Raw genomic sequence first — 125623 nt, 5'->3', positions numbered from 1 at the left:
TGGTGTCCTGTTAGGTCCCGGTCAGTTCCCTGTGTCCCTTGCCCTGTTGTGTTATGTTTTGGTCAGATATTGGCTCTGTTCGTCAGTTTTCGTTCCTGCCTCTATTGCTGTGCTTTGGTTTGGTTCTTCTGCCTCAGTTGGAGTTTTTGGATTACCGGAGTTTGGATTTTGTTTGTTTTCCCTAGTGTGGCTGTAGGTCTGTTTTATTGTTACCGTTTATTAAACAACCCTATTTCCCTTACCCGCCCTTGGGTCCTGCTGCGTTAAGCCATGACAACTTTAATATGACCCTTTAACAAACTATCCCATTATAATCACTTCCAAATAAGGAAATCCAATGTACTATGCTAAGCCTCATTCAATGTCATAGATGTTTCCCTCCCAACTTGCCCTGCTCTTTGTAAGGTGTCAGGGTTATCTCTCATCTTCTAGGTCATTTGGTCAGGGGGTTTGGGGGTCCTCCCTTAAGAAGATATGGTGTTCTTTGACATTGACTTTGGCATTTTCACAACATTTTGCACTATCATCATTACAATAGTTCTTTAAAGAAAAGAGCAGGTTGTTGATGTATTTCCCAGTACACTCACACAGAAGAAAAGCGAATGCTTGCCGAGAGTGTGCGCAATGTCCTGAAGTAATCATCGACATCTTTGTGGGTGTTCATAATGCGCACAGGAGACAATAGCGTTGGTGAAACAAGGCTTATAGTGAATGGATCTAAACTGCAATTATCTCAAAACCCCGCATAGCCATCTAACGATGTATCTGTGTTTGGTTGCTCACCAGAGATTTTGTCCAGTCCACCGTCTGAGGGCAGGTGCAACTGACAACTGACTGAGTCACCACAGCGAGTCGACTCCTCTCTCACTTTCATTCCTCCCGCATAATCATCTGACTATTAACTTTTTTTTCCGGCCTAAAGTCTTTCTGGGCTCAACATCTGTGACAGCCGTAATTCTTGGCTGTCTGACGGATTTTCTCCCCGTTCGTTTTTGCGGCTAAGACGTCGGGAGACGCTAAGAACTCGTTTTCACTCATCATTCATTTATTTCCTCCGTGGCAGCAGAACGTATTAAGAGCAGCCTTCAGAATCCCAAACACTCTGAGGGCTGACCAACTCACGATAGACCTACTTGAAAACGATTGGCAGTCCAGCAACTTAAAGGACACAGGTGACCCATAATGCAACACTCTGTAAAGGACCAGTTACACTTGTACTCTCTTCATTCAAAAAGAATATCTAAATTAAAGGGGCAGTAAGGGATTTTTTAAGCAATACACGTTTTGTAAAAATCTGCGAAAATTTCCTCACCGTCTGTTAGCTGGCGCTTTTGTGTGTGCACCAACATTTCTTTTGAGTTTTTGGCTCAGCCCTGGCTCTGTAATTTTGAAAAAGGATAAATGGTGCGGACCGCACCACACAACAATTCGAGTGCAGTTTGTATACTCTGCAACTCTACGGTTTTGGCCTAGCGGTTAGTGCGTCGGACCAATACCAGAGGTCGCGGGTTCGCAGCCCGGCTAGAGCATCAAAGAGACTACAAACTCTCTCCAAATTCGCTAACTGCCCCTTTAATGAACATATAATTATCTCATCCTTAAATATAACATGACCCCCACTTTTCAAACCTAGTTTCCAGAAGAAGAAAAAAAATATTCAGGTCTTATGAATATAAGACTTGAATTGTCTCGTCTGCTTTCATTGTTCATTTGTCTCATAGGCGCTGCACCAATAGGGGAAACCCTGACTTTGAAATAAAAGTCCTGTGAGGCCCTACAAATTTAAGTAGCATGAGCTGCAAAATTAATTCAGTCTCATCTGGAACCATGTTTCACTGCATGGCAACAAAAATAACAGTAACTATAAGTTCAGCAAACACACACACACACACTGTCTCAGACTTTTCAGTGCTACACCACTTGCTTTCTGCGGGGCTCCTTGAAGCCCCCCTGTGCTAACATACTGTATGTTGCTGAGAGGACTGAAGATTAGCATATGACATGACAGATTACATTAAATCACCGTCTGCGCCCGTACTTTATGACATTAGCCTCTTAGCCCAGGCATATAGATGCATGCAAATGCTCCCGCAAACCCTCTTATTTAAATCTGCTGCATGACACGGCACCTTTGATATGATTATTAGTCATCTAAGCGACTTGACTTCACCCTCATCAGATGGGAGATGTCAGCGAAGGTGAGAAATGATGGCCACTTTGAACACGGACCTTGACAAGCTCGCGGTGAAACACGGGAAAAAAGCCTGCGTCTGACTGAAAATGTAATTCAACAAAGGGTGTCCACGTGGAGGCAGGTCAATCTTGATGATGTCCTCTTGAAACGTCCAGGAGGTTGGACCAGAAAGTGTCCCTGTCTCCTCAAATATCGTATAAGAGGAGAGTTATGCTGCGACTGCGGTTGTTCTTTTCACGCTGTCCGTCTCATAACCAATCGAAGTCGGCCTGTGTCTGTCATCACTGCCGCCCAGATGGCTCCCCAATCTGCCCCGTGTAAGGAGTGAATCATCACAACGCACATTATCCGCTGGTTTAGCACATGGCGTTTGGCTTCAATTTTAAAAAAAAATCATACACTACAGAAACACATAAATCGAGTTCTTACTTTTTTTGGATCCTAAAAGTGACACTGGGTTTGTGAGTTACCTCGCAGTCTCAAAATAATTCACCGTTTCTTCTCATTCAAACCAGATTCCTTTGTCAGTCACTGCCCAGCGTTTGCATATTGTGATACCCGGTCTCCTACTCTTTGGGGAGGTAGGGACCGCAGACACTTCGCTCCAATTATTCCCAGTGTCATCGGAGAAGCCCCCAACACCACTCGAGTGTCTTGTCTCTGCTCTGTGGTCTTTAATCTTAATTATAAAGCTATCATTACATCATGAACCCTGGGCTGCCAGCAGTGGAGCCCTGGGCTCATCTGCTCCGAATCAATCAAAGCTCTGCACTGGAGGACTTTTTCCCTTTTTTTTTTTTTCCAGTCGGGTCATTTTGATTCTCCCTTATCTCATTTTCATAATTATGCTTGTCCCTTCTCTAATGGAGTGAAAATGCTCTACCTCCAGACGCTTTCACGTGGTCGAGTCTGAATATTTTCACCTGCGTTGCAACCTTGAACACCTGGCCTCGCCTTCGAACCTTTGTGGACGTCGAATAATCCCCAAAATGATCCGAAATTTGTTGCCCTGCGTGCACCGACTGTTAACAAAGGCTTGTTAATAAGGGAGGACGAGACGGGAACACAATAACTCCCGCAGTTTATTGTTTATGAGATGGTGTTGGATACGGAGTTATTAGTCTGCGAAAACGCCCTCATTCGCGCTCAAATTGTCAGCTTCTGCTGTAAATCAAAGCAGTGAAATTGGATGACAGAGAGAAAGTTGGCAGCAGTCAATGACAAATTCCTCTCAAACGCAGCTGACATCTTAAAGCTGCGATGAAGTGGAATGATCAAAGGCGTTCAGTACTCCATTGAGAGGTTGGCTGCAGTAGGTCTTTGTGGTGGCCGATATGAGCTGGGAGGCTTACATGAAGTCAGAAATTAGAATGATTTGATTAAAAAGAATCAGGCTGTGTACCCTATGTGCTTGTTCGTGTTGTACGAGAGAGAGAGAGAGAGTGATAATGATCTTGTGCCAGTGTTCATATACAGTGAAGATGCTGCGGTAAAAATGCACCATGGAAATCGACTGTGTCCCCTAGAAATGCCGGCTCTAACATGTCATTGTCAGCTGCTGCCAAGAGAAACGTCCACCGAGAGGCCGGGGGCTTAAGGTGCGTTCCAAACGGACGCGATGCAAATTTTCGGCGCGGTTAGATTATATACAGGCATAAAAATTCGCGGGGCGTCCATCGCTCGAGTTGAAATCATATAACTCGAGTGAAATATTCGTGTGACGAGTTTACACGATAGCCAATGAGCGTTGGGATCGTCCCTCCGTCACTGTCGTCAGACGTCCTGTCGTTGAATCAGGAATGGAGATTCACTGCTGTCGCTGTGTGTCGGCGACCTGACCGGGTTGCTATTTGCATCGTGACCGAGTGAAGAAGGAGCGAGAAAGTGAACGAGGAAGTTGGACAACCATCGGCATTCCCGTCTGCCTGCCTTTTTTTTCCTTCAACAGTTCATGTTCACGTGTGTGTCTGTTCGGATGAGGGGTTTGTCGGAGAAAGTAAAGAAGAAAGAACGGGCAAATACTCACGCGATGACGCAAATATTCACAAATGTTTGCTTGCAACCGAACTCACGCGAGCAAAGCAACGCTCAAATCTGCATCGCGACCGGTGTTAACCCACCGCTAGACACAGTTTCCTGAAGCATGTCCAGAAACGCACTTTTCTTCTTTAGAAAAGTGAAAATATCTTGAAAATGGCTTCAGTAGCCTTATGTTTCCCATTTCCTTTCACAGAAAGTGAGTACGGTCAAAGTTTCTGTGAAACTAAGGAGATATAAAAAATGGTCTGTTCGGTTTCGAAAGCATCCTTGAATCTAAGGCATGATTGGACGAAGTCATCAAAAGTGGTTAAGTTGTTGGTTTTCAAAATATAGTATGCATAATTCCCTATCAGCAGCACCAATCATCCTCGGCATTCTAAGTCGTAATTCATGAAAGATTCAATAGCCATCTACCGGGTTCCAGTTTAACAGATAGTCCGTGAACTTGTGAACCCGTGAGTCGACGGTGGAGAAGCTCGAATGAAATCCTGCACAAAGGAAAAACCTGTAAGTCACATCATTCATCATTAAAGACGATGGATCAGATCAAAGAGCAGATGAACAGCTTTCCAACTTTTGAACAGGCGCTGCAGGTACAGTATTGTTTCCCTCTGTCCATGCCATGAGTACAAAGGGAAAGAGCCTGACAAGTGAGCATATGACAGAAGATTATGTCGGGTTCATAGGTCAGATTTTCGCTAATGCACAAAACCTTTGAAATACCTTTTATTGCTGTCTGGGAGAAAGCGAATGCCTCGGTTTTAATGCCATAGAACGGAGGTGCTCGTTTGGCTTTAAAATATGCAAAGAAGCACATGCTAACATTAACCGCCGCCTACATTATTTATCCTCCTGAAAAGTGTTTTATCAGCAATAGGCCCGCTTAACTTTGCTTTTGAATATTCAAATTAGAGCGAAACTGAAATGTCTACCGTGCAAAAAGGTTCTTTTTACATTTCAAAATGAACCATCGGAATAAAAAAAAATTGGTTAAAGAAGATTCGGTTTATTCCAAATTCTACAGAGTTGCACTTTTGAAAGGAATTGCCGAAGGCTCAAGCTACTGTATCCACGATAATCAATATGTTCTCTATGTAACTCGCATTTAATCAGGGGGTGATGAGTGTTGCATTTATGCTCACAATGGATCCTGTGACAACCGAAGAAAAGCTTCAAACCCTTAACCCTAACTTCTCCTTTGAGCACCATTATCTCAAAACATGTGATACACTGTGATACAATGCGGTGAATTCCAAGGTTCCGATGTGACGCAAGGTGCACTTCACTGTATTTCATAAATTTTGTTCCACTTCAAGCAATAACTTCAGGATGTTTTGAGAGTGAACTTTAGTACCAAGTGTACCAAAGCGGTGAATCTTAATCTTTAAAAAGAAAAGAAAAAAAAAGCTTTTCACAGGAGCAACACGAGGTCATAAACTAACAGATGAATCTTTCAAGTTACTCCGTGTCCACTTATTAGTTTTTGCTGGTTGATTTTATTTTTCCCCCTGATGTGGACGTTATTTACATGGCAGGAGGTTTTAGAGCGAGAGGGAAAAGCTTTTACTGTGGTTTACATTGGCCATGTATCATTGGCCTTACTAAAATCTTGAGAGCTGTTCCTTGCACTCACTTCCCCCCCTCGCTCTTTATTTCCTAACACCCTTCACAAATTTGGTCTGGTATGTGACTGCTAATTTATCCTTTCAATGTATGATATCCTGTCATCTCCTCATTTGTCCCTGAGTGTTTCTAATCTGAGATAATCCCAGTCAAATCCTTTGATTGTGTGTTTGGACCTGATCCATCTACGAAAAAGCAATTTAATGGGCTTCATGGCACTTGGTGTAAAGTCATTTATCTCGTGGATTGGATGTGAACGCTTGTTTTAATAAGTGCTCTTCATGAATAGTAGGAGACATGCCATTTAATTAGGTGGAGTAGACCTATTCCATCACCACAACTTCTCCAAGGTTTTTATATATATATATATTTGGAGTTGAGTTGAGTGCTTTGATTAAAAAGAACATAGGGTATGGGACTCTTCCGATTTAGCTCCGTGAAGAAAAATAGATTTTGTGGTTTTTAAAGAACTGAACAAAAGCATCTAAACTTGGTGAAAGGAACATTGACTAGCAAAAAGAAACCTTCGATACATTGCACGTGTTAACGTCAACAGCCTATAGTGTCACAGACGCAAGGCCATTTTCGGGAGTTTTATTGAAGGAGATAGTCCACTTCCAAAAACTAAACACTGCAGACTCAGTTAATCAGTGATGATTTAAAATTCACCGACATTTTTGAATGTTCGATTTCACCCGGAATTGGATAAAGGAGGCTTCTCAATTCCAGCCCATGGACGTCAGATGTATTTGGGTGAATGAGACGGGCGTCACGGGCAGATCTGATCAGCTGCACCACACCTAACATAAACAAAACTTTGATTTTCTAATGTGCCATAACAGCATAGAAATCCAGTACAGGATTTATTGAGATTCGTTCTGACAAGATTTATGACCTGTTTATTCATTTGAACCAAGTGATCTAGGATTTGCCATTGTTCAAACGATTCTTGGTCATTTTTGCCTCTTGGCCCGGCCCCAGTTGCGAGACCAAACAGAGACATAGACTGAGATAAAAAAATTGCAACAGCTCTGACTTACATGGAGAAAGATGTGTGGGGAAATTCCCAAATCTGTTAGTCATTTCTCGGCAGTGACTGTAGATGATGGTGTGTTGCAACAGAGTTGTTTTGAGGAAAGTGTTCTTTTCCATCACATGACGCGCCTTGCCAACTTTATTCCATTTTCCCCTTAAACAAAGCCGTAAATGTGGCTGGAAATAATAACAATCTGTACCTCTGTAGTGTGTTGCATTAATCACTTTCTCACCCACAACACCAAAATTTGACTTAGAAAACACGAAGCCCAGTTGCAAAGCCCCCCCCCCCCCCCATCCTCTGGTTTCCTGTTCTGACGTGCCCCAGTGTGCCGCTGTGATTGGCTGCTCCGGTTCACAACTTCCTCAAAAACAGAAAAACAGAGTTGATCAGCTGACGGGTGGTGCAGGAGCACAAAGTTTACGCATGAAGTTGTAAATTTGAGTTTTGACACGTCCATTTGTCTCCAATTGTTTGCGTAAGCCCGACGAGAAAAAAACAGAGGAATGTGAGGAGGAAGTGGAGGAAAGTGCCGGTATCTGGAAGCACTCAGAGTGGGTGGTAGGAGTCGTCTCTCGGCCACAACAAAGAGGGAAAATGGGCAGTGACTACCAAACATTGTCTCCAGCAGAGTCATGCAGAAGTGTATTCATGGGTAAGTATCTTGTGCTAAAGTTTTTTTTTCGCTCTTTCATCAGCAACATGGTCCTAGTCATACTTTGGAATTGATGTGTCCATAGCCATAATGGTAGAAATATGTTTTCTTATCTGGACATGCTTACATTCTCTGCCGCCCCGATGTTACCGCACTGAGGGCCTGTGGTCAACATCCAACATCCTTGCCTTCAAAGTGACTAGGACTAAAATCTCTCCCACCTCAGAGTAGAACCTGAGTGCTGTTTGTTTGAAAAACCCTGCTCTGCCTCTTGTCGGACAAGGTTTTCCCCCTGGGGAGTGAGAGCGACATTGATGTTTCACCAAAAAGTTCTTAGCATCAATCCAGAAATTCAGATAATGTAGCGTATGTTTTTGCCAGTTGTGGTTTAAATTGTTAGTGTTCAAGTTACTGTTGTCTTAAAACATACGCCCGATAAACTGGGCATATGCGAATGTTTGGTTCAGGTGACGTATTTTGAAAGTGAAAGTGAAAAGAAGGAAAAACAAAATTCAAAATGAGCCTTTCTGCAAATATTCTCAGCCTCCGCTGCTTTGATTTTAATCATGCTTTTGCCCAGTCTGCCTCTCTCAAGTCTTCTGACTGAAATGGAAGTAGAACACTAAACTTATGGAGTGCCACTTTAACTTATAGTTGAAGAATAGTATTCATGGCGTCTGTACTGTCACCAAGCCATGAGCGATGCACTGTAAAAACATGGACATGTCTCTAAAAATATTGAAGAGAGAGATTATAATAAATGAATACATAATAAATGACACAAGCTGCATGTGTGTAAATGAATGAATCTGTGCATTATTATGACGCCATCAGCGTTTTATACATTTCTGATTTAGTAGTGGTCGTAACAAACCCACATCATGCAGCAAAGTGTATTTTCCCTGTCACCTGTACGTGACCCTCCGTTTTTGTTGGAGAGCATGTGTTCTCTGCATCTACATGAATGTGAGACGCTTGATAACCATAAAGCCAGACACATGAGGTGACTTTACTTTAAAAAAAATTTTTTTTTAAAAATCAGTTAGTTATTTATTTTTTTTAACTTTCATTTAAATTCAAAGATCAAGAAAAAAGGTTGTGGATGATGTAGAAGCTTGAGAGCCGGACTGTTTTGCACCTCAGCACCGGGGACATGTGTCTTATATTCAGTGCTATCGCTCCTCTTCATCTCCGTAATCTCATTTAGTGACTTGGACCATGTTATGAACAGAAAGACAGAGAGAGAGAGACAGAGAGAGAGAGAGAGAAAAAGGTGACTTCTCATTGGTCAGCAGAACACTAATCCCCGCTTCCATCTAGAGGTGCTCTAGCCCTGTGCTTGGAAGTCGGCTGTGGTGTTAGTTTACCAGTCTCCCAACCCCCACCCAATCACCAACCCCCCACCCCCCATTTGTAGCCAGATGGCTGTCACGCAGGCGGTTCCTCGCTCAGGCCATGCTGATTTCCCATCATTCTTTTGTTAATGAGGTCGTTAGCAATGCAACAGACAATTAAATTATCCCAATCTGGCATTTTCCCTCATTGTTCCATTGTACGGTGTACTTCTCGAAGGGGTTTCAAGCTGATCCCCTAACGCTGCTCGGTTTGACCACTGCTGTTGTGAAGGTGGCCCTCTGTGCTTCGCCATTTTGTTCCCTTATTATTCATCTAAGTGGTACCGTGCAGTGGTGAAAGTGAAAGTGAAAGTGAAAGCCGGTTCCACAAAGTCGAGTGGCATGAACAGAGTTCCTGACAGAGGCGGTGTTGGTGTTTTCCTCTGTGATCAGTGGCGTCTCCAGCTGACAAACTTCGTTTTAAGTACACGTGGAAACAACACAGCCCGCGACAGAGGAAGTTTTGTTAGCTGTTAAAAACGCGCGCGGGGGGGCGACTTCAGCCCGTTAGTCGAGCGCTCACCTTCATGTGAAGCGCCGCCGAGCGCTGACACGCCGCTGACAGTTAATTACGGGACTCGCAGACTTGTCAGCTCGGCTGCGATTGACATGCCACGTGTTTACATCTCTGTTGTAATGTTGCGCGCTAGTTATTTTCCACAGCGGCGGGTGCATCCGCGGTTTTAGCTCCAGAAGTGCCTTGGGGGCTTGCCATAATGACCGTAAAAAGCGGCACCGATTTCGGAGGAGTGAAATGTTTAAAAATGACTCGTGGGTATAATTGGTGAGCCCGCCATCACGGGAGCTTTGGAAGAATTTCCGGTCAGGCTGTTGAAAGATGCAAGACAGCCTGTTAGCCAGACCGTCATACTCTATAGGTATGTCTCTGCATGACTTCATTATTTTTCCTCAAACTCCTCCAAACACACACACACACACACACACACACACATACACAGTTATTGTGACAATGAGTGAAAACTGACTAAATCTGATATATTATTCGACAGGCAGACTAAAGGGAAGCAAACATATAACATATTTTGACATGCACTTGTATTTGGAGAGTGCCAGGTGGTTGGTGTCAGTAACAGGGTGGGGAAAAAAAAAGAAAAGTCTGTCAGCCAGATTCCACACATTTACTTAAAAATGGCATATTTTTTAACAACCAGGATGCATATAGAAAAAAAAAAGTTAATCTGGCTACACTGTTTTACAGCTTGTATCTGAGATATTAATGCAAGCAGAGATATATGCCTGGTCAGTAACAAAATCTGCTTACACAGATTTCTGATGGGTTACATTGAAAAACCCGCCCTCTGATTAAAAGGTTTTTCAACTGAAGATAGATTTTTCACCTGAAGCGATCCGGCGCACGGGAAAAAAGCCCCCAAAGAGACAGGCGCTTCTGAGGCAGCACTTTATCCCCCGTTCATGCGAGCGCACACATGACAGCTAGCCCTCGCCGCTGAGTCTCGCCGCTGTTGTGGGATGAATCCGGCAAATCTGGCTCCAAGCTACTGTCCAAAATTTAGCGTCAAACCTCCGCATCGCTGACGAGCTGTCGCTGTCAGATCAGAGATGCTGTTTGCAGCGTAAGGGAGGATAAAACAATGGATGCATCTCATGGCTAGCCCAAGCCGTGAGCCGGGGCGACATGCCCGGCAGCTAGCGTATGATGTATTCCACTTTTTTTTTAATGTTTTACGTCCACTCCTAATTGAAGCGGGATGGATCATCGACTAGCTCGAGTTTGAAGCAGCTATTTGAAGCGGTGGTGGTGGCAAACGATGTGTTGTCATCAACTCCCGATCCTTATCCCTGCCCCCATTGGCCAAACACACTCTCACATTAGGAGAGGCTTCACATTTTATAAAATCCTCTCGAGAATTCATCAGCTGATAGGAGAAAAAATGTCTTCAACAACGAATTGGTGGAAAATCTTGAAATAGTCATGAGGGTGTGTGGTTTTGCCAACTGAATGCTAATATTGCTGGTTGTGGAAGCAGGCAAGTTTTTGGTCTGAAATTTAGCCTAACACACTTTTATGGTGAAAATCTGTCAATGTTGCACTTTCAGTTAATTGCTTTGCCCTAAAATATGTAAAAACAAAACAAACAAAAACTACTATTGCAGCTTTGAATATTTGCACTTTGACTGATTCTGGGTATGGCTCTCAGCACCTCTGTGGTCGTCTTCGCATTGTTGTTCTGCATATCAGATATTATAGCTTGAGGATTCTTGAATAATACATGCTTTTTTTCTGTTTCATTCATGTGGTTGCAGGTCTGTGCCATCAGATCACTGGAAATTGTTTGTTTGCACGTCTGTCGGATGTGGAGCTGCCCAATGAAACTCGCAGTCCAGTCATGTACTGTACAAGCAGGAACACCGTCTTGTACCTTTAAGCTGCTCCAACTGATTAACAAAGCATTGTTGTGTCAGCAGGGCAAACCTAGTGAACCCGCACTGAGGAAAATCAAACTTTCAGCACAGTCCACTCTGTACAAATGCTGAATTAAATGACTAAGTCAGATGCTTTCCACTAAAAAAGCCAAAGCAATTCAGATTGTAAGGGGTCATAAAACAGGCCCATTTACGATTGCTGTATGGATGATACAAGAGGACGGCATTTACTTTATTGTGTCATCTCTTCGAGTCAGATTAGATGTATTTCCTATATTGCCTGGAGCTTATCAAGAACAATTCGCGAGTCCAATGTAAGCCATGCAGGCCTGTCAAATGTAATCTTCAAACAGTTCCCAAACGCAGAAGAAAATGTAAAAAATGAAGATCTGCAGTCTTATGCACTGGTATCTGGACAGTGACATCCAGTCTTATAACCTTATCTGAACATTTTGGCAACCATACTGTAAAAAAAGGCCATGTAAAGTTTACCCCCGTTTGGTTTGAAGGTCGTTTCTACATTAAACAGTATTTTGGGAAGCGCTGATTATTTTTTTTGCCATGACTGCTGGTAGAATAAAAGACATCGTTTCATCATCATGACACTGGACAGGAATGGCAGTAATGAAAACATTAACACAACATTAAAAAACAAGAATCAAATAGAGTGCTGAATTTATTTCTAAAAATCAGTCTCACATTAACAGTGTTGTGTTTATTGTCAGGAATATCATCATGTTGCAATTATTATTATTGTTTTGCTTTACTTTTAAAGCCACACTGCCACTGAGAACAAAATAATCATCTAATACTCAAGGGAGCTTTGCCATGTACAGTATGTTGAATGCTGTGATAGGACATAAGTTGCAGTGTAAATGGGAATATTTGCAGTATTTTGTTCTCTAAAGTGAGTACAGTGACCCTGACCAAATCAGTTAACAAAGTCCTCCCGCGGAAAAAATCCTGATGTAAATCAGGGGTTAGCCTTGATTTGATTTAATGTGAAATCAGTGCTAAACCATTCATAACCTCACTTTCTCCCCCTCCTTTTCAGAGATACCAGAATGCTTCATATGCCGGGACGCTGAACTTCAAGCCAGCGACCCGCTGAGCAACTTCTGCGACTGCAAAAACTTACTTGTCCATCACGCGTGTCTGTCCACATGGATCCAGAAGGTAAGAAAGACTTCCCCCTTTTGGGAACCTTGATATGTGGAGTTTCTAGTTTCTAGCTTCTTTTTTTTTTTTTACCCCATCAGCCATTTGTCAAAACGTAAACGGGGGGTAAATATCCGTCTGTCTGCCATGTAAGCATTCCTTATTGAGACAAAACACTGCTGTTTGCCTCAAGGTAATGAGCTTCCTCTCAAGTAGCAATACCAATTAGTTTTAATGAGGGTTGCTCGGGCTGATAACGCGTCACCGGCATACAGTTGGAAGAACGCGGACGCTGAAAGAGTGAGGAGTGCCTCGTAATGGACTGGCGGGAATCCAGAGAGCCGTGCCGCACCTGACACCTGTCACCCACTGCAAAACAACTCGTTCACGTCTGTAGTACCCCTTGAACCAGCAGTTGCACAGATGCAGCGGTCAATGCTGTCATGTTTATTTTTTATTTTTATTTTCACAATGCACCTCCCGAAACATTCTCTGACACACTTCTCTCAGTTAATGACACGTACATTTCTTTTTCCGTGCACTCATGGTGCTATTTACTCCTCTACCATCCATTTCCAGCTGTTGATGCCAGGATAGGGGGGAAAAAGAGGTATAATTCCCGCTGTATACCAAAGTATTTTCCCAGAAAAAAAAAATGCAAAAGTAAGATAAGAGGTGTGTTGATGTGGAAATATAAAATAACTTTCCCATTTTAAGTCCTCGGCAACAGTTTTTGTCATATTTTTCTGGATGTGAACAGATGACATATTAATGCACTGTTCATTTTAGCATTGTAGAAAACAATATGCCACAAGTTAATGTGAACAGTGAATCAAATGACTGTAGTGCTGTCACCTCACTTTGCTGTTTCCCTCAGCTCTACTTAGGGTTTTTTTCTTTCTTTTAGCTTTATTCACATTCACACCTTTACAGATTTTCATTTGAGCTACATTTTAACCACAGAAAGGAGATGTTTTGGGCAAAATTAACTCTTTGAGACCAAATGCCAGCTGGGACATAGTAAAAGGGCAAGACATTTCCCTCAGGAGTCAGCGGAGACCAAAACAAAGCTAAAAGGAAAGTTAATATTTCACTTAGATTTGTCAGGCAGTCAGTAACATGACTCCAAATTAATGCTAAATGTGGCTTCATGTCTTTTTAGTTTGGGGTTCAGTTGCTTTTATTAAATGGTTGACCTGTTAAAAGCTAAATAATAAATAGCTTGGTTTACTTGCCATGGGAAGTTCTAGCCTGCCTGAGAAAACCGTTGCATAATATATTTTTTTGGCCACGGACAATATTTTTTCAAGGAAAAAGAGATCATACTCACCCAATGACGTCATCGGGGCATTTACCAGACAGGGAGGGTCTAATAACAAAGCGACATTCGGGGTTGCATTATGGGAAATGGAGGCTGTAGTGTTTTGGGAAGCTTCATCCATTCTGTAGAGTTTAAGTCGGGATTTTGACCATTAATTTTAAATCTCTATCGTATAAATCCACAAGCTTTGTGGACGTGCAATACTAAATTGCTTGATACCACTTTGACTAGAGAGGCCGATAAGCATTTTGCACTTTCGGACTATGCGACATCTGCACGTGTGGTTTTTCAGTACGCAACTCTTAATAACGACATCTACGCCTAATCCCGTGTCAGAAGATACGGCGTCTGTGCGTTCGCTGTAGTGATTGTAGTACACAAAATGAGTGGGTGGGCTATTATCACGTGCAATTATAATCAAAGATAATGTGTCTGCTGTCGAATCGCTCGCTGTAGTGCCGTCCACTCCTGCGAGCTCGCGGTCCCTTCGGATACTCCACAAGTGGTAGACAACATGCTACAGCAGACCTCTCATCTGCACCACCCGGCTGTCAGAGTGAAGAGCCACTTCCATTAAGTGTGTGCCTTCCCACTATACAATTATATACAGACACACACACACACACACTCAGGCTCACGACGCAGGCTCGCGCGCACACACACATGTTCAAGCGCGCTGTCTGCTGTGAGTGTGCGCTGTTGCTGCAAGACTACTTTAGTGTTTGTGTGCGAGCGAGCGGGGGAGAGCCAGTGTGCGACCTTTCAGAGTGCTCAGGGTGGGGAGCCCCTTTCCCTTTTACGGAACAGAAATCAGCAATTGACCTGTCACTTTTGCTCTGATAGCCATCTCGGCAAAGCAGGTCATGCACATATGACTAAAGTGCCTCTTAACCGCATTTTATGAAGCCAGAAAATGTAATCCAATAATGATTTGACTTGCGAGGGAGGGAGGGAGAGAGAGAGAGAGAGAGAGAGAGAGAGAGAGAGAGAGAGCCAGCTGGGAGTGATAGCATGCACTGTTACCACTCCAAAAAGCAGCTTGAACGAAAAAAGAAAAAAAAAAAAGGGGGCAAATTCCAAGTCCTTATTTAATTTCACCCGCAACAGTATGACACAGATGTTGTCACTAAACAGGGGGCTCAAACACGGCATAAAGATCGGCGGGATTCATCTCCACAACAGTCGATGCGTACTGCACAGGGTGTGCAGCTGAGCACTCTCCGAATGGTCGTCATCCGCACCGAGGCGAACCATACGCTATCTGGTTTTGCCCCCGACTGCCTCGTCTGTGCCCCCCCCCCCCCCCATCCTTCCCCGTTCACGTTTCCCAAAGACAAATAGCGCTGGCGCAAAAAAACTAATTAGTAACCGGGAACTAGTTAGGAGATGCCCTTTTGAAAAACATGTCCTGAGGCGAGATTTAAATATAGGGACAGAGTCAGTGACTGAGTGTGCCTCGGAGATCCCGGCCTCCAGGCACGGCAGCACTGTGACCCCTGACCCTCATTATAGGGAGTGCATTCCTGGAGGGGTGAAACCCCTCGCAGCGCAGAGTACAAGGGCACGGGAGGACCGCGTGGCTCGTACCACACCAGCCGAGCGCAGCCTGGTGTGTCTCACTGGCCGAGCCCGACAACAGGCTCGAGATTATGGGGAAAATTACTGTACACATTCACTCTACCGACCGATAAATACGTTATTCATTTTCTATACATCTGGTTTCGCTCCGTTGAAGGAAATGGGAATGGCATTCTGCCGCCCCGAAAAAATGCTCGTCAGGATTTGTAGTGCCATCCATCCGAAATAGAATATATATAGTAGTTAGAGGGGCACAAAAAGAACTTGGAGCATTGATTCAGGACAGAGCGAGGCATCGATCAAGGTGTGAAGACGTGAAAAAAGGATAATGAGAGGATGCGTCTACACGCCGACGAGCATTACACGTGTTTGCCTTGCGTGATGTAGTATGTGTGTGTGTGTGTGTGTTTGAATGTGTGCTTATGTCAACAAGCGTACCCTTGACTGTGTCCATGCCTATATTTCCCCTTTAATTACACACACATGCACACACACTTACCCAGTCTCTCTCTCTCTCTCTCTCATGGGTTGTTGTTGCAGACAGACTTGGTTTACATTCATTAGTTCAACACTCACAGCAATCGGGCCACAGTGCCCGGGGGGGGGGGGGGGGGGGGGGGGGGGGGGGGGGGGGCGGTCCTCTATAAAATCACGTTGCCTAATAGCGGTGTTCTATAATTATATGCCATTAACATCTATCAAAATGTGCTCCTACGTGCCTCGCGTATTAGCAGTGGATCTGGCACTAAGTGTTTGTACAAATGCCCGTCTTGTTATTTACATCTTCAGTTAGTTAGCAGCAGCAGCAGTGTGAAGATTATTGCCAGCGTGTTATTGTTGTTTCATGTGCCGTTCTGTCACGTTTGGTGTATGCATCAATCAGAACATCTAGTTGTGTACGCTGAACTATTAATTGTTATACAGTACTTGTAGTACCCTCAAATAGAAAACACAACACTGAGATGTTACATTTTCTGTTTGGTTGTTGTTGTTGTTGTTGTTGTTGTTGTGTTCTTCAATATGTATGAATTTTTTTGTCCGACGTTGTTGTGATTCGCACCTCAGGGCCGCCATATTTATACAGGTTTGTAGCGCCGTTGATTAAATTAGCATTGTTACGCGTAATGCTCCTTTGTGTTTAAAAGATGAAAATTATGTTTCCCAAACAAACATAATTAGTTGATTGATCAAAACTCAGAAAACAGATGACTTGTCTTCGTGCACTAAGTGCAGCTTTGGATCTGTTGTGTTGTTGATGTTTTTGGTTTTTTTTCGCTTTCACTAAATTACTTAAAAATATTGTTTCCTTACAGGGATACGGCAGTGATGACAGGCTGCGATGTATCATCTGCAAAGCCAAGGTACGTGTGTGTGCGTGTGTGTGTGTGCGTGAGTGAGAGGGGAGTATTGTAAAAATTCAATGATAGATTTGATGATGTCTCATTCTGTTAATTTCACTGTGAAATGTAGGTGGCGGGCATTTGAACGAACACCATTTAAGTCATTAAACAATGGCTGCATCGCACATATCAGATTTAAACAGAGCAGATCCATAATACTAATGAGCAATCAGGTCTTTGTTTTGCTCCGCGATCTCACTGATTTACCGGCGGTCGTGTTGCTCATGAGCTGTAAGCTGTCTTTTATTCCTTATTATTGCGGCAGAACACTCGCCGTGGATAAGGAGGAGAGAAACATTACAATATTTGGCAAAGGATACGAGCCATGTAATGACGAAATCTGTATTCGTTCCATGAGCACAAATTAATCACGCCTCCCTTTGGTACGTTCCTAATGCAAATTTTCCATCAACACATTTTGTCCTGTATTTGCGAGTTTATTTGTCTGAAATGGCGGAGCTGATGTGTCACCACAGATGGGGCCGCATGCTGGACAAGGTGGCCACATTACTAACCATCTCAGATTAGGAAGTGTGCTGTTGATGTGTTGTATGTATTCATGCCCGTGCCGTGGGTCAAAGCATCACAAGCTGTCCACCTAGTGTTTTATTCCTTGTTTGCTCTCGACGGCGACGGGCTGAAAATGTGATCTTTGCCGTCTGCTCTGGTGCGTATGCATGGGAGAGACGCGCCGCGGAAGAAAATGTCACAGTAACTCTTGACGACAACCTTTTCAGGATTTTAAGATATTTTAAACATGAAATTGTGTGCGCGCACACACACACACACACACACACACACACACACACACATAGAGACTCGCCCACTGTTGAAAGTTCACCGGATCATTTAGTCCGCGGGAAGTCACTGATTGTTTTTGTTCATCGAGGAACTTGTGGTTGTATCCGTTAATGGTCAAAGAACAATTTGTCCTGAGTTATGATTGTTTTCTTTTGAGCATGTCGCAGTTACACACACCTGGAGATTGTTACCAACTGGGTGATGATGATGATGATGATGATGATGATGATGTTTTTATAGTCCAGGTGTCTAACTGACTTCAGTTTTGGGGAAATATAAACTAAAATGAAACAGTTTTTTGGAAATATTTGTAGAGACGACATTTACGATTAAAGCCTTGGGCTGGCGGTTTTCCTGCGGCCGTGGCTAACTGACATTTGAGAGCCGGCGTTGCTAGGAGACGTGCTCTCATGCTGTGCAGTGACGCTACCCATCAATTTCCCACCATGCTGTTAAGTTTGTGCTCCGCTCATCTACTTAGCCCGGCTCATTTGCTTGCTAGCTTCCACTTTCCAACTATTAAACCTGACGTTGACTTGTCAGCTATAGGCTAGTTAGCTTTCCCTTTGAAAGTGCACATCAGATAGCCTCAGTACCCAACATTTACACCAAGTGCACATGTTATGACGGAACAATCGGTAAAACTACTTCCCGACTTCAGAGTTTTCCGAGCTATGGTGGCGGCCGTGTTGGAGAGCCACAACACTATAAGAGATCGCAACGTGATTGGTTGTGCAGTGGATTTGTTTGTTTTTTTACGTTTTCTTCTTTTCATCTTCTTCTTCTTTGTTTTCAACGGTGATTGACAACCAGCATAAGAGGTGCATGTTTGGCAACTTCTGCTCCGGAGTTAAATGGTGGCAATTCAGTTTGAGCGTGTCATAAATTAGTTAGGAAAGGCATTCATTAAAGGGTAACCTTGATATGAGTCAGGTAAACAATATCTTATTAGACACAATTATCATGTATTGTTTAATTGCTCTGAGCAATAAAATACAATGCTAAATCTCTTATTATAGCGTCCGTGTTATATCCATATTTTGAATTAAAAGTTCCTGAACACACTGACGTGGGAAGAACAACTTCCAAACTCGGGAAATTGGATCATCTCAGCCCTGTTCATTCCAAAAAGACATCATTTTCTATTATTATTATATTATAGCCCCTGCTGAGTCATTGGCCTACATTCAGTGATATATATATATATAATTATAACACATTATAGCCAGGAAGTGTGCCCATCTTAACTATCAGCTGTGTCTTTTTCAAGGGTCCAGATGGCGATGATTAAAGATCAGACTGTCAAAACTTACGGCAACGTAATTTCAGCCTATATGTTCCAAATTATGACATGGCGTAAGGTTTTGAGTTCCTGTTGGGATTTAGGCAATATCATGAACTGACTTAGAGGCCGAACACAGTTGTTGCACTAATTAAACATTTCAGAGTTTTTCGTTATTACAATTTTGATCCAAAAGCAGAAACTAATACTGTGGATATACTTCTGTTCTGTTTTCTTAGGAAAGATTTATTTTATGTGCAGCTCCACACTAAGTTCTAAACATCCCGTACTGAGTCTGTGCTGTAGTTTACTGATAGTCAGTACAAGGTGGGGTCCTCGTGATGTAGCAAGAGATGCTGTGGAAACACTACCAGAAGCTGTCATGCCTACATGCAGACTTGTCCCCTCACCGCAGTAATGTAAGTCAGTGTTGTTTAATTTGAGGCCATTTCCAGTTTCCCTGCCAGTATTTTGGCTGCAGGCAAACACATTTGTTAGGTGTTACAAAGGTCTCTAGCTCCCCTTTTACCTATGAGGGGACATTTCTTGCACTTTTCGCTGCATCTCCAACTGACCATTTGCACTTGTCTCCGTCCATTATACCAATGACACCCCCATCCATTATTAATGGCGAGCAGTGGATGTCTGAGAGACATCCCACTGAGAGACCAAACAGCCCCGAACAGGGGTTAGTGGCAGGACCGGTGATCGCTGCGAGTGGCAGCTGTGCCATTTAGAGAATGATCGTTGGGAAGCTTCTACTGTATATTGATATGAACTCTGCGACAGTAAGTTAATGCATCAGTATAATAACATTTTAATGTCTGGAGTGGCACGGCCATTTAATATTTGTCCACAGAGAAATGTATATGTAGATCCGCAACGACTGTAATGATGATAGTGATAATCATTTGGTCCTGAGCTGCTATCTCTCTGTAATGCATTACTGCAATCACCCTTGGTTAACATTAAGAGGCTTTAGCCATTAAGACTTTGAGCAACCAGCACTCATCGTACGGTCTCAGGTTCAATGTGCTAGCCATTTCATTTTTCTACCCTTTTTTTTCTGTTGTTGTTGATGGTACTTTTTCTTGCATGTTGTTCTCCCTTTTTTTTGCAACAGGGACTCAAATGTGGGCCGTTTGTATGAGTTATGCTAATTTGTTGGGGCAATGAATGCATTAATTTCATTAGCACATGGCCTCAAAGCAATAATTACCAGAGTAGGTGTGTCACAAGCAATCATGTTAAAATTTGCCAGTTAATTATTAAGATTTTCTTCGGAGGTCCCCTGGATTTGACATGAGTCGCCGAGGGGGGGGGGGGGAGTTAATGCATTCCACTGGCCGGGGCTAGGTGCCTTTATTTGAACTCAGTGGGGGTGGCCGTGGCATTGTGGGCCTACTGGCACGATTTTTGCATGTTGACAGCTCACATTCTGGACTAATTACCACAAATAGCAAAGGGCTAGCTGGTGCTCGGTCAATCCAGGAGGGTGTAATTGTAAAGAAAATGAGGTCCAGAGCCGCCTAATGGCCTCTGCTCCCTTTGATTGGACTCCGGTGGAGAAGGGGTCGGTGAAGAATCGTGAAGGAGGGAGAGATCCTTGGCCCCCTTCTTTGGCCCTGATTAGCCCTTGTCCGACGCAGAGCCGGGGTCAGGAGGACAGACCACGTGTCTAATGATGCATGCTTAATAAAAAAATTGTATAGTATTTTTTGTCACCAGGAGTGGTTTCTCACCTCATAACTGTAGGAACTATATTGGTATGATGGGAAAACGTAATGCCATTTATGTCCTGCCAGTGTCGTGGTGCCTCAAATCTACAGTTTTTGTCTGGTAGTAAATTTTGGTTTAAATGACACATGGCTTTATAACAATAAATAATGTTGCAAATTTTGTTTGATTAGTGAGAGTGAAAACAATATTTTCTAGCACAAGGACAGGACATGTTCTTCTAATTTATCACTTAAATCTGTAATAGCGGCTAAGAAGTTTTTTTATGAATTTCCATTGCTTTGATTATGACAGGAAATATACTGCCATTCATCATGGCAAAAGAAGAGCCCACTAATCTTATCTATCCAAAATTATAGTGTATCAGAAATTTCAAGCCACAAAAAACCTTCTTCCTGAGAAGAACACTGAAAATGAGCTTGAAAAATAAACTGTAACAGATTTTTTTCCTACAATTGAGTCAATGAACTCTCTTTGAAAACACACAGATGTACAGTACTCTATTTCAAAGTATTAATAAAAAAATGAAATGCAATTTGAGATACTCCACTGCAGAAAAAAAAGCATGATGAAATCGTTTCTGCTCCCTGTTCATGCAACTGCAAATCTCCTGACACCATTTCCAGACTTTTCCCACCCCACGTCTCTCAAGTGTCTCCTTAAAGGTGCCAGCATTTACGCTCCCATCCCCCTCTTTGAAAAAACAAAAATGTTAATCATCACTTGATTTTATATGGAAAGCAGATTATCCGTTGATTTTGATGAATGCAGCAGCTGCCAGACTCTTCATTTGACTAAAAGCAGGACATTCAGCCGAGGCCTCTCGTATGTCACTAAGCCTGTCAGGACAGTGCTGTGACAGGAGATGACACATGAAAGGAATTCCTCCTCCTTGCCCAGGACAATGAAACATGGCCTTGAGGTGGTGTGTGTGTGTGTGCGCGCGTGTGTGTGTATGTGTGTTTGCGCGCACTTCAGTTCAACCATGGACAGCAGAACGTTTTTTGTCTGCATCTCACTTCAAATGGTTTTTTTTGATTTTTTGATTATTGTTACAGCGTTTTAATTAATTTCTTAGAATATCGGCTTCTCAAAATGAATCTGGTGAAAACATCTTGTTTGAGAAACTGTAAACTGTATTGAAACAGCAGCCATTGTAAGTAAGTTTCTCATTGTTTACAGGAGGGTAAACTGTAAAGGCCGTCAACCCTCTGTGAGTGCTTCCAATGGTAATGGTCGACTGACGGGGTTGCTAGGAGACGTGTTTTCATTGTGTGGCACTGACATTGTCATAATCATGTCGATCCTACGACCACTGATACAAGCCCACATATCGCAACAGTCAACGATTCAAGACGTCTGTCCCTTTACGGTATTCAGTTTGTTCCACTCAGGGAGTGAAAGCGGAATCGTTGGCCAAGTAGCTTACATGCTACAACAGAGACAGAAACTCAAAAAAAAGTCTCTTGACAGCAATTAAATCTTTCTGCAATAAAACAAATTAGTTAATTAACATGTCCTTCAGGGTGCTCCCTTCTGGCTGTATGCGTGTCAGGTCACAGTCGGGGTGAACATGTCAACGCTGACAAGCATCACGGCGAGTGTAGACGCGCAATGTTGCGCTCTCCAACAGAGGCGGATAAACCGTTATTAGTGATATAATAAATGACAAGCCACTGTGGTTAGCTTTCAGGAATGTGGATGCAGTGATTAAAAAATGGCCTCCAGCATCATTACAACTGAAAACATGCAGCTAAACTTGATGAGTTGCGAGGACATATACTATTGGATGTGGTAAATGGCGAGAGTCTGTGTGCCCGAGAAGCAGCTTTCACGAGATCAAATTCGGACAAGACTATGAAGACAATGTCATGCATGCAAGTTTTGTGGTGAGTTAGCAAATAGCTAAGAGGCTGAAACCTCTTTCAGAAGGAGAATTTTTGAAGGAGCCTTGTCGTCGCTGCAGCCCTGCTTTTTCATGTTATAATTGGCGTTGTTGAATATTGCATCTGTATTTGGTACGAGTTCTACTGACTGTTGACTGAAGAGACAAAAGGTTTAGCAAACGCTCAAGCAAGATTTAATTTGCATTATAGCAGGATCAGTCAGTTACCATTGTTCCCAGCAAAAAAATTCATGGCCAATCCCAATTCCCCACTTTGAGTTCCCTTGACTGGTTAGTGGCCCTACAAAGGTGTTTGCATCTGAAAATGCTCCATTCAAAGGGCCATTTAGACCAATACCCCTGAATTCTCAAAAGAAAGGGTATACCCTACTGTACATGGCAGCGCACAAAACAGAAGTGTAGGCCCAAGGTGTGGAATTGGGATTTGGCCTATTTTATTTCAACCTTTTTATTTAATCTCCATGCTCCTCTTTCCTTTGTTGCCTCTCATCCCCAAGCACAATTCATTTGGGTTCTTGATCGGGAGGGTCCTGAGGCTGATTCAATTAGGCTCTCCTTTAATTAGCTTTCAGCCATCCAAACTTAAACTGATGGAGAATTAATAACAGCTTCAGTTTGTCTCTGCGCTGTTTGCAACCTAGGAAACATCCCAAAAAATGGAGGTAAAGTCATTCCCATTTTTCCATGTATCTGTTTTGGTAGCCCGATAATACAGCTGCGAGGAAAGTGTGGCCATGCTTGCTGTGTGGTCCACACTGGTATGCAATTCATCTCTCTGTCAACACCCTGAGACGTTTGGTGCAAAGTTTGCACCCACAAAAACACAGAATAGGCCAAACACAGCTCTGCATGAGTTTATCTCACTAAATTTTTACTTTTGCTGTACGAAGCCTACAGATTCAAGCATTTGCTGCTCGCCAAACCCATCAAATCAATCAATTAGCGATGAGAGATTAAAACAGTATGTGCATTCCTGTTACAGTATGGTCTCTTTTATTTGTTCTCCATCAAAGCACATGTTGTGCAAATCAAACATGAGCCTAAAAAAAGAGCTGTTTTTCTGTCTGACAAGCAGATCTCCGTGAGTATGGCTCACTCTGTCCACAGTGGGAGAAATCATTAGCAGATGGCATTACTATTTAGGAAGCTAACAAAAGACGAGTTGTGAAATGGCAGGAAATGATGGCTGCTGAAATTAAGGTTTGAAGTTCACATATCATTAACAGCCATGAAATCAACTTTTCCTCTGACTATACTTTCCCCTCCACAGCCTGCCTTTGTCTTCAAACAGCTCCAAAGCAATCATTACGCTCAGACATAATGCACCATAATGATGGTAATTTCAGTATCAAATTTTCAAATGTTAGGCCTTAATTCATTGTGGTTAAGTAGCTTAGTTGTAATTCACATTTTCTACCCTTCTTAGCAGAGTGCTCCAGGAACGAGACGTCTAAAGAAGGATGTCCAAGCATGGCAAGCAGGAACATTTGAAAGCCTGTCTTCGTTTTTTCTCAACTTAATTCGCCGTCTCAAATGCACGTGGTCTCAGTTACATGCAGGGTTAATAAGCTGTGAAACAAAGGGAAAAAAATTCTATCATGTTTTTGTTGACATCTTTCATGTATTCATATATACAGTCGGTTAACACGAGGCAAGAATCCACTTCATAAGTCCTTAGGTCAATGATAATTTAAATACCGTAATATGACCATCAAAATAGACGGTTTTGACTTCACAATAGATGCCATTTCGAAGCACACATAGGATTACTATTATTAAAGGATTATTTGTATAATACTTTTGATATTTTTGCAAATTTTCCTCAAACAAAAGAGTTTTTGTTTTGTTTCCTGCTTACAGTTGGACAGTATGAAACAAAGTGGTATTGGCCTCATTATATTGATTTGTTGGCATTAAAAAAAAAAAGGTTGGAACATCTCCTGATAACTAACCCAGGTTGGCCCAAAGCCTTTATAATGCCAGACATAACTACAGTGTCTTAGCAACTACAGCGATTTGAAACAATGTAAGAAAGAACTGAGAGTGCAGTAAATGACCGACATTTCAGAGTCATGTTCCTGCTGCTTCTGACCATCGCTAACCTTTCACACATGTAGCTGTTGATTAATCAACATTTTCCTCAGAGCAGAGCTGGCTAGTGAGGATCAGTATTTTCATTATAAGGGCCCCCACAGCCATTATGCGCAGAATCTTTGAGTTCCAAACTGAGCTGTAAATTTTGAGAGAATCTGACACCCCTGCCCGAGGGTTACAGCAGAATGCTAACGAGGCCACAGCGACATTTCCATCACCATACAGTCGGCCGCACCATACATCAGCTCCGCGCTGAGCATCTCCCAGCGATGCACGAAGCCGGGTGACAATTTCATACGTGGCACTTTATTAGCATCCCTCCCATCTCTTCCGAGTAATGAATGAAGCCATTTAAACAGGATTTACGATATCCTTAAAACTTGATTGCTCCGAATTTCAGAATTATTCATAAGACCAAAGCGTCATTTGTCATACGTTGAACGCTGTTTTGTTGGGAACAAATGGTTTTGTTGTAGTTTTTCAAATGAACTCCTTTCCATCCACTCTTCAAACACGTCATTTGTATGCATATCTGTCCACGCGGAGGCTGTAATTAAAGGGAATGTGGCTCGGGTGACAACTCACAATCAAGTTTTCTTCATAATGCATTGTGCCACTGCCGAGCTGAAGTACCAGCTATGGATGCAAATGGTTGAGAATTCATACACGCATTGCATCACACTGCACCTTTTGCTGAAACAAAGAGATCTCTGTTCATAAACTGACTTGACTGTCGCTGTGAGGTGTTAGATTTCTTTAAGGTGACCTCTGGTGTTTTTTTTTTCTTTCTTTCTATTGAACAATACACTTAAGGAATTATATTATCTCCCCTTGAGTTACATTTTTTTCTTACTTCCACCATGAGAGAGAGAAAAAGACGCATCCTCTCCTTGTTACAAAGATTACTGTGCTCACTTCCTGAGGCAGTGTGACCAGGCTTTGTGTGCGATGCCCGGATCATCTCTCAATTACACAAGGATCCCGAGGCAGAGGGTGGGGACCCAAGTGAAGGACCAGTTATGTCCACACAAATACATTGCACACACACACGCACACACACACACACACATACACACACACACACACACACACATGCTGCTATAGCTTGGAGGCATGGCTTACCACCGCCACAGCCGAGAATGAGGCCTCTCAGTATAGATTTACACACAAAAACCATTCTTATCTTGGCCCACATGTGAAGGAGAACTGATTACACGGTCTACATTTCAATGCTCAGATTAAATGTCAATTTCCAATGGCCTATTTAAACCAATTTCTACCTGCAAACACAGTGAAACCAGATCTGATGTCACTGCACTGAGACCTCAAATGAGTTCGACTCTCTACCGAGGAACTGTTCAGAGGCAGCTCTGAAGGTTGACAATGTGCAGAGGTGTCTTTAATGTTTCGACATTAGCACCGGTAGGCAATATTCCACTTGTCAAACTGTAAGCCAAAATGAAATATGTTTGATGACTTTTTAGTTTCTGAAATAATGACTGCCCCTGAAATGCATTTAGATGAGATCCAGTGCTTTTCTTTATTCGCTAATTACCTTAACTCCAGACACTGCATAATACTTTTCCACTTTCCCTCCATCATTTTTATCACTTCGTTATTCGGAGTGCACAGACATCAAGTATTAAAAGGCTGAAAGTATTTACATTTAAATACATGCATTTAACTGCCACTCTTTTCCGGAGAGACTTATGGTGTGAGAAGCTATTTTGGATTAAAGCTGCAGCTAAAGATTATTTTCACTATCCATTCACTTCTCATTATTTTCACGATCAATCAGTTAAGGTTCGGACCATTTCCTATAACATCTTCCAGTCAAATTTGGTTGGTTAACCTTAGGTCTTTACATTGCTTGTTTGGTCTGACCAAAAAAAGAATTGATGCACTTCACTCGTAAACACAGGTAAACATTAAATATTCACATTTGAAAGACTAGAACCAAGATATTTATGTCAATTTTGCAAACACTTGCTGATTAATCAATGTCCATAAATCCCCCAATTGTTTCAGCTTTAGTAAAAGGAAAGAAAAACAGGATATGGATGACACCATTTTTGTTTAACTGTAAAGTGAGACTTGACTTTAGCTTTCGCTCAACAGCTGTAGAAATTTCAATTCCACTTAAAGGGGCAGTAAGTGATTTTGAAGAAAATTTTTTTTTGACTGAACTGGTCGGGGCTTGAATCCGCAGCCTCGGGTATGAGAGACCAACGCGCCAACCACGAGGCCAAAAGAGCTGTAGCGTCTATCGCTAGCACGTGCTAAACACTTAGTTTTGAGTGGTGGCACATTCTTCTTTATTTAAATTAATGTAATTGTTGATGAATTGCACAACTGTAGTGGGCAACATCATAATAATACTGGCAAACGATTGCCTCTTCAAATAGCCTGTGTTGTTGTTTGTTTAGTTTACTTTGTGTATCTTTTTTTTTTTTTTTAAAGATATATTTTGAAATCAAAAATCATTGGTTCTCTCCTGAACACAACTCACCCCCTGATCATCACAAGGTTTGTGCGATTGTTAGGAAAATAATGACATAACCTTCAGAGAGGGATTGTAGCCATTTAACTATCTCTGTCTTTCTCTCTGTCCTTTGATTTTTTGTCCAACAACCGTCCATCTGATTGACTTAGAACTTCGCAACCTGAAGAATTTCTTATTTTCTAATATGTATCAAATAATTGGGTTTGATTTATTTAGTTTGAAATATGTTTTAATCCATAGAAAGCTATTTTATGTTTAAAATAAAGCCCTTTGACCTTTAATTCACTGAATTGTAAAAAAGTTATCCCAAAAGAAAAACTCTTTATTATCCATTAAGTCTCTTTCAAGTAAGTCCGTGTGTGTGTGCGCGTGTGTGTTAGCGATGCATGGATGCCCGCACATGCGTGGGTGTGTTTTTAAAATCCCACGCAGCCATATTGCAATGCCTCAGCAAAGCTCTTGATTAGTTGTGGTTTTATGTTTGGATGGTCCATTTAATTAGGTTATGTACGAGATAAAGGCCAGCTAAAAGTAATCACAAGGCTTATTTACTCTTGTTAATTGAGGTTCCATCTTAACACCGCAACTAAAGGTTAATGTTCTCTCGGTATATTATTTACTGTCCACACTCCAGAGGCTGGCCCACAACACACACACACAAACACACAGTGGATGAGGAAAATGAGACTCCACAGGTACAGTCGGAAATGGAAAGTGATTTGAAGTATGATAATGACAGGTGGTGAACTTTGGATATTTAACAGCCCAGGCATAAGCTGTCAGAAATACCGTACAACCTTCATTTCAATAATCTTACTTGCTGGCTCAGGTGGGATGCTCAGGTTTCCAGGAGCTTTAGGTGGGTGCAGCCCATCACCACTCCTGATCTCTCCTTTAACCGACCACAGATGATTCTCCATGCACATGTAAATCTCAGAGCGAGCTTGAAAGTGAATTGAAAGATAGATTTGAAGTGACATTGTGTGATTAATTCTGCCGCTCTCCAAATGACCCAAAGTCCCGTCTTCATAGGAAAGCTGTTTTAATAGTCTTTCAATGGTGATTAAAATTACAGAAATGTGAACCTGTAGGTTAATAAAAATGGTAATTTAACTAGTATCTGATTTAATTGACTCTGAAGAAGTACTTAAACGTGTTTGCACTCTGGAAAATTGACATGGCTCAGCGGCAAAGAAATTGGAATATCCAACTGTCAAGATAATAAATTTGACTATTTCATCACTATAATCTTCATACAGTCTCCCTTTGTGCTTTTTTTTTCAACTGCTCACTGCCAAAGTAATACATTATCTACATATCTGGAATTGTTTCATGTGTTTTAAAGTAATTGTAATAAACTCAACAGAGCCCAGAGTGTGTAGATCTGCCAGTGTTCTTCCCCTTTGTAGATTTAAGATTTGGAAAGTTCAACTCACCCATCCACCTATATCAAACTTCTGCCATGTTACCATAATATAGGCATTTTGTTCTGTCAGTGCATTGTGGGTTGCAATTTTCTGCAAAATACATGTTTTACTATTATAATAATGTAAGATTAATTAATGTCAAATTATATTATTTATATTTCACATTTAGATAAGATGAAACTATATGTGGTATCTATTCATGTCCAAATAATGTTTTTTTCACATCCCATGTGTATATTAATGTTAGTATAATTTGAAAAGAGCCCTAGTCATAATTTAGATATAAGTTTTATAGTCTTTTACATTCTCTCTCTTTTTTAAATCAAAATAATTCACGATTGGATCCAATTATACTCATGAAACAGAGGGAATTCGAAATAAAATTCAAATAAGCCTTTAACTACTCCAGGACATACAGCATATACTTTTTATTTGTATATATAGTACACATAGGTTAGAAATACCGTACAACCTATCATGAATTTCTAATCATAAAATACTTGGTTTTACACCACATAGTCACAGTTGTAAATAAATGCACTAATAAACATGTATACAAAATGCCAGGTTACAGTTAAGTGCTTATTCAGTGTTACATTTATTAATTGTTTACATGCTATGCATAGTTGTTAAATAAAAAATAAATCATAATTAACCAATTCTAATCAAAGCGAAACGTTACAGTACCAACATGGTACGGTATCACTTGCCTATGATTTGGGCTTGCACAACAGATAATTTAGTCAGGAGTATAATTTTCATTTCTTATTTATATGGTGCCAAAAATATGCTCCCAGGGCTATCATTTTTCTGAGGCCGTTTGTAAACCCGGAGCGTTAAGAGGATTTATCTTGTTGACCCATGACACAAAGACAATGCGCAGCAGAACAGTGGTGTCCAGCTGGGAGGACTGGGAGTAGGCACACCCATCCTCAGGCCTCCTCCTAAAGACAGAATCATGTTACAGGTGGAGAGACACATTACTCTTGTCCGTATCAACTCTCACTGCCTAAAAGGCCAGTGCATGTGTGTGTGGAGGCAGGGATTACTGTATGTCAGTGTTATATCTCTGGCTTGTTTTGACCAGCCTGGGCTTCAGCTTTCCGACAGTAGACAGCACTATATGTCTGCAATGGCAGTGGCATGTAGTTTGTCCCTCCCTTCTCCAGTAAATACCAACACAGTATCAGCCTTTGTGTGGTGACTTTAGTAATAAAATGGTGTTGCAGAACTCTTCACTTTTTAGGAGCCATTTGCCCCAGGCAAAGGGCTAATGGTTTACTCACTCCCCGACAGGCCCTCGGGCTCCAGGTAGTCTCACATTGTCAGGCTGCACTCATTAACTCCCATAACTCCTGGAGAGATAAGCGTCAGACAGTCACATACTGGAGCTCTTACAAGTGAAAGTGCAATAGACTGACAAACACGTTTACGGGCTACACTCTCAAATTATATGGGTTATTTTCTGTGTATATGATTGTTTGAGATTGGAGACAGCTTTTTACGGATAAATTACTATTCACACAGACATGTAGTGCTTACTTGATCTATATATTAAACAGTTATTGAGTATTATTTATTTTGTGTATGCTGTAAATCTGTTTTATATATGTAGTGAGGGAAACAATATAACAGTAATTGTACAGAATGTCACTTTTTATAAATATATTATTTAACTAGTATTGATGCATTGTAGTTGCTGTATGTTAGCTTGATATAACTGTTTTAATTGGTTGGGTAGTATCTATAATATTGCGCAATATTTTATGAACAGATCATATTTTTTAAGTGTGAAATCTTCACAATGACTTGGAAACTATAGTGTACAATAAGTGTGCAGCGCAAAAACTTTCACTTGAAATTATATTATTATATATATTCAAATTATTCTGAAGTACAGTACATAAGTTAACATTTGTGGTTGCATTCTATTGCTGCACACATTGCTCATGTTTCCATTAAAATACTGTTTAAGTGACTTTATGAAAATTCTGTCAATATAGTACAAATGATTGTAATTAACAATGTATCTGACAAATACTGTGGAGAACATAACAAAATTACATAAATAAACACTGTAGTCACTGGTGCAGCAGCAATTTTTAAAGTGTGGTGTAGGAGAGAGATATGAGCCTCCGGCCCCAGTTCCAGTTTCAACAACATGACAAATCCAAATGACTTTTCTCACCACCATATTGAAATAATAACATATAATATTTTATATATTTAGCTGTAATAGTGCTGCAAAAGCAGGAATAGTGATGAAATGGGGGGAAAGTAAATCTTTATTTAGTTTTTATTTAATAAAATAGCTTTAAGTTTAGCAAATGAACATCTACATAGAATCAATGGAAGAACAAATTTAATGTACTACTTTAAAATTGAATGATTGCAATCATAGATGCAAGTTAACCTTCAAAGCCCACAATCCATCTACAATCTTGGTTGTATATGACGGCACTTACAAGGCTCCATGATTTGAAGAAGAAGTCACCCTTAAGTTCTGTTTGTGCATGTCTTCATATCAATTTGTAACAAAAGAATGGATTATCAATAATGCTGGCACATACAGGTGATATCAAGCTAGCCAACATTGTTCTGCTAAAGACCACTAGCCGGCTGAGGCTGCAAGAGCTGTCCCAAAAACAGGAAGGTATTCCAACTCTAACATTATTATCTAGCTCTGACAATGATGGCAGCGATCATTAGCTTATGTTTAGTTTGTTTTCCAACTGGCCTGAGGTGGCTAGCTAAGTTGCTAGCACAACTACAAGGATAGCGTTCCATAGAGCAACAGGAAGGTATTCGGAAGTGAAAATCCCATTGATTTTCTCTATTAACATTTTGATTATTAGCCATGATGTCGTAACCACCCAAGGTAGACTTACCACCAGATTGTGAAACGATGGTATATGGACCTTTAGAAAATCTGTATGTAATCAGCCTGGTTTGAAGAAAAACATGTTTAATTCTGTTTAAATGTAACATCAATGTCTCCGACTGGTGGAGCTCGCTGTTACCAAGGAAATGTTTACTACACGAACTTCATGTTAGCTAGTGATGCTGTGTTCCATTTTACCTCGGAGCGCGGATGTCTGGGTTTACGTTCCATTATACCTAGAAACTCGAAATTACAGACCTCGGAGGTTGCAACTGGAACGTGTGCTAAACTGTCAGATGGAAGTAGTTGGAAAGGAATTGACAATGGTCTATTGGATGAGATAATTATGTAAACAGCCTTGTACCTTTGCCATTTTTTCCGTATTCCAATTTATTTATTTTTTAACCATTCATCTCATAGTTTTTTGGCTTGGTTCCAGGCCTAAAACTCTTCTCTATATAAGGAATTTATTAAATGAATGGCAAATTCACTTCCGTAACTGGAGCCGTTCAAAAAGTGGGCGGTCACTGTCGAGCTTAATTTTCTGTTCAATACCAAACAAGAAACATACAAGACAAAGTTACAAAAGAAAATTCTACATTACTAACTACTACTAAATATCAACGTATTTTCTGTACTTCAACTGTTTACTTTTCCCTGTGCTGGTGGTTTGGTCAAATAGCGATTTGCTATTGGCTTGTTGGCCATTTAGTCAATCTAACTTTACATTTTTATATGTTGGGAACAACGTTTTGTTTCACCAATGACTTCCTCAGTAAAAAATATCGGGGTAGAACCATGTTTCTGTTTTTGAAAGTGGGAAACTTAATACCCACAATTGCAACATATAAATGTGTGTAGTGTTTTTATAGGCCATGCTAGAAAAGGAGGTGACAGAAGCATATTATGTTATGTAGACTCCGAAGAACTCTGCTCATGTGTATTTTCTTAACTTCTTGGGTTTTCTGGTGGATCAGAGGCCTGAAAAGGTGAGTGACAACTCAGCATGAATGCTGTGTCTACAGTAGTAGCCTAATTAGAAAGCAGTGGCAGATACCTTAGCAACCCGTGTTGCATTTTGTCTTAATTAATCTGCTAACTTTCCACCCCAGCCGAGCATAAAGACCTTTCTCACACTTATTTTCACATGTACGACAGCCTGAATTAGGTCTGGTATATGTTGCTGACAAACTGTATTTTCAACCTCCATTCAGCTACATACAGCTCACTGATCTCATTGATGTCTGCGTAGAAGCTTACTTATAAGACTAAATTAATAATTGTCAACTAAAGACTATAGACCCTCCGTTTCAACATAACACAGTCATTTAGCATCTGAGTTTGACCTGAAAATATCCTGGGTACTCTCAGTCACCTGTTCCACCCTTTCTCCTTTAATCTAGATTAAATATGGCAATCTTTCTATTTGACAGTGTTTGAGTTGCTGGACCATCACTCAAAAGAAATATGCAACCCGGGCCTACAGGACTGAAGAGTAAATTACAGACTGCTAAGCCAACATTTGTTCATAAGACACAGTCTCAGATAGAAGGAGTCACTTTGTTAATCTTCTCATCTATTTATAAACCTTACAGCTGACTCGCATTAAAATCTTATGTTCTGATCTGGAAACTGGTGAGTGCAGACATAGCTGTGCAATTGGAATCACAGATAAAGATGACAAACCAAAGGGGCAGACAGGAGATGAACACAATAAACACAACTCTTGTACAATCAAAAAGGAATTCAGTAAAAACTCTAATTTTTTAATAAAAAGAACCATGTCTAAGATTTGTAGAGACGATCAAAGATGGGTTGATTGAAATGTATTGTGGGTTAAAGTTTGTCATGCTGTGTTATTCGTTTGAAATTAGGACAATGAGATCCTCAGTTATTTTTTGTAAATAAGTTGGTTTTACAAAAAGAAACATTGCATGTGCATTGTGGACAAGGTTTTGAAAAAGAATTTACAGCATATGAAATAAATGTCTTGTTTTTGGTATTCTGAGAATCGTATGTGTGTGTTGGTGGGTCATGACCTCAGTTTGTTTGTGTTTATTTCTTTGTTTTTTATTTGTGTAGTAGGTCACACTTATTTATTTATTTTTTTAAAGTAAGGGTTTTCCAAAAAGCTACATAGGAGCATAATAGGTAAATGTATTCATTAGCCTATATTCAGATTTCAGTTATTATGAGGGTTGGTATTAGGTCAATGCTGGCAACTGCAGCACCAGCAACTATATAAGTCTCTACTTTTAATTTAAAAAAACAATACACTACTTCATTATTGTTAATGTTAGCCCTACATGTTAAGTAGGGATTATGGAAGCCCCTGTCACATGCATTCACACACTGAGAATATGGAATACTTTGCAGACATGGGTCAATTATTAAGTTTCATTTTGTGATAGAATTAAGTTCATTCATTCATCGTCTACAGCTTTATCCATTTAAGGGTCGCGGGGGGGGCTGGAGCCAATCCTAGCTGACATTGGGCAAGAGGCGGGGTTCACCCTGGACAGGTCGCCAGCCTATCACAGGGCCACATACAGAGACAAACAACCATTCACTCTCACATTCACAACTACGGTCAATTTAGTGTCTCCAATGAACCTAACCCCATTCTGCATGTCTTTGGACTGTGGGAGGAAGCCGGTGAGATACACTGGGAGAACATGCAAAGTCCACGGTTGGTTTTCGAACCCAAAACCTTCTTGTTGTGAGGCGAAAGTGCTAACCACTACGCCACCGTGCCGCTAGAATTAAGTTGTATATATTAAAATATGTTACTTTTTGCTTGCCTCTGACTCCACTGAAGGTGCCTTGAAATGTAATTCCCATTTCTGAGTGATTCATTTAGTGTTTTATTCAAGATAACAGCAAATACTAAATAGTGTGCTAATAAGTGCTCGGCAAGATCAATTAAAAACTTTCCGATCCAGGATATGAAATATCCATAATTCCTTTTTTAAATGACTTGGAAATAAAAGAAAAAATAATTTTGCTGTTATAATGCAGCTGCTAAAATGAAGCCCTAAACCTCCATTTTGTCCATAAACACCACACAGATGTGTCGTTGTCCTGGAATTTCTCAATAATAAACCCTCTCACCACTGACAACAAGTCTGTTAAATTTTTTTGTTTCTTTTCTCGAAATAACAGTGTGTAAAAACAGCATTTAAAGAAAAGTAAAATGTCGCACCCATGCCACACATTTTTCTCTCTTCTCCTTTTCCCCTTTGCCCCGTACTTGTGCTTGTTGAGGTTGAAAAGATTAGGGGAAAATAGTGCATCATAAACTGGCTGCAGGCCTCGGGGCAACAGTGTCTGCTCTAAAGCTGGATAATCTCATATCAGTGTGGCATGTTCATTTAGCTTAAAAGATAGGACCGTTTTAGAAGCACCTCCTTAGGTTATTATGAAGCTTTTCATTCTCAAGATGATAAACTCATTCTGGCACCTGTGTAATTTACTAATGACATATGATTTTAGCCTGCACTGACTGTGAGCCGGTGAGGAATTACAGTGCACTGCAGAGCCTCTGCAAATATGCCACTGCCACTGACACTGAGGCGGAACCTGAACGGGTTGTGCTGTAACTTCTTTAATTAGGTGTGTTTACTCTGGGTTTTTTTATTTGCAGAGATCATGGTAGAGCCTAGGGAAAGGTAGATTTAATTAAGGGACACTGATGAAAGCACACGGTTCTCACAATCTCGGATGCGTTTCCTCTGATGTTGCTGCAAAATATCCTGATGACAGGTGGTGCTGGGGAGGAGTTGACACGCTGCGAAATAGAATGATTTGGATTCATTCTCACCATGTGTAGGTGGGAACTTGTTAAAGGTCTTCTGTTATATATCGCTGAACCCCATTTAACTGCTAAATATATTCAATTCAACTACACAATCTGACTTATGCCGGAGAGTCAGATTTTAGGAGTGGAAAACATAAAGAAAATGTGATTGCACATAAAGGAATCATGATGGTCGGTGAGATAGTGGAAATGTTCGAGCAGCTTTGCAATTAGCAAGTGCAGGCCTGACACATTGTCGAATGCCCTCACGCTCTGTCTCTGCGATAATTGTCACAGCCCCTCTCTTTTATTACAATCTGTCATAGAGTCGACCACATTTATTATGAATACTTATCTGCTTGTGCTTTAACATTTACCAGATGGCACGTTGGTATCAAAAGCTAATAATGATGTACTAAGGATATTAAGACATTATCAAAAACTACTTAATGCCGGAAAAAAAGGAAAATCAAAAATGCACTGACGCATCAGTGGATCCTTGATGATCCCATCTGTGAGCGTGTAAAAGGTGAATCATCCAATCTTATAGTTACGGAATATGCAAATGAATGTAGAGAGCAAAGCTGAATTCAGATTCGGTTTAGCTCAGCTAATCTCCTTTGGTCGAAATGTGTTTGACATGGAAAGAAATCACATTTTATTCTGAGATCTGATCTGGTTCTTTAATCTAGAGCTCCGAATCCACTGGTAGGAAACGTTAAGGCCTTAATGTGTAGAGCAAGATGTTATGACATGTACAGCTACACAAAGACAGGGTTTTAAATCTATGAGACATGTTATACACTTAGCCATTTCCCAACAAAGGGATTTACCTTTGCCACAAGCTGCAGGTGCACCAGTATAATTAATACATGCACAGAATATCTTACACTCCTAAAACGGAGCACAACAGAAAAAGGCTTTATATTATTCAGCGCATGAAACCATGTAATTGTAAAGGCAGCAGAAGGGTTGGACAGGGTAAGAAGAAAGAGAAATTGATTTATTGGACTAAAGTGTTTGTTAGGAATTGAGATGCCTGTTGTGGTTTTCAGCTTGTCTTTAAATAACATAGTGAATCCAGATGATTTGGGCACATGAGAGCTTTTTATGTCATTAAATGAAAGGAATGTGGGATAATCTGTGCTGTCCAATATCTAATGGGGGAAGGCATGTGTGGATCAGTGCACCTACATTTTTGACCCCAGAACTCCAGGGAGTTTGAGGGACGTGATATTTATCGGGATGCAATTCTAACATCAAAATTTGTCCTCGTGTAATCGAAAAAAGGGTCGGCTGTGGTCAACACAAACAAATAAAAGCTGGTAAGATAACAGCACACATGTTAAATGAACTAAAAATAAAAAGAAGCAAAATCATTATCATTTACTCGAGAGGGTAGATCGTTTAATTCAGAGTACAGGGCCGGCTAGCTCTAGGCTTAGATTGCTAACTGTCATTTGGAGAGCATGTGAAATGGGTCACTAACTTCAGGACAACTTCAACTTCAACTGTTTATTCAAAAGACATATTTGTCATTGACTCTAGTCTCACTGGCTCATTCCTCTTTAGATGAACAGTTTACACTCCAGGAAAGACGTTAAATGAAATGGTTGGTGCCATTAGCTACAACGCTAGAATAGCATTGTCAAATTTTTTGAAGCTCCAGTTTCCTCATTGGTTAAGCAGGTGTCAAAAGGTGTGTAACTGCTTTTGGCTTGCAAGCTCTCCACTAAAGGTGCTAGCCAGAAGGCTGGTTATTTGTGCAAGCTAGCTTACTGACAAGACATATTGGTTACATCAGGCTACATTCATAACTCATAACTGTGTAAAAGTTAATAACTTAACAGAGGAGGTTAAATACAAGTTGTGGGTTCCAGAAGTGAAAATACATTTAGATTATTAGTCATAATGTCGTAACCATCCAAGGTAGAGTTACCAATAGATTGTGAATCGATGGTATATGCACCGTTAGAAGCCACAGGTGCCTACGATATCAACCTTGTTTTAAGAAAAACACGTATTCTTTGCTTTATTATTGACAAATACTACACTACCCACAATCCTAAAGTGTAACCTCGACGTCTCTGATTGGTGGAGCTCGCTGTTACCGTGAAAAGGTTTACTACACCCCACAAACTCCATCTCGGCTAGTGATGCTCCGTTCCATTATACCTCGGAACTCGGAATTACAGACCTCTGAGTCAGTAGTTGCAACTGGAATTCCGATTCGGAAGGTCTGCTCTATGAAGAGATTGAAGTAATCAGGTAATTTAGGGTAAGTTTTGAGCTTCTATCGAGAACAAACACCATAAGTAGCAAATAAATATGGGAGCAGTCATTGCAGACAAACATTGAGATTTTGTGTGAATATATGATAAAATAGGGGGGATTTGAAATAATGGCCTCTCCTATACGAATCTGCTGCGAGGCTTTAGTACTAACTGTGATGGTACCATTAATCATATCTCAAATACAAGTAAATCCTGTTGTTTACATGTCAAAAAGTAGGCCCAGGACGCACAGAGAATTTCAGCAATGCACAATAAATAGCTAACAAGAGCAATGGGCCTAGATTTTTTTCCTCCCTTAGTGGCATCTTGAATAGTTCAGGAGTTATGTGCAAAAGTTGTGGAAGATAATGTCTGGTGACACGGACTTGTCACATTTTTCATCCGCTACTATCCAGTCGCATTGCATTCCGATCACACCTCTTCAGGCAGATAACTATTTCCCCAGGATTAATGTCCCAATTTCTGCATCCTCCAACACATCGCAGTTAATGACCTTGATTTAAATCACAAGAAGGTATGTAGGAACTCATATTACTTCCAAACAAGAAAATAGATCAGCCTTTAGGTGTTGTTTTTTGTCTGGCCCTGTGCTATGCAACTCTTGCCCTGCAGCTATCAGTGAGATAGGCAATCGCCTCCACTCTAGCTTTGATTGATTCAGTGCTGGTTTACCACGCTGGGACACCTCGCTCATGCATATGCTGTTAGTTATTTTTTCTTTCTTTTTTTGTTTTTGTTTACTTTCAAAGTCAAATACTTTTTGGGTTTGCTGTTTGATTGCAGAAGCTTAAACAGTTTGACGGCATGAATAATCACGTACGGTTACGTGGCTTCACGAAAGTGAGAGGTATGATAAGCTTGGAGGATGAATTAGTGCTACTTTATAGCTTGTCATGTGTTTCTCCAAATTTCCAATAATTCCTTCCCATCTAGGCTAAGCTGATGACAACATCACAAAAGTAATGGCAGCCTGCTTACAGGCCTATAAATGATTTCGGCTCAGATGGGGGTGAATCCTGAAATGTGACATTCACTTTGCATACACACCTCCCACTCTCTGTCTCTCTCTTTTTCTTGACTTCACACATGAAATTGAACTGATCCACAGATTTCCATTGGACGGCTCTCCGCAGTTATTTTAAGTCTCAACTGACTCCATGTAAACAAACACCGATTGGTGCAATTGCAGGTTTATTTCATTACATTCTTTATACATTTTCAACGGTGAATTCACGGTGCTATGGAATCAAGTCTGGAGGGTCTACATTCACAAAGCCCTGCCCCATTGATGCTCCTAATGACCAGTCTAACTCTGATCCTTTAAGTCAAAATTAATATTACGTTTCCTATTATTCAGGACGTAGGCTCAGGACGTAGAGCCGTTTGTCCACCAACCCGAAGGTTGGCGGTTCGATCCGAACTCTTGCCAGTACACATGCCGTTGTGTCCTTGGGCAAGACACTTAACCCTAACTTGCCTCTGACGGCTCTTCCGACAGTGCATGAATGAGTATGAATGTGACAGAAAAATGCGTGGTAAATAGCAGCGCTGTATGGATGTGTGTGAATGGGTGAATGTGACTTTCCTGTAAAGCGCTTTGAGTGGTCTATATGACTAGAAAAGCGCTATATAAATACAGTCCATTTACCACCACCATGGATGTGTTAAGAGGTGGGGACAAGGTTGGGTTGGGGTTTTTGTTTTTTTTGTCTTTTTTGGGCACAAACCTCTTTTCTTTCATCCTCGTCTGCCGGAGGCTTGATTGTTCCACAAAATAGGCTTTGGGTGTAGACGGTTATGAATCAGTTCATGGTACAAATATGTCTCTACAATAAACAATGCATCGTACCGTAAGCGTCTGACCTAACAGCTTGGGAGTGAGGACACTCTGAGAAAGTTATTTTGGTCTGACTAGTGTGGAGATGTTCATGGCTGTCTAGCATACTAGCAGTGAGCTCCCGAGCCTCAGTAGTTCACTATAAGCCTCGTGTATTCACAACATCACATGGACTGTTAAAGGCCATGCAACTGCCATTTACATTTTACAATGTTGGCCGTACTTATCAGGGAGAATCGATACTTCTCTCGGTGATCGCAAATGGGCAAATCTCAGATTTTGTCTGAGGCTCTTGTTTCTAACCTGACCTAAGGCTTCATGGGCCCTAAAAACAGTTTGATCCCCATTTGTGACTACATGATCATGTGTGTTTTGGACTCAGTGCACATGCTTGGGAGGTCCGGCTTTGGATTTGTAGACTTATTAAGCAGATCTGGTGAAGACCCCCTGAGAATGTCATTTCCTTCGGTGCGTTAGTGAACTCGTCAAACTGCTGCTCCAACACTGTACCAGTCCATACGTGTTTAATTACTTTCCCTGGAGTTTTGAAGTTGCTCTTCTGATCAAGCGAATCAAAGCATCTGCCTTTAAGTGTTGATCAGCAGAGGAGGACCAATAACCATGCACAGATTTAACCAATGCAAGAGCATTTATGACATTTGTTTACGTGAGACAAACGAGTTACAAACAAGAGCCACGTGTGGTGTAGAGTGGCTTTGGCCTCCAAACGTGACGTTACTGTATCATACATGCACATGCACATATCAGATCAGTTACCAGTCCATTCCAGTAGACAATTTGGCGTGTGAAATTATTCTAAATAATGGGCATCTTTGTTGTAGTTCATTAAATACACCAGATATGTTGGGAGTTTTTTTTCTTCTTTCTGTTAAGCTCTCAGAGCTGTAAACAAACACATCTGGATTTGATCACATGAGGCCTGGGGAGTCTGACTAATCACCAGCGTAACCCAAGTAAACTATTGCAGATGTTGGGTAATTGCGGAGACCGGCTCTCCAAATAACTTCATTTAGATTTTGCAGGAGTTTCTCTGCCAAAATGAGGGGTGAGAGGTGGGTTGAAAGTCGACTGACCTCTCTCATTTCCCCACTTCTCCTCTGTGCAACCTTATCCGCCCTCGGTCTGTAAAGGGAAATGCTATTACAGCATGTGAGCACTTCAAAGACTTGTGTCCTGTACTACTTTGTATTCAACACACTTTGAAAGTGGGTCCGTGTTGTTAGGTGAGGAATGTGCTGACATATGTGCAGGAGATATTGAAAGACCAGCTGGGGCCGGGCAACAATAGAGCTTGGACTTTGAAAAGCAAGCTGTAAAGTATCCTCATTAATTGTGTAAAATAGGTTTCTCTCCAAAGAAGTGACAGAAATAGCATAATGCCGGGCTTCATGGGCAGATATGCTGGCTAATTGGCTCTTTAACAGAAGGTTAAGGCGTTTTAAAGGCCTCAAATTGGTCTTTTCTCCTTCAGAGCAAGTTTGGAGTGCCAGAAATAATTAGGGCGGTGCTGATTGTTATGGAGTCCATATCACACTGAGGCAAAATAGACAGCAGGGAGGATGCCAAAGGAAGCTTTATGAGTATCAGTTGAGGTAAGCTGAACTGATGCTCATTATAATCTGTATGTGTCGTATGACAATACAGATTACATAACTATCCGGAGCTTTCACAACAACCGTTTGCAAGTTTGTAAGTCATTATTAGTGGAATTGAATTTCTGTATGGAAACACTTTTATTTTTATTGTGTCTCTGGCCGTGTGGAGACTTTAATTCAAAATTACGACAGTGTTCCGTTTGTGGACATGTTTAAAACTGCGATAGTATTTAGATTCCCCCCACATTAATTCTTTTTTTTTTGCCAGCAAGCTGTAGCAAAAACACTTAACATGTTAACACTTTATAAAGTTGTCGTGGCGAACATATTGGCAAACTGTTCCTGACTAATGAATTCGATGCAAGCAGTGTGGCTGAACGGCCAACGTTAAGTTGCAATCCTCCAATATATTTGTCAATATGAACAAAACCTTTAACATTTGATGTAGTTATGCCATTGTTAATATTAATACATACTGTGGATTGGTGCAGCTTTGATTCAACACTCATATCTTTCAATGAAATGGTACTATAAAATCACCACAAAGACAAAAGTGTAAAAGCAAAATTGCCTATTGATTTTGCTAACTAGCTTAGTAATTCTAAAATGTTATTTAGTTTACACAAACATTTTAACATTCATATAAGGTAACTTACATTGCACATGTGTAGACCTTTGAGTCTTTTACAGGTGTACCTGTCATCCCGTCTTTGGCAATGACAGGGATCAAACATTAATCGTGAAAAACCCCCTCCGAGCACTCATCCCTCGGGTGCAGCTGTTTGGGGACTACCATGTTGTGAGGTTCCGAAACGCTGACGTGGAAAACATGGTGAGCGGTCGGATGTCCCTTGTAGCCTCATTCTCCCTGCCAGCGGAGCATGTCCCAACTGTTGTCGATTTATCAATGTATTGTGCACTAGTGGGCACAGTTTGAGCCACCATTAGGACAGGTGCCTCCATCCATCATGGCCAAGTCACTTACTCCACCTTGTCAGGGGAAACTAAATGGAGCTTCGGAAGAAATGTAAACAACTCTCAGTGGACAATCAGAGGAGCCACCTCGACACTTCAGCTGGAGATCGGAATATAGTTCAGTCTGCCATTAACATCCTGGCTCTCCTGTGCTCACACTCATTTTTGCCCATATGTCCATTAATTGTACAAACGCACTGGTGTGCAGCAATGAAACTGTTGTCGAGACTACAATTTAAATGCTGCACATTTCTTTCTAGCTGCAATTATCCTTTTGTCTTGATTACCACAAAAATCACTGCACTACGAGAGTGTTGCATCTTCGAGAAAAAAAAAAACGATCTTGGTTTATTTTTGGTTTGGCATGTAAATATCTTCAGTGGTGTATATTCTTATTGCTTTCGTTTTGTTTAATCCAGACACTTTTAAATAATGGATTTATGGGGGGGGGGGGGGGGTCAATGAAAAAAATGTCTCAGTCTCCAAGACGCTTACAGTGGCATTTATGTTTAATAGTGTGAATTAATAATACAACAATAACAAAATATTGTATGCATGTATTCACTGTAGAAGGGAGTGTGCGCTATCCAATTCATGTTTGAAATTGGGTTGAGCGCTGAAGCTTGTTTAGGAAAGTTTCATCTTGACAATTATACTCTTACGAGGAGCGCTCTTACGCCCTGGGCTGAACTTCATTCATTTTCGTTAAACTGCTGCTTGGTACAGCCAGAGGTGATGCGGAGTGGGTTTTAATTAAAAGACAAGAAGAAATTAGAAATTGGGGGGGGGGGGGACACACAAAGCTTTTAATCTGTCCCTACCAATCAACCGGAGTGACGATGGCACAGCGACCGTTGACAGAATGAAGTAAATAGAGAGAAGACTGATTGACAACTGTTTTCTAAATCAACATTTAGAGCCATGATGAAAGCACTTATGGCCGCTAAATTAACTTTAATTTGCAGCAATTAAACTGTTGTTGAGTCAAAAATTGTCATGACGTGAAAAAGACTGATCTATCTATTGTGCCTGCTGGTTCACTGTCAAAACTTATGGGAACGAGGGGGAGATATAACAGAAACATTGTCCATGTTATAATATGACAGGTCAAAATGTGTCCTATGAAAAAGTTCTATTACAATAGGATCAAATGTTGCATTGCATATTCTTTATTTTTTATATTTCATAGCAAACTTAATGAAAACACCAAAACTAACCACTGACAAGTGTTACCTAAGCGAAATATACTGTGGTGCTTTTGTCTGTGCTTTAATTCAGGTTAATTCGCATAGTGCCAAATCACAACATACAATATCCCACAGCTCTACAGCTCTGTGGTTGTCCAAAAAAACAAAACAATTAGAAACACATCAGTGGGCCACACCATTGCACATATGGTTGCGAATTTCCTTATGACCATGAATATGGACCCTGGCCGTGACGTTATTGCTTGACTTCAGATTCAGCATTTCAAGGCAGTAATCTTAACGGCCCAAGTGTAGTGGAGATTTGATTTTGGTTTTAACAGGGGATTAATTGAATAATTAAAACGTCACCACATTGAGTATTGTTTACGGTGTCTTCCCTGTAAAGACAGATAAGAGATTAAGTGGCAGAGACAATCCAGAGAGGCAGATGATGACAGTTCTTTAGGAGATTATTGCTCCCATTGAATACATATATGTAGTAAATATGTCACTGTAGTAAGACTGCAACTTGTCCTGTGCTTCAGTTTTTCTACATGGATTAAGCCAACAAGACTTTGTGAACCTTAGAGATATGGGCTCCTTTGCATTGGGCCAGGCAAGCTATTTCCCCATGTTGTTATATGTATGCTAAGCTAAGTTAACCTTCTCTTGGCTCAACCTTCACATTAAACATACAGACATGACGTGATATTCATCTCCTTAACACTTGACACCAAAATCTCGAACTATCCGTCAATACAGTGTCTAGCAGTTTGTTCTCTGGTAGCTTTGCATGTACAATAGTTTGTGGTCTAGAGTAGGTCAGAAAACCTGCTTAAGGGAGAAGGAGATAGTTAAAAAAATATTGATGTAAAATATATTGATGTAAAACTTTTTTTAAAGAAGATTATTTGCATGGCAAACAAATTGTTCTCTGTCACTGTAAATTCACATAGTTTTATTTTCATTTTACTAACTGGTTTTTAATCTAACATAATGCTATGGAAAATAGCTTCTTCAATTATAGACTTTCCTTGTAGCAGTAGGTCTGCATTAATTCAACCCAAACCAGTACTTGAGGAAGGGAAATATGTCTTAAAAGCAGTGCAGCAAACATTATGTGGGTCATTTGCAAACACAGAACTTATCTGAAGTGTTAACATTAAACCGGATGGAGCCACACTTGTGACTATGAGAGGAATTCAGTGTAAGTATGAGCGAGCGGCAAATTTACCAAACCTCACGAAGAGCCCTCCTATTGATTAGCTCAGAGGGTCTCTTGAGGTCAGTGGAAGCTATTACAAACACACGTCATCCATGTTGAATAATCTAGAACCTACGTATTTTTTGTCTCCTGCCAATTTGTAAATGTATGTTGATGCCAGAGCCCAAATAATAATGAATGTAATTATCATGCTTTTTAAAAGACTTTTCTGTGGTAATAAAAGTAATAAAAAATAACGCCAACGTGCAATGTGGTCTGCATTCAGCCCAAGCAAAGAGACATCTTATAATTAAGGCATATTTCACCTCATTCTGATGTATTGTTATAAAATGAGTTCAATTCAGCATCAAAGTAATTATATCTATTATATTCAAACAAAATGTTGTAAACCTTTGGCCATGCTAATCACATCTTCTTTTATTCCAAGTGAAGACTCTCGTCGCCTGTTTCTTTCATTTCATATTTTATATGCTTATTATCTAATTTTTCCCTTTGAAGGCCTTGATTATGCCCAGTCTGAAAATGAACAATAATTGCTGCCCTACCGCTTAGAAAGTCTGCTGCACAGACGAATGAAAGAGTAGTCATTTCAATGGTCAATCAACAATGAAGCGCATTAATCATTATCTTGCATTACAGCTTCTTGTTTTTTGCACAAAACATTGTTCTGGAAGAATTAAAATGTCTTATGCCCTCCCAATTATGCTTGAGATATATATATGGTTTTGCTGAGACATAATATGTACAACAAGCATAAAATAGAATTCACAAAGAGGAGGGTGCTTTGATCACATACTGTATGCCTTAAGGAGTTTTGCCTGAGAGTCTTTGATGTGAATCAGTGCATGAAAGACAGGTCCAATTGGCCCGGGGTGACCCGCAAATTTGCACTCTTTAATCATGTGTTCCATGTCAGGTGTATTAAAAAAAGATCCCTCGTGGCTTATGATTTTATTTTACCATTAATGCATGAGGTGCTTTTTCCCGACAAGAGTGTGAAACAATTTCGCTGCCGTTAGATTTAGTTTTTCCCTGTGAAAGATGCAGTAGAGGACGGAGGCAGGATGGGAGGAAAAGCCCTAACAGTTGTTGTGTTAATACTTTCATAAACACTGGGATTGTAGCACCTAATTACCATCAGACGGATGGAACTGAAAGGTCAGTCATAGCCCTTTTTAAACCACGCTACCAACATGGCTCTAGGGATATTGATGTCAGTCTGCCCATCCCTCAATCCAACATTTTCCCACAGTGAAATATCTTGACAATGGACATTGACTGAATGGATTTCCATTATATTCGGTTTAGAGTCCTCAGAGGATGAAATAATTCTTTTTTTCCCCTGACATTTCAACTTGCACTACCAGCTGTTAGAAATTTCCACATATACAGCATTTTATTTTCTTGAAAACCATTTGCCATGATCCTAATCTGGATTTTGTGGTTAATACTGATATAGCTCAGTGACACTGTCATGTCTGTGTAAAACGAATGGTTTAATGTTATCATATAAATATGGTAAATGTGAACATGAAGTTTAATATAAACATTTTTCCCTTAACATTATGAATTGTAGGCATCTTAATTTGCTATTTAAGCCCACAGTATTTACATATTTGGCCACTTTGGAATAATCCAACAAGCTGTAAACATGAAATTGAAACATTATATAAAGACGATATGACAAATATATCAGCAAACAGTCGCTAATTTTGTCCGTCGTCCAATGGAACTTCCTGTCTCAGACCCCCACCCACATTTAAAAAGAGCTTTAATGTTAGTGTGGTTGTTCCACCCACCAGGTATCGTAAACCCTGTGTCAGTGAGAGATTGTTCTGCATGTGCAGAGCATTTTACCTACAGTAATGAAACAACCAGAGCATAATCACATTTTTTAATTGTACTGGTTTTGAAGGAAAGTTAATTGTAAGGGACAATCCAGTCCAGCGACAACACAGCGCCCGGGTTCAGGTCATCCCTCGGCAAGGTCCCTGGCAAATTATGGTTCAACATAAGTCAACAAGAATGTCTCCAAGAACAGGAACACTTCCCTTCAAAACGATGCTCTCTCGGGATATTCCGGCGGCTAATTAACCCCCAGCTTGACCAGAGCATCTTGAACAAGCAACACGGCGCATCACATTCTCACAACTGTGGCCTTAACTTTCTGAGGGGTCATGCTCATGCTGCACTTAACACCCCCACCGAAGGTGGCACAAGAAAAACATACGACAAACAAGGCTCATAAAGCATCTTAGATCAACTTTAAATTACACCTGAATCATTCCACATGTCCATCTCTGAGTCTGACTAAAAGTAGACACAGAATATAGCCCTCTAGATTCGTTGTTGTAGCCAGCTGCATAAATATCTTTTTTTGTGGCAACCTGCTGAATAACCAAACTAGCAAACCCTTGCTCCTCCATGGGACAGAATTTCCTCATGGGGAAATCAACATAAACATGTGTTTTTGGGGGGGGCCTTAAAGTACATTAATCACAAAAAATGATTGGTGGAAAATGTCTGTTATCTGTGTGTGTGTGCGTGCGTGTGTGTGTGTGTGTGGTCATGCATTGAAACTGCAGCAATATCATCAGTTTTAGGATGAGGCATGTTCCCACTGTTGTGTCTTTAAGGATGATCTACAAGCATTGTCATGCTCTGTGTCTGACATGTGTTTAGAGTTTCAGTTTGGGAATTGGTGACAGACTGGGGGCTTTGGATGGATTGTGTCATGTTGTTCTATTTATCATTTTTTGCCGGAGAGCAAGATTTCCATGCGTGCCAGTGTTAAAAATGCAATAGCCACAGTGAGCATAACAGTGCTCGTAACCTTAAAAACAGGCAAACGGCAAGACGATGCTGGCTTTTTTGTATGCTGACACTGTGTTTTCAATCTTATCCCGTGCGATGAGTTGACCTTGGACACACACACCCCATGTCTCTCTTCCGTCGAGCTCACTTTGTGAATAACCTTGGGCAGCATTATTTGAAAATAGTGACAATATGTTTTCTACCCCAATGCTGTGAGCACACTGTCGATTGCATAGAGGCAAACAAGGAGATCTATCCCTGAAATGGCGTTGTAGCGTTGGGTCAACAAAAATCTACAAATAGTGCAAAATATACATTGATGCCGATAACTGCAATCTTGTGGCCTGCTACATAGAGTTCACAAACCAATGGACGAAGACACGTGGGCTGCCACTTGGGCTGAACTCAATCATAATGCCAGCTCTCATAGCTTTACTGTATTCATGAAAAATTATGCCTTTTGGTTTTTAGCTGGCTCCCTGTCACCAGTTCTATGTTAAAGAAACGAAATACGAGACATCGAAGTACAGTAGATCTGCAAAGGAGCGAGACATGCTGTTTCAATCGGTCTTCATATTTTTTTTTTTTGACCTTGCTCTCTAAGTGGCAATTTATGAGACGTGTATTCTTTTCAACCATTCTTTTGACATATTTTGCTTTACATTACCACGGGTACAAAGAGCTGGTGAGGCCCGCATTTTTTTACAAGATGTAGGAGGCACTCCGGCTATGAATACATGACAAAGCCAAAACAGAGGGGGAAAAAACGAATCAGAAGTGTATTCTTTCCAATATCTTTAGACCATTTAAAAAATATTTTTGGATAGTTTGCAATGAAAACCTTACGTATGGCATAATCTTGACGTGGCAAATTAAGTTATCTGTCCGTCACATGCTCCTGCTGCATAGACACTCCTGTGGGATTTAATGGGCTCCTCGTATTTCTATATGGAGATAGAATTTGAAGACAAATAGGATTTAAGGAAACATATTACCTCTTGTCCCTCTCTGAATACAAAGGGCAGACCTTGGTGCTATCACAAAGAAAACAGCTTAGCGGCAGTGCATTTGTTTTCCATTCAGAGAGAGAGGCACTTTGTCTTTCCAATCGTTACCTGTCTGTGAATCAGTTGCTCCATTAAGGAGAGCCTAAAGAGGGAGGTGCTGTCTGGGGCTAAATTGCAATTAGTCGGGCTGCGAGTGAGGCCGGCACCAGTTAACGTGGGATATTGGAGTGCAAGGGCCCCCGTAATCAGGCTTTGGTCATGTAGAACAATGCATAAAATTAAATTGACATTAATGAATACTTGTGTAATGAAAATGGAGGAGTGGAGTTAATTGCATGTTACAGTGAGTGTAATGCCCAGATAACCTTGTGTCTAATGCTATTCTAAGTCTTGACTGCCAAGGCTCTCGCCGTGGCTCCTCTCGGCAGGAAGTCATTAAAGCCAGGGAGTAGATAATGCCAGTGTGCCGAAACCCAGAGTAGCTACAATCTTGAAAGACTGAAAGACTTTTCTTTCACTTGCTTTTTTCTCCTTAAGTGGGCTATGCTGAAGTCATTTGTACACAGGCTGAATGAAATTAAAGGTCACCAGTGCTATGCATTTATGTCTGGATGGGGCCTTTAGAGTTGGGCCCACTCACCTACTGGGGCTGTCAGACAGGAGATGAATGGCGGAAAAACCTTCAGCTGACAGAGGAGCAGGATATGTGCCACCGATGAAGAGGACTTGAGTGACAGCTGCTCTCAAAATCATTCCAGCAATTAGATGCTTTGTTTAGAATTTCCGTTTGAGTTTCACTTACATTTCCCTCAAAACCTCAACCCTACATTTTTCAAAATGTGAGGGATGGCAATATGATGAACAAGATAATATGCTACACCAAATATATTTTAATTTATATTTTTTGGGGAATTTTTGGGTATGCATCCCGAAAAAAAACAGGAGGGAAAAGATGCAGTTCTCTTCCCAGGTGGAACTCAGTCTAGCAAGGACTGTTGGTTCTTTTTTCCTTATAGGAAAATCCTCGGAGTGATGTCTCAAAAGGCTTGAGTTTCTCTATCCTGCACAAACGTAATTGTGAAAAAAATAACCAGAGAAATATTTGATTTTAAGAGGAGTGCATTATCAATATAGACAGTTTTCATTTGTCGCACTCCCTGTTTATTCACTCCAATTGAATGCCAAGATGAACATTCCCAAAAAAGGTCATTTTTGTAGTCAGCCAACAATACAACACGTATGGACATTTACTATAAGAAATTAATGAAGAGTGAATATTTGCTTTGGTTTAACAGGAGCAACACCAACAACATATTCTTAACTCAGCATGACAGTACCTAGTAAAAAGCTGTATTACATTGTTATTGTTCAAGAAATGAATTATTTTTTTTAAAACAGACCAGTGTGAACCAAAGTATTCATTGATTTTGTGGTTGACCTTGTCATAATCAATCAGAAAGTGATCATGGGTAACAAATGGACTTTGTTTCATTTCAGGTTTTTACAACCTAAATATTTTGGGTACCACTGTCTAAAGTGTATATACTCTAATTTTACAATTTCTGCCTTTAGAATAAATGCCTCCATTTGCTCAGCACTTACATTACCTTGACAAAAAGGCGAGGAATAAATAAATTAATATATCAAACTCACAGTATGGGCCTATCAGCAGCAGCCTCCCATTGGGAAAATCAGTGAAAATAACAGCAATGTATCAATTAACGTGCCGCCAATTTACCATTGTCTCAGCTCATTGAGTTCAAATGCGTCACTAACATCACATATTATCACAGTAACCTGCAATAAGAGCCACGGCACAAATATCTTAGTAATTTACCTGATAATTCCTGGTAATCACCAATTTATTTACTTCCTTACTGAATGACTGAACGTGTGTTAACCAATCATCAGTCATAAGTGGACACTTACAGGAACGAAAATGGTAAACAAACACGAATCCAGTGGACTGGTTGAGAATGACGTTGTGGGACTGCATGTTATTACACACTAAAGGATGTGGGAACCAGACCTTGACAGACCAACATGAGCTCCAGAAGCATCTTTTGCTGTGATCTGCATTGATTTTTGGTTTTTGTTCTTGCCCCCCTGTGCTGCACGTGGGCTGTGGCTAACACAGCTCAATATTTTTCCTAGTTTTCAGAAAATAATTAGACAATGATTTGTTTTAGTTTTTTACATTTCAGTGGAATGGCTTTTTTTTTTCACCCCATGTTGGGAGAGATGAAAAAAAAAGTGCTGTCAAATTACAGACATTAAACTGCATGTTGAATGCACCCCTCCGTGATGTAACGCGTCACAGTATGTGTGTGTGGTTTGATTAGAAATGGCAGTGACGAGGCAGAGTTTCCGCGAACAAGCCCCGTCTTACGCGGCTTGACGGATTTGCCTGTTTCCATTGGTGAAAGGAGCAGGAAGTAGGCCCATTCTTCACCATTATCCACTAACCCCGGCTTTTCCTAAAGTGGAAAAACTGGAGCGTCTCCAGTGGGCTGACAAGGCATTTGCTCAGAGGACATTCTTCATGAGCTGATTTATGGTCAGATAGACTTTGACTGTTGTCGCTTGTCCAATTCTAGCCAACCAGTTGAGCATTTTAAATACAGTTTAAATACAGTTTAAGTATATAACTTTTATTCATGACTTCCACTACTTGCTATTTGACAAATGAAGAACTAACAGTCACTTAACAGATTATTGAGTAGTTGAAGAAGTTTAAAGATTCCGTGTTTTAATCACCCTGATTGTCTCATGGGCTGATTTTAACTTCCATGCTCATATCAAACATGACAGATATGGTTGGACAGGTCCAGGAATGAAACCACGCCACAGTACAGCAGTACAGTGCCCGGGCCCTAATAATAGTTCACCCTGGTGAAAGACTGGCCAATTATTGAATGTCAAGTGTCATTTTGTACACCACCTAACACTTCTCAACCACAACCACAACTTAATATTTCGGGCAGAAATTGATATCAATATTTGAGAGTTCAAAACTAACAGCAATATGTCGTCTGACATTTTGGTTTTCGAATATAAATGCATGATGAACTAAACATCTTTGTGAAGATGAAAAGAATTGCGACCAAGACATTTCAGGACATTTTGTAGTTGCAAAATAAACTACTACTATTACTATAAGCTTATTTAAAGAATTTCTCTTCTGCATTTTTTATTTTTGATTACTCATCGGCTGACATGTACTCCATCATCATCTCAGTCCAAGCGGAGGGGGCCCTTAATCAAAAACTAGTTTATATTCATTAGGTTTCATGCGCATGTTATTAATTTGTACGTTTTGTTTTTTATTAAAAATTATCACAACGCTGGGCCCCATTCTACACAGCAAAAAGAGTGTAAGGAAAGGAGTAGTTTAAGGGGGGGGGGGGGGGTATTTTTGCGGTATTTGTGATAGGTTAATATCAACTGGCAGATTTACTGTATTAGTCAGGCTCTATCTTTAAATGTCCCACTAGTGTCTCCAGATGGAGCTTACAGGACACTAAATCATACTGATTGACATACCTTCTTTTTGTCAATCAAATACCTTTTCACACCATAACTCAAATATACATAGGCCACACTGAGGAGAGTCTTGTTACATCTGTCTCATGATATATTTCATCCATTTTTGAAGCTGTTATCAGGCAGTTACTGTACATCAAATGGGCCCACTAGTGCTCTTTAGGTTGACAGCCTGCTGGTGTCCACATTGCTTTTAATGGGGTCTTCTCAGCAGGCGGCGGTACAACCATTTGTGTTGCTCAGCCCCGACTCTCGACTCCCTCGTGCTAACTGTCTGTTAAAAAAAATTAAAACAATATGAGGGTTTAACTTGCCGGTTGTGTGTTGGTTTGACTAGGACTGCACTGTACATGTCTGGGTTACTGCAAAGCAAAATAATATTTTTTTTCCCGTATTCAATCATCACTCTAGTTTTTTTTCTGAGGGCTGCATGTGCTCACAGACTCTTAGCAGGAGCTTGACTCAAAGACTATATGACAACAAAATGTTGTGACTTGTCGGAGATTTCATTCGATCGACAGGATAGAAATGTATGTGTGAAATGATAGGGCTGAGAAAATATGTAATATGATATTTCCTCAGTCACTTTACCTCTTCATGTGATAAATCTACAGGCTTCACATTGCTGTGAGTTCTCGCCGTGCACTTTGATCCAGTCCACCGCATACTTTCCTTTTGCCAGAAGCCGATTTCAGAAATGTCTCAACTTCTGCTGATCTACATAAATAGATAAATCCAAACTGATCAGGTGGTTAAATTGTTGATGTCAACTTATAATTTCTATATATCAAGTAAATTAAAAAGTCAGGCATTAAAGTCCTCACACGCCTTCGTAAACTTTTGCGGCACATTGACACCCAGGGCTATGCTGACTTACCTGTCTGAAAAGGGAGCAATGAATAATTTGATCACATTTTTCATTTCACTCGAGTGCTGAACAAACAGGAATCTGTGATTAACAGTTTTAATTAGGATTCTAACTTGACAAATTCTCATAGCCTCGCAACGTGCTTCGGATGAATAAATCACTGGCCGGGGATCATCAAGCTGCCTCATAAGTGAATGTGCCTCGAGATTACTTTGTGATTTCACAAAGTGTTAGTCAGCCGAGGCTGAGTGTGTTTAGATAATCCTCTTCCCACCACATGTCAGGTGGGGGAAGTTTATGTCCACTCAATGAGCCGACTACCCCGCTCAGGTATGGGACCCTCATGGTGTTCAGTGTTTCTTCTTTGGCTCTTGAAAGCTGGATGTCAAAACTGAGTGGACCCGGTGTTAATTATCCTCACAGAGTGTTACACATCTGCACACCTGGGTTGTGAGGGTGCTGGAAAAATAGTGGTGTAAGTATGTATGTTTAGATGTGAAACTAAGGTCAGGGAGAGAATAATATTGCCTTATTCATAATTGGTGTGATTGTCAGAGAGAGAGGCCCAAAAATGAAGATTGTTTTTTAGGAGTGTGTTGCTTATATTTTGTTTTGATCACCATTAGTTGTTGATTTGTCAATAACTTCTACGGTTTCAAGTGGAGCCTCCACTTTCTGAGTGAAATACAATTTTTGATTGTGTGCTTAATGTGGTAAAGGGGCGGACACTAAATAAATCAGTTACAATACCACCGTTTAGGACATCCCACAAAAACCGTCAAAACCAAACACATCAAGACGGTTTAGACAGAAAAACATAGCGTGATCTCAATTAATTTTCACATGCACACTGCAGAGATAAACATTTCTCCTTGTGCTTTTCTATATTATGTAGATAGGCCTCCCTTCAAAGGACTTTTATAAAAAATGAATATAAATTCTTAACTGTTAATTTTTTCAAAACAAAGTTAACAGATCACACTTGAACATAGTTTATTTCCTATTTTAAGCATGTATGACAAGCATGTTATTTTTCCACACACAATTAAATACTATTAAAATCACTCACAGTATAATAATAGACGCATAAAACATCGACCACAGCAAAACATATTTAAGTGGCTTTTACCAAAGAAAAGAGGAGTGGACCCAAACAAATTCCCTGGGGGACATCTTAATGTACCATCCTTTTACCAGACCTTTGTCTTGGTAAAACAATAAAAAAGTTTTTTTGTTTTGTTGTACAGTGGGTCATGGCCACCATGAAAATAATGTAGAAAAAACATTGCACAAATCATTTTATGACTTTCTATATGACTGAACAACTGAACAATCAACCATCCAAGGTAGGGATAGAATGTAATTCTATTCACATAATTTTACCCTAAACAAAATAGAATGTGCTGCTCGAGAGGCTTAAATAAAGAACTTTACTTCTACTTATTTTCCTTTAATCACTAGTCAATCATGTTCTTACTGTGCATGAACGGTAAATATGTAGCTACAAAAAGAGGATTTTTGTTATAGCGGTTTGGATAGAGGTGTAAATTGAGATAAACACCCTATCCCCCAACCTCTGTGACCCGCCCCAATACCAAATTTAAACATCAGTAAAGTGCACTGGTGTCTGAAATTCCATTGTGAAATGTTAAATTTAAATCTTGATGATATGCATCGTAACTATTGTAATCAGACAAGCTTCCAAGCTTCGCCTCCATTATTAATTGTCCAAAGCATAATGATTTATTGTAGTCCTGCAGAATGATTATTAATTTTCTGGTTGATTATACCTGTGGGCGGCAACAACACTGTTCTGCACATAAGCATCTGCTAAATGAAAAAGTATTCTTCCCATAAAAAGATGTCCTTGGAGAAACAACAGCTCATTTTTGCTTTAATCAAACATATGTAAAAGTGCCGTTGATTAAGAGTACCGTGGCATGCATTCACAGGGGAGACGTGTAATAAACATTATCTGATGGTTTTCTTTGTTCAGACTTGTAAAGAAAGAGAAAACTTTATTGTGCATGGAGTTGAGTCCAAGTAACTCTTGTGCTTTGGAATCATTTGCATGCCGTAACTTGGCTACAGCACTTTAAATGCAGCACCCCAAACTGCACCTGCACTGCAAAAAAAAAAGGGGAAAAAAGCACAGCCCCCCCCCCCCCCCCCCCCCGGTATATCACACTGATGTGACACTGGTGGTTTACATTCCAAAGTAACAGCAGAGAGTGACAGGAGTGTGTGTACAACACAAGCTGCTCTCAGCCAGGCATGTCTGGGTACGCCTGAGTTGCAAACAGCGGGCCAAGTTCAAACTCCACGTCAAGAACCACCGGGATCTCAACACTTGGAGGAATGCACAGGTGCAGACACTCTGCAGTAGACCATCCCGGCTAGCACTTGATCAATTTGACACTTTGCAGGGGCCGAGGCCAATGGCAAGTTCCTGTGGGATTGCGATTGGGCCTCGCGCAACAAAAGAAAGGAGTCCACCGAGCTGTTTTTTCCCTGCCTCAGGTCCCGCAGTATTCCGGCCTAGTAAATCAGTTTCCCCCTGCTCATTTAGAACATCACCGCTGATGGTTGTGTAATAACACTTTTGCTCTGATAAGCTTGGCATGGATATCCAGTGGCATATTAATCTCCCCATGTCAAATGAATCAATGCTGGATCACATGCTAACCTGCATGCTCCCACTTACCTTTACTAATATCAGCTGACGTGTCTTGTCAGGGACCACCTTCCTATAGCGCGAGGCACATTGCATATACATTAATATTCTGCTCCAAACATTTTCCCTCATAAAGACAGACATTATCTCAGAAGAGAATATCTGAAGAGCTCTGTTTGCAGCTTCGTTGATCGCAAGAGATATCAGTGTCCCTCAAACAGCATTTCCCATGACTTTCATTAACCGAATTATATTAAATATCCAATTAAAGTGCTTCACTCATAAAATTAGAGAGGAAAGACATGATGTATTATTTTAATGATAGTGATTAGAGATGTTGCCTCACATCACAGTGGTCTTGGACGATATTAGATGTGTATTTATTTGGAATCGTTCACCTGACAGACCAGTGCCCCCCCCCCCCCCCCCCCCCCCCCCCCCCCCCCCCCCCCCCCTCCTCACCGGCCAAAAACGAAGGAGGAGAGGCAGATTAATTAACAGACCTTTGCAGCCAATGAAGACAGGTGGCAATAATCCTGACAAGAGACAGATATGAAGCCTCCCATACAAAACCAATTTCAACCACACTCCATTTCTCAAAAGCTCATCAGGGTGAGGAACGACAGAGTTGAACCCGCGTGGCTGCAGAATTTGTTTCTCTCTGATTGCCTTGTCAGGATATCTTATCCGATGGCAGATGACCAAAACCGCAACCTTCACGCACAAACTCTTCCTCTTTCTCCCCCCTCTCTGACACACTGGTTCACACAATGCGTTCTCTGTCTTCCCCTCTCCCTCGCACACACTTATGCACATCCCCTCATACTGTCATACACTTTCCCACAAGGAGCCACACAGCCACAATAGACAATCCACAAAGTGACTGTCAATGTGTCTGTCAGTCTTTCTGTTCTCAAAAGATATTTACAAAATAACGGGGAGGATGTGCATATTTGAATTCTTGTAATATTTTTAAAAAACAGACAAAAAATAAGTTAAAATAAGTTTATCATCTTTACCCTGTGACCTTTTGTTTTGTTGCCGGCTTAAATGACAACTGATTTAAGTAAGCCAACATTAGCTCCAAGTGTGGTTTTAAAACTTCTCCTTGCGACTCATTTTTAAAAAAAAAAGTCAGTGGAAGATTATTAAGTGTGCATTTGATGGCTGCACACATGACCAAACCAGTAATTGATCCACATAGAAGACATGCAAATAAAGAAACAGCAAATAGTCACTGTACCGAAATCACCGCGGTGAGTCTGGCATTGTACCTGGCAGCTTACCAAAACAGTTGATGAGGTAGGCTTGAATCGGGCCTTCGTGTTAACATAACCCATAACTGCAACAATCTAAAAACACACAATCACCAAGCTTCCAAACTCTTCAGATACCACTTATGACTCTTACTCATTTTTGGCCACACACCTGTCTGAGTTGTGAATTGCAAATCCATTTGAGTTGGGTCTAGAGGCTTCTCTACTGAAAGGAGGCATGCGAGGAGTTAAGGGGACCTCTGTAAATTGTAGCTTCAGAAAATAACCTGGACCATATTAGCCCCCTCTCAACTACATGAGTCCTCTGATGCACATCAGTGACACACCATGCCACCCACCACCACGAGTGGATGCTCAACCTGTGGGAAACACTGTGTAATGTCTGTGATTATGTAAATTTCGAGTCATGGTGGAGACATATGCTACACTAGACGGGGTTTAGTTTCGGGAATGCCATTTATTTGACAGTACGAGAGAGTGCCGCCGCTTCCCAACAGTGCAGCACGTCTGTTACGGAGTGGTAAATATCATATGTTACAATAACATTAGTGCCGTGCAGGAAGGCCTAGCAGATATCTTTTCCTTTGACTGCGTCGCAATCGACACAGAGGCTGTGGTTCGCAAGTGGGCAATTCTAATTTCACAACCACTGACGGACAAAAGATTATTCCTTATTTACGCTGCGTTGTTTTGTTGGTCCAACTGATCCAGAGCGCTGCGTCTGAAACTTTTCAGAGGACTTGAAAACGTGCAATACAAAAGTGAACAGGAATCAGATGGAGGACAAAGTAAATTGTTTCGATGTACGGTATTGATTCTGACTGTTTATCTTGGTTATTGCCTCGTGTATAATGAGGTTATTTATCTGAATAGAAAAGGACCCCACTCGGTTTGCAGCGATACAGTCAGCAGCACATTACAGTAATGCTGCTGCCCGTTGGCAATTAGTACATAACATTGCCCTGCACTCCCATTAATGTGTTTGTCTTCATTAGGGATATGCATATGCAACATTCTTTCCCTTCCTTTTTTTAACCACTCAAGCTAACCCTCCTCCAGAGAGCCTCAGTGGTCGATGATAGGATCCACCCCCGACCGTCCAAACACCGCTCCCTCGGGGACATTAATTTTCGAGCAGTCCCACGAGTGAGTCAAAGAGAAGAAAGCCCACTGAGCATGAAGAGTAGGGAGTGGAAAGCACACTTCTCAATTTAAAAAAAAAAAAAAGTTGTTTTTTTTTCCCTCTTGGCGAAAGTATAATGGGAAATTAATTTTGCAGAGATTAATGTACAAGGTAAATATTTTAGTGTGAGTACTTCTAAAAAAGTCAGAGGATGGACACCCCCTCACTCCCTTCCCCCTGCCTTGCTTCCGCAGTGTGTGTGTGTGTGTGTGTGTGTTGAAACAACTTAGATGCATAAGGAGCCTAATGAGAAAAGAGATTCCAAGCTGCCTGATGGCTCTCATCAATCACCTTTCTCCTTTGGAGGTGTGATGCCGGCTGGGGGGAAGGGCCCACGGAGGGATGTGTGGGAGGGAAGGCATCAGGCTTTTAATCTCAATAAGTTAATAGACTTTCTGGTCCGGTCCTTCTCGGTAGAACTTCATTCCTGTTGTTCGCAAACAAGCAGCTTGTACACAGGAGACTGTCTGAGGAACTGCTTGGCATTTCCACATTACACAGTTGATTTTGTGTTGGGAGATCTAACTTAAGTTAGTCGATACACCAATAACCAGTGAAAGGTTACTAAGTACTGAGCCATTGTAGGAAAACAAACCCAGATCTCCACTGCAGCAGGTACACCTCCTAGAATTATGTGGTTGTTAAATATTTTAGCGACTGTTCTCGCTGATAGCGAATTAGTACAGTTTCATTTAGTCCAGTTGAAGGCATACAGTAATTAACAAAAATAGATTACAGCAAGATTGCAAAGACATGTTATACCTCGGAGCTCCGAGGTCGGAAGTCTGGGTGGAGAATTGTCTCCGACCTTCCCGAGTCAAAATTTGGACTCGGAGGGGCATTCCAGTTGCAATCGGAGGCAAGTAATTCCAAATTCCAAGATTACAATGGAACGATAACCCCCGACTTCCAAGTTCCGAGCTCTGAGGTCCTAGTTATAATGGAATGCAGCAATAGTAGGCCTATAGCAGAATTTAGGTTTTAGTATCTATATCATGCTCTTTCATAGATTTTGGGGAAGTTTGACTTAGATATTAAAGTCTGTTCTCTTGTAACAATGAACTATATTGTTTGTCAATAGAAAAGCTAAAGTGTAAAGCAAACATTTTTCTATATCTAGCATCCAGGCTGAGTTTTATAGCCTCTGACAGATTAGCTTTAGCTAGCTTTTTTTCCGCCTCAGTACAGCACTTTTATATAAATACTGTCTGTAACCATCAAAAACAAACTATATAAAATGTTCTTCAGTATTCTCTTTTCAAATGGGTGAGTTTAAAAAAAATAAAAAGAAATTAGCCAGAGATTAAATTTCTTCGCAACTCACATTTACTTAATTAGCTGGCCAGCTAACCTGTATAATCTGCTAGCAACATCTGTGATTTTAGCTAGCAAAAGTGACGCTCACTTGCCAAAATAAATGGCAGGCCAGCTCTTGTCTACTTACATCTAAAATCAAGGGCACGTTGTTTTATAAATTAATTCGTTTTTTTCTGGTGGTATCTGTAACTGTTATCACTGTAAACAGCCAACGTCCTAAAACTCCAAGTTCAAAAGGGGTAAATAAAGAGGATTAAAGTTTAAAAAAATTATACAGCTGTTCATGTAACTATGGCATGCCATATCTTTTTTTCTTGTTTGCAGTTAGTTTCACCCAGAAAAAAAATGACACTTAAACATTAACTTTATTAACGTCGGTGTTTCATTTCATATCAGATGGAGCGAGGATAATATTGTACTTGTCCCTTCATCCCCTTTGCTGTACTAATGTGGCAGCTCAGCTCAATGAATTATCTCCTCGCTGGACAATGTGTACGTGGTAGTTGTACTTCTAAAGGGAGAGGGGGTAATGTGGAAAATATGCAGAATGTATTTGGGTTGACTGTCCGGCTATTAATAATGATTGTGTTTGGATAAATAGTGCCCTACTTTGAGAATCTGTGGATCTAAATATTCCCAATAGGCTTCCTCCCTCCTGTATTGATTGATTGGTATAGTGTTTAAAGGTCATAGTCATAAAACATCAGGATGTAATTAACACTGTGATTTTAACCAATGGTTAATGTATGGGGTGTTGACTTTTTAAGTTATAGCTTGCTTCTCAGGGCGGTGTTTGGATTACCACGTGTTAGTTGAATTTAAGATTAGGTTCAGAGCAAATGTAATTCCTGACGAGACGCGGTTCCTCACCAAAAAGGGGCAGGTAGGTCTGCCAGGCCTGTGATACATATCCTCATATAGTGTGTCTTTAATCATGCTTTCCTGGGAATAGATGGACCTTTGTGTCTCCTTTTTCCACTGAACCATTCGCCTCCAAAATACTAAAAACCTGCTTCCATGCAGAGTCACGTGACAAGACAGATGTGATGGTCTCCTTGTGGTTACTTCACTCTGCTTCTTCCCAGATAATTCATTCGGTGGAGGGAATGCAATAAACATTTTGAGCCACTTTTAACCGGATTCAAACTGGCTTGACCTTGAAATGACAAAAAGCTGGGATCTCGCTGATCGATGTGACGCTAACAGCCTCATTCAAAACGGGCCTTTTCTGGATTGTCACCAAATTGTGTTCAATTCCTCTCAGTCGCCAGAAAGGGTGAGCACTGACCACCACATTCAGTCCTGATTTTTAAAGCTTGTGTTACCAGGTTCGTTCCCTGAATAACAAAAGAGAGCCTTCACTGTGTGGCAACACATTCCCTCTGTTGTTACCTTGGGACTTGAGTCTATTCATATTTCCACTAAGATTGAAAACAGGTGTTTTGGTTTGTGAAGACATTTATCTGAATCTCTGAGCTTTCTTTGGCAAAAAACGGGATGGAATAAGCTTACAGTTTTTCTCTCCGTGTGAAAGCCCATGCACCAGCAGAAACATGTGAGAAACCCCTTTGCATTATGCAACCAAATGCAAAAGAGGATTTATAAATTGTATTAAACATCAGCTTTTGAATTATACACTTGATTAATTTAATAATTACCTTGATAGAAATCCAATTTTAGTTTTAATCATTTTCTGAATTCGTAGTTGCCATGTTCCAAATGAATTGAAATGGATTTTTGTAATGTAATGACCTGACTGTGATCTACAGCTCTGCATTGTCAAAAGTCCTGTTAAAAAAAAACCGACCAGAAATGTTCAGGATGTTTGATAGACCGGATTCATTTGAATGATAACCATTTTGACTGACTTGCATGGCTGCAATGGCCCAGACCAATTTGTCCAGGAGGACGCGATGTGTGACATTAAAACAGGATTAAAAATTTTCATTAGCTGTAATTTTTATCTGACAGGTCATGCATTCATAAAAAACTGTTTGAGATCTAAAGACACAAAAAAAGGTGTTTGTTTTTCATTTGGCCACACCACTGATCCTCCTCAAGGGGGGCGAAATAACCACAAAGGAACCGATATGAATTGGAAACCACAACCCGGTAATTTAATCAGAGCGACCAAAATCAAAGGAGGCAAAAGTTCAGGAACCGAATGCAATGAAATGGATCAGTTCCTTTAGAACCTCCCCGACATAGCTCACTTGTGGAGGAGCAGGCCGAGGCAGAAAGGGGCTGAGTAATGAAGATGGATGCATTCTGTTATCAGGCAGCCACTTACTGGGGCCTGATGTAACCTTAAACACTGAGGATAGCTCAGTTGCACAAAGAATCTAATTAATGAATAGCAGCCATGAAAGAGGACAAGGCGAGTGTGCATTTGCAGATGAATTCCAGACACTAATCAAACGCTGTTCAAGTGGTTTGGTGTGTCTCCAGAGCGAGGCGATGTTTGGTGAGGATTTAAGGGCAGTGTTTGCATGCTGACTTGATGACTGTATGCATGCTTTGGTGTTTTTAGGTCGGGGACTGTGTGCATATTTATGTGCTTTTCAATGTCGATGTGTGTGTGTGTGTGTGTGTGTGAGTGAGTGTGAGTGTGTGTGTGTGTGTCTGTGTAAAAAAGGTCTGAATGTACAGAGCAGGTGTGCGGTTGCATTACTTATTAAGTTTGTTCCAACAATGTGGTTTAGTGTTCTCTCCCTTGTACCACGATTTCCAAATACGAAAATTTGTCCTGTTTTGGTTTTTGGCTTCATTGCTCAGTGTTTGTTTGTTTTGTGTTTTAACTGGAAAAACACTAGACTCAGAAAAACTGTTACAAGTACGATTTGGCCATTGGTCACCATTGTGCATATCTTGTAACACAAGCATGGGCGTAGGACCGGGGGGGGGGGGCAGAGACTGCTTATGTATAGGGCCCAGAATTTGGTGCTACACCCCTGAACATAAGGGTTTGCATTGGAAAACTCATTGTAATAAAAATATAATTATTTTAATGAATGAAATATGGACACATCTGGGAGAGATTGACTCTGCACTAGTTTACAGTAGAACACAAATATGACCCCATGTGCTATCAGTGTCTGTTATTCGCCACATTTAGACATTAGCTGGCCCAAATATTTCCGCAGTTGGCGCAGATTTTAACAGGACTAAGAAATGTCATCGCCTGGTTCCACACCGTAAAAGTTCCCTGCTCACAACTCCTGTGTGTTACGTAGTATAAATAGGTCTGGTGCTGTTCTGATCAGGAACTATTTCAGCCCGGTGAAGACACAGTCGACCACTCAAGAGATTTGTAGGAGGGAGTAAGAACAGTTACGTCATCTTCCTTCAAAACTAGAGCTTGTTCCATTAAAAAAAAACATCAGATATTAATTGCAACAAGCCTGAATGAGATTGACACAGCTGTTACAGTTGTTGTTATGCAGTCGGTCAACATAGTTGCATATTTATTTCCAGTAAAATACTTTAAAAACAGTTATCTGTATCAGACAGACTTTAGCCCTGCATGAAAAAAAACCAACCTCCTCACTCATTGAAACGAGGCCCATACGACAAATCAGAGGCCGTGCCAACACAGAGGGATCAAGATTTGCCACAGTGGCCGGTCAAATATGTGCGAGCGCACATTCCTTCTAGATCCCTGTGTGCACATCGCGTTTCCATTAGATGGAATCATTTTTCTAGATGTGAGATCCTGTGTCATCCTGATAAGCCTTCAGATTCACAGATCTGTTACCTGAACTCCACTTCCTGGATCCCATTTGATCGTACGCCTGAAGCAACACACCCCCCAAAAAAATCACTGCTGTTTTTGGTCTAAACGCCTGCTAAGAATCTACGGCTATGCTGTACTTAGAGCTAAATACTTAAGTCTTCAGGTTAACATGCTCGGCTCTACTTTGTTGATCCTGAAAGCACATGAAATGATTGCCATGGTTACCATCTTAGTTGAGCCAATTAGAATGACCACGTGCTAATGTCGACTAAACACAAAGTAGAGTTTGGATAAAGTTTTGGACCTGATGATGTGGTTAGATGGCGATCGACTGGATGAACCCACAGTGCCGCTTCTGGAACCACAATGCCAACGCCCCTACGACCCCTCCGTTCTGTCGCTGGCTTTAATTTCATTTACATCTTTAAACTAGAGCCATTTTGATTTGAAGAGAAAACAGTGTGACCGTGCGAAATCATGAGGACCCACTCTTGCATGCTGTTGTTTTCTTCTTGTGCAGTACCAGCTCCAGTGGAGTTCTCCGTGGCGGTCGGTTGGCTTCCAGTGGCAGACGTGGCTCGTGCTGATCTCTGTGTTCGCCCTGCTGGGTCTGGTGCCCTTTGCCGTCTACTACATGATGACCGTCTTCACCAGCCCTCCGCCTCCCAGCACCTTTAAAGTGGCGGCAGCCTCTTTCGGTCTGCTGACGGAGATCATGCTCATCAAGTGAGTATTTACATTTTTGTGACTCTGTATTAACCTTTGTGTACCCTTAGAGTAGAAGTACCCTTGATCTGCTCTCTCCATAACTTGGCGAACACAGTCAGAATACTGATGATTATGATTAAAACCATGATGGCGGTCTGTCCACTCAAGAGGTGTTTTCAATTTACAAATGCAAACGATATTTCAAAGAAATATCTCATTTTTACGTGACTTTCAAAACAAGAAGCGGCGAGCATCCGTGCCACACAAATAGTCATCTCTGAAAACATGTTGTCGTCTGACCCGTGACACCCCCCCACCCCCCACCCCTCTTGTTTTCATTTAGCCTTCTTTCCCATTTTGATATTGCTAATTGGAACAATGCCTGCAGTCCTGTAAACCATTAGTAAATGAACAGCCTGTTTTTTATTAACATCAACCTTGTAAATAATACATTAGATTCCTGGCACAAACAATATCTACTCTGTGATTAGAAGGCAACATGTGACGAAAACTGTAATCAGATTACTGGTACAGGTTGCGTAATCCATGATTGCCCTCATGCAGTGACTCGATCAGGCTGCACATCAGTGAGGAGTTTACCGGTTTCAGGGCCGGCCATAGGATTTTAGTACAGTATTTTTATCCAAATATAGGATGAAGACATTACACAGGTATGTTATATTTATGTATCACCCAGGTGTGTCACAAAACAAATACATATTTATCCAAATAACTACATATAAAGTACCCATTCGTCCGTCTGTCTGAAACTATTTGGGGCAATCTGGACATTTAATGTTTTATGCATTATAATAATAAGTCAAAAAACATTGGTTGCAATATAATAAGCAAAACTAGCCTTTATAAATGATCGATGATGCCCGCAATCCCAGTCAGGTTAGAATTCAAGCCTGACTTTACTAGGCTGACCTTAATCGACTGGATTCTGTGATTTGGACTCCCCTGCCTAAGATATGATGCAAGTAAGTGATGTCAGCCTCCAGTCTCTTTTCAGGCCAACAGTAAAATTAAAACTTTGTGTTCGACATGTCTCCCTCCTCCTGCCGTATTTGTCTTATCTAAGACGAGAAAGCTGTTTGTAATTAACGCTACAAGTCTCGTAACTTTTCTTTTTTCCCCCCATTAACCACCCTTCGCGAGGAATGTGGCTAGTGAACTGGTAATTAATAAATATGGTTGTGCTGGTAATGTGCTTCTGCATCATTATGTTGTTGAAGCCCCTTCATCCGCGCCAGTAATGAGCTGTAATTTTATGACGGGAAATCGGTTTGTTTACCACACGTTCGGCAGGGCTCCAGCGGACGAACCGCCTTCGCGGCAGATCTCGGGCCGCGGGTACTCGCCCGTTGTTTGACTTGAATGCGGTTTCAGGTATGTCGTCGTGATAACGGTCACACTGTCACAGATACAAACACTGGTAATGTCTGCCAAACATTAAAAAGGAACAAAGTAGAATCATTATGTTGCTTCGAATCATCAAAGCTGAGAAGCATTCTAGGATATATGCAGGACAAACCGTCATCGTGCGGTGGAAATACTGTCCATTCGGTCTGTTTGGCTGCGGAGTTATCCTACTGCACTAAACAGCTCTGCTGTCAACTGATGCTAAAATCATTACTGGTGCAGTGGGACGGTCGGTGGGTGCCCTTATTAGGATCAGTGGGCCTCGCGGGCTCATGCCCCATGGTGCCTGTGCTGCCTGGGATGTGCCAGCCTCCTGCTGCCCCCTGTCAGGGTGCATCTCAGTCACTCTTCAGCCCCCCGTGGGGGTTGAGGGAAGTCCCCCCCCCCCTCGTCTCTTGCCCACCACTCACCCTGTTCATCTCTGAAACAGGCACTATCAGACAAAAAGATGAACAAGTGAACAGTTGGGAATGACTTTTTTAAATTGTGTCACACCTGCATTGTGTATTCTTGCCGTGATGCCCTTCTAATGACGGGGGGGTTGTCAGCTCCCATAAGTACTATTCCTTCCAAAAACGGTTTCTCAATAAATGTGATTTAAGTTGAAGTTCTATTTTGACTGCAATAGCATATTTCCGATTTTCACGGTCAATGTATTATCCAGTGCAGTCCCGTTTTTATCTCTTCTGTTTCTCCAAAAATGGAACGCCACTGGTTTGACACATCAAAGTGTTTGCAGGTGTCACAGTGTACCACTGCATCGGTGAAAAATAGTTGTGTAATCTCTTTTTTGGCTCCGGAGGGAGGTGCAGAAAAATCGACTGAATTGCGTCACGTGAGTCACCATTGGCTGTGGCTGAAATCTTTGCAAAAATTGGGGTGGGGGCATCTCTGTTTCAGTCTGAACAGTTCCCAGGCTGGCCACCGCCAGCATAACACACGTGAATCTCAAACTGAAATAACATTGGTCACATTGCTTCATGGGTAACGTAGACGGTTTTGATCAAAAAACGTATTAACTAAAAGTATGGTATAGAAAAAAAGATATATTCTTGGTGCTGTTGTATTAATGATTTATTATTTATAATCCTCCTTCCAGCAGGGTTGTGGGAGTTATGCTAAAGAGGAGGAATCCTGTTTTTTAAAGGATCAGGCTGCCAGTATTACGAAGTAGGAAGTTGTTTGAAAACAAAAAATCAGTACTGAAATTTTTCAACTAACAGATAATGTCTGCGCGGTCAGAGCTTGATTTGTCTTATTCCTCCGTGTCGTAGTCACATTGCTGTTCAAAACGCTCAGCGAGCCCACGAGTCACATCACTGCACTGCAGGGTGACGGTGTCCTTCATTACGCTGTAGGATTAATTAACTCAATCCCCGACACAACGTCCTGCTGCTGTCGATACTGCAAAACAGCAAAAACATCAATGTGCATCAATCCTCAACTGACAATAGTCCCCGACAAATGCACCATTGTCTCTCTCCCGTGTGACGAAATTACTGATACTTTTCAGAATGAAACTTCATATTTGTGGCTTGTTTTTAACAGATTTCCAGTAGGACCCAAGTGGGCCCGAGGCCGAGTGCCACAGACAGAGTAGAGAAGTTGTAGAGCATTGAGAGACGGACTGTAGCATTCTTCTTTTTAGTTTTCTTCATCCATCGTCTACCGCTTTATCCGTTTAAGGGCCGCGGGGGGCTGGGGCCAATCCCAGCTGACATTGGGCGAGAGGCGCGGTTCACCCTGGACAGGTCGCCAGCCTATCACAGGGCCACATACAGAGACGGACAACCATTCACTCTCACATTCACACCTACGGTCAATTTAGAGTCTCCAATGAACCTAACCTCCATTCTGCATGTCTTTGGACTGTGGGAGGAAGCCGGAGAACTCGGAGAGAACCCACGCACACACGGGGGAGAACATGCAAACTCCACACAAAACAACGTCAAAGGAGACCTCCAGAATTGTGCCCAGGCTCATTTCTGTATAATCTGCAGTCTGCTTACAAACTTACAAAATTTTTGAAAACCTTGAAAAAAAAGGGGTTTCTTCGCTGCCCTCCCCCTCCTCGTCGCAGGTTCTGTTATTGGACAGCTTCACAAAGTCACATGACGTTTGTCAGGCTCGAACTGCTTTCCAGAGGGCTGTCACACAATATGCGCCCTCTCCTTCCACCCTCCGCCGTCATGTCAGGAGTCGCGGCGCCGAGACGGTGCCCTGGCCATGCGGCGCTGCACTGTGAATTTTTATATGCCACTGCCTGGAGGTTAGAAAACTCTCATTATGCCGTGTTAGATTTATTAAAATAGATTATGGAAATGTTAATTAAGTCATTAATTACATTATTTAAGCAGCATTGACAGATAAGGGAGTGTGTACGTGTGTGTGTGTGTTTGTGTATGTGTGTTGGGGGGGGGGGGGGGTGTCAAGCTCCCTGGGTGGTTTAAGAGGATGTGATTGGTGACAAGGGACACTGTGGAGATGGCGTCGAACCGCTAGCGCTGACATGATACAAAGTGGCCTACACTGCTCTCTCACCTCACGCTACTGTCTGCAGCAGTTTGCAGAGCTGCCTGAGGACGAGCGGCTCGTCGGCCCTCTGCAGATAATAGTCTACACAAGCGTACAAATCTGGTTTTTGTTTTTAAAGCAACAACTACACATAAGTTGAGAGAATTTGAGAGAGAGCGAGAGAGAGCACGCTGCACATTTTGGGTTCCACATTTCCCTCCTTTTTTTCCCACACTTTCCCTTTTGTGTGAACATTCGAGCAAAGGCCTCAAACAATATTTCCAAGCAGCTCCGAGTGAAAACACGACGGCGCAATTGTAAGATGAATTACCCACGAGTTGATACTATGGACTCTCTTATCTGCTGACAGTTTAGTTACCACGGAGCGCGAGAAATGTGTTTTCCAATTCTCCGAGAATTGAGCTTTTCTTCGTCCCATCAAACCCTATATTAAGGGAGGGAAAATTGCTCTGATCACACTTGATAAGAGCCAATGATAGATGTTGTAAACAAGCAGAATGTTCAATTCTGATCTGAGGCATCGATTTGCCTCAGCAGACAATTATCTTGTGGACTGAGGTTATGCCTTCAGTCAATGTGCCGCGAAACGGCTTTTGTGTTTGCCGTCCAGCGTATTGCCTTTCCCCAAACAGCTCCTAAACATGTTAAGCTATTGAATCGCAATGAAGGATCGAAAATGTCGGATGGAAAAATACTAAGGGGAAATGATGAACATCTTCATTTCTCTGCTCGTCCCTCACGTTGCCAGGACTGAAAGGTGTCGGCCTCGGTATTAGGTGGCTACTGTTCGAAGAAAAAGATACAGTTTGACATTGTCCAACCGCTTTGTACACAGTCAGCTACCATGATTGGCCCCTACATCATTGTGGGTGTTCAACATCATGAGGAATCACATGACGTGACAGGACCTTGTTTTTTGTCCTGTAGCGTCTGAGCACATTGTCAAAAAAATCTTAACCAAACCAATGGACCTTTTGTAATTCCTGCATGCCAAGCAGCGAGTGAACACCGGACTGGGATGTCCACCAGGTTGATGTTAGTCCGGGCACAGAGAGCGGGGATGCTTCTACCAATTCTGAACATTTAGAATAATATCAACCAGAGAAAAGCATAGAATCCTCTTATCATCCTCTCAAGCAGTTGTGTTCATTGTTTTTGTTTTTTTATGGTCCGTAACTGGTTCACTGTCACTGTTCTCACTAACATTGTGTCAGTTGGTGTCCAAATGATTGCCGCCGCTCCGACAGAATTTCATGACATGTCATGAAGTTGCAATTTAAAGACCTTTAAGGGCTTTTACTCCTCCAGTGAAGATCCTCAACACGCATGTTCGATGTTGTGCACTGATGCACTTCAGTGTCACATTTTGCCCCGATTGCTGCTTTGGTGGACTTATTTTCCCCTTTCATTGGCCTGCCCCCGCTGCTGAAAAAAATCCGAGCGGAAACACTGCTATCAGTGAATTGCGATTGTCACAACTTCAGCCAGGCTTTAGTTTTTTTCATTGTCTGTTTCCTGTTCATTTCGGACTCTGCCACCCCCCCGCCTGCTGATTCCATTCACCTGGCCTGCCCCACCCCCACACTCGCCTGCTCCTCATCAGCTCATCAGCCCTTCAGTATATGTGCCGCTACATTCCCTCACTTCTCTGCCAGATTGTCTAGTGTGTAAACTAAGCTCTCCAGCATTCTGTTATTTTGATCCTGCTTCTGCCTGTATGTGTTTTTTGACCTGCCTTTTTTGACTTTCCTTTTTGCCTTCCCCCTCCTGCATTTGTTTGCTGCCCTTATTGACCACCTGGTTTGACCCCCTGCTTGATCATTAAAACCCCGTTCCTGCACCTGAACTGTGCTTTTGTGTCGTGCTATAGGGTTATTGGCTGCCATTTTGTGAAAGCCTGACAGTGATACACCTACCCTACTCTACTTGATACATAGTGGGGCATTTAACAGTTACAGAATCACATACTTTTTCCAGGGGTGGTGGAGACCAAAAACAGAGTTAAAAGTAAAGTGAATATTGGTCTTTGAGTTGTTGGCTTGGCTAGCTAACTTGCTAACAGCTTATTTGGATGTTAACATGTCACTGATGTGTTCACACCTTATTCTGCTGTCCACAGGTGTCCAAAAAAGAATTACTGCGTGGTTACATTGGGGAAAATAATGCCCATTAATAATTATATTTAAAAAGCCTGAAGATCTGTTGGCCTGAAGCACAACACTGTATGGTTTTACCTTTTCTATATACATCCAAAACCACAACCTTCACCTGAATATATATCTTAAATCCTTGACATACTGCAGAGAAAGAAAAAAAACAGACCGTAGACATGCTTGTATGGATATGGGCAGATGGACACTTTAACAATCTATACACCTATGTGGAGTCTTATCCTTTGTTAACACAAAAATCAATGCTAACCTCCCATGTACGACTCCTCTGCTGTACTGCAATGCCTCGCTTCACCTGGACAAAAGGAGGCCAGAGTATTTAATGCAGGCAACAACTATGTTTCTTCTGAAATGTGCCTGGCAAAGTAAATTAGTAGTATGTACATGTATTTGATAGGATACAGCGTTGACTGTGATGCCCAAATTTAATTCCATTGCTGCAGGTTCTCACACAGATACCGTTGAGGTGTTTTAAAGTCAACGTTAGACATCAGCTCTTGGCCCTGGACAGTACAGTTGTGTTATATTTTACACATGGAAAATATGTCCTCTACCTAAATATTTGGAGAGTCTGGGTCCCAATAGTCGGCATGGTCCAGTCATGTCACGAGGCGAAGCAGCACTCAAGAGTTCAACAGGGGCTTCCCACATTCGCCGAAGGCTCGGTTAATAGGCGAAGGAATTTAATAATGAGATTAGGATTATGTTATAACACTAACAACGTTATTTGAGATGAAGTGTGAATGTACCTAATTCGAAATATGTGGGATGGCGCAGTCAGACATCCACAAGTCCCTTTTGTCTCCTCATGTTTGTACCTCGGTGGTGTTTTCTCAGGTGTCTGGCGACCTTCCTCAGCGGTCGCTACCGGCAGGCTGAGCAGAGGGCCTTCACCATCCGGGCCAGGGGCACCGGTGAAGGCGGAGCGAGCCGGGGCCCAGCGGCGGGTCACGCCCCATCAGCGCCCGCAGCCAGTCAAGTCAACGCAAGGAAGGCGGATGTGTTGGAGAGTGGCTACCTTTTCTAAAAACCACAAACAGGAGTTTACAGAATTAGGGCGGCCAAGGGTAAATCCTTTGGAGTATTAGCTGTGTCTAACAGCCATTCACGAAAATCACGTCACTTTATCAGCGTAGCATTTAGTGGAGATTTTACACTTTAAAACCAATTTTTTGTATTTGCACTTTATTCAGTGGATATAGCCTCGCCTATTGCAAAGTGATGATGAGGAAGGGAATGCACGCAGCTTGCACGAGCGTGATCAGGGGGAGAGGGAGGAAAAGGCTGAAATCTCTCTCTCTTCCCTTAATGATGCCCACACAGAGACAATGGGGCGCCGCTCTGATTAGTGTCACCTGTCCTTGTGCATCTCATCAGCTCCATTATGGCTCCATCTCCCGTGCTCCTTCCGCTAATTGAATAGCCCGTGAGGTGGTGACGAGGACGGGGGGGGGGAGCAGCGTCTGTCCCGCCGCCGCTACACAAAGCGAGAGAACCTTCTTCACCAGTGAGACGCTCTGGGTTCCCGAAACATAACCGTTATCATACAGACGGAGGAAGGTGCCAGCAAGTAGCCCTTCGTGTTCTGTCACCGCCACGTCGTCTAACGCTGTATTTTCAAATGTAGCAGCTTTTCGGTTTGCACCTATACTGTGTGTTTTTCGAGGGAGACGCAACGCTGCGGTTTCTTCGATACGTCTGACAGGACGTTCATATCGGACGTAGCCACAAGCCACACTCACTTCATGTTTTCCATGTGTATAGTCCTACAGTATCTGCAGATAAAAAAAAAAATTGTTGGAAAGTGTTGATAAGAAATGATATAGCTTTGAGGTCAGGATATTGAAACACAGGGTTAAAGGCTCTGTATTTTTACTTAATGTCAACAACATCCACGAGAAAACCAAAGTTATTTTATTTCAATACCCACTGACCCAAGCCCACTGGCATTATAGATACAAATAATTCAAAAATATGTGGCAATATTTTTTGTTTTTCATTAAGGCCAAGTAATAAAAACCACTAAACACTCAAAGTTTGGACCAAAAAGTGGACGTTGCTGTAAAAACTTATTTTTAATGGGGACTATTTTCATCTACAGATTAATACACCTTTGGTATACTAGTACTATTATACCACTGTTTGTGTTTGGTGTAGTATACGTGGGCATCTATGGCCAACAAACTTCATTCTAATGGGTCATTGGAGGTACGCCAGTGCTTTCATAAAATTAGGGGCCTAGGAAGACGATAACCTTGGGTTCTTTGTATGTCCAAAGCTGCAGCCTACATTGCCCATAATGCAACCAGTACTTCCTTTATTTTCTCTTACCCTTCATGCTCAGTAAGTATTCGTGCCCCCCAGTTTGTACCACATGCACATCTCTTCTGAATTCATAGTCTACAGGCCCGAGCAGAGATAAAACCCGATGACATCAACAGGGTGATGTTTAACTCAGACTTCCTCCGCAGCCACAGAACACATTAAACAACTGTTTCCCCCTCAAGTCACAGTGTTCTCTCAGAATGTGCGGTGAATAAGTGTAACTCTGTCACTGAATTTCAGTTGGAAACGTTCCTGTATATTACACATGTTGATTAATTGAAAACTGTGTTGCTATTAACCGTCATTAACTTTTGTTGTTGAAAAAAGTTTTTATGCTGTCTGTGGAAACAAATAAAAAAAAAACTTGGGGCAGGCCTCAATCTGATGTTTACATTGAACGATTTCCAGGTCTCTCTGTGTTCAGTCCAAATGAAATACTAGTCTTTTAACAGTAGCAGCTGTGGTGCAGGGTGTGGGCTGTGGTGTCGGTGCCTCTCCTGCCAGGCAGCAGCTTTACCCTCATCTGCGCGTGCCTGGGGCACAGCTAACGTAAAAAGGCCCTCTTCTCACTTCCTTGTGGCGAGATCCCGCGGGCTTATCCCGCCCGGTCCCTCTCTGTTTCACCTCTCGGTCACGGCCATTGACTCTCAGCTGCGCGCCGCCTCCGCTCGGGGACCTTCCGTGGACAGAGCAGGAGACGCGCGGCAGTACCTCACTGCTGTATCTGGTAAATGCCACAATAGCCGGCCTGCAGAGGCTTCCCAGTGTCCCCATTGCCTGTATGGTTTCCGGGGGCTTAATGTGTGTGTGTGCGCGCGCGAGAGGGGCCAGATGGACACTTTCATGAGTGTGTGTGTGTGTGTGTGTGTGTGTGTGTGTGTGTGTGTGTGTGTGTGTGTGTGTGGATTATTCCGCCGACAACATCTGGGGCTCCACATGGTACGGCAGACTGCGGTAAGGCAGGCAGGTGGGCACGTGGAGAGTGCGCCCCTCCAGTGGCTTCTCCTGCATCTATACAGGGCATCGACGCAAATGGCAAACCGAAAGGTTACGGGGCCATCCTGCAGGACGAATCTGAACCCTGGCAAGCTCCGAAGTCTTCATCCGCCCTTACCTTCCTGTCTGACAGCAGCAGCCTACTGTTTAAAAAGTTCTTTCACATTATATTTATTTACGGGACATTATGTCCGTATCCGTACATTTCCAACAATTCGGGGCGCCGGTGTCCTGCTCAAGGACAAGAGGAGCCAAGGATAGAACTGCCCACTCCTGTAATTAATAGCCCACCTACTCTACCATCTGAGCTGCAGCTGCCCATTTATGTGGGCATGGAGCCGCCGACAACACATTATCACATTATGTTCTGATGCACGGTCGTCAGCGTTCATCACCGGGTCAAACGTGCAGATCGTAACGGTAAAGAGGCAGCAAAACTGTATTGTCCTATAGCGCTGAGACGATCAGTCAATTAGTTAAAGCAATGACAACAACATTGCAATAAGAATATGAGCAATATACTCTATCAGAAGTAAAAGTCGTAATTTGAAGGCTGTGTCCCAACTCCGGGGCTGTCCCCTTCGTCGGCCGCGTGGAGGGTCGAAGGCTGAACCAAAAATACGGCCTGGTCTACGGCGGATTTCCTGTATGCCGTCACCAGCTGGTGCCAACGGTACGAGAAAATCCGTCACCGAAGCTCATTGAATCCTGTGACTGGTTGGGTTGGGAGGGAGGGAGGCACCCGGCCGTTGGAGCCTTCGTTGCTCGGGAATGGAAGGGCGCATTTGTCGGGCCATGTTTGAAGGAGCCTTTGAAATGGGTCGGCGGAGTCGCGCCGCTAGCGTCCGAAGGAGACGGCCCCTGAGTTGCGACACGGCTAAAGTATCAAACGTGACATTAGGTTGCTCATAATTCAGACACGTGCCCACAGTCTGTGCTTTGCTACACTATCATATACTGCAGCCAAATCATATTATTGGATTATTATAACCAACAGATTAATGTGAAAGTAGCATTTTATTCTTACAGTTGGCCATGTTAGAACTGGTTTTAACTAGTTCTTATACAGCAGTGCATCATATTTTATCATTTGAAACTTTTCTTTGTATCTGAAATATTCATCTGCGAAGAAAATAGCAACTAAACTGAAGCTGGAAAATAAACTAATTGTGTCGCAAACAAACATTACATTTAACATTGTTGTGAGGCAGAGGTACGGAGTTGGCCAGATTGGAAATACTCAAGTTGAGTACAACTACTGTACCTTTAATTCATGCCTGAGTACATGGAGATAGTTACATTTCCCATTACAGTACAATTCAAATTAAACAACGTATGTGGTAAAGGGTGGCCAGAGAGTATGGAGGAGACGGGTGAGGTTGGTCCAGTGAAGTAGCAGTATACCCAAGGCACCACGACACCACTGACCGCCACTGTAACCACATTTCGAAACTGGCTCAGTATATGGTCACAAAGGTGCGCCTGCAAACTGCTAATTCATTTTTGTAAGATGCACAGTACGTAATGTCTCTTTTGTGTCCGTTTCAAAACTGCATGGGGCCTGCTCACCAAACGTATCAATGCCCCGCGCTCATTTCAGACTGAACTCCAGCCGAGGCCTTTTGTTGAAAATCCGAGCTCATTAGACGAGTCCACTCCACAATGAGTGGCCGGATCCATCGGGAGAGATAAGAGCTCCCGCACTGCGTCGACTGAGATCCAGCCGGGACTCACCCGCAGCGCTCCGCACCACATGTGAACGAGATAGTTGCTTTGAAGCACCAACACACAGATTTGAGTCGGCGCGTCCGAGTGCCAAAGGTCCCAGGTTGGGAGTGACAGGAGATCTGCTTTAGAGTTGGCTACCTGTTGAGGAGGATTAAACCAAAAAATGCAGATGGTATTTGCATATTAAATCAACTCCGACGGCGACAAAAAAATAAAAATCTTTCATCAAGACTTGATGAGAGGAAAGCAACGACTAAATGTTGATTAGCCGGAACGTGAATTCTGATCAGGACTTTTACATTCCGCCACATTTGTTCTTCGTGAACAGGAAGTCCAAAAAAAGGACCCTGCGATAGGATCACGTATGACCCTGGGATCACCTCTGAAGGACGAAGGCTGCCGAGTGTCCGGCCACGTAGTCGGGGGGGGGGCGTCAACACGACGCGAGCGGCGGCGCGGTCGGATCCAGCGTGGGGTCGCGTCGAATAAATTAAGTGAATCACCAGCTGCCTTGTGCAAGCTCGCAGGATGCAGGGTGGCATGAGCACGCCATTACAACAATGATAAGGATATCTGCCCCGGCCTCGTGTTAAAGGAATTACACATAGCATCCAGGGCCTTTAAGGGAGTCTGACAGTTTTGCGCACGCAAGCAACTTGGTATGACACGAAAATGTGTGCAGCTGCAGACCGGCTCGGCGGCTGCCTGGCCTGAGTCGGGGGGGGGGGGCAAGAAAAATAGTCCTATTGTGATGCAAATGGACACAGCGTTGTGCTTAAACAATGCATTAATGTGTCTCCGTTGAGAAGATAACATCACGAGATGCACAATAACGCAAAACGACGTCCTCCGAGGTTATTTAAAGCGATATGACATCACAGCCCGACAGCGCTAGAAGTGCTTTACTTGCCTGTCCAGCCGCTTTTTGTCCCGGGCATTCATGAATGCAGATGAAGAATTTACATAATTGTATGTATATTATATTCCGCTCCACTCTAATGTCTGAACGTTAAAAAAAAAAAAAAACCCGAAACGAAAGTCTCTGCGCGAAAAGTGTTGTAGCTTAAACAGGAGACACGCGGCAGCAAGGTGTCCGATAACTTTGTCTTCCGCCTGTAATCTGATGCTGCGCGGAGGGGAGGGATCGGCCTCACTTCCCCCCGCGGTGATTTATGATTGAGGACATGCTAATAAAAATATCAAAACTATCTGAGCTCTGGCGGGGAAAGATACCGGTCCACTACGTACATCATGCTTGACAGGCCCTGTGCAAGGAAAATCGCCTGCTCGCTGATATTAAGCTCGTGCGGGTGCCCCGTTGCCCTGCTCTTGAACACAATATGCAGCTGTTGTTTGGGGGGGGGGGGGGTTATATCCGGGGAGGGGTCAGCGGGGGTAGCACCGCTCACGCAAGGTGACATTTACGCGAACGCGTCCTCCTCCGAGCTTGGCGCGTGAAACCGTCTTGAAATCGTAGTCCAAAAGGAGGGGTCAGGGGAGCGTATCCTCCTTTAAAAATCCAGTGGGCAAAGCTCATGTGGGTTCAATTTGATTTGGAGCGACGCGGGTCACCTGCGCTGCGCTGGCACGGTGACAGCGTGGCGTCATGTCATGACTGAGGAGCGGGCTGCGGATCCTGAATGGACACAAGCATCCAGATCTGCTCTTACTGAAGGATGCATACGCAAACTCACTGGAGAAACCCATTGGAAATAGTTCATTAAAAGCCCAGAATGACTGGATGAAAAAGATGAAGTGCTGTGTAAACTTCTCACACACACACATACACACACACACACACATGGACACACGCTCTCACCGTTGACGGATTTACACCGAGCATGGGCGTCGACGCGGAGTCATTTAGCACGTGTTTAAAGCCGCTGCAGGGACGCGGCCTGCAACACTCACTCAGTTCCACTTCCAATATCACCGTTTGTGAAATCTCAATGATTTCCTGTCTCGGCGCGTCGCCCGGGCACAAAATCATCCGCAGAGTACACTGTCAGAAAGAGAATGTTTTGTGTATCGACACCGGCGCCGGCAACAGAAGTGCGACGCCGACGCACTTCGAGGCCCCCGTGAGCCCAAATCCGACCAAATGCCGTGGAAATGTGCCCGTTGTCAGGCGCTCGTACATACAGCAGATTGTACAGATCGGCGACCTCGTCGTTTGTGATGTTTCCCTGTGCACAGTAGGGCAGTAAAACACGTTTGTGTTTTTTTCTTTGTCGTCTGCTGCGCGGAAACAGCCATTCAAAAATTCTGCATCTGCACCAGCGGAGGAGTTCATGTTGTCTCGAAGGTCCATGTTGTGTTAAGTCCGACGTGCATTGCCAGACGTGGAAGCCGCTGCAGACATTCGCCACAAAGGCAGCGTTTAATTAAGCGAACGCTAAGAGTAGGCGAGGGGGAGGGCCGCTCCGCCGCCGCAACTTCACGGCCCCGCGAGCGTCACGTCGACCTCCTGGCGTACAGCGGCACGCGTGTTTGTGGGAGGCGGGAAAAAGTTCTGTTGTTCTACTGGTAAAAGACTTTTCGAATCACCCGTGTCCTTTGGAGTTGAAGTCGACGGAGAGAAACGCGGAGCATAATTCTGTTCTTTTACCACTACTGCTGGTTATACCTGCTGACGTTGCTCCAGCAAAGTCCGACCGCTGAGAGGCTCAGCTTGTGAACAAGCCATATCCCGACAGAATACAACCTACCCAGTCAAACACAACCCACATATCCTGACTGTAAAATGGAATATAGTTTTCTTTAACGGGGCCTCCAGTGTCTCACTGGGGCCGACCTCTGCGTGGAAACCAGCACATGCCCGTCAAAATGTGAAGCATGGTGGTCTGCAGCCACATCGGCAGCTTGTGGCTTTTTGTTTTTTTGTCGGCGATTGATTCATTGTAATATTTGACCCCCTGACCTACTAACTTCCTCTTCCACCCCCGTCAGTGTTGCAACGTGCTGCATCACGGCGACATAATGTACAGTTGATGTAAAAGTTTTAACAGAAACCCCCCCCCCCCCCACCGCTTTTCCTGCTACTATCGTCTACGGTGGGGCTCCGTTACTCCAATGCAGATTGGTCCACGGCGTTCACTGCATCGCATGTGTAAGTACGCACACATTAGTCGTGCACGCACACACACACGTGCGCGCGTACGCGCAGAGAAGATTGCTCGCGGCTCGCCGCAAAAGACGTTGCCCGGGAGATCATAGGAGACGAGCGCAAAGCTAACTTTGGATTTGTTGTCATGGTTACGCCGACGGAGGAAGTTGTGTTTACTGTCGTCCACGACTGTACCATCTGTGGGGCCGAATCCAAAAAGCGGCTTCCCTGCTGCAAGTGCAGCCGGCCATAAGTTTTCTCAGATATGGCGGAAATAAAATTGAATTTCAAAATTTTCAAAAAGGTTTCAAGTTGGAATGAATCCAAATGATCCTGCAATTATCCAGCCAGCTGTTATCTGGTGTCAGACTGTCGTCACGACAATATGCAGGTGAAAAATGTACAAAAGCAACATGAGCGCAGCTTCAAAAATAACATCAACACCCTTGCAACATCCCAGTTCACTGTGTGTTTTTCCGTTGTGGTGTGTCGGCCAACGGCGCGGGGGGAAAAAACATACCTCCAAGACAAATTTCACCCCAACGCGAGCCGCCGCACCCCGACACTGGCAAAAGTTGCACTCGTGTAAATGTCGGGAGAGATGTGTCCTCCCCTCTTTTGTTCGCCGCAGACTTCGCCGGCAGCTCATTTCCTCCAGGAGCGCATTAACAAAGCAGTTAATTCTACCATTAATTAAAAGGAATCACAATTCAGTGAACACTTCAAATTAATCTATTGAGATTTGCGCTCTCTCCCTCTCTCTCTCTCTCTCTCTCTCTCTCACACACACACACACACGCACACACACACACACTGTGCTCACAATCTATTTTCTTTGTCTCGTCCAAGAAATTGCAGCTCGAGAGGCGTTGCGTTGGGGTTTTTTTGTCGGTTCTCTTTTTTTTTGGTCTGTGTCGTTCACGTCAGTCTGGTCCCGTGTAGCTCCGTCAGCAAAGCATGTCAACCAACACTGCCAGGTCTAACAGTTTGATTCCCGAAGAGATCCATCCATGCAATTAATGAAGACGCTCACGGCGATGGCTGGGGGCAACAAAAAGAAAAGAGAAAAAAAAGAAACATCAACAAGATCATGTGAAAACTCATTTCGATCACATGAAAGTTGCTGTCGTTCAAACTGACGTGATGGTATATGGTATACTGTAGTAACCAGTGAGTGTTTGGGAAATTGATCCAAAACAAAAAGAGGGCAACATTTTCTTTACCGATCGCACACTTTTGTCCGACTATAACGCAGCTCGGCGGCTTCACAGCGCGAGCGGAAAAAAATCGAGGGGGATCTGGCCACCGGCCACGCTGAGCTGTTCATCTCCTCCAGTCACCGGAGTCGGGTTATAAATACTTTTTGTGCTTGGCCGTCTCCGCGGCGTGCAGCTACTTGGAGGGCGATGAGGTGCTAATTAGCAACTGTTAGCAGACATTTTGTTTGTTTTTTTCAAAAAGGAAAAAAATCCGTCGGCACATCTCGCCCCGTTGCCACCGACCGCTCCGCCGATGATCCTTTTTTCTCTGCCGCTCGCAGACGCCGAGACGTGAGAGATGTCCCTTATTAACACTGTGTACAAGAAAGTGCCCCCCCCACCCCCTTTCCTCTCAGGCAAGCCGGGTCTGACAAATTAAGGCTGTGGAGTCATTAGATTAAGATAAGAACTTATCTTTCTACTCTGAGACAGACTTTTATCTATTGTATTTTCCTTCTCGCTCCGTCTCTCTCCCCCCCTCCCCCTTCTCCCCCCACCATTCACTGTGAGATGGTTAAAGTAATTGGGATGTTATGTGACCAGAGAGGCCAGAGAAGTTTTTAACCCTGTCACGGACTTGACCTCTCATGACGGAGGCAGGTCACGGAAGGTGCAGTCGGAGACGCGTTGAGGCTCATTTAAGGCGGATCTCGAAGGGTTATCGTTCACAGGCGGTCCCGTGTTTTCCGCAGGTACATGTGTCGGGTGTCTTCCGGAGATGACTCCCGCGCGCTGTCGGGGGGGTTATTAAAGCACAGACTGTATCTTTGGGGTCGCTGAGCGAGACCGGTGTGTGTGTGTGTGTGTGTGTGCGCGAGCGTGGTGTCTTCGCCTCGGAGTTACATCATTTGGAGGCGTTCTGCCTGGTTCCGTCATGCGGCCCTTGAAAGCTATTTCTCAACCAACCCCTCTTTTAAAGTTAATCACGGCCGCGCTCTGGTGAGCCGGTTTAAAGAGGATCCGCATCGGATGAAGGGGGAAAAAATGGCAGAATCTCTCTCGTAATTGAATCTGCGGCGGGATAATTAGGAAAAGTGGGCCTCTGAACTTCAAATAAACAAGACGCCATCAGATACTTATATTTCTGTCTAAAAGCTGTGTAGGCATTTGACCCAATCTAACGCCTTCTTCAGTTTCCCCCCCCCTCCCCCCCCCCGCCCGCGTTATTAATATCTGACGGGGGGAATGGCGGCGTGATGAGAGCTTCGAGATCTATTATTCTTCAAAAGCCAGAACATATGAAAACCACCTGAGATGAATGGGCTGAACCCCTTATGGCAGCAGCCGGCGCACTTCTATCATCCCCGTGTTTAGCAGGCCTTTTGTTTTAAAGGTCAGCGCACCAGCTCGCTGGATATCTAGACATTTCTCTGTGGCGCTAATTGTGTCTGCATTCTTGACCACTTTGTCACACGACTCCACACTCGGGGGGCCGAGATGTCAGAGGAGCGTGCGCCGCTTGTTTACCGCGATCAAGACAACAAGGACAGGTCTGTGAAATAACGAAGGCCGAGGCCCCCGACGCAGACAACACTATGTATATATGTTTTCATTTTAATGGTGCTTAAGCGTGGAAAGCCAGGGGGAGAGATAGCTCGGGGGGAAAAATGTAACTAAAGGATCCGATTCAGTGGGATCCAAATGGCAAGGGGAGCTGTTGGGCACGATGACGCGCCTTTGATGCGAGCTGCAACCGGCTCCAAGCTCGGGCCGCGGCCGCATCCTCGACTGATGTGAGTATTCCGTTTAGACGAGGGGCCACTTTGTCGCGTGGGCCGACCGTATACCTTTAATTTCAAATTCCCTAATGTCTCAAAGCGGGCCGACGTCGAAAGCGGGCCCGGGTCATTAGCGCGAACTGTAACGTTTTGCCCGCGACTGTGCGCGCTGGACCGTCATCTCTCGGAATGTTGTCACATTCATCAATGCTCTGCATAATGGGATGAGAAAGTATTTACATGTCGGATCAAAATTGCCAGAGGAGAGCATTAATTATTGAAAAACTGACAGAATCAAAAGAGCAGCTCCCCCCCCCACCCTTCTTCGTAGTTTGTTGTCTGCACAGTCTACAAAAGAGCCACACTGTGCCCAGTAAACACAATTATCTCAATTTTAAAGGCACGGCGGGCTCTTTTTCATTTGAGAGGCGACGCGCTCGACACAAAGGCCAGAGCGTCTTCTGTCGCCGTGGCGAAACGAAAGGGGTTTCGCCCCTTCATGCTGCACTCCTCCAATGGGCCTCAACAATCGTCGGAGAGGGGGGGTCGCGGTGCAGCCTCTGGAGGGACACCTACTGTACAGTCTGCATCTCTGTTCTCTGTGGATCCTGAGTAAAAGAGGAAGTGCCAGATTGTCCTTGTTCCAGGTGGAAGTTCCTTGGCTGTAATCAAGTTAAGCTTGTCTCGATAACTTACTTCTTATATTATCTTATTGATGACAGTATCATTTAACATGAATGCATTGAACAAGGCTCCGAAAGACGTTTACTCTGCTGTGTGATAAAGTTAAATTCAAATTTTGGCTTTATTGTTAGGCTGAAAAAGCTAAATTCATGTTCCACTGCAGTAGTTACAACAATTTAGAATGGCACCTGACTCGTCGTGGCACCGCACACTGTAATTATTTTTATTTTTATGCATTTTCCCTGCGGGGATAATTCCAATTTCATCCGGATCTTATCTTTGTAATCCCAATCTTAATGTGCAGTGTATATGTTGTAACCTGCTTTTCCCTGCTGCTGTGTGTCGTGCTTCGCGCTCGACCAGTCTAGTCGGCGAGTCTCCAGAAAAATCTGAAAGAATATGAGCCGCAATCTCGCTGCCCTTTGCCGACTCTGGAGGTGTCTCACGCAGCCAGACGCCTGTTCAAACAGAGACATAATGGCGGATAATGGAGTTTGTTTTACAACACTGCGCCCCCCCCCCCCCCCCCCCCCCCCCCCCCCCCCCCCCACCAGAATATACAGTGAATTACATTCATATAGGCGGCGGCGACAGTAAGGACCTGAAAATGCAGACGGATACATTTTTATGTATCCGCCCCCCCCCCCCGCCTGTCCACTGTGTCATCCCTTTAAGCTGCCAACAGAGTGTAGGGGGGTGAATTCATGAGGGCCTTCTGTAATAGGCTGGCATACGCACAGGCACAGCCTGTGGAACCTTACAGGCTGCTGAAGCTGGTCTTGGCATCGCTTTTGGCAGCTATGTGGTTATGTGCTCTTTCGCACTGCACATTCTTTCTGGGAGGGGGGGGGGGGGGAGAAAAGTTTTAACTAGCTGGTCTTACCACTCCTTTATAAATGAGGCAGCCCTTGGCATAAATAGATCTACATGTTCATTTGGTGTATTAAGAGAGACACACAGTTAAAGAGTGTTCATTACAATTGTAAATTTCTGCCCCCGGGCCCTGAGCCGAGCGCTAGATTACATGAGGTCTATGCTCACGGACAGCGCCTGGCATCTGATTGAGGGTCCAGCGCAGCTAATTAATTTCATTAGAAAGTGAAGTCATCTTCTAGCAGGAATTAATATTTGGAGCGTCATGTTGCTAATTTATTTCCAGATTTAATTAGCTCAGAGAAGAAATGTTGCTTGGGCAAGAGGACTTTTTAATTATCAGCTTGGATAAATTTGAAAATGTTGATGCCTAAGGGTTGAGTTAATTAAAACCTGCATTATTTTAACTTTAATTAGCTCCCATCTTTGTTTTTCCTCACCATATGGCCATGTCCTGTAGTCAAATTTAGTTAATTAAGCTAATTAAGCTAATCATTTTAATTACTCAAGACAATGTGATTGGATAGAGGATGACTACAAGTTTATAGCCAAGTACTTGTTTTTCATTAAGTTGAAGGGACAGAGTTATTTCTGATTGCAGTTGGCAAGCATAGCAGAGTAGTCTGAGAATGTGACAGCCTCTGAGATATTAAAGCTGAAGTCTAATTGCATTCCTTCCTAAAAAAATATTTTAAAAAAAATATATATATATATTTTAAAAAAAAAACTTGTCACCAGCAGAACTCTTTAAGAGGAGAAATGGTTTACTACGACATCTTTAAGCTTTCTGCTCGTATGCTGATGTCGGCCCCCTTGTACTCTATCAGATTAAATAATGTCTACGCTTACTCACATTTAGGAGCCTGAGCGTCAGAATGGATGCTCTGCTCCCGAGCACGTGTGAAAAAACTAAATGGCAGATGTCGTGATCTGCGGATGAAGAGAGTAGTTTGGGAGACACGTTTGCCCCCCGGTTGGTTCTTTTGACAGTATAGGCTATGTAATTGTAATTGGGAACTATAGGCCCGGGTCTGTGTGGTTGCTGCTGGTCACGTGGGACGTTGGCCTTCCCCGTCACGACCCTGGAGCGCGCGGTGGCCAGCGGGGTCAGTGTGAGCTGCTGGCAGCTGTGCTTCAGTCTGGACACAAGCTGGGCCCATCCAGAAGCCAGACCTAGCTGACAGATGCAGACGCTAAACCCAATAATGAAATAGTACTGGGAGACATCATGTCCGTGGTTTCCATCATTGTGAAAAGATTTTGGTAGTGAGTACCCCCACTTAGGTAATTTGTTTCCATGTATAATCCTATTGCTCACTATTAAATTTGACCAACTGGTCATTTCGGTTTGGAGCCTATAAATAAAACTGGTTGCTGTGTGCACGGGCGGCATGTGGGACGTCTCATCTGATTAGAGGGGAAGCACTTAATAATTTGAACTGAAAAAAGGTGACCTTCAGTGTCAGGTGACCTCAGCGGTCTGCCACACATATGGCCCGGCAATATTACTAATGTCCGCTCCTAATGTCGTTTCGCAATCCTGATCCCGGGGACCACTCTCGGCAAATTGTTCCGGACAAATGTCGGCGTGCGGCGAGATGGCAAAGTGGACCGTACACCAGAGCTGTTTACATGGTCAACAGCAGATGATGGAGAGATGATAGGGCGCACTCTGCTTTCATCAACACGCGGCTGGTTAGTGGTGTCAGTGTATGAGCGTGTGTGTGTGTGTGTGTGTGTGTGTGTGTGTGTGAGGGGGAGGGGCCCCCGGCCTGCTCATAGTTGCGCTGTAACTTAGAGTGCAATACGAGAGCGGAATTAGTCACCACGTCTGCGCCAGGCCTTCGCCCACTACAGCAATGATTCTGTCGCCACCTGTGCACTGTAAATGTTCCTGTCTCTCGGCTACAGCTGCCCACAGAGATCCTCACCTCGGCCACCGGACCTCTGCTGGAAGACAATCAGTCATCTTCCTCAATCAGTCATTTATTGTATTCAGGAATCTGTCTCTCTCACTAAATTACACTACAGACTCTTGTTTTTTTTTTTCATAAAGCGTGTGAGTGTTTATCATTTAGGGACCCTCGAATGGAAACTGACAAACCTAATCATTCTCAGCACTTGAGATGTAATTGCAAGCAAACACTTAAAGACGAGTGACTGAGTGGGTGACACTGAGGGGTTCGCATGATCCGAACCCCATGGTGCAGATCATGTTGAGGGTGTGTGCAAATCCACTTTTGATGGTTTAATGCACCAGATGCATGTGTTTTTATATGTTTTGCATGTGACATGGAGTTAACCAATCAGATTCGCCCAATCTCCCATTCCATTTAAAAATCCAGGTGTGCCATCTAAGCAGAGTGTACAATGGTTGTGCGCCCGCTTATGGAGATGCATATTACCAGTGAAATATGTACCACTGACTTCAGAACAGGTTTTTATGTTGGTCAGAAGCTTAATCACTCTCTGCTGCTTCAAGATAACAGCACTACTGCATCCGACCACGCCTCATTTTATGACCGACAAGACCAATGGGCGATCAGAAGTGCACAAGTGCGTTTGGTATTCAAACAATGCACGCCCTCAGTGGAAAATGACATCTGTGTCAGTCTGAAACAAGCAAAGACCATTGAGTGACACTTTGCAGAAAATAGGGAATGAAAAGTAACTGTTTGCGCACAATATGGGTGACAAATTTCCCCTCCGGAAAAGACACAGTTAATGCAACACAAAGAAGAAACAATTTTACAGACAGATTAGTTAATAATTGCATGTTCTCCTTTGTTTTCACTTTCATTACTAGAAGAATAAAATAAAAAAAGGTACATTACAGTTTACTTTCCTCGTTTCTGACCTAATCGATTAAAAAAAAAAAAAAATCCAAACTACGGTTTGGCCCAGGTTTGACCCACTGTTCGACATAAGCCCCTCCACTGGACAGGGGGAGCTCAGTGCGAAGCAGCTTAATAGATTAAGATGAAAGCAGGTAGTCGAAGAAGCCTCCACCAGCGGCGAGCGAGGAGAGCATCTGCTCAAAGGCCACCTCCCCACGCCCGGATCACCATCTCCAGAAGAGCCCGGGCATGGAGCCGCCATCTCCGCAGCTCCACACTAATTCCAGTGCCCCCGCCACACGCAGGCTAATTAAGGCCATGCATTTATTTATGACTGAGCTCATTAGACAGGGAAAAAGATGGTCGCCGCTCTGAAAACACATTAGTCCCCGAGGAAACTGCCTGTGAAGTCGCTCTCCTCGGGCTGTTTCAGGTCGCAGATTCTGAATCTTTGCGACATATGAAGAAACAGCAAGCTGCTGCTCCAAACGCCCCCCCCCCCCCCCCCCCCCCCCCCACCAAAAAAACATCAGTTTTGAGGCAATGAGGTGATGGTACAGGATATTCATCAGGGCTGTGCTCGAACCGGTCCCTTAATTACATGTGTACTGTAGATCGTTGACCACGGGATGAATAGAAATTCCGCTTCTGGGTCTTGTGCTTTGCATTTTTATCTCAGGGTATTTACGAATTCCTAACGGTCTCCCTTAATGTAATGTGACAACTGCGGCAAAAAGAAATGACACATTGGGGGGGGGGGGGGGATAGCAATGATTAATAGACATAACTCGGATGAACACACCCCTCAAACACACCAAATCCCCCTACCCTCTTTTTTTTTAATATCACGATGGGGTTTAAGTTAATTTGGGACTTTGGCAGTATAGAGCTGTGAAATCAAACACGAGATATTCCTCAGGTATATTTTCTTTCTGGAGTGCTTGTCTTGCTCAATCACTCTCTCATGCATGCGCGTGTGTGTGTGTGTGTGTGTGTGTGTGTGTGTGTGTGTGTGTGTGTGTGTGTGTGTGTGTGTGTGTGTGTGTGTGTGTGTGTGTGTGTGTGTGTGTGTGTATAAAGGGCATAGACAGAGAGATCTAACGCAGATCCCACTCCCTTCCTTGTAATTGCAAAGATAATGTCAAGTCATACAGTCTTTAGCTGAGACAACTGGCGACTTGATTTAGTGCTCTTTAATGGCTCCAATTTTGTACCGTTGAGCTCCTCGTCTGGACTGGAAACAGAATTCCATCACTTCACATTTATTATCAACAAAAAGTTGATGAGTCACAAAAATAAAAATAAACCGCTGAATCCAACCCAGTTGTTGTCGGGCGGCTACACAGCAAAGCTTGACTTCCCCGAGCTCGAGAAAGATTCCACTGGCTGGCGAAAGTTCACCGGCTTTGGAGGGAGCTGCAGGAAGTCTGGTGAACTTCAGTCGGCGTTGGTTCAGGGCTGAAGAACGACTGAAGTCTGAGAAGTAAAAAAGAAATCTGAGGGTGAAGAGTTAGAAAGAAGGGATCCACCAGACCTCTATGGCCTCCTCATCTCTATGAGAGGGTGAGGTCGAAATGTTCTACTATTCCTTGACCTCTGTGGAAAACGCCATGAGGTCAAGGAAAGGTGTGAAGGAGGACTCAAAGGACTTAGGAAAAGCCGACAGCGCTGCTCAGAGAGTCCGACTCCACTTCCACTACACTACGTCATCACGCGACGGCGGATGTCATTGACGTGCGTCTGCCGTGGTGAAACTACAAATTTCCAAAGATGAACTACAAAAAAACGCAGCGACTCCATCAGCACGTTTCACCACCTTGTGACATCAGATGTAAATGATTCATATGTAACAGTAACTGACATGATGACGTCTGTCTCTTCTGGGTCATGTTCATACTCTTTTACTTCTTCTACTTCGGATTGAATCGTTTACGTTAAATATCGCTCCCGCAATGAATTGTGGCGCGTCTATATCTCCTTACTCTCACAAAGGATGCTCTAGTGTACCCTATGCTAAAGGAGATAGGAAAGGAAGCATTGAAGCTCCTTTCCTATGCATTTAGAGAATCCGAATAGCTCTTATCATGGCTGCTGATCAAATACTTCAGGGTCACGTCAAGATTTAGGAAACTTACTAGGACAATTTGACAATTCGACCTCACCCAGACACTAGCAGTCCAGGGCAACATTAGCCCTCACTAGCATAACACACCTGAACCACTGACTGAAGTAACGGCGGTCAAGTTTTTTGTCTGATTTTGACAAGGGAAGGAGAATGATAGAATAAAAGAACTGATATTGCTCTGGCGCATGAATTTTCAAAAACTCAGTCGGACAAGTGCAATGCTAAATCTTAATATTTTAAACTATATTTTATATATATTATATATTTTTCTGGCTATTAAGAGCTCCACTACTTAAATATATAATTTTATCACTATAATTTAACATATATGGTTTGATTCCAGCTGAGTAATGTCATACCCAACAAAAAATAAGCTTTAAAGGTTTCATACTTTTGTATTATTCTATTTGAAGTGTTGATGTGCCAATGAAGATATATTTGTGGTTTTTAGGACAAAAAAACATCTCAATGTAGTTGCACATCTCTTTAAGATGTCTCAGATGCTGTCTTCTGACTGGAGGACGTACAGCCAGGCCAACCACTGTTATAACCCAACAATGTAGCTTGGTAAAACTCATTGGTAAATGCCAATGGCCAGTCAGAGGTGTAATGAGGTCAAATGCTATGGTATGAAGAAGAAAAAACTTTAGTCATTGGTCTATAATCTTACTGTCCTTGGGAATTACATTAGATTTTTCTCCTTGGTGTGTGGTTAAAAGAGTCAAAAACAACAACAATAAACAACAATAATGAAATGCATCGGAGGGGTAATCCATACCCTGCACTCAAATTGTACATAGGATATTATATACACACTATATATACTTCATTGTATATGCTTCATTGTAGAGCTGTGTGCAGCGCTCTTTGCTCTGCTGCTGCTCATGCTCTCCTTTTCTCTCTCTCTCGCTCCCACACAAATACAATGGTGGGGTTCATCTGCTCTCTCATGTTATACCCACACGCGTGGTTTGTACGTGTGAGTTTTGAAACTAAATAAACACCATGAGTTAATCAGGGAGGTACATACACACACGCACATACACACACACGCACACACATACACAATTATGAAATTCTTCACAGCTTGTTTTAAGGCACAGTTTCTCTTTTATAACAGAAAATCTAATTTCTACATGATGTTTAACTAAACAGTAATGGGGAAAACTGTGCTTTTTAATGCCGATTTTTTTAATTAATATATTATACATATGGTAATTCCTTGAAATGTACATCCCTTGTTATATTTTGAGGAAGTGTTTGTTTAAAATGGACTATTGGGTAAATCATTATGATGCGTTTTGCAATGATGCAGGCACAGAAGGGCTGCAATCAATCCGCAGGATGAAGTGCTCCGTTTGGATGTCTAATAAACAACAGCATTTGGTGACCTTTTGGCGTTCTTATGGGGGATTTAACCCCCTGCTCAGAGCTGCACCATGCAGGTGGCTCCAGCAGACAGGAGCACGACGTGTCCCTGAACTCAGATGGGAACATTTCAGCACGCCTCGCAGGACGCCCGCACAAAAACCATGATATCACGCGCTGAGGCCCTCTGATTCAACGGACATTACGAGACCCCGAGTCTGACAGCGTTTTCCTTTCATCATCCAGAGTCACAGACAGTGTGTTGTTGTGTGTGTGTGTGTGTGTGTGTGTGTGAGAGAGACAGAGAGAGAGAGAGGAGCGGGGGGTGGGGGGTGTAGGGGTGTAGGGGCGAACTCTCTGCTCTCTGTAGGACTCTGTGTAAGATGCTTTCAACAGCAGGCAAACTGGTTCTGCACTTATTGTGAGAGGAAGCTCTCTGAGTGTTTAGAGTACTCAGCCCACTTAATGCATTATTATTGTTACTGCATTCTTGAGGAGAATGGGGGAAAATGGACCAAGGAATGCTTTTCAAGAGTCAAAACCAGTAAAAGGAGAGGAGGCCTGTGTGTGTGTGTGTGTGTGTGTGTGTGTGTGTGCGCGTGTGTGTGTGTGTGTGTGTGTGTGTGTGTGTGTGTGTATATGGTGTGTGTGTGTGCGCACATGCGTAAACATAACATGAATGTTGACTATTCCATTCCTTTTGTATTTGTGTTCATTTTTTTTTTCAGTTACATCTCATAAAAGCCTGAGCCCAGATGGCATGTTTGCAATATTCTCTAGTGAAATAAACATGTGTGTCAATGGAGAACGAGAGCCTCCCATTCATTTTGTATATTTTTATTTTTGCTTTAAGAAGAAAATGATGAGGTTACTTGGTTATGAAATGATTCAACGTTCCTAATCTTGTTATAGTTCTTCCTGTTGTCATTGATACAGAAATTCCATTTTGGCGACTGATATTTTGGACACATAAGAGGTCTGACATAAGTCTTCGTATGTGAAAAGATGGATTCATCCGTGCGTTGGTTGTCATTCTTCATCAAGAAACACTATTGCATGTGAGAAAAATTCCTCATGTGGTAAATGTGGCTTTAAGGAGATCTGAGTCCTGGGGCCAGGAGGTGCTTAGTTCCCCTTGCTACATTACGAGACCATTTTGTCCTGCGAAGGACGTCTGAACGTAAAGTGAGCCCTCTTTTTGTCAGGAGGTAAGAAGCCTTTTAACGGGGAATAGCAGAGCTCTGACGGTGCTACTTGCACCAGAGTTCGCGGCACACACACATAATGGACGGGATAGAGTTACCTGCTACTTTAGGCCAAACATGACTGCCGATGATTGCCTTACCAATATTTGCATGTCCCCCCTCTGTGTTATCGAAACCCCCTGCTAAGTAGCAGAGCGCCCGACCCAAGCCCTATTTGAGGTCGTTTGCTGATTCCAGTGGGCTGAAACACAAGACAATTCCGAACCACAATTAACACCATCATTGTATGATGGGGGGCTTCGGGTTTCATTGAAAGCTGGGCTTCTGGACTGCTAAAAGTCACGCACGTGTACCTGACGGTGGATGGTTGGTCTGGACTTGACAGATGTTAACTGTTCCAAAAATATTTTGACAATAATAATATTAATAATAATAATTTTATATATATAGCACCTTTTAGGAGTACCTTCACAAAGTGCTTTCACAAAAACATATAAATCACAGACAATTAAAATCAGCATTCCAACAATAATGCGTTTTTCAGGTCACATATCTGAATTTAAAAAGAATAAAAAATAATATATAAAAAGACGATATAAAAAGACGACATCACATAAAAGCAAGTCTATAGAAATGGGTTTTTGGGTGCTGATTTGCCAAGTAGACTCCTGCTAGTCTGTAGGAAATACCTTTGAACCATTATATTTTGACGCTGGAATAGGTATAAATTCCAAACATAGGCCCTCAGTTTGCTTAAATTGTCCAGACTGACCAAGAAAACAGATGAGTGGATGATATATGATATATGATGATATATTATGCAATATGCCAGTACAGATCTGAGAGGAACACGGCTATGTTAGCTTTGTGCTACGTTTGTCAAGTTGGCTAAAGTTAGCCAAAGAGGCAACCGTGTTAAAAAGAATGCCAACAGTTCTCTTTGAAATGCTCATTCATTTTTATGTGAATTGTTCCAGATTTTGGAAACATGCCTCATTTGCTGTCTGGGCAAATACTTGTGTGAAAACATTGGTACCCTTATTATTTCTGTCAATATAAGGCTAAAGCCTGCAGTTGGTTAGCTTAGCTTAGCTTAGCATAACGACTAGAAGCAAACTGACACTTCCATGTTTGAACAAATTCAACAAAGTAGAATATATTGTAGAAGAATAATATATTTGTGAGCTTTAAAGTTGCAGGTAGACTTTGGCTTTCCTCACGCTTCTTTGTTCTTTATTAAATGCAAATGCAACCAGCTCTTTCCCGTCTAACGCTTATCACCTTTTTTTTTTGGGACTTGGTACCTGCTACAAATTTAGAATAAAAACTTAAACAACCAAATACTCCTGATTTCAGCCCAATGTTTTTTTGGGGGGGTTTGTTTCTTACAAATGTAATTCCTTACAATTTCCTCGGAAACTTTGGACTCTCCTCTATACCTGAGCTGGGTATGTAAATGTTAGCTTCACCTTGACGTTGCTTCGGCTAACTCGTATGCTATTGTGCCTCAAAGTGCCTAACATCATTGCTTTAAATGTATTCATAGAATCGTCGTTATTTTTTTATGAGGACAGCGTCAGTTGTGGTGCCAAACTGCTACTCCGCTACGAGATGTGTTTCTATATGCAAACTTTATTTTTTTCGAAATGGAAAAAAAAGGCATGTGGTAGACTGCAGGAGAGTATACAGTAACAATGGCTTAATATTCAGTAGAGGCTTTTGGTTCAGTTCATGAATGTGGAAACAGCTGACATCTGTTACAAAACTAAAGAAAAGGAGTTCGGAAAACTTTAACAGGCATGGTCACAAATGCAGCAACATGATTTCCTCACAGAATTGGGGGGGGGGGGGTCGTTGAATCTCCATCAATAGGAATGTTGAATGGTGAGGGGGGAGGGGCTTGAGCCTAAGGGGGCGTGGCTACAGGGGGAGCAGAAGGCCCAGGCCCCAGCGCCGTTATACCGTTCATAAATAAAATCTGTGAAAAAGAATGTGTTGAAACTATTTTCATAAAGCATCTGGAAGGTGTTATGTGTACATTATTTCCGTTACAGTTAGCCGGTGGGGCGGATGCTGTTATTTCTAAATAGAATTCAAGAAGACCGCAACATCGACTCCGCCATTATGAAAAAAATCTCCCAATCACACACCAAGGTATAGATGATAATCAGAAGCATGCGGCAGAATGAAGACGTCAAATAATTACGAACGAATGCAAGGTGACTAATCATAAGTAATCTGGATGTGGCGCATCAGCGGACTCCCCGGCGGGAGCAGGAAGGAGCTGGAGTTGAAGCAACATGATTTCCCCCAGGCAGACATGCCATTTAAGTGTGCTCCATTGTTGTGGGTGAGATCCATTAGCCCCTCACTCTTGTTTGCCGCAGCATCAAAGCAAATTCTCACATATGGATTATGAGCAAAATGTGTTTTTTCTTTTTCTCTCTCTATAATTTCAGCAAATCTTAAAGTGAGCAATTTGGATCTGTGCACGCGCGCACACGCACACACACACGTGTGCGGCTTATGTATATTAATGGGTGTGCGTCTGTGTGTGCATGAATACGTGTGTGTCTGTGTGGGTTTGTGTGAGCAAACAGCTTAATGGAAAGCAAGCGGATTTCATAATGGACAAGGCCGACGATAGTGTGGCACGACACAGTGTTGTTTCTGATGTGGATTACTGAGGTCGCACAAAAATCAACTCAGAGGATCATTCTTTTTTTCCCTTTTTTTTTGAAATCAGACACTCAGACACTTCTTTGGCCTCACAGTCAATCGATAAGCAGGTGGCAGAGGAATTCACGTTGCGGTTCTCCGGTTAACACCGTGGACAAATGATCCTAAAACTCCCTTAAATCAAATGCGACAGTTAAGCTACACGAGGATGATGGTTTCGAAGCGGTTTGCAGTCATCCCTGCATTAGCGCTGACCGCATCCCATGACGTTTCAATGGCCACCCCGACCCCACCCCCCCGACCCCACCCCACCCCAAATTGCAGTTTTAAGTCGTCCATAGAGCCTCCAGCCAAAGCTCCATTTAAATGCCACGAGAAATTATCCCCTCGAGATTGTTTTATTTATTTATTTATTTTACATAAACCGGAGCGGATTGTTTCTTTGTGAGATTCAGTTCCACGAGTGAGGGGGTTTTCCGAGTTCAGTTCGACACCACTAATGTTTCCAGCTCACATGTAGGATTGTCAAACCCAAACAGTATTGATTGCATTTGTTCAGGTTTTTTTTATTAGTTTTTTTTAAATGAATCTAATTCCTTAACTTTCTTTTATTAGGGAAATGTACATTTTTCTTTATGTCAGTGCCACTGTAGGCTGAGGAGCGGAGCCTGGTTAACCATACCTCCCTACACTATCTGGACAACTTAGGTGTTAGCTCCTGAAATCAGCCCTTTTTTTAATAATAATATAATAATAGAGTAAGAGGACTCTTCTCCAGATATGATCTTGAAATGTTTATGTGGAGCAGGTTAGACTAGTTTAGGTCAGACTCTATTAAAGTTATTTGGCAACTACAACTTTGTTCAAAATGCAGCCACCAGACTTCTTTGGTAAAGTTTTGTGGATTTCCAAATACTGTTGTTGCTGTTTGTATTTCTCACACACTCTGTCCGTAGGAACCTTGCTGCCCCCGTAACTCGGGTGCTGTTTGTCAGGTCAACACAAAAACATGTCGACAGTGTACCGAGGTGTCAGTGTGACATGTGACACGAGGCCCTGTCCGGATGTGACCACGCTCAAATCTCAACCTAAAACCTACCTGTTCAATGTAAACAGATACATTAACTATACATAATTACAAATATATAATTCAAATGAATTAATGAAAGCCCTGCCCTTTTCTTATAGTGGACATTGTGAACGGTCATATCGCGGTTCAAGTCGGAGCAGAGAGGCGAACATGAAGCTTGTGACGTGAACATCGCTGAAGTTTCTGCTCCAGATGATATTTCCATCACATTCTCTGCATAGTCTTCAGTTGTTGGAGGTTTGACGGGCGCTTTTCCAATGACATCATCTTGTTGCGCCCTCGTCTGAGATGGTTTAATTCAATCCAATTTACTTTTGCCAGACATCTTGAAATACAACCAGATTTGCCAGTGTGAAGAACACCCTGCAACCCGAAGCAGCTCTGACACGTCAAAGTATCGGTGGAAAAAGTTCTACCTGCTTTACACTATTCGGATATATATGCATATAAACCTACTGTATATAGGCTCGTGTGTCGCTTTTGATATCTCGCTCAAATATATGTAGATCTCCTGAGCTCTACCCGAGAGGTTCAGTGCGCCGCGACGTTCGCGAAAGATACCTGTCAGGCCCACATTTCAACATTTAGGAATCAGAGTGTGTAGAGTTATGCATTTGGGAGACGTCCTCAAAGACACTGGCTTTCAAAAGAGATCGGTTTCTCCGCAGCTTTGCGGCATTCCAATTGCGATTTAAAGTGGGTTTGCTCTTTCGGCCCCGTTTTCCTCTTCGGCTCGAGCTGATCTTTACACGAAGGTCTCATCCCGGACAGCTACGTTGTTTCCAGCGACGGCAAGCCGGCTCACGGTGGGCCCCCCACCCCCCGACTCGGCAGACAAGCGCGTCAGCCATTACCCGGGGTCCCTCCTTCAGACCTATTAGGTCTTGCAGGGACTTTCAAACACCAATTTGTTCTGCAAATAGCCCATTCAATTTGTGCCTGCCAAAGAGAGACGCCGCTCTCCCCTCCCGGCAGTAATTGAATCTTCAAAGGGGCATTTTCCTATATTTCTGTCAGGTATTCCGGTGATAAATAGGAAAAACGGTCATTTGAACAGAAAGAGACGATACATGTTTATCCATTTTCGGTTGCCGCGCTCATCATGCGCCTCGATGATTGCGAGGCTGGATATTGAATGGCAGCGCCGCAGCGTCTTTAATAAGAGGATTTTTTTCGGCGGGCGAGGCAAGTCACGCGCTGATCAGGCCTTTCCTCATGAAAGATAAATCCGTGGGCACTTGGCTAATGGGATCTTGAAGTAATTACGTAATTCAGACAAAAGAAGCCCACTGAAATGGTTCAATGGTGAAAACAATAAGGCCTCGAACAACATTGTGACGCACATTTGTCTCACACGAGCGCGTGAACTAACAGCTTTTCAATGAATTTACGGAGGCTTCTTTTTAAATCGTACATATTTTTATTAATTAAATACACCATACTTGAGCAAATGTCTCGGAAAAATATCACAAATAAATTTCTCTCTCATTCGGCATTTATATGTTGGTGATGATCTCTACATTACTGACTATGAGCAGATTTTCTTCAGTTTGCCATGGGTTCAGGGGTTGTGGTGGTGGTGGGGGGGGGGGGGGGTCTGGAGCAGAGGTTGAATGTACTGTAGCAACGCCTGGACAACGACATTTACATGCATACTGTACATACATGGTAGTTTTACAAATACACCTAAGAGAGTGTTCATGATTTGTTTTCCACAAAAAGCCACAGATTTTTTTTCTTTTAAACCCCATCTTTTTATACATTTACCACCAAAGAAAAAGAAAAACAGAGAAAAAACACATTCCCTTTTGACAACACTTAAAATATATAAAGTGAAAACACCATGTTGTTGGGAAATGAGGATAGAAAAAGGAAGAGAGGAAAAATGAAACCGGTTTCCCCCCCCAAAAAATGTCTTTAAACAAATATGCAGTTGAAAAGCCTGCATCTCTTTAACCTCATTAGTCTTTTTCTCCTTCTCCCTCACTTCAGTCACAACATCCTCTCGTGTGTTACTTGAATTTTCTCCTCTTCAAAGAGTCCCCCTCGGTTTCTGATCCGTCTCCGCCCTTCTTCTTTTTTTATTCCAAGGTCACGGGAGTCCTCGGCGTCCTGATTCAGGTGCGGTTAAGTGCAAGTATCCACCCGTATTTGGGGAAAAAAGCCAAGGTTGAAGGCTGAGCGTCGGGGTGTGGGGTTGCAGAAATAAAAGTCGGGTTACTGGTAAGGACGGGTAGAGGATTCCTTTTGGGGGCAAAGGGCCTGGGAGCGCAGCTGAAAGGCCGGCGGGGTGTTGCTGATCCACGCTTGTCTTGGGTGACGATGAGTAAGGGCTAGAATGAAGGCACACATCCTGCTTCCTGCACAGCTCCCGCTTAACACACCTGAATGATGAAGACACAAAGAAAAAGAGAATAAAGTAAAACAATTAAAACTTTGTGGGCTGTCCTTTAGGCCTTCGGTACAAAACGCCATCAATGTTTCACTGTGATGAATCAACTCTCCAGCTTTGAAAACCACCTGGAGTCCTATTTACTCTGCCTCAACTCAAAAGTGCATTCATGAAGCCATTCGCTATAAGTAGACGCACGCTCGAACACAGCGGCGCGAGGTGATCCTGTGAAAGAAAAAATGCAGGGGAGTAAAGACAATTATCTGTCTGGGTTCCACCAGCATCCAACTTTTTCATCTTTCTTGTGTTTTTTTCCTTTTGCTTCTCCCTTTTTTCCCCTCTTTTTTTCTCTTCTTCATGATTCTAAGGGGCAATTTACTTTTCCCTTCATCCCTCAAATCACTAGGAGGGCTCCGGTCTATTAGTAATTGCAAGCTCCTACTTGGGGGCTAATTAAAGTGACTGACGCTGGGAGGGTCTCACTCCCCTGGGTCAAAGCAGCTCTGTGTGAGAGAGGTAATTTGTCTGTTCTGAACAAAGAGATTAGGAAGAAGCTGGGAAGGAGGCTTAATAAGTGAGCGTCGAATATCCTACGCCGCGAAACGCATACGACGACAATTATGTCACGGCGAAATTGCACATAATCAACACAATGGTCACTGGATAAACCGGCACCTGCTTCAATATCCCCTTTAATGCTGCGCCGTCGAGGGCACGCGAGGGACTGTACATCGACTCGGAGAGCTGTTATCCTACTGGACGTCGGTGTGGCTGCAACGCCGAGCAACTTCTGCTTTCAGCGCCACGGTGCGTCAGCGGGCGGGCGAACTTCCCCTCGCTTCACTCACGGAGATAACAAAGGCGTCCCGAGACTGTTCCCACTGAGCAATGTGTCTCTGTTTATTTAATAATTCTCTCTCTGCTATAATTAAAGCACCAGGGCCAATATCCAGATTGCATTTTAGCATCAATAATTCAGCAGTTTTCACTACAATTGATGTTAGCGCATAAATAAACAATGAGGGCTCATATTTACTACGCCAGCCGCACTACAAGAGACATTGGGGAGGGCGGGGGTGGAGGGGGTGGCGAGTAAGGACTTAAACAGACATTTAAAATTAAGCTAGATAATGCAACAGCTTTCAATTTAAATGTGAGTAGCTCTAAGAGCTCTAAGAGCTGATTTGTAAAAGTGACAAGCCCTTAAAAGGCCTGTGACATGGAGGAAGGGAGGGTGGGGTGCGGCGGGGGTGGGGGCTTAATGGAGTTCTACCTCTCCTCTACTCACAAAACCACTCAAGGTGAAATGCATGCTCCCAACAACATAATTCCTCTTTCAGTCAGACTCTGACACACTCCGAACACCTCCCATATCTCTCGGCGCGCGCTGTGTGTGCAGACAAGGTATCAATAAAGGCCCCTTGTTGTGAGGCAAAAATGATTATATCTCCTGCGGGCAGAATGAAGCTATCCTGAAGAATGAAGTTATCCTTCGTATATGATTAGGCCTTCTGTTTTGCTTTCACTGGAGGCATCGAGATCGAATCAGGGAAAGCCATGGTGACAGCTTTCATGATATACTGGCTGCGGCGGCGGCTCGCCGTCTGTGCTCCACCTCAGGTCCTGGATACATATTTTTGGCCTTGGGAGTAATAACTTAGCCCAGGTGATCCCGGTCTTGTTGATGGAGTAGTCAATGCAGTTTTAAACACTCTGTATTAATGGCGACTCTTCATTTGTCAGCACAATTGGAAGTGTGGCTCGGGACGGCGGATACATTTTAAGATGAGTCAAAATATGTATCCGCTGTGAGTGTGAGGACACGCACACACACACAAAAAATCATTTTCACGTTTTGTGCTGACTGTTAATACAGATTTTCTGAGTGCGTGTCCTCCAACAAGAATGATGGAAAAATCCATTGGCTGTCTAAAAATAAAATTCATCTCTGCTCCGTAAGATTTAATATCTGCTGCGTGCCTCGCAGTGGAGTTGAATCAACGACATCGATATAAACACGGTGAAAAATGTTGGCTTGAATATTACAGATGTTTTTCTTTCGCTGCTAATGACTCCAGCTGACTGATGACAAGCTTTTACTGACTTGTTCTTCGCCGAGCTTTTGACCGACACGCAACAAAAGAACCGCGGAGCGCGTTTCACCGGTGCAGAGAGGACAAGGGGGCGGGGGGAGTGGGTCGTACCTTCTGGTCGGGCAGTAGTGGGTTCGTCTGCAGTGAACTCAAATGGCCGTTCATGAGTGCTGTGGGTCTGTCGTGTTCGCAGAACAGGCTGCCGTTGATGTAGTGGAACCGGTCCCCGGGGACGAGCCGGTTCCGGCAGGTGGAACATGTGAAACACTGCAGGAGAGGGGGAGAAGCGATGACAACCAGGCCTGATGTCCATGAGGCACGGCTCAATCCTATTATGTAACAACACCTCGGCGCATACGCACACGCTCATGACGGGATACGCACAGACATGTTCGCATTTCTGCACAGCTGTTGGTGCAGGCGCCCGGGTGCTTTAAGTTGTAAAATACACACAAAAAACTGTTCACTACAACGTGTGGCTTTTCCTGATCGAATGATGGTCTGTTCTATAAATGGTCAAGAAATATTACCCCCCCGCCAAATACTAAAGAAAAAAAGGGATGTCATAAGATTTTGATTCGTTGATCCAACAGTTCCGACCCATGTAATATTTACCGTGTTTCCACCATGGTTTTTTTCCCCCATTCATATGGTTGGTGTGTGCTCAGAGTGAACAAAAGTAGGTAATAAAAGTTCATCTGACTTTTTTTTTGGGATTCATTTTGATTTTGTGTTAAATTTAAGCCGGTGAAGTTTTCCCGAGCTGCTGCTGCACAAACTACGGGCGTCACCCCGCGATTTCACTTCCTGCGTGTGCGTCGTTTCAAATTAAAAGCACTCTGCAGAGTCACGTCTTTGTGACTCCATGACACTACAGCGGCGATAAGTTAAATGTATATGGCCGAAACACCAATGCGACCAAAAGGAGCAGCGTTTCTCACAGTAAAGAAGCTGAAGCAGGGTAATGCTCTGCATTTTTGCTCTAGATTAACCAGATAATGAGTTCCTGATTTAATAAATCAACTCATTGTTTCAGCCCTGCAATTATTTCCTCACCCATTTTAGCTGACATGTACAACAATTTAAAAGAAAAAGGAAAACCTTTTTGCTTTTATGATACGGTTATCGTTTAAACAATGTGAATGTGTGAGTCGCTAAATAATTATACATTTCAAAAAACAATAGCCCCTCTGAACACGGATAGATGGTTATTGTGCTACCTAGAAACATCTAGTAAATCTTTATTTTCCAAAACAACAAATGTTAAGACATGAGAACATTTTCAAGCAACTCTATTTATCCCTATTGGTGCCATTGTGTACGCCCACCCTAAAAACCCTATAAAGTTAAGAACTGTGTGTAAAGTCTTGTTAATCTTCAAAGCTTCATCAAAAGAAACTGGCGTTCACCTTGAGATGGTACACGTTGCCCTGCGCCCTCATCACCAGTTCACTGGCCGGGATGGACTGGCCACAGGCGCTGCAAGCTCCGCTGTTTCCAAATAATCTGAGAGAGGGATGGGAAGAAAAAGAGTGAGCGTTACTATGGCAGCACTTGTGTGCATCTGCATAGATTTAGCCCTGTGTAATGGACTGTGGCATCCCCCATTTTTTGTCTGCCGAGTGTGTGACTGAATGAAAACTATATTTAGAGCCAAGTTCACTATTAGCCAGCTCCGTTTCTAATGTGAAGGGGGGAAAACGGGAGAGAGGGGGAGAGAAATGGGAAATCATCACAGTATCAACAGGAAGATGAATCCTGCAGTGCTCTGCTCTCCGCGAGCATCCAGCACTGAAACTGCATATTACTTTTGGTGCACTTTTTCTTTTTTTGCAACCTAATAATAACCTGGAACATAAGCAATCAGGACCTAAGAGGATTTGATTGTACGTCCAGGTGGAGACATAGTGCTTTTGCCATTAGGACTCCTGCGAACGCTCCGTCAGTGCCGTGTTTCCATTAGAAACCAGCAGCTACCGGGGGTTGATATATAATGTGCATGGGTTAACCTTTTCAATCATGGTGTCAACACTTTAGATTTGCTTCTGCTCATCTCTTTCGTCCCTAACCTTCTCTCTCTCTGCCCCTCTCCCTCTTGATAATGAAATGCTTGCTGCGGCTTCCCTTCTATCTTCCTTCTGAGTCCACAATTTAGATTACTTCATCTCGGTGAGCAGCAAACTGAATGAAATTTCGATTTGAGCAGAAAGTAATTTACTGGGATCTGGACCCATTTGTCATCATATCTCACCGGGTGTTTGCTCTATCACTGCACTTTTCCTAAGCAATCAAATAAGACCACGGCATCTGACATGCTCCGCAGAGAAGGGGAGAGGGAGGGAGGGAGGGAGGGAGAGAGAAAGGGACGGGGAGGGGTGGTTAACACTGGTGTGTGCGTGCGTGTGTGTGCGTGTGCATCAGATAAAGTTGTTTGGCCAACAACAACAACAAAAAAATTTAACAAGAGAAAGAAAGAACAAGAGGAAAGTGTTTTGAGATATTTTAAAGGGGAATAAAGGTATCCGCCAGCCGAAAACCCGAGCAGTTGTTAGATGTGTTGACGAAACAAACAGAGGGACACAGAAAGGGCTCTCGGTAAGGCCGCCTCGGCAGAAGCAAATTTTTGTCTTGGCATCATTTGGGAGGGCTCCGTCAAAACTCAATTTCGGAAAACTAATTAACTGGAGACTGTCGTCGCGACGCTGCCAACTCTCCGCTTTCACTGGGACAAACATGGGAGTGGATCTGAACATATAGGCCCCGCTTCGAGACGCTACCCTTCTCCTGCGAGGACATCAAAGAGGCCTCGTTGGAGAAGTCTTTGCTTTTTGCTCAAATTGAAAACGCGCTCCTCGAGTTTTCACGTCGAATTCGGACTTTTTGCGAAGGGATGTGTCGAAAACAAAGACTTGCACAGTGTTTTCGCCGCTGCCATTCTTTTTTGGTTTCACTACAGTGCGGAAGTCACGCAAGGTTGATTATTTGGACCAGGGGATAGGCTCTTGATAGCGTTTGATTTAGGGAGCCAAAGCCCTTTAGGTGCTCAATTAAGCTGCTGTATCGGTTTGAACTTGGGCTCTAATGGCCTCTTCTGCCAGTGAACTACAGCGCAGAGGTGAAGCAGACACCCCAGGTCAGTATAATTAAGGCCAAGGGACTCTTTAATTGCAATGACACATCTGGTTTCTGCTTCCATTTTTCTTTTTTCTTCCCCCCCCTTAAAAAACAGTGGATTCTTTCCAGCTTTCTAGGGGCATGGATTTATCTTGATTTATCTGTTTTCTTCCTGTCGTGGATGTGACTTTGATACAACCAACACGTCTGATTTAAATTAAATAACACAACAAAAAACACATTTAGAACTGTCTGTCGTCTATGTAGGCGACGACTATTGGATTTCATTTCGGCACTGACTGCCAGGTGAAATATAGCGCGGCTGGCTGCTGGGCTGTCTGGTAAATGCAGACCTCGTTCACCGAGGCCTTTGAGTGGGGTAAAATTACCCCCACAACAATGATTTCTGCAACACAGTCCATTAAAAATGCCTCTCTACATCAGCAGCCAAAGCACCTTAAAAGCACTAGGCCATATTGATACTGAAGCGGAGCTTTGCATAATGGCAAGAGCTGCATTAGAGAGAGAGAGAGGTGGAGGGGCCAGGGACAGGGTGGGGAGGGGCCGGGGAGATTGCAAGGATGAGGGAGGGCGCGCGGGCGCGTGTGGATCTGCGATCGTGCATGTGGGGTTTTTTGGGGGGGGGGGATTGGGAGGTGTGGGTGTGGGTGCCCGGACGGAGGGCGGTGGTGTTTTGGCGGCAGTGGGGGGGATCAGCCAAATTACACTTGGTTAATTCAGAGTAACAGATCTGGCCCCAAGTGAATTTGAAGGCATGGAATTAATTCTGTTATGACAAATCAAGATAAACGTTTCCCCCCAAATTGCATGCGATTTAATTAATTTCTGGAGATCCCATTTTTTTCTTCTTCTTCCCGGCCCCTAATAGTTCACATTCTCTTGTGCTGTCATAGTGCTTGAGTGGGCAGACTTCAAAGTGATATTAAATAACCAACTATTAGATTTACCTCACACGTCCTATTGGAAAAGTGCCATTTAATTACCTAGGCTTATTCAATTAAGGGGGGGACAGCATTCTCCCTGAATCCAGGCAGCCACAAGTAAATTAATTCTCCCTCCACGAGCAGCCCACAGAAATAATATCAGCCCCGGCTTTAGAGCGACATGATCCCCGCAGCAAAGCGCAACTTTGGCTTCAAGTTGAAAGCGTTTCGGTGGCGGCGCTGCACGAAAAACAAAAGCTGGTGTTTGTCCTGCGATGTTTGCGACTCGCTCTGTCTTGATTGAGGGGAGATGGGTATCATCGCAGGCGAGGCATACACCCCAGTACAGCGCTGATGTGATGCGTTCTGCATCAAATGAGCGTTTTCATATCAGCTGTATGAATGGAAGTTTGGGGGCTATAGCTGAAAAAAAAATGTGTGTCATACGGGCAGTTTAGCGGGCTCTTACAAAATGAGTCTGCCCCTTTAAGATCAAGGGCGGAAAAAAAACCCCAGCAGCGAATGGCCTTCACAATAATCCCCCTTCTCTCTCTGTCTCTCTCCGTCTATCTCTCTCGCTCTCTCTCAAAAGCCAATTTGGTTAATTAAATGTTTTGTTTGCAGTGTGGCTCTCATTCATTTCGGACACGTCATTGGGAGCGGATACAAGCCAGGGACCAGATCTCATTAGATAAAACCCATCAGGACTAAAGGAAATGGAGGGGGACTATAATTAAAGCATTTAATTGTGTAGACTCACTGTCAGATGTTTTTTTTCCCCTCCCCCCCTCCTCCCGCTCCTATCTCTATAGAGATCTCATGCTTCCATAATATGCGTTTTAGCTCTTCCACCGAGGAGCATGCTCTCATCACGAGTGGAAAGGTGTATCCACGTCACCCCACCCCCTTCTAATTTTAATTATGTTACAGTCCCATTATGAATGAAGTACCTCATTGACTTCCTCATGAGGTGGGTGTGAGGAGAGCGCGCAGGCACACTCCACATTTTTGAATTACCCTTGTGCAGATTTAATCGCGGTGTTGCACCTCGACTGTACGTTCCCCATTTAAGGCTGTCGATGTAAAACAACAGTGAATCGTGGCCTACAACTCAGATACATGCATTTACACGTATTTTAACTTGTGAAGACAAAAACATAAAAGTCAACTTAACTGTTGGAAAATAATACTTTAAACAGTGAATGAATGGGTTTCAAAATCAATACAATCTATTCACCCCAAGGTGATTCAAGAACGTATGTGAACTTCCGGTACTGGGGCCTCGTCCTGTCGCCCCCAGCACCATCACAACAAGGGTGTCATCATCACGAGCCCCTGGTTGGGGCGTCTGGCATAGCCTACTGCAATATTTAAAAAGGCTTCTCTTTGGTAATTAAACGGTGCTTTCCTGTCATTTTAAAAAAGGGACAACCGGAAAAGAAAACGAACACCGTACGCATGCATGCATCGCAGGGCAAACACATCCCACACGACCAGTTTTCTGCCCTTCAGTTGACCACGAACAGCAAACAGGACAGACACGCCGAACAACTCTTTAAGTCTGTGCTCTGTCAACACGCCTGCGTGTTTGACCAGTTCCAGGGTTGATCAGGGAGACAGATGTTAGCCATGGCACCTTAATTAGGGCCAATGGCGTCGGTACAGTGCGAGACACGTGTGTTTTTCTTGCATGACCAGAAAAGAGCATCCTTAATTTAACTCTGTGTATAAAGTTTTATGGTTTCTGAGAAATTAAACTTTCTTAAAAATGCATGCAAGATGTGATATGACTCATCCAACAGCTACTACGTAATGACAATCAACGACAATGTCTTTAAAAAAGAATTCTGCTCTGCGCACGCCTCACCGCGGGCTTGGTCTCACCTGATGTAGTCGTTTCTGCAGAGGATCATGCCACTTTTTGTGTAGCACGACGTGCCGATCTCGCCCAGCTGGGCCTGGCAGCAGGAGCACTTGAGGCACCGGCTGTGCCAGTAGCTGTCCATGGTGTAGAGGAGGAAGCGGTCTGCGATTTTCCCCCCGCAGCCCGCGCACCGCTTCCAGGACAGGGAGCCCGTGCCCACCGGCGGAGGCTGGCTGCTGCCTCCGGGATTCACCATTGTCCCTGCGAACACAAAAACGGGAGAGACGGTTTGTGGACGCGTTCTCATCGGCCTGTTGCGTGTCACACCCAGAGGGCTGCGGTTCGTGCCGTAAGTATCGCTTAGCACACAGTGGGCACCTGAGATGGGTCAGAAGGTAACATGGGATATAAGATGTCGCTCCACAAGTGAACCTATCAATTAGCAAATTTTAAAATTTCAGCCATCGGAAACCTGGTCGCATCAGTGTCGTCCTTGAGCAGCCGCGAGCCTGCAAATCACACCGAAGCACAATAGCTGATCTCATTAAGGGAACAGTTCCGAGTCCTGTTTCTGCTTTTAGCGAACTTAATCTGCCCCTGATCTCCGTCTCATCCCCCCGTGCTGCTGCTGCTTCACTGGACCTCTCACGAAGAACTCTGTCTGTAAAATGATAATACCGGGGGCCAGAGGAACAATTACGCAGCGCCGCGGGCTTTTGTTGAGCTCGTCCTGAGAAATTCTGAACGGCACAATACAACACTAACTCTGCACTCTGTTGCACTTGGGAGGCGGTGGCTATCCCACAACGACAAAAGGAATATAGTCTGAAAGCAGGTATGGTTGGTAAGTGACGGTGTGCCACGTAGTCCCGGTGTTTACCAACACGTGATGCTCTCCTTTGGCCCGATGAATATGATCTGCCTCTAGACCAATATTTAAGATGACACGTACCGCAGCCCTGACGTGCCTCAGAGCTGCTGTAACAACGTTAAGTGTTCTCATCTAATGAAATGCCGGCATTTGTTTCACCTGCAAAAATGAACGGGGCTTCCTTCGAATGTAATCCCTCTCCCAATACGGTCAGGCAGACTACATGCCTGGATAAAGCCAAATCTCTGTTGAAAGGCAGGTAGGCTAATTAGAGGAGGGGAGTGGAGGAGGAGGAGAGGAGGGGGGCACACAGAAAAGCATTCAGTAAGCCCATTAGCGATGGCTCTTAGGGACAAACCTCAGTGCTGATTCAATCTAAAACCAGATGAATCAAAAAGAAAAAAAGGGCGACCTGAACATGACTCCCAGGATAAACAAGACGGACCGTCGTCAAGTTTCATCCAGAGAGGAGTTCCTGTTTTGTTTTTTTGGGGTTGTTTTTTTTTCTCCTGCTGAGGGATGCAGGGAGAGGAGGGGAAGGAAGGAGAGAGAGAGAGAGAGAGAGAGAGAGAGAGAGAGAGGAGAGGAGAGGAGAGGAGGGGAGGGGGACTGGCTTTTAACTTAAATGGGCTAACTCAAGTAATTACACGGGCAGGCAATTTGGGCGCAGAGAACCAAGCCATGGAAATAGGAGAGAGGGGGGGGAGAAGAAGAAAAAAACATTATCAGGCAGCCATGTGCTAGAAGAATGTCCTGTCCGCTGACTGCTGCTGCTTTTTAATGGAAAATAAACAGAAATGGAGCGTCACGTTTTGCGCGTAAATGCGCATTTACGCGCAAATCGCGTAAATGCGCATTTACGCGCAAAGAAGATGAAGAAGAAGAAGAAGAAGAAGAAGAAGACGAAGGTCTAAAGAATTACAAAGGCTATCAACTTATCACCGCCAACTGGACACCGGTAGAACCGGGTGACAACTGGTTATAGTTAGACCGGGGTAAACGACACAGTTTTAAAAAAGGAGTCGCCGCGCGGAGAAGCTGGAAAACCAAAACCAAAAAAAGGCACTCACCTCGCGTGTCTCCTTTCAGCGTAATGGCTGTAAAAGTTGACGGCTCGACCGCCGAGTGTGGGCTGAACAGGTAGGCTTGCAGGAGCAGTCAAACCCCCCCTCCAACCTTCTGCCCCTTCAAAAAAAAAAAGTGCAGGTATACAGCGGACCCGCACACACACGGTACCGCGCGCGCGGTCCCTTCCTTCGGCCTCCTGCTCCGCGCGACGGCCGAAGCTCGCGCCGAGATCTCGTGCTCGTACCGTTCGCGCTGGCAACCCGCGGAGCAAATGGAGTTGTCAGATAGTATTTCCACTGGAGGGGTTTCTTCTTCTTCTTCTTTTCTTTTTTTTGTTCACTGTTGCTGCTTCACTTGCTCTCTCTTTTTCTCGCCGGAACAAAAGAAGTCCATAGCAGGACGCGGACACGGCTCTTCGCGCGCCGCAATGTCCCCCGAGAAGTGCGTGTGTTTTCGGCGAAAGAGCGAAGGAGAAGGGGGGGGGGGGAAGAAAAGAAATCACGAGGCTGACAGGCAGGCTGCTGGCTGACCGACCGTCCTCTGCTCCGCTCCGCTCCGCTCTGCTCTCCGGGTCCCGTTAGCCGCCTGCTCTACATGTGTCGCTGACAGGAAAGGAAAAAGCCTCCGCTTTAAAAAAAAAACAAGCCTTTTAGCCGCGTGACGGAGGCGCCGCCGCGGCCAATCAGCGCGCGAGAGGAACAGCACGGCCAGCCAATCGGAGCCGCGGCTGAGGTTGACTCCGGACGGACACGCAAGAGAGGGATGGAGAACGGAGGGCGATCGGCGGAGGTGGACCCGCAGAGGTGAGAAACACACGGGGACGAGATTGTTAAGGGGGGGGGGGAGAACAGCCACAGTCTGAGAGGCTGCACAAAGTACAGAGTAAGGTGCTTATGATAAACCTTTCTGTCTGTCCCGTCCAACGAGTTGCAATGATGATTGCAATTTATTATTTTCTATAACCATTTGCACTCTTCATAAAAAAAAATAGTTATCGGCTTCGATAGTTGATTATTATCGTGGTAGAAAAGGTCCCCCCCCCCCCTTATCTGTATAGCACTGAACGGTGCATGGCAACATCCAGTGTGTGCCGCATTCAAATCACGTCTCGAGTTTAATTAGTTGACATTCAATAACTACTCGGGTTTTTACCGACGATGACTCCAACCTCCGGGAAAACAGCGAGGCGCCCTAATAGCTGCGTAGTGGCGCCATCGTCTGTCACTGGAAGTAATCGCAGCGTGGCCCGCGCTGTCGTTTCCAACCCCATTAGGCCTCAGGTCATTGGTTTCAACACCTATTAAGGCTAATCTGCAAGACCTCGATTTGGCTGAGATCATTTAATTAATCCAGCCGTACAGTTTTAGTCCCCTCCCCCCTCCCACCTCCACCATCATGTGAGACATCAAAGACAAAATGCAAGCTGGAAGCAACTGAAACCCACTGACATGTTTTTCCGACAAGGATGCTGAAAGAGAAGGTAATTCCTCTTCTTTTTCGGTTTAGGCTTCACCAGAAGAGAAGCTGTTGCAAGTGTCGAAGCTTGTACCGCGCAAAAAAAAAAAAACAACGGATGAAGAAAAGTTGCTTGAGATTCACCGGGTCGAGCGGTTTTTACATGACAAAACAGCTCTATTATGAGACGCCGCCGGCTTCATTAGGAAGACATCAGATGCGTAAAGATGATCTTTTTTTTCTTGACTTTAATTGTTTAATTATTCCTGCAAGCTCCGAAGAGATTATGCTGCATCAAGCTGATTTCCCTTTTGGCAAAGCCATCGCTTCTCCACCTTGGTTCGAGCCACAGTCTCTTGACATGCTCATCAAGTCGCTCACTCGCTAGAACAAAAAAACACAGAAGACGGCAAAGAATATCTTTTCCGCCAAGGAATGATTAATTGATATAAATGATTAAAACAGGGGGAAATTATGAAATGAATTTGAAAAGGGGGGGCCTCACAGGAACAGCTTTGTTTGTTCCAGGCCTGTTTTTAATGAGCTTTTCATAAATGGGCAGTATGTTGAAGTGAGGAGGAGGAGGAGGTTGAGGGGTCAGGGAGATTTGGGGGGTTTGGGTCTGGGTGTTCCCTCAGAAATTGATCATCTCCTTTCTCCGCAGAGATCTTTCAAGTCCTGTGGCAGTTTCCAAGCAGCTGCATTATGAGGCACACACACAAACACAAGCGACACAACAATATGACGACACACTATTCCAGTGTTTAAACAGGGACAAGAGAGCGTCAGATGTGGCTCGCAGCGTTGATACTCCCCACAGGGGTGATCTCACCGAGATGAAAAGGAGACCACGTCGCTTCGTAATGAAGCTTCTTATCCTGTGGGGAAAAAAAGGCAAGAGGGCCACCATTCAACGTGGTGGCTGACTTCACATTGGGATTCACTCTGTGCTTTATTCTATTAGCATGACATGAGCCACAGAGAAGGCCACTTTCAATCTGCAAGTTTACACACCACAGGCAATCTCCTAACTAAATAACTGGCGGGTCACCAAAAACATTCTCTCACAGTCTACTCCATCAGATCACATTGGATTGTTTACCACGGATACGTGTGGTTTTGCCCTCAGTTTGTGATATAGCGCCACAATCACTTTATTGTGTGCGTGTGTGTGTGTGTTCTAGAGAAAATGAGGGAGGATCTGAGTTCAAATAGAGAGGTACTAGGTCTACAGATGGAGAGGTAGTACCACTCCACGACTGCATGGAGCATGGTGGACTTTGGAGAAAGATCTCAAAAACAGCAGCAACAACAACAACAACAACAAAAGGCATGGTGCATTTGTGGATGCCATAAGAGCCCACTCTTTTCAGTAGGCCTACTTTGCACATAAATACCCTCCATTTCATGTTTATGAGAGACTACAGTCATGCAATGTGTAATTGAAATGGCATGAAAATAAGCACATTCAGAATGACTCAATTAGTGTAATGAAAACCCTTCAATCGGAGTCCATGGCCGTGTTGCTTTTCTCCTGTGGCGTGTTTCCTTGCACTCCCTCCATTTTACCATGTGGTTCGGCTCGACTTGGGTCACGACACAACGAAACAGTCAGGAGTGTTTTGCACAGTGTACTCCTCTCAAAATAAGTTGATTGTTTCGACTGTTATGTGACTAAAATACTGAGACGTCCTCAGACTTAATGATTTGAGTGTATCAATAGCTCATTCAATTATAAAAATCACATAATGGATCGTATGTGACTAGAGGCCAATCAGCTACCTACCTTTACTTTATACAGTTGTGGAGAAGCTGGTAGCAGAGCAGATAACAAGACACGAACCAAAGCTAATATCCCCTTTATTCAAGAGTCAGTCATTCAACTGTTCTTTCACAGAATAACTGTTTATTTGTTTATGAAAGGCATTTGACAGATTAATTCTCATAATATTACCCAGATAATAGTTGTATCTGTTTTGTTTTTTAATGCAGCACAACCAACTTTCATCTACCAACTTTCATCTATTCCACAAGGGTCAACTCTAGGCCCCCTTTTGTTGAATTTATATATTAACTGTTGTGTCCCAAAACCAATATTAATTTATATGCTATTATATATGCACATGGCAATGATTAATCTGAAGTTGTCTCTCATTTAGGCCTCAAATAAAAAGGAAAGTTTGCAACAGTGTGCACATTTTTAATACATGCAAAAAACATGTCAATGGAAGCTGCTAAGATGTATATACACTCAATGATCACGTCCCATATGAGTATTTGATCTCAGGCAGGTCCGACCACTCTAAAACAGTCTCTGTGTTACGCATTACAAATTCTTGGTCAAAAGCCATTTAATTATTACTATTGACAAATTAGGAAATATATATAAATCGCCAAGCCTTGAAGTTTTTTTTTATAAATTACACAAATTCAATAATTCAATAAAATTTTGTTTCTATAGCACCAAATCACAACATACGCTTGGCACTTTACATAGTTAGGTGGAGACATTACAATGTATACGTTATTTATAAAATGGAGAACATCACAGCCAATGTGTTAAATAACAATTTAAAAGGAAAGGTCAGAGCACTGGAAGTGTAAGTAAAGTGGCATGCATTTTCCACAAGAAAAAAAGTTAATTTGGTCAATCTGCACTTTCTGTAAAAACTGTACAACTGTACACTATTCCACTATTCCCGCCGCTATGAGATCACCGCTCACATATATCGCATTAAAATCTCAGTTTAAAATAGCTTATTGATTTACCATCCTGCAATCATTGAGAAACCTGCTATGTGCGACTAATATGATCATTGTGGTTGTCATTTCGTTCTATTGCTGTGAAATATGGTCATATTCGTCCACTATCACCACAGTCCACATACAAATCCAAAAGGAGGCTGATTTATGGTTTCATATACCCTCCACCATCATTACCACGGTCCTTGCTAGTCTGCAGACTTTTTGGTTGAGACTTTTGTTAATAGCGACATTTTGACACTGCACTGTAATGAGGCGTGCACAGTTGGTTAACAGTATTCCGTCGTATTTAGTTTAGAAGTTGCATGATTGAATTTTCTTCGTCTTTGAGTTTTCTGTGTGTGGTGTCGTGTCAACCCTCCTTCCTGGTTTGGCCACACGTGGCAGAAGTCGGTCTTTCTGCTCGACAGCCTTTCCCCGTGGTTAACTCGGGTCTATTTTAACCCAAACCACGATCCTTTCCCAAACCTAACCGAGTAGTTTTATTGCCTAAACTTAACCAAACTGTGTGTGAAAGCTGAATCCAGAAGCCTCGCTGCCAGTGAGGCGTTTCCCTTTGTGTTTAGTTTCTTTGCATTGCGTTTTAGTTGTTGTCTGTGTTGTCTTCCCTCTTTTGTTTTCCTCTCCTGTCTCATTTTATCTGGCCAGTTAGCTGAGATGACGTTATAAAGAAAGCAATTATTGTTTTTGTTTTTTCACAAAACCTTGAACTATTCCCTTTTACAACAAAATGTCCTGCAGCACTAGTTCCCATCGTGTAGCATCATCTTCTAGGGTTGCAGCAAATCAAAATTGCATCTTTATTTACATCTTTCTTCCCTTTGCATAGCAAGTCACTGCTGTGCGGAACACGATACACTGCTTTGAAAGGCTCATTTTTGGATGTTTCCATTGTTGCAAAAGGACTAATCTGAAGCCTGAAGGACTTTGCTCGGGCAAACAAGATATAAATATCTGCACATGGTGAAGCAATTGACAAGATTCAGAACAAAAAGCAAGCAAAGGGGGGGGGGGGGGGGGGGAGTGTCCACCGAGCAGAGTTACATTTTAATGGACAATATTGGTCATTCTATCCCTCACATGGAGAACTTGGATGCCTTACACGATATTTAAATCTGTGCTTTTATTTCTCCTTTGATAATGTGAAACAATGAGGGACTTTCCTACCCAAAATAAACTGTAGTGTGAGCCAAAACCTGTGCAGTGTTTGGGCTTCAGAAAGCTAAATTTTCCCCATAAAGCTATATAACGAACCCATGTAATGTGTCGTGACACTTTCATTCAAATGTAATGGTGTTTGATGGATCGGGGAGCACGTTTTCAAACACACCAGAAGCCCTTTACAGAGCTGAATGTGCACGAAGGGGAGGGGGGAGAGAGATGTGAAATGATGAAATTCACAAACTAAATGACAGAGAAGCGAAAAAACAGCCCTTCCCTTTTAAGTGCTTTAATCTTTGGATAATTACTTCGACACACACATCTGAGACTCTGCGTGTGCACACGCGTATAAACACAAACAGAACGCCGTGTGCCTCCTCGAACAACACTGCTTTAATGAAATGTCGTGAATCCTTAATGAGCCTCGGTGTCTTGTGATAAATTTCATAATTATTCAACCCCACACAAGTTGAGTGGGAAATTCATCAGTCAAAGCAAATTAGTTGGGATCCATTAGGGTTCAGTATCTTGTAGGGACATTCACTTTATTAGCTCCTTACACCATTGCCATAATTGAGAGCATATTTCATTTGGCTCCAACCCCGCTGAATGGCTGCTCTTTCCCTTTTTTTTATTTACAGCGACGTGCACTGCAATGCATACCCTGCGTACAATCACTGCTGTACAATACAATACAGTATGGAAGGTGATGTTTCTCTTCAACTTTGCCTCCTCAGAATTTGCTAATGTTTCTCTCAATGACACGCGGAGACCAAATCTACCGGGGTCCGTGTTCATTGGTTCATTTACCACTTGGATTGAACGGAGTGGTGAGAAGAACTGATATCTGCACCCCCTTTGACGTGGATTAAAAAACAAGACAATACTGAAAGAGGGTTTTGTCTTTTCGCGAGGAGGCCATGGTCTGAGCAAGCGGCTCCAGGTTGATTAGTGCGTCATTGGCGGAGGGGATAATTTCTTCAGGATGACTGATGGTGGCCTCCACCCACAGATGCCTCTCTTGTTTGTCTTGGGCTCCGCCTCAACCCTCACTCCTTCTCCTCTCTTGCTCTGACAACCTGCGGACATCTCAGATGAGCGCCGTTCCTCCCACGGAGACACAAAGTCTCAGACACGGAAGAATGGACAGAAAAAGTCTTTCTGTTTTAGCGTCGAGCCACCGATGGCGGGGAGAGGCACTTTATGTTGGACCCCGGAGATGGTGATGTTGAAACTGAATTTGCATAGCTGGTACAACGCAAAGAATTTTCATCATGAGAATGATTTAAGCTTTACAGACGCTCAAAGACAATGATTATAAAGCGAGACCGGCTACTGTGTTGTGTTGCAGCTATACCAGACCATGCGGGATATTTCTGCCTAATCTTGAGTTATAATAAACAATGCAATTTTGTCGATGCAACGTTTCATCCTACGAGGTCGTCGTTGAAACACCGTCTCATGAACACATATTTCACCGCGTCTACCTGTACCAGCACAAATGTGGTCGCGATTCAACCTTCGTCCGGCTGCAGGCTGTTTTGTCATGTGCATGGCGAGCCATGCACCAAAGTGGAGTGAAGTGGCACAGCTGAGGTCGGATTTGTGCAGACTTTTTGTGTACCCATTTCGGTATGAAAGTTGCCCCTGTCCTGTCGTCCACTAACCAGCCAGGTCGGTGGTTCGATCCCCCGCTTCCCCCGGTCTGCATGCAGATGTGTCCTTGGCCAAAACACTTGATCCTAAATCGCCATTGATGGCTCCTCCGGCATTGTATGAGTGTGACAGAAATAGCAGCGCCGAATGAATGGGTGTGAATGGGTGATTGTGACTTGTGCCGACGAGAACAGCTTTATATAAATCCGGGCCACTTACCATTTTACCATTAGCGGGTACCAGTGAAAAGGTCGCATAGATCCATGATTTCGGAGGCTCGCGAGTCGAGAACTCGCCACTCTCAAACGTACTACAGCTGCAACTGCCCTATGTTTCAGCACCACAGTTGTGAGACACACAATAGAAATACGGCATCACTTAACAGGGTACTCAGGATCAGGAATGTGTCCTTGCATGTGTTGTATCGTGGGCCCACGCAACGCGTCGCCGGCTGATGTCGAATTCGTCCGAGCCACATCCAACAGACGACCGCACGTGTCTGAGTCCCAGTGTTAGTTGTTAAACGCACATTCTATTGCTTCATGACACGATTCAATGAGTAGGGCCACATGACATTGACCAAGTGCTTTTGGACATTTAGTGACTGTGTATTTGTAAAGCTGTATTTGTGAAGCTGTAAATTGCTGTCACATTGATTTATATTTTTCTTTTTCTTTTTTTAATAAAGGATGTGTTGGGTGAGACAAGTTGAAGGAGAGGACTCTTATAGCACTTGATATAAATTGAATTAGTTGCGAGTGGTCATCGGACACACAAATGTTCCTCAGCAGCAGAGAGAGGGCTCTTCACTGAGGCCTCGCTGTCGTGTCTTAATCTCATTCTGCCCACATCATGGCCATGTTTGTCCAAAAAAGCCTCGGCTGCAGAGCTGACCTGATTGGAAGGTAATAAAAATCTCAGTCGAACAAAGGGAAGAAATAAGCTACATTCAAGCATGCACACGCGCGCGCACACAGAAAATAGCACCCTTATCATCCCCGTTTCATTTAGAGTTGATTGCTGTCGGATTATAATGCAATCACCACGCTGTGTGAGCCGTAACTATGGGAACTGGTTTTAACTGTTTATCTTGCCAGAGATCTTAATTTAAGTTTGAACACTCCGGATCACTTAGATGTGAGAGACATGGGAAAGTGACAAAAAAAAGGGGACAACAAAGAGAAGGGAGGGAAGGGGAGCGGCGGAGGAAAATGGAGAAACAGACACTTTCTTGTTCTTTCTGTTGTATTTCATATGCAATTTAATTTGTCTTTCAGGGAGAAAATCAATCTATGACGACAATGAAAGCAGCCCCGGTTCCTTTTTTGCCATGGGAAAGTTTCTGCCGGAGAATGCCACTAATCTTGGCAAAATGAATCATTCACACTTTATTTGGACATCTGTGTTAACCCCATCGTCGCCCCCCCCCCCTTCCCCCCTCCCCCGACTTTCATTCATTTGTGACAGTTTTATTACAAGTTGTGCAGGTGGCTGGAGGCTGAGAGGCCGGAAAAGAATTTGCTGCGTGGAGGTGGTCCAAAATGTTGAGGGGTTGCTGAGTTTATAACGGAGTCTCCTCGGCGCAGAGCGACCGTCACTACACTTGGGACATTCTCGACAATGTTCTACCGATTCCTGACAAAAGGCACTCTGGGCAAAACGAGCTCAGTTTTGGTTCTCTCGACATTCTACCTTCCACTTGGCTGCGGTCTGCTCAACCAAGATGTTTGACTTTAAGGTGTGAACAAACCCAGATTAAAGGCTCTGAGCGCTCGACTCCGTGTAAGCCTGAGCTAACTCCGTTCTAAATACAGGAAATTGCACACGCTGCCACAGTATCCACGCGGGGACACACAGCTCGTAGGTCTATCAGCCTTTCGGCATTCCAAGAATTTTGTTCAAAACATCTACAAGCTGCCCTCATTTTGAAACTGACAAGAAAAGTGATAATACAATTTTATTGATTTGTCTTTTTACGTATAGTACAGGTGTCTTAAAATTGCAGGAGTCAATATATGTATATATATATATATATATATACAAAGGATTAAAAGCTTAGACAGGTCAGAATTGTATATTCAGTCAGTCTAGTTCAAGCTGTGACATTCAGCTCAGTACAAAACAAGTCATCACATACATCAGGATTTTTTTTGTGGCTTTTGTTGTCTTTTAATTAATTTTTAAAAGAGTAAGTAATTTATTAAGTATCATGGCTGAATGACAACAACAATCGCAGTCCCCAGTGTCGGGGGCTTCAGAATAGTCACTTAAATTTGAACATTTTAATTGGTTGATTGTACCGAAACATCTCTAAAGGCTGATTCCCAACAAAACAGCCGCCATGAATAGCATTTAAAAATGTTGTACGATCGATTGAAAATCATTTTGTTCTGTGATTATGTTTTCAAACGGCATGTTTGGGCATTCTCTCTCAGAGTGGAAGAGTCATAGCTTATGATTAGAATTTCATTTTCCTGTTTTTAGCTACAGCACCAGCACAGATTTCCTTTAGCTGGAGCTATTCTATTAAAAAGTCTTGCTTCGCTGCGAGACTTCTGCAGTATTCATGTAGCATAACCTGGAAAAGGAGGTCAGTGATCTATAAGAAGTTTATTAATGAAGAGTATATAATGTTGTACCTAGGGTTGAGTCTTCCAATCATTGAGATGTCACAAGAATTACATTCGCAAAACTATTTTTAATTACCTTGAACTTCACATCTCTAAGCTAAATGAAGAAACAATATAAAGCTTTAACTTAAGCTAACTACTAATACTGCAAAGTCCATTAATATGGACTCTGGTCGCTTCTTTTTTGAGGTTTTTCTTATATATTTATTGAGAATATTCTATTAAAAATTATGATTCAGCTGCTGGCTATGAATAAAGATGGTATCTACTTAATCTGGCATTCATTTTCATTCCTGACATTTAAGCAGATTTAGTCCAGATGGCTCTGAAGGACCAAGAAGAGGTTCAGTGTAAAGTGCAAAATGAAATGAGAATTGGCAGGAACATCAAGTATGGTTATAGCAATGTGTTTAAAGAGTTGAAGAAGTTAATGAATTCTGTACCTGGCATGTTTAAGATAGAGCTATGCACACACTGAGCATAATGAGTATGTATTGTCATTGACTCATACAGTAGAAGGGAATTATGTCTCGGTGAAAGATCACTTTGAAAATAGATGTGTGCATTCGACGTTATTGTATGTGGAATAAAGGCGCAGCATTGTTCAAGCTTCGAAAGTTTACATGGGAAAAGTTGCACCGTGAAAGAGGACAAGGATAAAAAAAAAATTAAGTTCTGATTACAATTACGGGACGTGACACTTAGCTGATTTCAAATCAGCGAGGCCAAATTTCACAAAGCCTGTCAATGGCGGCAGCGGGCTCGCCAGATCCCCTCCCCAATCAAAAGTTTGCTCTATATAATTTTACGCAATCAGATTTCTCCACAGTCATCCAGTGCAATCAGGTAATCAGAGGGGAGCATTAACAAGACAAATGGGGTTTAAAAAGTGGGTGCACTCTGTTTGCAGGAACTTCCTATGGAGAAGCCCCCTCCCCTCCTTGATTACTCCTATCACCCTCATACAGCGCGGCATCCCTGCTAAACAGCTTTCTACCGCGGTACAGGCAGTATGTGCAGGAGGAACCGATGTGATTGGCTTTAACATGTAAAATTCAACAGGTAAATTGTTACCCTTACGGCTATTTATGTCAAGTGATAGCTGCTCAGACCCAGTTGCACCGAGTCAGTCATATTGTGTCGTCCAGTAATGGCACCGCGGCCTCTTTCACACCTCTCATTTAGTGTGATATTTCTGTGATCCAGATTGCACAGTCAGGGACCTTTTAAATCAGGAGGCATTTTCGCTCCTCGTGTGCCGATGTCGCACGTGTGGGAAATGGAGGTGCAGTGGCTATTGTGTCGCTTAGTTTTCTTTTGCACCTTGGGTGATTGTATTATAATTTCCCACTAAATAAGCTTAATGTACTGTACAAGTACATAGGCAGCATCAGGGTTTCATTAGGTTTTTCACTTGAAAACTTTATGAGCTAAGTCTTTCCCAAGTTGTTAAGAATCACTAGTTAGCTAGTAACTACAACCGCCAGCTATGGTTCCCACCTTTAAAATGAAGAAATGTCTAAATAAACTTGTGATGTGTAAACTGGAACAGCAATCAAGATTAACATGACAAAACTCAGTTTAAGGTGGCCAAGCAATACATTACACTAAACTGCCAGTCCAGAGTAGATATTTTAGTTATACTTATGTAAATATATTTGAAAAACACCCTAAGGAGTATTTACAGTATTTAGCATAGAATGGGCAGATATGCAATAATGCTTACCTAACCAGCAATATTTAGTTATTGTTAGCATGCATTCTTTTTGGTAATTTAACGTGTGTAGATATTTTTTGAGAAATGTCACTTTTTAAAGTAGACAACTTCAATTTTGTCAGTTCAGTTTGCTACACAACCGATCAGACCTGGCTTTCAGTGGGTGTGAATATTAAGATATAGCTAAAGCTAAGAACATTTTCTTCTTTGGTTGCAAAGCCTACTTTAACTTAGTTATGCAGAAATCACTTACAGGACATTTAACTAGGCAAATTTTAATGGGTGACAAAGGTCGCAGGCCGTTTAACCGACTGGCGTCACGTTGGCCTCAAAAGGGAGTCTTTGGGAAATACACTTTGCTCTCTTGTCAAAAGACGAGAAGATTGATACTGTACCACTCGTGTGTCTGTAAAGCTAACATGGAGCCACTGCCAGGGGGCCACTTAGCTTATAGCTTAGCACAAAGTCGGGACCTATCAGCAGCTCTAAAGTTTTGCTAGGCAACCAGTGGGGAGTTCAGGAAGTCATCGCTCTGTGTGCTGTGCTGTGCTAAGCTAAGCAGCTGTTAGCTGTAGCTTCGTATTTATTGTACAGATTTGACAGTGGTAGAAAACCACCATGCATGTTTCCCAGATTATATATTTATTATTATGTCAAATTATTCCTTTATCCACAGGAATCTTCAACAATTAATATATGTGACTCTAAATTCTATCGGTCGGCCTGTGATGTTCCTCATAGATCAAGACATGCACACGTATGACAACTCTTGACACCTTGCACCAATGACGCGCCCCCTTGGAATGAGTGTGTTCCGTCTCAAATGTTGGTCTGTCCCAGTTCCAATGATATATTTCTGGGTAATCTAAGAGATTGACCTCTTCAGACACTCACTCAGTCCTTCCAGCAGATTTCCTTGGCTCGGAAATAATTAGGGAAGACGATGTGAGGATGACAAAAGACAACAGTAAAATTAAATAGGCGCTCTCTCTGGCCCTTGGGTTCCTTTGCAGAAATTCTAATTAAGCCCATCCAGAAACAGAGACGCTGGATTGGGGCAGTTTCTCATCAGGGTCCCTCCATGAGCCTCTTTTGTCACGAACACACAGCCAATTACAAAGCTCAACAATGGAGCGGGTAAGTCTTATACCCTCCACAAAGACGGGGGACTATGGGGAACTGAAAATATCCATAAGCATGGAGTGACTTTGCGAAAAACACTCTCACCTTCCTGGGAAATGAAATCAAATATGCTTGTGTGTGTGTGTGTGTGTGTGTGTGTGAGACAGAGGAAATCTCGTGGTACACACACCAAAGTTGTTTTATGCTCAACAGGACACAGCAGATCCAGTTGCAGAGTGATTTTGCAAGTATGCGCATCGCACAAACGAAGATGATATGAATTCAGCTGTAAAGGAAATCTGAACAGTTCTCACTCTATATCAAGAAAAACCAAAAAGATAAGCTCACTTGTTTGTCATCACTGCATATTGGGTCTTATATTCCAATACGAGTGTCTCTCGGTAATCTCAGAGTTTTCCACAACATAGATTATGGAGCCGTCTCTCGTTCTGTTCATTGTGCACGGAGGGTAATTACCCAGAGATAAGTGTTCCTCTATCAGGGTCCAGTCACGGCGATCCGAAAGCAATCTCCTCTGACACGGGTCCCAGTCCCAGGCTATTTGGGGCCGACGCAGAGTGGGAAGTGGGTGCTGAAGGATGCCGGCTGAGCTCCGTGGTCACCTGCGCTTGGATGAGGCCTCCTGACAGTCACGGCCAGGTGGGCCAATCTTTCAGTCAGACACCCTATTTACCGTCGCAGAGCTCTACTGCCCTGCCTCATTTAGAAGTCGCTTAGGTTGCTTGTGATGAAAAGCAGATAACAATGTACATTCACCTTTCCACCTCTCTCCTCGGAGAGGGGGAACATTCCTCCGGGGGGGGGGGGGCTTGGACTATTATTTTTTGTATCAGATCAGAATTGAATGCTCGATCCGAGTTGCAGGAAAAATCTGACGGCGTGTCAAAAAGTGCAATTAGTCACTTGGAGAGTGTCCTGTTTTTCCGTGTGATTTCTGATGGGAATAAGTGAGGCAAGATTGATGCTTCTTAGAAAAATCAATGCGTGAGCGAAAAGCCATTGTCTTGTGATGTGAATGTGTACATTGTGAGGTGGACGCTCACACAAAGAAGAAGAGATGTAAATCAGGGAAATAATAACTCTCCTTCCAAGTGTCTGAGCAAACAGACCTCTGTGGATGTAATAGACCAGAGTTAATGTTAGATTTTAATGGAAAAACGCCAAAGCATTGTTCATTTGTGCCTTAGTGACTGATGCATTGTAGAGAATCTCTCAGCATGAAGTGGTTATGCTTGACTTAAAGGTCCAATCAATCAATAATATTTGTGACCCTAGTAAATTTCGGGTAATTTAACACGATGATGAAAAATGTGCATGTTTTTGTTGTTCAGGTGGGATGTCAATGATGAGCATAGACATTCACCTTGCCCTCACTCTTATACACGGGGTTGGTGTATAAATTCTTGATCGGCAGAATTAGTCGTCGAATGAGTTTAGTGAAAAGAAAAAGCGAAGCACTTCCCTTAGAAATGTAGTTCTAAGGAAATTCAACCATTATGGAGTACGGAGTCACAGAAAAACAAAAAAATAAAGAAAAGTCAAGTACGTGGACCTTGTGCAGTAGGTAAATGTGGTTGATTTCCACCGATGTCTTAGACGTCTGGTTCTCCATATCACCCTTCTCTGTTTTTCATTCATCTTCTATGAATTATAATTCCGGCCTCACTCTGAATGCTGACAATTTAAAACGCCCACTCCCATCAGTGAGTCCAAAGCACGTCTACTTGAGTTTTCCCTGAGCTGAGTGATCCCCTCTATGGGTGTTGAACGGACATGAGGTGACCTTATGTCGGCCACGTCAGAGTCACAACAGGAATTCTACCATGATCTCTGAACGAGTAGCGTTAAGTGAATGCTTTTAATTAGAGAGGATAAACCATCTTGCGTCCACACTTCAATTGGAGCCGTGCCACAGATCATTGAAAAGCTTTTTATCTCATTTTTATGTATTCACATGTATGCCTTTACATGAAGAAGATGGTCTAATATAAAGAAGTCACCTGGCGTGACACGTTGCTCACTGAAAATATATATTTATTTTTTCTGTTGTGGAATTTGCTGCACATGTGCAGTTGCCACTCATAGTTTTTCTTGCTGACGTCGAATAAAACCTGGCTGCCATGACCCACTCAGCACCAGTATGCTGCTAGCACACAACTTCCTACTCCAATTTAAAATTGTAAAGTGACCGGATGACACCTTTGCAAGTGTGTGAGATGAAGGTTCTGGGGCTCTTAGGTTAATAGGAGACTCTAAATTGACCGTTTCCAAAAATTACAAATGCAAATGCATTTCACTTCCACTGGAGACTTGGAAACACATTTTGTTTCGATTTTGATTTTGATTACTGATTAGGGCTGCATAGTGGTGTAGCAGGTTAGCGCTGTCGCCTCACAGCAAGAAGGTTCTGGGTTCGAATCCCCGTTTCCAGGGCCTTTCTGTGTGGTGTGTGCATGCCCCCCCATGTATGTGTGGGTTCTGTGGCCTCCTCCCACAGTTCAATGGTTAGATTAATAGGAGACAGTGAATGGATAAAGCTGTATTGTTGATGGCTGGATAATATTGATTATACATCAGAAAAGAAAAACCACTAATGTCCTGATTTTTTCCCCCATAACACGGTTGCATTCTGCTGTTGCATGCCGATGAGTCAGTTACGGTTTTACGAAAAGGGAGTGAAGTGGACTGAGCATCTAAAGGAGGACCAAGAGGATCTCCATGTTTCACAGCCAAAAAGCAAATCTGGCTAATGTAGGCTAATTGAGCGTAGAGTATATAGACACACAGCAAGTGTTCATGTTTTCAAACTCCATGAAAATAGGGTGACAGGAAAGTTGGACATCCAGTATCCAGGGAGTTGTAAATATATATATGTATGCTAATTACCAATTGGAGTATACACAAAAATATAATAACAAATAAAACGTATCCATTTCCATTGAGATAATCATAACCGTTAAGTTGTTTCCACCGAATTGCTGTGGTGATTTTTTTTTAACAGTTTCGTCTGTCCGCTCAATCTTCTCATACACTGACATATTGCAAAGGAGCAAAGGTATAAATATATAAAGGTTCAAGAGTCAGGCAGCATCAACACGTGGACACAAGTGGAACCTGAAACTCACCTGTTCCACATGTGAACTTCAGAGAAAAGTCAACATGAGGACTCCCCCCCCCCCCCCCCAGTACCTCTACAGACGATCCCGATGAAAGTGACTTCCGTCCGTCCCTCGGGCACGCGGAGCAGACCTCAGAGGGGGCAACTGTCCCCATTGCTGTGGATGTTTTTACCTTTATTAATCATGGGAAAGATTTCGCTGAGCGTGCATTGTCTTTTCCCTTTTGTTTTTTTTTTCTTGTTTTTTTCGCCCTTGCAACCGCTAGCGTCTACTTTTGGCCTCAGAGCAGCATTAGCAGAACAAATGGGAGCAAAGCGGTTGTTCGTGGAGGCGAAAACATTACTCATTCCTTTCTCAGCACCAACATTTTCCCAGCTGGTGTTGAGAATCCAACTGATAAAAAAAACCCAGCAAGCTCCCTCAGTAAAAGTTTGCTCTACTTATCCAAAAAAATATATTCACATTGTCGTCATTCGGGGGCGGTAGGACGAGACTATGATTATTATCAACATTGCATCTTTAGTAAATTCTCAAAACAGCATGTCGCCCCCCCCCCCCCCCCCACTGATCCCATGCTGTCCGACTAGTTCTCTGAACAGCGCCATCACTCATCTCGCTTGCCCAAAAAAAGTACCCTCCCTCTGTCAGACAAGAGAGTAACGGCACCGGACCGTTTCCTGGTGTCGCATGTTTCCACCCCGCGAGGCTGAAACAATTCTTTCTTTCATTGTAACGAAACGCGAGACGGCAGATAATCTCATAAATATGTGTTGTATTCCTTCTCCGGCGCTCACGAAAGAGGCAGGCCTTTGTTTTGGGGGGTGGGGGGGGGGGGCTTCCTGGCTCACAGGAAGTGATTGCAGCAGGACAGCGAGGGACACTCATCTCTTGGAACGGGGGGGGGGGGGAATGCTCCGAAGACGTATCCCTTTTTGATCAAGGCCTGCTGACGGACGATCGGCCGGAGAAAGGCAAATGGGGATCATACCGGGGCCCGATGACAAGGGGCCAATTTTGATGTCCCCTTTCTCTCATTGCGGCGCTTCCCTTTCATGCCAGAATCTGTCTGAGCAGCCTGGGAAAATGGCCCCTTTTGCCCACCTTCCTCGTCGCAGGGTTGTCAGCACAACTCGGAGCTAAATGGAATTGAGAGGAACGCAGGGACTAAACAAACTGCTTGTGTCTTAGCTCTGGACGGGGGAATGGGCTCCTGATTGCCTTATGGATGCATTTCTCATCTCGTCGTGCGGGGTAAAACATCCAGCAGGGCCCTTTAGCTGTGGCCTTCCCTTCTGTCTTGATCGCTGGACTTGATTAGCACTCTCTTCTTTCACAAATGGCCACGGAATGGGAGAGAATTTGCGCCCTGGAGTCGCAGAAGACGCGGACTGAAATCAGAGTTCTCCAGCGAGAGAAAAAGGGCGCCCGCTCCGTTTCATCCCTGCGCTGTTTAATTCCAAAAATGTTGACCCACGTGAGAAACATTATATCCGGGCAACATCGAGCTTCATATTCAGCGTAACCATAACCTCAAAGGCCACATGTTCTCGCAGTGTTTATAATGCATTAGGGGAACAAACTCCACACTGTACTCCGCTTTACAAATCCCACCTGGCCACGTATTAGTTGCAGATGTGGCCCTCTAATTCATAACGAACTAATAATGGTTTTGTTGGTGCAAGGTTGTTTCTGCTTTCCTCCCTCGCACACACACGCCGACGGAGTTAATCTGCTCGGGAGGTGTGGCGGCGCAGGAGCAGAATATGGCAGCCCGTATGAAACGTAGCCTTTGGAATGTGTTGTTGCAAAGATAGCAGATCTCCTTAATGTGAGTCACTCATCATGAACGGATCTGTATCGCTGAATAACAGCTTTTTTTCTGTGTGCCCCCCCCCCCCCCACCCCACCCCCCCTAGGGGAGCCACCTCTCTACATGCGTCGAGATTATAAAGACTTATTTGTAGAGGACAGAGGAAGGGAAAGAGGGAAAAAAAAAAGGTCCTAAAGTACGAGCCCTCCGACGTACCACGGAGGAAACCGCAGAAGTTCAGCACTTTGTTTCACCGACAGTCTTGGAAGCACGGGACACGCAGCTGCAAATGAATGACTCCGTCTATTTCGATGGCGCTGCGATATAAAGGAGAGCTCAAGGACTAGACGCGTGAGATAAAGTGGAACAAAAGGGCGGAGATCTGAAGGCATCAATTAACAGCCTGATCCAGCTTTCATGTCAGAGAGGCTGCGGTGTGAGACCGGAGAGAGAACAAATTCTCGGAGGCGTTTTTTTTTTCTTCCCCCCCCCCCCCCCCCCCCCCCCCCCGGCTGCATGAACACACACAAGCGGTCCCACTTCTACGTTGTGCATCTGTTCATATGACGTTCCTCATTAAAGCGACGCGGGTTACGGCGTGGTGTGAGAGTCCCGCCTCGTTGTTTTTCATCGTCAAAGTGGAGCAAGAAAGAAGCAAGAAAATGTTAAGCAAATGTAACTGGGTGACAGTAAGGTTGGTGTTGGAGGTTTGTCATTTCCCCCCAAAGTCCAGACAAAGCTGGAAACATAAACAAAGAGGTACAGTACAGTACAGTACAGTACAGTGCAGTACAGTGCAGTACAGTGCAGTAGCTGTGTCAAGTATGACACAGTGGATGTCCCCGTCCCATCGGCCTATAGTCAGACATTCACGCCGTCTGATCAGTTCCTGACACTTTCTCTCTCGTGGTTTTTGTGAAAAACAAAAAAATAAAAGACACGATCCCCAGAACTCTTCGAATGCCCGGTACGTTGCGCTTTCCACAGCTTCTTGCCCCCAAAAAACCTATCTCGCCGTGGCCCTGGTTGCCAAGCTTATCCAGCGAACGGTCAATTCATTGCCGATTTCATTTGGGGCTCAGCTATCAACATGGAAATCCCTTCTAGCGTGCACGCCAAAAGTTCAGATCAGCCCTGTGACAAAACAAAAAAAAAATCTGCTTATGATTTGGGAAAGAAAAATACCACGGATGACTGTCGAACGCATAAGGTATTTTGGATTGAGCAGCTTATTTTTTTTATGATTTATCTGGATTGGATTTGGACAAAACGCTGTCAAGCTTTGAGGAAAAGGGAGGAGGGGGGTGGGGGGGGGGGGGTTCATGGTTAAAATGTATACCTGGTGTGTCGACACAGAATGAGCTCTGAGCCCGACTGCTTGAAATACTGGAAATCCCATCCACCCCGGAGCCGATGCTTAGCACCTTGCGCCCCAGCGAACTCGCAAATTCCCATAAACTGGCTCTTTGGACCGAACACTTGCTCCCGCCGACTACGTGCACTTTGACCGGGACGGACTTGTGTCCAGCAGCGTGTCAGCCCCCTGCTGCAGTTCATCGAAAAAAGGTGCACAGCTCGCCGGCGACGTGCAGAGGGAACGCGTGCGGGCGCAAAAACGCATTAAATAAAAAACGCCTTCGTCTGTTATCCCCCCCCCTCGTAGGTCTCACCTCGCCCGCTTTGATGTCTGACCCGCGTGGACGGAGGTGAACGGACCCCGCCTACCGCGTGTCATTGAAGTCTCATTAGGGGGGAATTTTTTTGCCCCGGCGATGAAGAGTTCGCAACAAGGAAAACAAGGACGATAAAGAGAATGAAAAGGGGGGGGGGGGGGTGAAGCAGGAGGAAATCCAGGGGGGAGAGGGGACCTGGAGATATTGTAATTGGCTGCACCTGTTTCCTTTAACCCGGCTCCGGTTTCCGTCTACAAACGCATGCAGATCACCCATCAAAGCCCCGGTCGTCGCGGCCTGCGCTCAATGGAGCCCTTTGTTGCCAGTTGTCAGGCAGGGCGGCCCGCCGAGGAAAAAAAAGGAAGAAAAGTTCGTGACACAAGCAGGGCCCCGTTGCTGCGGAACTTACAGTACATGCAAAGGCCTCCGCCGGGCAACGCGGGCGGGAATAATGGGCAGTGTTTGTAGACACAGAGTCTGCATCACAGACACTGGTGGCCCTTTTCTTTATCTTGGGGGGGGGGGGGGGGGTTGTG

General features: G+C 43.2%; 2 protein-coding genes across 2 annotated transcripts; one reads left to right on the top strand and one right to left on the bottom strand.

The window, feature by feature from the left end:
• The first annotated feature begins 7253 nt into the window (after window positions 1–7253).
• On the top strand, window positions 7254–72344 carry LOC118318126. The gene is made up of 5 exons (XM_035647480.2): window positions 7254–7548; window positions 12403–12524; window positions 16719–16766; window positions 63303–63508; window positions 70459–72344. Exons 1-5 carry the CDS (start codon window positions 7491–7493, stop codon window positions 70646–70648), a joined length of 624 nt encoding a protein of 207 aa, XP_035503373.1. The 5' UTR covers window positions 7254–7490; the 3' UTR covers window positions 70649–72344.
• A 22676-nt stretch (window positions 72345–95020) lies between these two features.
• Window positions 95021–106539, bottom strand: lmo4b (LIM domain only 4b). The gene is made up of 5 exons (XM_035647767.2): window positions 105963–106539; window positions 104042–104282; window positions 99509–99605; window positions 98211–98366; window positions 95021–95998 (listed from the first exon to the last, which is right to left on the bottom strand). The coding sequence occupies exons 2-5, from the start codon at window positions 104275–104277 to the stop codon at window positions 95990–95992; spliced, it is 498 nt and encodes a 165-aa protein (XP_035503660.1). The 5' UTR covers window positions 104278–104282; window positions 105963–106539; the 3' UTR covers window positions 95021–95989.
• Between the last annotated feature and the right edge of the window lie 19084 nt (window positions 106540–125623).

The sequence above is a fragment of the Scophthalmus maximus genome, chromosome 13, assembly GCF_022379125.1.
Source record: "Scophthalmus maximus strain ysfricsl-2021 chromosome 13, ASM2237912v1, whole genome shotgun sequence".
In the NCBI taxonomy this organism is placed as follows: domain Eukaryota; kingdom Metazoa; phylum Chordata; class Actinopteri; order Pleuronectiformes; family Scophthalmidae; genus Scophthalmus; species Scophthalmus maximus.
The sequence above is the reverse complement of the archived record's forward strand: the minus strand, read 5'-3'. Positions and strand labels throughout refer to the sequence as shown.

Excerpts from the sequence above, each read along its gene's own strand:
- LOC118318126 (XM_035647480.2), top strand. The coding sequence starts at position 7,491 with ATGGGCAGTGACTACCAAACATTGTCTCCAGCAGAGTCATGCAGAAGT. Across the intron at positions 7,549-12,402 it reads ATGCAGAAGTGTATTCATGG|AGATACCAGAATGCTTCATA; the intron begins GTAAGTATCTTG and ends CCTCCTTTTCAG. Across the intron at positions 63,509-70,458 it reads ACGGAGATCATGCTCATCAA|GTGTCTGGCGACCTTCCTCA; the intron begins GTGAGTATTTAC and ends GTGTTTTCTCAG.
- lmo4b (XM_035647767.2), bottom strand. The coding sequence starts at position 104,277 with ATGGTGAATCCCGGAGGCAGCAGCCAGCCTCCGCCGGTGGGCACGGGC. Across the intron at positions 99,606-104,041 it reads TGCAGAAACGACTACATCAG|ATTATTTGGAAACAGCGGAG; the intron begins GTGAGACCAAGC and ends TCCCTCTCTCAG. Across the intron at positions 98,367-99,508 it reads GCAACGTGTACCATCTCAAG|TGTTTCACATGTTCCACCTG; the intron begins GTGAACGCCAGT and ends CCTCTCCTGCAG.